This window comes from Schistocerca piceifrons, chromosome 5 (assembly GCF_021461385.2).
Source record: "Schistocerca piceifrons isolate TAMUIC-IGC-003096 chromosome 5, iqSchPice1.1, whole genome shotgun sequence".
Taxonomy (NCBI): Eukaryota; Metazoa; Arthropoda; class Insecta; order Orthoptera; family Acrididae; genus Schistocerca; species Schistocerca piceifrons.
Genome location: NC_060142.1, coordinates 133,721,396 through 133,843,291, shown reverse-complemented (window position 1 = coordinate 133,843,291; position 121,896 = coordinate 133,721,396). Strand labels below are relative to the sequence as shown.

At 42.8% G+C, this 121,896-nt stretch overlaps 1 protein-coding gene across 1 annotated transcript; it reads left to right on the top strand.

Annotated features, from left to right (window-relative positions):
• Window positions 1–13,077: 13,077 nt before the first annotated feature.
• Window positions 13,078–77,858, top strand: LOC124798800 (monocarboxylate transporter 12-B-like). The gene is made up of 8 exons (XM_047262329.1): window positions 13,078–13,095; window positions 21,610–21,736; window positions 21,815–21,870; window positions 31,571–31,736; window positions 45,263–45,727; window positions 54,904–55,215; window positions 68,536–68,727; window positions 77,734–77,858. Exons 1-8 carry the CDS (start codon window positions 13,078–13,080, stop codon window positions 77,856–77,858), a joined length of 1,461 nt encoding a protein of 486 aa, XP_047118285.1.
• The last annotated feature ends 44,038 nt before the right edge of the window (window positions 77,859–121,896 follow it).

The following is a 121,896-nucleotide window of genomic DNA, read 5'->3' as shown; positions in this document are numbered from 1 at the left end:
GCTATACGTATTTGTGTCTCTCTTGCGATTAATTCCCTTGCTATGTGTTGCTGTGGATAAACTTCCTATCACCGTTTCAGATAACGAAACTGAAAGATTTGTTTCAGGTCTAGACTTTTGTACAGAAGGATGTAAAGTCTATGTAAGCGACAAGGATCTTTGTGACACTAGTACGTAAGAGTTACGTCTGTATCGCAAATAATCTATTCCACACAGTTTTACTACCGGCGTTAGCCATCTTCAGATCCTCAAATGTGACGTTCACCCCCCGAACGAAGACATTTATTCTTTACAGAGCCCTCGTGAGCGATCCTTTTCCAGTTGATTAAAGGGAGAGAGAAAGGTAGAGTGATAGAGAGACAATGACATTTCAAAGAATGATTGCTCCATTTGACACGAGGTTGTTTAGTCAAAAATCAGCATGTTATAGTGTGAGACACTGCAAAAAAGACGCTGTACCTCACCGTGAAGTTTATTCTTAAAATACTGAAAAAAGGCGCTTAAAGGTACTTATTCGCCTCACAATCATTTCGCGTAATTACCATGAGAGAACTTCGAGGTTGCTAGTTTGTGAATATGTACTCCGTACGGGGGAAGAGTTCGTGATGTGCACGGAGGCTGAGGCAGAGGGGAGGGGGAGGGGGCGAGGAGGTGAAGTTCGGATGTATCCTCCACCAGTCGCAGTTCGTCTGTTTGTCAAATGAAAATGCTCTCCTCTTTACTCACTCTTTCTGCAGTCACATTACCCACGACAGAAGCTACGTATAAAAGAAAGTATTAACCAAGCATTGCCAACAAATGTACCATACAGAACAACAAAAGGTTAAGAAAAGTCGAACAACATTTTTATGCTCAAAGTAAATAGAATGTACATCCTCCCCACCTTAACAATAATTCACGTTTACTTTCTTTCAGTCTTTATGACTACTGGTGTACCTATCGAGAAATAAGAAATGAGAAATGGGAACAGCAGTTCTTCCACTGTGTATTACGGAGAATTACTCTTGTCAGTGAGTGATCAGTCTCCATTATCGGGAGCGATCTGCGTTGTTTGTCAGAGACTGCTGGCTATAATCTGCTCTTCACGTCCTCAATTATAGCCGTACACGCCGCTTCTCGTCACCAGACAGCGAGACTTGCACGTGATAACTTAGCGCCAGGGACGCACCGCCACGAAACGTGGCGAAACGCGGACTCCGTCGCTCAGTACTCTGCGTGCGCTCGCACTGTTCGGACAAACTACCTACGGTTACTTATTTCTCAATGACGTCGATATGCCAACCGACTGTTGTTAGTCGGACAGATATATTTTATTTTGGATTCGCCACTACAGCACAGATTCAGCTGTATAGCCGTTAACAAGTGAGTTTATTTCGAACCGCGATCTTAAAATAAGTACAATTTTAAAAGTAAATAAAAAATGATAACAATAGTACAACAACTTTACGTTTTCATGCAAACCTTCTCTTCAATATTTGTTTCAGTACAATAGTGAGCTGATTAAGGCACTTACTGTATCGTATGACCAGCTTCCGCAATCCAGCATAGATACAGGGTGTTTCAAAAATGACCGGTATATTTGAAACGGTAATAAAAACTAAACGAGCAGCGATACAAATACACCGTTTGTTGCAATATGCTTGGGACAACAGTACATTTTCAGGCAGACAAACTTTCGAAATTACAGTAGTTACAATTGTCAACAACAGATGGCGCTGCGGTCTGGGAAACTCTATAGTACGATATTTTCCACATATCCACCATGCGTAGCAATAATATGGCGTAGTCTCTGAATGAAATTACCCGAAACCTTTGACAAAGTGTCTGGCGGAATGGCTTCACATGCAGATGAGATGTACTGCTTCAGCTGTTCGATTGTTTCTGGATTCTGGTGGTACACCTGGTCTTTCAAGTGTCCCCACAGAAAGAAGTCACAGGGGTTCATGTCTGGCGAATAGGGAGGCCAATCCACGCCGCCTCCTGTATGTTTCGTATAGCCCAAAGCAATCACACGATCATCGAAATATTCATTCAGGAAATTAAAGACGTCGGCCGTGCGATGTGGCCGGGCACCATCTTGCATAAACCACGAGGTGTTCGCAGTGTCGTCTAAGGCAGTTTGTACCGCCACAAATTCACGAAGAATGTCCAGATAGCGTGATGCAGTAATCGTTTCGGATCTGAAAAATGGGCCAATGATTCCTTTGGAAGAAATGGCGGCCCAGACCAGTACTTTTTGAGGATGCAGGGACGAAGGGACTGCAACATGGGGCTTTTCGGTTCCCCATATGCGCCAGTTCTGTTTACTGACGAAGCCGTCCAGGTAAAAATAAGCTTCGTCAGTAAACCAAATGCTGCCCACATGCATATCGCCGTCATCAATCCTGTGCACTATATCGTTAGCGAATGTCTCTCGTGCAGCAATGGTAGCGGCGCTGAGGGGTTGCCGCGTTTGAATTTTGTATGGATAGAGGTGTAAATTCTGGCGCATCAGACGATACGTGGACGTTGGCGTCATTTGGACCGCAGCTGCAACACGGGGAACGGAAACCCGAGGCCGCTGTTGGATCACCTGCTGCACTAGCTGCGCGTTGCCCTCTGTGGTTGCCGTACGCGGTCGCCCTACCTTTCCAGCACATTCATCCGTTACGTTCCCAGTCCGTTGAAATTTTTGAAACAGATCCTTTATTGTATCGCTTTTCGGTCCTTTGGTTACATTAAACCTCCGTTGAAAACTTCGTCTTGTTGCAACAACACTGTGTTCTAGGCGGTGGAATTCCAACACCAGAAAAATCCTCTGTTCTAAGGAATAAACCATGTTGTCCACAGCACACTTGCACGTTGTGAACAGGACACGCTTACAGCAGAAAGACGACGTACAGAATGGCGCACTCACAGACTGCGTTGTCTTCTATATCTTTCACATCACTTGCAGCGCCATCTGTTGTTGAAAATTGTAACTACTGTAATATCGAAAGTTTGTCCGCCTGAAAATGTACTGTTGTCCCAAGCATATTGCAACAAACGGTGTATTTCTATCGCTGCTCGTCTAGTTTTTATTGCCGTTTCAAATATACCGGTCATTTTTGAAACCCCCTGTATAAGCAGCCTTATTCCTTTTAACCAGTCCTGTACTGACGTTTTGACATAGCTTTCGCCTTACTCGTAGCGCTCACCGGCAAGATGGAAGAATAAATGATAGTGATTAGGTGTTAGATCAGAGTTATACCGCTATATATGGAGGGTGATCAAATTGTTCTCAAACACAACACGCTATATAGTCTTCAAGGCAATGAGCCCAACGGGGACTGGCCTTGTCGTGTAGAGAAATGATCCCCTTACTGAGGATTCGACGCCACAAAAACTGCCTGAATTGGCTGTGCCGCCCCAAGGCACAAAATCGAGAAGAAAAACACCCTCTCTATCCCATAACATAGTGCACATAATTTTTCAGGCTGAAATCGTGTGCTGGAACTTCAGTTTTGTGGTGGGGGGTATTTAATTCTTCCATTCCAAGACTGTTGTTTTGATTCCGGAGTAACGTCAACAATTTGCGTTCCTTCCACAGTGATAATTTCGCTTCAGACTGTATGAGTTAATAAAATATAATTTACATATAGGACCACATATTCGGGTTGTCCATAGCATGACGTAACAACTGACATAGGTCATGGGTTAACCTTATTACTAAGCCAAAAATCGGTGACATTAATTGCTAAGTAAGTTTACTCATTTTGAGAAGCAAGGGGCAATCTGTGATAATACGTTAGTGAACATAAGCTTCATTGCTGAGATCACTATGTCGAGTTCGGAAAATGGTAACTCTGTTACCAAAACCGGTTATCGAGAATAAAAGTTTTTATTAGCGACCTTGGCAAAGAAGTCTGTCTTCAGTAAAGTTAAATAAATTGTATCAAACAAACTTTCCCGGCAATTAAGATCACCGTAGGCTTGCCAAATACGAGGACTTCGTCTTGTGGGGGGGGGGGGGGGGGTGGAGTAACGCTGGATTAATTATTTTGATATTTTGCAAGATAGCGACAATCAACAAAGACTGGCTGAACCGTTGCTTTGAATGCCACGGCCACGGCTAATTCGCCGCGGAGGGACGCTAGACCATCACACCCTTCTCGGAATGCAGGCACTCCAGTAGCCCCAGCCTCCAAGCTATGACATCTGGCTTCGCTAGCCAGAACAACTTGTAACTGCCACCCTGCTTAATTTGGCCACAGTGCGCTCGTTCTGCTGGAGGACGCATACTAAGGTGTGGCGTCCGCATTGACAGAAGTGCAGACAGACAGAGGTCCTCGCCATGTCAGCAGATCGCAGTTCCTGGTTGGAGCACGTCGTTATCGTCATTAGCAAGGCTCCTGCCAGCATTTTCTTATCTGTGAGCGCGCTTCCTGTACTTGGTAGCAGTCATGGACGACCAGCTCGTGTTAGTGCAGCTTTGATGAGTAATGCAACCACGAGTATTTCGGCTGTGACTTCATAATGATGCAACCGCACCCCTTTCTGTAAGTGTGACAAAGCTAAGCCTACTTTCGTTACAGGTACTTATTGCTGCTCCTGCTTCGGTTTCATTCGTCTCAGTTGTCTTGGCTACTAATCATTTTAACGTATCTCTTGGTGCACTCTCTCTGAACAAGGCTTGCGAGTTATTCAGATACTCGTTTATTCATCAGTTACTTGTTTTGTTACCGGCAGTAAGACATTTTCGTGCCAGATTTGTTATAGCTATGGGCGGATAACCGTTTTTATATTGTAACACTTCGCATTTCAGTGTGTTTTCGAGCAAAACATTTAAATTTTTACCAGATCTGTCTTATCTTCTAGCCTGTATAATTTCCACGTTGTCTCCTATCAATGTTCTTTTTAGCTATTAGAAAACTCATGCTAGAAGAAACGGTCTCCCTTGCATGCCAGAGTCAAAATAACAGTAAACTAGCAGGTGAGATAAAATATTTCAGCTGACTGGGAATCAGGGGACAGACACTGTCAATAATAAATCACCCTTATTGCCATGTTCAGCTAGCAAAATCAACGGCTTCTACAAGGTCATCAGTAATGACGGACGGTCACCCACTTCGTTTCTCATCGCATGTATTTGTGCGGTCACTTTTAAATGGTCTACACCATTTTCTAAACATCGCGATGCTCATAGTTTCCTCCCAATACCCTTCACTAATCTGCTGATGAATTTCAGCAACTTTCGATTCGCTTGCATTTAAAAAACGATTAACAGTGTGTATTTCCCAATTGGCGGAATTTTCAGTCGCCTGATCCATTTGAACCGAGTATAGAAAAATATTCATGCAAGCAAAAGGTACTGCAGTGGTGTTTCTTGATAGCTAACTGTTGACGGTACGTTCCGAGCATCTGCAGTGCAACGGGACGCAGCTTGGGGCAAACTGTTGTCTGTATTACTAAAACGCTATCCCGGAACCGGAACAACCAGTTTCAGCGTAGAAACAACAAAAGTTCAGTTTTTGATATTTCGCTTAGTTATTCGCCGAATTTAAAAATCTGAAATGCGGTCACAATCTATTAATTATGAGGTATAATCCTACATTTAAATTTTAACACAGTGAGACAAGTAATACAATTAGAAATTATGTGTTTTTCTTGAGACAGCGTAACTGAGAGCACGTAAATACACGGACTTCATTCATCCAGTATTTGAGAATGACTGCACTTAGCTACTTCCAACTTCCTCACCTTGAAACGTTTAGGAAACTTCTTCTCCCTGACATGATGAAAGAAAAAATGTTTACCGCTCACTACATTTTCGCTGTTCAAGCAGATTAACTTCAGCATCAGGCATGACGTTTGATTTAATTTATTACTTCTAACTCTATTCGCAGTTTGCAGACAGTATCCACATGTTGTTGTTGTTGTGGTCTTCAGTCTTGAGACTGGTTTGATGCAGCTCTCCATGCTACTCTATCATGTGCAAACTCCATCTCCCAGCACCCACTGCAACCTACATCCTTCTGAATCTCTTTAGTGTATTCATCTCTTGGTCCCCCTCTACGATTTTTACCCTCCACACTTCCCTCCAATACTAATTTGGTGATCCCTTGATGCCTCAGAACATGTCCTACCAATCGTTCCCTTCTTCTAGTCAATTTGTGCCACAAATTCCTCTTCTCTCCAATTCTGTTCAGTACCTCCTCATTAGTTACGTGATCTACCCATCTAATCTTCAGCATTCTTCTGTAGCACCACATTTCGAAAGCTTCTATTCTCTTCTTCTCTAAACATTTTATCGTCCATGTTTCATATACATACATGCCCACACTTCATACAAATACTTTTAGGAGAGACTTCCTGACACTTAAATCTATACTCGATATTAACAGATTTCTTTTCTTCAGAAACGCTTTCCTTGCCATTGCCAGTCTACATTTTATATCCTCTCTACTTCGACCATCATCAGTTATTTTGCTCCCCAAATAGCAAAACTCATTTACTACTTTAAGCGTCTCATTTCCTGATCTAATGCTCTCAGCATTACCCGACTTAATTCGACTACATTCCAATATCCTTGTTTATCTTATGTCCTCCGTTCAAGACACTGTCCATTCCGTTCAACTGCTCTTCCAAGTCCTTTGCTGTCTCTGAAAGAATTACAATGTCATCGGCGACCCTCAAAGTTTTTATTTCTTCTCCATGGATTTTAATACCTACTCCGAATTTTTCTTTTGTTTCCTTTACTGATTGCTCAATATACAAGTTGAATAACATCGGGGAGAGGCTACAACCCTGTGTCACTCCCTCCAAAACCACTGCTTCCCTTCCATGTCCCTCTACTATTATAACTGCCATCTGGTGTCTGTACAAATTGTAAATAGCCTTTCCCTCCCTGTATTTTACCTCTGCGACCTTCAGAATTTGAAAGAGAGTATTCCAGTCAACACTGTAAAAATCTTTCTATAAGTCTACTAATGCTAGAAACGTAGGTTACGTTTTCTTAATCTGTCTTCTAAGATAAGTCGTAGGGTCAGTATTGCCTCACGTGTTCGAATATTTCCACGGAATCCAAACTGATCTTCCCCGAGGTCGGCTTCTACCAGTTTTTCCATTCGTCTGTAAGGAATTCGCGTTGATATTTTTCAGCCGTGACTTATTAAACTGATAGTTCGGTAATTTTCAAGTCTGTCTAATTTTCACACCTGCTTTCTTTGGGGTTGGAATTATTATATTCTTCTTAAAGTCTGAGGATATTTCACCTGTCTCATACATCTTTCCCACTAGATGATAGAGTTTTGTCAGGACTGGCTCTCCCAGGGCTGTCAGTAGTTCTAACGGAATGTTGTCTACTCCCGGGGCCTTGTTTCGACTTAGGTTTTTCACTGCTCTGTCAAACTCTTCACGCAGTATCATATCTCCCATTTCATCTTCGTCTACATCCTCTTCCATTTCCATAATATTGTCCTCAAGTACATCGTCCTTGTATAGCCCCTCTATATACTCCTTCCACCTTTCTGCTTTCCCTTCTTTGCTTATAACTAGGTTTCCATCTGAACTCTTGATATTCATACAAGTGGTTCTCTTTTCAACAAAGATCTCTTTAATTTTCCTACACCACTCAATGTACTTGAAAAATTATGTCACTGTACGACACATAGCTCAGGAGATATGACGTCATTCAGATGCGTGACAGACTTGCTTTTGCTTAAAACAGAGCGCCAATTACCCCAATTTACATTCAGCTGGCGTTTCATAATGAGAGCACTTAGCGACATTCAACGAACTTTAAGCATAATTTCAAACCTTTGCTAACCTCTTTCTCGCTTAAGTGCTTAAAAGCTAATATTTAGCACGTTAACCCATTTGTAAAGTTGTCAGATGTTTGAAGCTTAGAGTTCTACTCTTTAAAGAATATGCAGTTTACTAGTAGTATATAAAACACTAACATATTACCACGCGTTAGATAGTTGCAGTTTAATACACATCAGTATAAGGTAGTTGGATCGCTTCCTCACCTTTCAGCGCAGATTGCATTTACAACTAGTTAAAAATTGTAATAACAGGTATAATACTACATGCATCCAGTACGTAGGCAGTAGATCAAAGACAACGGCAGCAGTGAAATAAATAATAGCTTAACTTGTCAACCAAGAAATTTGGGTTGCAGTCGAAACGGTCTTCTTCTCATAAATTGTATCGGAATGCTCGAACATTAAAATTAGAAAGATGACAGCAGTGCGTCTTGAACGGCAGTGACGTAACACACTGTTTATGAGGATAAGAATACACAGGACTATGTAAGCTGAAATACCCTCACATTCACCGTAATGTGACATTCGGAACGTTTTCAGAAGTCTCCAGATCTATATTAATTTTCTCTACAATCTTCTTCCAACACTAATGACAGATTTTCCATGAACTTGTTCTTCATCATCATTCGTCCCATCAGTTGCCAGGTCTCTAAGTGAATAAGTTACAAGGAAACACTTTTATTTCTGCACAGTAATTGCCCTTTGTTTTACTTTATTTAAGATGTCAATCAAGGTCTTTCTCGGTCGTGTTTTTCCTTGTAACGCTCTTTCTAGAATACTACGGCGTCTCACATGATATACGAAGTCATGTTTTTATTCCTGAATGTTCTTTCTTCATCGCTTCCTTGAAAAAACTTCTGCTTGATGGTTTCCTGTGTCCATTTTATCGCTGAGGAGCATCTTCGGAAATACACTTCCGTTAATGTTTTATTACACTTGGGTCATTATGCTCTTTATTTGATCGAACCTTTAATTGCAATTTTCCAGAATTTATCGTTTGTCTCCTGTTGTAATTACTTATTAACATTTCATTTACTATTTCACTTCAAGGCCAGAACTAACAGACGATTTGTTTCTCAAAACAGCATCCCCCCCCTCCCCCCGGGGAATGCGTGTAGGTACTGTTTGTTTCATTTTCTTTTCGACCACCGTGTTTTCCTCATCTGGTTATCCCAATTCAGATACGTAATTTGTAAAACTCTAACCAACTACTACATTTTAAAAATAAATCTGTGAAGAAAGCCAAGCATTTATGGTTCATCATTTCCAAAACTGACATCATCATCATCATCATCATCATCATCATCATCATCATTTAAGACTGATTATGCCTTTCAGCGTTCAGTCTGGAGCATAGCCGCCCTTATACAGTTCCTCCATGATCCCCTATTCAGTGCTAACATTGGTGCCTCTTCTGATGTTAAACCTATTACTTCAAAATCATTCTTAACCGAATCCAGGTACCTTCTCCTCGGTCTGCCCCGACTCCTCCTACCCTCTACTGCTGAATCCATGAGTCTCTTGGGTAACCTTGCTTCTCCCATGCGTGTAACATGATCCCAGCATCTAAGCCTGTTCGCCCTGACTGCTAGATCTATAGAGTTCATTCCCAGTTTTTCTTTGATTTCCTCATTGAGGACACCCTCCTGCCTTTGTTCCCATCTACTAGTACCTGCAATCATCCTAGCTACTTTCATATCCGTAACCTCAACCTTGTTGATAAGGTAACCTGAATCCACCCAGCTTTCGCTCCCATACAACAAAGTTGGTCGAAAGATTGAATGGTGCACAGATAACTTAGTCTTGGTACTGACTTCCTTCTTGCAGAAGAGAGTAGATCGTAGCTGAGCGCTCACTGCATTAGCTTTGCTACACCTCGCTTCCAGTTCTTTCACTATGTTGCGATCCTGTGAGAATATGCATCCTAAGTACTTGAAACCGTCCACCTGTTCTAACTTTGTTCCTCCTATTTGGCACTCAACCCGTTTATATTTCTTTCCCACTGACATTACTTTCGTTTTGGAGATGCTAATCTTCGTACCATAGTCCTTACATTTCTGATCTAGCTCTGAAATATTACTTTGCAAACTTTCAATGGAATCTGCCATCACAATTAAGTCATCCGCATATGCAAGACTGCTTATTTTGTGTTCACGTATCTTAATCTCACCCAGCCAGTCTATTGTTTTCAACTTATGATCCATAAATAAAATGAACAAGAGTGGAGACAGGTTGCAGCCTTGTCTTACCCCTGAAACTACTCTGAACCATGAACTCAATTTACCGTCAACTCTAACTGCTGCCTGACTATCCATGTAAAGACCTTTAATTGCTTGCAAAAGTTTGCCTCCTATTCAATAATCTTGTAGAACAGACAATAACTTCCTCCTAGGAACCCGGTCATATGCCTTTTCTAGATCTATAAAGCATAGATACAATTCCCTGTTCCACTCATAACACTTCTCCACTATTTGCCGTAAGCTAAAGATCTGGTCCTGACAACCTCTAAGAGGCCTAAACCCACACTGATTTTCATCCAGTTGGTCCTCAACTAATACTCGCACTTTCCTTTCAACAATACCTGAGAAGATTTTACCCACAACACTGATTAAAGAGATACCTCTGTAGTTGTTACGATCTTTTCTGTTTCCATGTTTAAAGATTGGTGTGATTACTGCTTTCGTCCAGTCTGATGGAACCTGTCCCGACTCCCAGGCCATTTCAATTATCCTGTGTAGCCATTTAAGACCTGACATTCCACTGTATTTGATGAGTTCCGACTTAATTTCATCCACCCCAGCCGCTTTATTGCACTGCAATCTATTGACCATTTTTTCCACTTCCTCAAATGTGATCCTGTTTCCATCATCATTCCTATCCCATTCCAAAACTGACAAAAGACACATATCAAGAAAGGTGCAATTAAAATTAGTTTCATAGATCACACCTTCAATAATTTAATCATCTGTATAAACTGAGAGAGAGATTGGGAAAAAAGCTATATCAGCTAATCAACAAAAATGTGGTCAAGAAACGAAACGTAATTCGTTGATGTATTAGTGAAACTCGTATGTAAAAGTACAGCCTGAATGTTGCCGTGAAAGTAACACAATGCTGGTCAAAGGAACTAATCAGAAGTAAACCAATTTCGTTTCACTCATGTGTGTCATCATTGCAATAAACTGTTAAGAAATTTAATGCAGAGAACTAACTCTGACTTTCCACGGGTACATTGGACATTTGAGAGCACCGGATGAGGGATATGGCGTACCAGACACCTCATATTTGGAACTACTGGGTCGCCAAACGGAAGTTGGCCAGGAAAATATGTACAAGATTGTGACAAATCCTGTATAAAACACGAAAGATACGTGCTTCTTATTTTTATCGTGTTGTTCTACCAAGAGGTGACAGAAGAATCACTTAACAAGATTGTAAGAAAACAAGTTACAGTAGTTAATGAATGAGTATATTCGCATAGTCTGTCATCTTCGGTCAATTAATCCGTAAACTGATGAAGTAGATTTGGTGAAAAAATCTTACTGCGATTCGGAAACCGAACGTTGAGTGCCATGTACCAATCTCAACATTATGCAGATATTGTCCAGCAAAACAATAAGGATCCTCTGGTGTACAGTGTCGAGAGTTCTTGAGTTCAGGCTTAACCAGGACGAAAACACTTGTACCATCCGATGGTTCTGATTTCTGCAAGACAGTAGTGGTTCTGGTTCAGAGTGACATCATCCCATTTTGTGTTAGGCTGCTATTGAATTACGGGCACAATAGTGAGTATAAGGATGGATGTAACTTTCAGGTGGAGCAGTTACGAGGACTCTAGACTCTTAGTTTGCAAGTGCGAACAACGAATCTTCTACTAATTGTAATTTACGTCTTCCATGCTTACATAAATCAGTTGAGGTGAATGCCTCGGTTGGTGATTTCATCTGAACAAGTGCTCCGTTTTTAATGACCACGATATCACCGGTATTGTTAACTTCTGAAGTTCTTTCAAATCTGCCCTCGTTTCCATGATACATAACTTTCATTAAAGCACAACAGAAGAAAAGAGAATGATTTTAAACGATGACAATTCCATAATATGTTTCCAAATCGTACAGTGATCAATTTTTGGTCTTCTGGAAAAATGAACTAGAGAGTGGTCAGCTGCACTGAAGTCTATATGTCCGCAGCTACGATATGAAAAAGATGACGGCGGCCTCTATGGCCACATGATTCCGCTAAGTGCTTATAGAGGTAGAGGTTTTTCCTCAAAAGAATTGCCAGCCAGCTTAGATGATGTTCTAGAGGCTGCCAGAATGTAGCACCTCCTTCACTTTATCTTGTGAACCATATTACAGACTATTCTATATCTGATTTCTCTTTGTCGTCAATCTTCTAACCTTCTGCTACACGCTTTGGGAACATCAGCACGTTCCATCACCTTGTTCCAGCAGTATACTGTTTGGGAAAATGGGTTTAACGATCATGTTAAACATTGGACTTTGATGGAATCATGACCTCTAAAGCTGAAACGTAAAAGTCATATGTACAGTGATGAAGGTACGAAAAATAGTTTTGTGTATATTATTGTGGGTGCTACACGCTATCTGAGTGGCGATTTCCATTGGGTTATCACAGATACTATACTGATGTGAAGCTTCATGCCCACTGGGGACGTCAAATGTTGACCAACGCAAAGCCATTAACATTCATTAAGCTGGTTCAGCTCTTGAAAGGAGAAAAGATCTTTTCAAACAGTTTGACATGATAGTGCAAAAAAGGAAGGAAGTTCGTGTCTTATCGTCCCATAAATTCGAGGGCATAGATATGAAACACCATTTCACGCTGAACTAAAATATACGAGTAAATCAGCCTCATTCTTTTCAAAGGAAGCATCCTGGTATTCGCTACAATCTGGTCGGGGTTTTGAGTCCAGCATCCGCTGATGTCGCGATACGTGGTAGATGGGGACTAACTTATTATGAGCTGACTCTGAAAAACTGTCGATGGAATGGCATCACGCAGATCACGATGCAGTAAAATATTCATAACTGTGGCACCAATATGGGAAGGTATATTAAGCGTCTTTTGGAATCCTATAGACGTTTTGGCTGTGCAATGTATCAGCATCATGAAGAAATCATGTCTTTGACGAGTTCACCCATGCACTTGCATGACAATAAAAGACTATGTACCGAAGCCTTAACAGCTATGTCCATGCGAAACGTAGATAGGAAGTTTTACCGAATCTGTCTTATAGCAAGTCCATTGATGCCACTTAAGGAAACTCCACATGGTGGTCGCCTTGAAGGTGTGGAAACTTCCAAATTTAACGCATTGTTTACTAAGATGAATTACAAATTAAAATAGGTAGAGATAATATTGAAAAGCAAACAAATAATCACAACGATTGTGACTGATCTGTGCACTTCTTCTCGTTTTTAGGGATCGGTACCTCAATACATGAAAACGGAACCTTTGCTGTCCGGCTGTCTGTCGGTCTGTTAATGTCCCTTTTTCTCAGGAAGGGGTAGAGGTATCATGTTGGAATTTCTCAAATACAAGTGTACGGTTCCTTGGGGAATAAAAAATTTGAGCTTGTAAGTCAATACAGTGAAAAGATACGGCATTTATGCCACATATTTTGATACCTGAAAACTCAGTATTGGTGCTTCCCGTGACTGAGAACCATGAGATATGACAAGAAGCAAAGTTTCACAGTACAAGCAAAGAAAAATTCCTAAAATAGTTTTCTGTAACTATATCACCTAAAAAAATATTTTTTTGCCATTTATTGTCCATCTGTCTCTTTGGTTGTCTGTTTTCCTCATGAACCGGAAGGGGTGTAAAGTTGAAATTAGTGTCAAATACGTAGGTCTACAGTCCTTTACGACGTAAAAACTAAGCCTGTAAGTCACTGCAGTCAAAAGATATGGCTATGTTTGTCACATATTTTGATGCTTGCAAACTGATCAGAACCTATACATGAACGGTCTATATACATAATCAAGTGCCTGTGAAACCCTCAGATCGCGATTCTTACTCTTACGTGTACCGCTCTATCTTTCGTTTTTTTTTCCTATAAGAAATGCCAACGCGCTTGCTACAGTGGTAATACCGATTCCCGTAATATCACAAGTTAAGAACAATCGGGCTTGGCTAGTACATGTTGTATGTATGTTAACCGGGGACCTAGGAACGACGGACGGAGAGGCTCCGTCCCCGCCGCAACCGCAGCCGCAGTGGCCCACAACCCCACGACGACTATCGCAGTCCTCTTCACCCCTCCGCGGTCCCCGGTGGACCCCCCCCCCCCCCCCTCCGAAAAAAGAACATCTCACACCAGACGAGTGTAAACCCTATGTTTGCGTGGCAGAGTAATGGTGGTGTACGCGTACGTGAAGAACTTGTTTGCGCAGCAATCGCCGACATAGTGTAGCTGAGGCAGAGTAAGGGGAACCAGCCCGCATTCGTCGAGGCAGATGGAAAACCGCCTAAAAACCATCCACAGAGTGGCCGGCGTACCGGACCTCGACACAAGTTCGCTGGGCGGATTCGTGCCGGGGACCAGGCGCTCCTTCCCACTCCGGAAAGCCGTGCATTAGATCGCACGGCCAACCGGTCGGGCTGGCTAGTACTTAGATGGGTCACCTTCCGAGTCTGTCGAGTACTTTTGGTAAGCGGCCTGCAGTCAGCCCTTGTGAGCCCAATTGAGGGGCTACTTGGTAGAGGAGTAGCGGCAGCAGTCACGAAAACTGACAACGGCAGGGAGTGCAACGTACTGACCATATGTCGCTCTGTATCCGCATCCGGCGAAGCCTAAGTCTGAGAATGACACGGCAGCCGGTCGATACCGTTGTGCCTTCAAGGGCTGTTCGGAAGGTGTTGGTCTGTTTCTTCTTCTATGAGCAATAAATCTGGACTGTTTGACCCATGCGAGCACTCTTTATGATTTGCCTGTAGTCAAATTATTTTTAATCCTCGTTCTAACCCATTTCGTGCCAGTACAAGATATGGCAATTAAATGAATACATTGTGCCTATAAGTGCAGGGCTAATCATTACTACGTCCAAGTTCTCAGATGACGATTGCACGGAACGCACAAGACATACAGCAAAATGACACCTGTCACTGGAGAAATTCGTAATGTGCGTCGTGTCGTGGAGTAATTCCAGAGTACGTTATAAGGGGAAAGCGCGTTTGAATATATAGACGAATCATTCCCTGCATATTGTGAGATTTAATTAGTTCGCGTCTGCTGCGTCACGAACGGTGGCCATGTTGAGTATCTGTAATGTGCGTTAAAAATTATAGAGATGTTCTAGCCACTGACATGTGTCTAATTTCATGTAGTCGTCTCCTGAAATCCAGGAGGTATTTAAGAGCAACCACGTGTTTCATTGTTTGGTGTTAAATGAATGCTGTTTCTGCAACGTGACAATTGCCTGAACTATTTTTACAAGTGTTTAGTGACATTGTATATTTTAGATCAGATATTTAAATTTGTGTAACACTTACTAACAGTAGTTTAATATTGAATATTTAGTTTTAAGTACTATGTAACATAGCATGTGGAACTGAAAATATCACATAATAATTTTATTAGTAGCTGCAGACTTCCTTACTGAACGCACTATGGAAGTTATATGGAAACTATTAATCATTCAACAGTAGCGATTATTGATGTATTTTTTTTCAGATGCGAAGATGACTGCAATGAAAACGGCTGAGTACGAAATCGTTCCGCCCGATGGAGGGTGGGGCTGGATGATTGTCTTGGGGGTTGCCCTAAATTACGTAAGTACTGCCTGACACCTGAACAGTTTAGCTAATTATTATCCACTTCTGAAATCAGGACAATTATGGTTCGTTATGGGATAGGTGGAGAACATTTAGTGGCCAATGAAAGCAGCAATAACTTTACGATAGCCTAACAGTGAATTAAAAACTTTGCCCATACCAGTTCTAAAATGAGCATCTATTTATTAATTATCTTAGCTCATTATAGACGAGAGGTAGTCACAAAACATAATTTGTCGCCCCGAAGAAAGTGAAGTAATTAATATTATGTTGGTACAAGTGTGCAGTCCTGGCACACATCTAAATTCTCGCGCCACAGTCCCGCAGCACTTAGCTAGACGAGAAAAAATGGAGCCTAAGCTCAATGATAAAGTCATGTAATTCGTTTCCTTCGTTTGAAGGGGAAAACGCTGCAACATTCCACACTGTCAAGTGAACCGCGCCTACTCGTCATTACAGATTTACAAAATTGTGGCTTGGGCGGAAAATAGTGACAGAAGAGAGAGCGTTAAGAAAAAAAATGCGTTTCTAGATCAGGTCTTACAAGGCACGAGCCATTAATGTCACCGTAGTTTCCAGGTAGCGGTTGGCACAGGAGGAAGGAGTACAGAACGGTAATCCGATAGTCGTAGTGTCGAGTTTCTACGCGGATACATTATGTTTCTTTGTTTGTTTTCAATTTTTGTGTTATACACACTGCAAATCAACCAAAATAATGCTGAGTACCTTTGACTTATTAGTGTATTGTGTGTGTATTGAACCGGGGACCCAGAAACGATGGAGAGGCTTCGGCCGGCCGTAGTCCTCAGTCGTTCACAACCCCAGAACAGGCCACAGCAGTGCACCAACCCCGCCCCCACCCCACACCGAACCCAGGGTTATTGTGCGGTTCGGCCCGTAGTGGACCCCCCATAGAACGTCTCATACCAGACGAGAGTAACCCCTAATGTTTGCGTGGTAGAGTAATTATGGTGTACGCGTTCGTGGAGACGGTTTGCGCAGTAATCGCCGACGTAGTTTAACTGAGGCGGAATAAGGGGAATCAGCCAGCATTCGACGAGGCAGATGGAAAACCGCCTAAAAACCAACCGCAGGCTAGCCAGCGCACCAGACCTCGACACTAATTCGCCGGGCGGATTCGTGCCGGGGACCGGTACGCCTTCCCGCCGCGGAATTACTTATTAGTACTTTCATGGAAGACATGCAACTAAATATACACTCCTGGTTCAAATGGTTCAAATGGCTCTGAGCACTATGGGACTCAACTGCTGTGGTCATAAGTCCCCTAGAACTTAGAACTACTTAAACCTAACTAACCTAAGGACATCACACACATCCATGCCCGAGGCAGGATTCGAACCTGCGACCGTAGCGGTCGTGCGGTTCCAGACTGTAGCGCCTTTAACCGCTCGGCCACTCCGGCCGGCTATACACTCCTGGAAATGGAAAAAAGAACACATTGACACCGGTGTGTCAGACCCACCATACTTGCTCCGGACACTGCGAGAGGGCTGTACAAGCAATGATCACACGCACGGCACAGCGGACACACCAGGAACCGCGGTGTTGGCTGTCGAATGGAGCTAGCTGCGCAGCATTTGTGCACCGCCGCCGTCAGTGTCAGCCAGTTTGCCGTGGCATACGGAGCTCCATCGCAGTCTTTAACACTGGTAGCATGCCGCGACAGCGTGGACGTGAACCGTATGTGCAGTTGACGGACTTTGAGCGAGGGTGTATAGTGGGCATGCGGGAGGCCGGGTGGACGTACCGCCGAATTGCTCAACACGTGGGGCGTGAGGCCTCCACAGTACATCGATGTTGTCGCCAGTGGTCGGCGGCAGGTGCACGTGCCCGTCGACCTGGGACCGGACCGCAGCGACGCACAGATGCACGCCAAGACCGTAGGATCCTACGCAGTGCCGTAGGGGACCGCACCGCCACTTCCCAGCAAATTAGGGACACTGTTGCTCCTGAGGTATCGGCGAGGACCATTCGAAACCGTCTCCATGAAGCTGGGCTACGGTCCCGCACACCGTTAGGCCGTCTTCCGCTCACGCCCCAACATCGTGCAGCCTGCCTCCAGTGGTGTCGCGACAGGCATGAATGGAGGGACGAATGGAGACGTGTCGTCTTCAGCGATGAGAGTCGCTTCTGCCTTGGTGCCAATGATGGTCGTACGCGTGTTTGGCGCCGTGCAGGTGAGCGCCACAATCAGGACTGCATACGACCGAGGCACACAGGGCCAACACCCGGCATCATGGAGTGGGGAGCGATCTCCTACACTGGCCGTACACCACTGGTGATCGTCGAGGGGACACTGAATAGTGCACGGTACATCCAAACCGTCATCGAACCCATCGTTCTACCATTCCTAGACCGGCAAGGGAACTTGCTGTTCCAACAGGACAATGCACGTCCGCATGTATCCCATGCCACCCAACGTGCTCTAGAAGGTGTAAGTCAACTACCCTGGCCAGCAAGATCTCCGGATCTGTCCCCCATTGAGCATGTTTGGGACTGGATGAAGCGTCGTCTCACGCGGTCTGCACGTCCAGCACGAACGCTGGTCCAACTGAGGCGCCAGGTGGAAATGGCATGGCAAGCCGTTCCACAGGACTACATCCAGCATCTCTACGATCGTCTCCATGGGAGAATAGCAACCTGCATTGCTGCGAAAGGTGGATATACACTGTACTAGTGCCGACATTGTGCATGCTCTGTTGCCTGTGTCTATGTGCCTGTGGTTCTGTCAGTGTGATCATGTGATGTATCTGACCCCAGGAATGTGTCAATAAAGTTTCCGCTTCCTGGGACAATGAATTCACGGTGTTCTTATTTCAATTTCCAGGAGTGTAGATTCCTGCGAAAATGAAGACATGAAAAAAATAAATAAGAAACGACACTTTCATACGAGTTAACGAAAACAGCTGCTAGACAAATGAGACCACATTGTATTATTTTTAATCTCTGTAGACCTATGTTGCCATCGTTTCACTGACCATGTATGTCTATTCGTTCTAGGGCAAATGCCTTTATTCTTTAAGTTTGTTTCGTCTAACCCCTAAAGGCAACGTCTCGGAAAGCTTTATACAGTTTTTATGAACAGAGAGAGCGGCATTAAAATCGTTGTCAAGTACTGGTTAGATATAACGAGAAATCGTTTTGCAGATGATGTTTCCAGTTTGACACACCGTGCGACTGTAAAAGCTCATCATTACACCGTCCACTAAAAAGCCTTCATATCTTGTTACTGGCCACGACTGTTGTAACAATAAGTTTAAGGGACGATCGAAAAGCTTCAGTTCGTAGGCCGTACAGTCCAGAATTGGAACGCCCCTTAGGAAAAATCGCCGAGGGCACTGAGACAGTCGCCCCACTGACGCACCTGGAGGATGATACCCGTTTGGTAAAACACAGTGTCCTACTGTGTGAACAAATTCATAACTGCCTGCTGATCATCCTCTTCCGACAGGAATCGTCGACCCTTCAAGGACTCTTTTAAAGGACGGGAAGTGTAATAATCGCATGAGGAGGGATGAGGACTATAGGGCGGATGCAAGAGTGTCTCCCATTTCGATAAGGCTGGCCTCTCGGATCTACCGGTTCTTGTGTCGCATCGCGACGAGCACGGAACTTGGAGCAACATTCCACAGTGGTGTTTTACGGACTCGTACGCATTCTCCAATCTCTAGTGGGTGTCTACCGGTGTTCGTCTTTCAGCAGCTAAGAAACAGTAATAGCACATTGATCCTGTTTGGACGTATTTGGTAATAATGTTGCCATAGTTCACGTTTCTGCAGTTACTGCGCGCAGTGATAGGAAGGGGCAGGGGGGGGGGGGGGGGGGGAGTCGGAATCTTACTTATATGATGGCGTAAAAAAACTTTTATTATTTTGCAAAATTTTGCAGATATGTAAATAAAGTACAAATCCACTAAATATAACGAAAACGTAAGAGAATTTAAATCCAAGGTGTCTTGCAAGAGGTGGAATTTCCACGTAACTTTTTCCAATGTTTACGAATGTTCCCAGAAAATCTTACCTAAACATACAAATTTATTTTCTAGGCGTCACTGTTTCTTTGTGACATAGGACCACTTACTTTACTCTGCGGTATGCGAATCTCACTACACCCTGGATGACTCGATGTCATTTGCATTGACACTTGATGAATGTAACTGCCAAGAAAATTTAGGAATTTATAAAAAAAGTCGGCGTCTCTGTTATATCGAATGATTTTCCAGCGGGCTCCTCTCTTAATTTTCAGAGGATCAATAACAGTTAATTATGAAACTAAACGATACAACGATCAGGGCGTGGTAGTTAATGCCACTCCCAGCTGCCTGTTACGAAAACAATTATTCTTTAATAACCAAGATATTCAGTATTTCCGATAAATGTTGCGTTATTTCTACATTAAAAACAGTGCGGCGAGTCTTGCATTCACAAAATAATCGCCCTCCGCAAATTATTGTGAAATTGTTCCTGAAATAAATTCATTCCGCTTTTCCATATGCAAGTTAACTGACAACACGTGATTAATGGGAAACGAGCTTCGGATTTGTGACACACTGTACCAATAACACAGCGATTTATCATATGCTCGACACTCGAGAGAAAATCACCGTTTGCTCGTTGTTTACGTCTCCTAATCTATGGCTGTTAAATATCAATACAGATCTGTCATTGTACATAGTCTCTTGAAAGGCGGCAGCCATCACAGAGCTCCAAAAAAGTATGCAACCAACTATTGCCTCTATTCTTTTCTTTTTTGTTTTGAAAGAGTTCTAAGTGAAACTTGAATAGCATAAATACTGTATCGATACAAGGTAAACAAAGGTTGGCGTTACTGTAACGTTCAACAATCATTGTATTAGTCGACCTCAGTATTATTGCATTTGGGAGTTAAGGCGGTTCGATCGGAGTATCCCTAGTTTTTATCGTGGTTTTTGACGAGAATCACAGTGCGACGCATTTACTTAAGACACCACCGTACTTGAAACTTCCTGGCAGATTAAAACTGTATGCCCGACCGAGACTCGAACTCGGGACCTTTGCCTTTCGCGGGCAAGTGATCTACCAACTGAGCTACCGAAGCACGACTCAGGCCCGGTCCTCACAATTTACTTCTGCCAGTATCTCGTCTCCTACGTTCCAAACTTTACAGAAGCTCTCGCCCGCGAAAGGCAATGATCCCGAGTTCGAGTCTCGGTTGGGCACACAGTTTTAATCTGCCAGGAAGTTTCGTATCAGCGCACACCCCGCTGAAGAGTGGAAATCTCATTCTGGAAACATCCCCCAGGCTGTGGCTAAGCCATGTCTCCGCAATATCCTTTCTTTCAGGAGTGCTAGTTCTGCAAGGTTCGCAGAAGAGCTTCTGTAAAGTTTGGATGGTAGGAGACGAGATACTGGCAGAAGTAAAGCTGTGAGGACCGGGCGTGAGTCGTGCTTCGGTAGCTCAGTTGGCAGAGCACTTGCCCGCGAAAGGCAAAGGTCCCGAGTTCGAGTCTCGGTCGGGCACGCAGTTTTAATCTGCCAGGAAGTTTCGTATCAGCGCACACTCCGCTGAAGAGTGGAAATCTCATTCTGGAAACATCCCCCAGGCTGTGGCTAAGCCATGTCTCCGCAATATCCTTTCTTTCAGGAGTGCTAGTTCTGCAAGGTTCGCAGAAGAGCTTCTGTAAAGTTTGGATGGTAGGAGACGAGATACTGGCAGAAGTAAAGCTGTGAGGACCGGGCGTGAGTCGTGCTTCGGTAGCTCAGTTGGCAGAGCACTTGCCCGCGAAAGGCAAAGGTCCCGAGTTCGAGTCTCGGTCGGGCACACAGTTTTAATCTGCCAGGAAGTTTCATATCAGCGCACACTCCGCTGCAGAGTGAAAATCTCTTTCTGGACCACCGTACTTGTTTACGGTAGCGTCAGCACCTGTTCCTAGTAACGGCCACAGGAGGCCGAGAGCAGTAATATTGTGGTCGGGGAGTGGACAATTTTGTGATGCCACTATTTATGTTTTATTGTTTCTCTGCAGATGACTAGCCAAGCCCTCATCTCCGTGTTCAGCGTGTTGTTTGGAGACAAGCTGATCTCGATGGGGCACAAGACGACAAGTGCAGCCGTCATAATGAACGTCATGATGGCAGTCATGAACTTCTCTGGTGAGTGCGACAGATGATTGCGTCACTCTCTTGTTGTCTATGAGTACTTTCTTTTCTCGCTGTGTATGCTGTATGCAGGTGTAGGTTCGGCTATTTCTCGGATCTTAGCTATGTCACACTGGACTGAGAATGGGGTGAATCGAAGTTTCTTAACAGAGTATGACAGTTTCGTCTTAAAACCAAGAGAAACTTCATCTATACCTTAGGTCAAAACTGAGAGTTTGATGTAATTCAATTTGATGTTGGGTTAATGGTGTCTCAGTCAAAGTTATGTGACCATAGTTGATCTTCAACCTCTGTCTACTTGAGTAAGTAAAAATTTGGAATTTCTCCAAGTGAAATTCCGTGTAGTCATTGCAGTAGCTTAGACAATCCAAAATTTGGGTTTAAGTATGTCAAATTGTTCCTTTTCTATCTGTTTTAGTATATTGAGAAAATAATCATACACTTGTGTTGCTACATACTGAATTACTTTCTGAACCGTTGTCAGTTCTAATAACGGATAATAAAGTCCATATTTTCCAGTAGTGTTGTAGATATGGATATTACTGTTCTTCTCAAATTATGATAGATTATTTATGATGAATTTGGGGCAACGGCCTTGCCGCAGTGGGTACATCGGTTCCCGTGAGATCACCGAAGTTAAGCTCTGTCGGGCGTGTCCGGCACTTGGATGGGTGGCCATCCAGCCGCCATGAGCTGTTGCCCTTTTTCGGGGTCCACACAGCCTCGTGATACCAATTGAGGAGCTACTCGACAGAATAGTAGCGGCTCCAGTCAAAGAAAACCATCATAACGACCGGGAGAGCGGAGTGCTGACCACACGCCCCTCCTATAGCACTGAGGATGACACGGCGGTCGGATTGTCCCGATGAGCCACTTTTGGCCTCCAGACGGAGTGCATTTATGACGAATTTGAGTAGCGAACATATGTATTGTGATGGTGCAGTTAAAATGCCTAACTCCTTGCAGGGGTAGCTATATGATAATTGCAGGTGATCGTCACATGCTAATTTTACTGCTGGCTTTTGTGAAATCAGTGCTATCTTTCAAAGTGGTGTGTTAATCCAGACAATTATCCCAAAAGCCATCACTGAGTGGAAATGTGCAAAAGAGGAGGATGATTCGTTTGTTTCCAAGGCTACACATTATATTAAGAGCAAAAGTAGCTGAACTTAAGTGTTTAAATATGCTTCCTCCAGTTCAAGTTTTCATATATACACACACTAAAAAATTTGTCGTATTCTACCCTATTTAATAATTCCTGTTACTGAGGTGCATTAAATGTTCGTATGACTTTATCTGTTGTACAGAATTGCATGAGTGTGCTTTTTCAAAATTTAGGGTGAGTCCATTTTCAAATAAGCACTTCATAATTCCTTGAAAAACATCATTAACGATCTCTTCTGTTGTTTGCTCTATAATGGGATTTATTGTAATAATAGTATAGTCTCCAAAAAGTACCGCTTCAGCTAGTTGAACGTTAAGTGGAAATTCTTTCAGATACACCGGGTGTCTCTCCAAAGAGTTGGCACGGGCATTTTCTCTGGCGTTTCGGCAAATCTTTTCATTTTTGTTTTTGCGTTGTGTAGCTGCAGTCAGCTCAAACAGTTACCGCTCATCACGTATTCCACGTGACGCACATTGTCAACAAGAAGCGTCGGTTTGTTTCCCGTTAAAAAACAAAATTCAATCGGAATTTTACATACACGTTGATAGAGCGCTCCAAAATTAATCTAATCCGATATTTGTTTCATCAATGTGATTAACAGGAACAGTAAAACACGAAGAACAAACAGCAAACCTGCAGCGACTCAGCAGCTCTGCATGCATAGCTGTAGCATTCAGCGCGGGCTGGCTTTCGCTGCTGGAGTACCGGTTATTCTTCGAGTTTCGTCCCTGTTAATACACTCGAGGAAAAAAAATATCGCTCTGCACTAATCTTGGTCCCCTCTGTCGAATGCGCGAGTACAATTCCACTTTAAAAATAATTTTGTTTGTAACGGGAACAAAACCGACACTTTGCATTTGACACTGGGCTTCGCACGATAGATGTGATCAGCAGAATTTGTTTGGACTGACTCCACCTACACAATGCAAAAACAAAATTGCAATTACCCGCCTAATCGGTGAGGAAAATGCGAGTGACGATTACTGAGAGAAATAAACCTGTATAAGGAATAGAGGTGAACCCAAAATTGAAGCTCGTGGGGCTCCCTTTGCGATTTCTCCCCAACCACTAAAATTTTCTACCTTTCCAGCACCGTCTGAATTATTTAGCACAACTTTCTGCATTCGGTTTGCTAAGTAAGAGTCAAACAAATTCTATGTAAAAACAATCCATTTCACAACACTTGATTTTCTCGAAGAGTGTAACATAATCGACTTGCCTTGGAAAGATCACAGTAAATGCTAACTGGGGATATTTTATTATATAACGCATGTAATATTTGCTGAGTAAATGTATAAATAGCAAACTCCGTCGAGTAACCTTTCTGAAATCCAAATTGGGATATGCTAGGTAAATTGTTTCTACTTAAACGTGAGACTTCTCTTGAGTACATTACTGTTTCGAACATTCTGGAAAAAGATCTGAGTAAGGAAATTCAACTTTTTTATAAGGAGGTTTAACATTTGCATATTTTATTCTGTCTCGGAAAATTCGCGGGTCCAGTGATTATTACTGTTATATTGCTAGAGAAGGCCGAAATGCACGCTATAAGCTCACGCAGGATGGCGTGAGGTCTGAAACTGGATACGTAATGAATGCTATGAAGAAAAGTACGTAGCTTCTGGAATACTTAACTTTAATCCATCATTTGTATACATCGTTCTTGATGAGACATGCTTCATACGATAACTATCAATTGCTATGGCGCCTTGCTAGGTTGTAGCCATTGACTTAGCTGAAGGCTATTCTAACTATCTTCTCTGCAAATAAACGAAGCTTCGTCAGTGTTGCACCGCTACCTAAGTCGTCCGTACAACTGGGGCGAGTGCCAGGACGTCTCTCTAGACCTGCCGTGTGGTGGCGCTCGGTCTGCAATTACTGACAGTGGCGACACGCGGGTCCGTCGTATACTAATGGACCACGTCCGATTTAAAAGCTACCACCTAGCAAGTGTGGTGTCTGGCGGTGACACCACATTCCTCCCCCGCAAATCGGCGGACGGTTGTGTTATATGGCTTCCGCCCGCCGTGGAGAGGACCCCATGTTGGCGTATGCGACGGGGTGGGGAGCCTAACAACAGGCGAGGCTGTGCCACCCGCACCCGGCCATTCGGTCCGAGGGGAGCTAGGAAACGCCTGAAAACCTAGTCCAGGGTGCACGCCAACATGTGGTGTATGCGCCCGTAGATAGTCAGGAGGGGCCGAAGGGGCGACCTCCATCGAGTCGGAGAACCCGACGGGCGAAGACGACATCTGGTCCGGAGCGGGCAAGAGTTCCACGTCGGAGGACAGCTGGTCACGGGAAGCGATCGGCGGCGCGTGACCCAGGGAGGCGCTTGGCGGCTGCAGCGAAGCGGTCACTGCGGGCGGCGCCGGCGGGAGAACAGGCGGCGGCGGCGGAGGCGGCGGCGCGTCGCCATGGGGCAAAATGGAAGGCAGCGTCGGTAACACCTGGGGATGGGTCCCCAGGGCGCTGACCGGACGGCACCGTCGCTGAAAGCAGACGGGGAGCGGCAGAACCCGTGCGACGACAGAGGCGCAGCTGATTGAGATGCCGACGCACCTCACCAGTGGCCTCCAAAACCAGATACATAGCGCGGCCGAGGCAGCGAAGAATGCGCCCTGCGAGCCAACGCTGTGAACCGCGATAGTTGCGATAATAGACAACGTCGCCTGGAGCAAAAGCAGGTGCCTGCCGCTGCACAGGAACCTGATGTGGCGGATGCAACAAAGACATCAAGGTTCGATGAGGACGGCCTTGGAGCAACTCAGCCGGCGAGCGACCATCTCGGGGCTGAGAGCGATACGATGACAAAAAGAGCAACAACCCGTCCTCCCGAAAATGCGACTCTTTCAGCTTCAACATCTGTGACTTGAAGGTCCGGACCAATCGTTCAGCGGCACCGTTGGATTGAGGCGAAAACGGCGCGGATGTCAGATGTTGAATACAATTGGCCTTGCAGAATGACTGAAATTCCGCGGACATGAATTGTGGGCCATTGTCGGAAACAATAGTCTGTGGAAGACCTTCAATGCAAAAGATAGCAGACAACGCTTGGATGGTGGCAGATGACGTCGTGGAAGACATCCTGACAACAAAAGGAAAATTACTGAAAGAATCGACCACAACCAACCATCGAGCATTCCAGAATGGACCAGCAAAATCGATGTGCAAGCGTTGCCAAGGGGAAGTGGCTTTCGGCCATGCAAAGAATTTCCGTGGCGGTGCGGATCGTTGTTCGGCACATGCCATGCAAGAAGAGCACATATTCGTAATCGCAGCATCGATTCCGAACCAAGTACAGTGCTGACGAACAAGTTGTTTCGTTCGCACTATACCCCAATGTCCTTGGTGGAGAAGCTGTAAGACAGAGGACTGTAACGAACGTGGAACCACGACTCGGGACTGATCATTATCAGAACGCAACAACAAAACACCACGTCGTACAAAAAGTCTCTCCTTGTGAGCAAAAAATCGGCGAGCCAACGGATCCTCGATCCGTGACTTCGACGAGGGCCATTGCGTAGCAACAAAACGCAAAACGGTAGCGAGGACAGGGTCAGCAGCTGTGGCTGTAGCTACACGACGAAAATCAATCGGAAACGATTCGACCACGTCATCGGTTTCCGAATCAATGATCCTGCAAGCAAGTTCGGAAGAGTCGAATGCTCTATCCTCAGCAACAGGCAAACGGGACAACACATCGGCGTTTCCGTGCTTAGCAGTGGACCGATACAAGATATCGTAGCGGTACTGCGAGAGGAAAACAGACCAGCGAATAAATATCTGCGCTGTACGTGGAGGTACAGGCTTGTTCGGATGAAAAAGCGACATCAAAGGTTTGTGGTCTGTGATGATGGTAAAGTGACGATCATACAAGAAATCATGAAACTTAGTAACACCAAAGACGAGAGCCAAAGCTTCCTTCTCGATCTGTGAATAATTTCTTTGCGCTGACGACAGCAATTTGGACGCAAAGGCAATAGGGCGATCATGCGAGCCATCTTTGTGCGCAAGCACAGCACCGATCCCGAAATCCGATGCATCTACCATCAACAAAAGGGGTTTCTGGGGATCAAATGGCGTAAGGCAAGTATTTGAAAGCAACGCCGATTTCAACTGGCGAAAGGCGCGTTCGCATTCCGTCGTCCAGACGAACGGAACACCTTTACGGCGTAAGCGATGAAGCGGAGCTGAAATGGAAGAAGCGCGCGGCACAAATTTATTGTAATAGTTAATTTTTCCCAACACACTCTGTAGCTGCTTCAAATTCTGCGGCGAAGGCAAGTCCTGTATGGCACGAAGGTGCTCTGGACTCGGATGTATGTCTTGGGCATTGATTACATGTCCCAAATATGGTAAGTCACGAGCAAAAAACACACATTTGTCCTTCCGCAAGCGAAGACCATTTTGTCGCAAGACGTGAAATAATGTGCGGAGGTTGGCTAAATGTTCGTCTTCTGTCTTTCCGGAGAGCACAATATCGTCCAGATAGTTTGCTGCAGTAGGGACCGACGCACAAACAGTTTGTAGATACTGCTGAAACAATGCAGGTGCGGATGCACACCCGAATGGCAGTCTTTTGAATCGATACAAACCAAGATGCATGTTAACCACCAATACGCGCTGGGATTCGTCGTCCACCGGTATTTGCAAGTACGCATCTGCTAGGTCCAACTTAGAAAAATATTTACCCGGGCACAGTTTGTCAAAAAGATCTTCCGGGCGGGGTAAAGGAAAAGTTGCAATCACTAGTTGTGGATTCACTGTGGCCTTGAAGTCCACGCAAAGTCTCAATTTTCCGGAAGGTTTCGGCAAAATTACTAAGGGTGAAGCCCAGAGAGAAGCCTGCACGCGTTCAATTACACCTTGTGATTCCAAATCGTGTAATGTTCTTGTGAGCTCATCACGCAATGCGTGGGGAACATTGTGCGCTCTGAAAAATTTTGGTTGCGCGTTTACTTTCAGTTCCAAATGTGCTTTATAGTTCGTAGCGCAACCAAGGCCCGGTGCAAAAATGTCTGCAAATTCTTCACATAGACGAGAAACACTTTCAGAAGGCACAGTCTGGTTCACTGAGAGGACCTGATTTACTATAGACAAGTTAAACAACTGAAATAAATCTAAACCAAACAAGTTCACTGCAGAAGAAGAACGAAGAACGTAAAATGACACAAGTTTTGTTTGTCCCTTGTATGTTGCAAGAAGGCTGCACTGTCCTAACACTGTCCTGAATATGTAGTTAGCGTAACATTTGCGGCACGCAACAGGGGTGTGCCCAGTTGTTTGTACGTGTCTTTATTGAGCAACGAAACTGCAGCTCCGGTATCGAGCTGGAATGGGATCACGTTGCCATTAATGTCCAAGTCTACAAAAAGTTTATTGTCCTGCTGACGATAAGAGCGACTGTTTTGTGCAACGTGAACAGACACTGGTACAGAATCACTTGCGCCTTGACGTGATTTCCGTCGATGTCGACGCACACATTTTGTGGGACGAACACAGTCACTGGTAGAGAGAGTGGCACTGGGCGGTGTGGAATGAACTACATGAATGTCCATAGGCGAAGGTTCACGAGCCTGAGTATTCTTGGTTCGATTCCGGCGCGAAGCAAAGGGCCTGGAATTGTTGTAATTGTCCGATCGGAGCTTTTTCTGGCAAACACGTTGAACATGTCCTTTTTTATTACAGAAAAAGCAAATAGCTTGGCGTGATGGGCAATTCTCACGCGATTGTCTAGTAGCACACCGCGGGCATGATTTCACTGCATTTGCATGCTGGCGCGGGACATGTGGCTGCGCGGACGTGCGCGAGGGCTGTTTACAGTTCCATGCAGCTCGCCCGGCGGGCCGGTGAACGTGACACACAGCTGGCGAAGTTTCAAATGATTCCTGTGCAAAGTCAAGTGTGTCTTGCCTATCCAATAAGTCTATCACCTGTTGAAGGGAGGGATTGACTAGTTTCAAAATTTGCTCCCGTATACGAACATCAGAAACGTTCTGTGCAATTGCATCACGTACCATAGTATCCGAATAAGGGAGTCCACATTCACACTCGAAAGCACAATCCCTTGTAAGGCCTTGCAAAGTTGCAACCCACTCCCTACTAGTTTGACCGGCTGTACGTTTTGTACGAAAGAACGTATACCGTTTTGGAATTACATTGACTGATTCCTTGAAATAGGCATCTAAAGCCGACAAAATTTCTTCGTAGGACAGAGTTGCTACGTCGCGTCGGGGAAACAGTTTCCCTATCACACCGTAGGTGGACACACTGACACAGGCCAAAAGAAAAGGCTGCCGCTCGTTACCTTGACTTCTGTAGGTGGCGAGATGGAATCCAAATTGGCGTGACCACTCCGTCCATGTTTCCATTTCCGCATCGAATGGACGAAGCTGGGGTGCAACAGCATGTTGTGGCTGCGGTAGCGGTGAAGTGGCCGCCGCCGCATCGTTTTGCAGTGCACGTTGACCCTGGACGAGCTGTCCAAGGGCATCCAATAACGCCTGCGTCTGCTGATTCTGCAAGCGGTACAATTCGGACAGTACATCTGGAGATTGTGGCGAAGCCATGACACAAGTAAATCAATCAAATAGAAAGAAGACTTTTTTCTTTAGCCTCTTCGCCACTTGTTATATTGCTAGAGAAGGCCGAAATGCACGCTATAAGCTCATGCAGGATGGCGTGAGGTCTGAAACAGGATACATAATGAATGCTATGAAGAAAAGTACGTAGCTTCTGGAATACTTAACTTTAATCTATCATTTGTATACATCGTTCTTGATGAGACATGCTTCATACGATAACTATCAATTGCTATGGCGCCTTGCTAGGTCGTAGCCATTGACTTAGCTGAAGGCTATTCTAACTATCTTCTCTGCAAATAAACGAGGCTTCGTCAGTGTTGCATCGCTAGCTAAGTCGTCCGTACAACTGGGGCGAGTGCCAGGACGTCTCTCTAGACCTGCCGCGTGATGGCGCTCGGTCTGCAATTACTGACAGTGGCGACACGCGGGTCTGTCATATACTAATGGACCGCGGCCGATTTAAAAGCTATCACCTAGCAAGTGTGGTGTCTGGCGGTGACACCACAATTACATATATCCCCAAAGATGGTACTTGTTAGAATAACTTTTTATAATTCTGTTTTAAGTCTCATCAACACCATATTATCATTTTTTTACAATTTTTATAATTCTTCTAATTTCAGTGAAGGATGTTGGTACCTCTTGTTGCTTCAAGTTTTGTGGAATGATATTTTTAATATATCCTGCTGCTTCTTCTACTGAACCATTATGGTGCTAAATTTAGAAAGCTATTGTTAAAACTACTCACAACTTGTGAATTATCAGTCACCACATTGTTATTTAGTTTCATTGTTAGGATATATCTTGTGTATTGACTGGTTGCCCTCTCTTCGATTTGGCAATATGAAAGATAAAATAAAAATTATTATCTGGGTTATTAATTTCTGTCATGGCATACAGAATTCTTGACTTGTTAATAACTTTCCGTAAAATACCACAGTATGTTTTGTAGTAGGGATGTAATGTTTGACCTTGACTTATTCTGGCCTATATATTAATTTTTCTATTCCTCTTACATGACGTTTCAGTTACCTTACCTACCTATGACTTACTGGTTTCTCTAATGGAATTTAATGGATAGGTGGTTTGGAAAGTTACTTTCAAATATTGATACAAATTGACCATGGAATAAATTGAATTCGACATTAGCATCTCTTTCTGTGTACACCTGATGCCATACCAGATCTTTAACTTATTCTTAAAGGACTGTATTCCATTCTCAGTAATAAGCCTCACTGCTTTGTTTGAACCTACCTCAGGGCTTTGAGATTTTTTGTTGTTTATTTCTATTACCTGTGAGTCATCATTACAAATATTACAAGAAAGGAAATTAACAGCAGCAGTAAGCTACAAGACAGCTTATAGCATAAGAATTCCAAATCTATACGACACTGTAATACAATAAAAAGTGACAGCGCCCACTGCTGATATATATGGATACAATAACCAAATTTTTATTCCTGAAATAAACAAAATTATGAAAAAACAAAAAAATATTATGCAACTTTCCGGATGGTCTGAAGATGCAAACTAACCGAAATGGATCCATCACAACAAAAACATTAAACTAGTATAACAGTAATCTGGATTTTTTCTTACACAATATCTATAAGAGATGTCTTCAAGACTGTGGGCCCATTGGATAATTAAATTGAGTTAATTCAGAGATCGATATTAAAAGTAGATTTTGGGACAATTTTATTGCCTTCGTCATTATAAGTCGCGTGATTATCCTGAGAATCGGATAAGAGAGAGTATCGCACCTATACACCCATACAAGTGACAATTTTTCCTCCCTACATATGCTAAAGTAACAGGGCGTGGAGTACGTTGACTTGCGGAACGGATGTAGGCCAGTTATCCTCGCCACCTGTTTTCGATGGAGTCTTCTAGTATGACATTACCTCAGCGATGGGAATAAAGACAAGCATATACTACGGAAAGCTAGTACACCTTAGTGTCTGTTCTATCATAATCTATATTTTCTGTAAATTTCAGATTTCTAATGTTTAAGAGCTATGAACGATACAATTTCATGTCGGAACACAATTCCTCTGTATACTTGTTTGATTTGAGTGGAAAATACGTGCCTTTCCAGGTCTGTTCACCGGACCGCTGCTGAAGAAGTTCTCGATGAGACAGGTGGCTGTCACTGGAGGGTGCTTTGTGGTGACCGGCCTGGTGCTCACCAGCTTCGCCAATTCCATAATCCACATCATCATCACCTACAGTATCTTTGTAGGTAAGAGATATTCATCGTGATCAATACACTCAGGTATCAATGACACAATCGACTTCACAGTATTCAGAGTTGAAACCATTACGCGATTTCAGAAAACCTAGGTCCAGATGCTAAGACCTGCTGCTGTAACTGAACTTACGTTCTTATTTTTCCAATGCTTTAATCAAGTTCCTCCATTCTCAAGTTCCTCTCTGTGTCTGCATATCACTGTGACGTCCCGTCTTTTGTTTCTTTTTGTTCAATGTTTGCCTTTTTGATCTAAACATTTATAGATAATGTATTATTTACAATACAATGTTTCATTGTGCTACTTCGAAATCAGAGAGTGCCCGAAAATAGTTGTTACATCTGCATACAAACTTTAGGTATTATGTTGCAGCGAGGTTGTCTCTTTTATTCTCCTTTCCAGTGCAAAGTTATTTAACATTATATCGTAAGGACATCTAAATTAGCAAAAATCTTCAATTTGTAACAAAATTATCATTGCGAAAATATGTCTCATAACTACTCCCCATAGATATTCCTGAGTTCAGATATTTGAAGAAGACGTATTACGTGCATAACTTCAACTACGTGGATTCACGGAGTTGCACTGTTAAGTACGCCATTTATTTCTTTAATCTCTTCTTAAGCATCGAGCACTGTATATACCAATAAACAACGTACGAAATGGTAAAGATAAAATACGTAGAAGTGGAAACTGCGTATAGGGAAAAGTATAACATGTAATATAACGGGATTCAGAAACATTTGAGCAAAAACCGGCCACATCTAAAGGCTGCAGACTGTGTATAAGAAAACGTATAACATTTAATACAATGGAACTAAGATGTATTGGACTAAACGCCGGGTACGCCTAACGCATCTGGTTTAGCCTTCATGAAATCCTCAATAGTGCAGGTGCTTCGGCAGAGTTCACAGTGCCCAAACATACTGTAGAGCAATGAGTCGCATGTCAACACAAGCACCGAAGTCAACATTACCTTCCTTCAATTGGGCCAACTGGCGGTCAATCGAGGAGGTACAGTACATACTGACGAAACTAAAACAAGCTCTAACATGGAAAGTAAGCGTTTCCGGACACATGTCCACATAACATATTTTCTTTCTTTGTGTGTGAGGAATGTTTTCTGAAAGTTTGGCCGTACCTTTTTGTAACACCCTGTATACGCGACTTCGCAGCTGGCTAGCACGGCCATAATGGTGTAGTCCTTTCTGTCCCGGGTTTTGTAGCTCATATAATGCCTGCTACTCTGGGCACTATGTTGTTTCTAGCAACTGCTTTATGATTTGTGTTCATATAGTGTTTACTTAAGTGAGTGCTCAATCTGAGGCGCCACCCAAGTATTTTGTGGTTGCGCGATGCTCCGGCCGTAAAACCTCCCGTGATACTTGTAGTGTCTTTGACAACAGTATGTTAAGTGAAAAACGTATGTTTGGCTCATCTAGAGATTCGGTTTGAGTTGGGTTTCCTTGTAGTAGGCAGCCAGTTGCACAAGAGTTTTTCATAATTTTTTCTCCATGGTCTTAAAGTTATTTGCATGAGCTTAACACCACAGCCTTCTAGCAGTAATTTATCGTAGATCGCTTGAGCAACGAAAGGTACCTAGAGACTGGAAAAAAGCGCAGGTCATTCCCGTTTTTAAGAAAGGCAATAAGACAGATCCACACAATTATAGATCTATATCGTTGACGTCAATATGTTGTAGAATTGTGGAACATGTTTTATGCTCAAGAATTAAACGTTCTTGGAAAATGAACATCTCCTCTATAAAAATCAGCATGGATTCCACAAACAGATCCTGCGAAACTCAGCTCGCTCTGTTCCACCATGAGATCCACAGCTCAGTGGACAACGGCGCTCAGGTTGATGCCGTGTTCCTTGATTTCAGTAAGGCATTTGACACCGTCCCGCACTGCCATTTAATAATTAATAAAAAAAATACAAGCTTACGGAGTATCGGAGCAAACCTGCGATTGGATTCAAGACTTTCTTCCAGATAGAACTCAACATGTCATTCTTAACGGGACTAAATCGACAAATGTAAAGGTAATATCGGGAGTACCACAGGGAAGTGTGATAGGACCGTTGCTGCTTACAATATATATAAATGGTCTAGTAGAAAGCGTCGGATGCTCTTTAAGGCTATTCGCAGATGATGCAGTTGTCTGTACCACAGTAGCAACCCCACAAGATAGTAAGAATTTGCTGAACAACCTGTAGAGAATTGATGAATGGTGCGGACTCTGACAGTTGACCCTGAACGTTAATAATGTAACGTATTTCGCATGCATAGGAAAAGAAATCCACTACTGTACAGCAACACTGTTGATGAGAAACAGCTGGAGACAGCGTCTGCCGCAAAATATCTAGGCGTAACTATCCAGAGCGAGCTTAAGTGGAACGCCCATGGAAAACAGGTAGTGGGAAAAGGAGACACCAGATCCATCGGAAAATTCTTAAGAAAATGTAACTCATCCAGGAAAGGAGTGACTTACAAGGCGCTTGTTCGACGATTATTGAGTGTTGTTCATCTATCTGGGAATCCTATCAGGTAGGACTGATAGAGGAGCCAACGAAGAGCGGCACGTTTCGTCACGGGATCATTTAGCTGGCGAGAGAGCGTTACGGAGATGCTAAACGAACTCCACTGGCAGACGTTACAAGAGAGGCGTTGTGCATCACGGAGGTATTTAGTGTTGAAATTTTGGGACAGCGCTTTTCAAGAGTCGGGCAACATATTACTCCCCCCCTCCCCACCACATACATGTCACGCATTGACCACGAGGAGAAAATTCGAGAAATTAGACCCAATACAGAGGCATACCGACAATCATTCTTCTCACGCACTATTCGCGAGCGAACAGAGTTGGAGGGATCAGATAGTGGTACCGAAAGTAACCTCCACCACACACCATTAGGTGGCTTGCGGAGTATGATTTAGATGTATACAAAACTTTGACAGTCTTCTGGTAGTTGCCGCTCAGTGGAGTAGATATTGAACACCAATGGCGCAGGACACTAAGCTCCGGGAACGCATTCTCCTGAGTTCTCCATCGGTTTCTTTGCCCTTAAAATCGATAAAGAATCATCTGTTTTGGATGAGATTCCTAAGCATTTGTGACATGCCATAATAAATACTTAGTGCGCACACTTTCCGTAACTGCAGGCGGTGACTGACTGCGTTGTAGGCTGCTGATATTTCCATGTAACACAGCCCCGCTGATTATTCTTTCCTCGAATCCATGCTCCATGAGTTGTGTCAGCTTCAGTATCTCTGTTGTGTAGCAACGCCCGACGGCGGCTCGTCAAAATCTTCCCAGTACGCTACTATATTGCAAAAATAACAAGAAATCAGATCACAAAAAATGTATTAAAATAAAAAGTAGTTGTTACTCAGTGACGAAAAATTAAGTCCATACATCGCTGCTTTCTACTGCTGAATTTATGTTTAACTTTGGATATGAAACCCTCAGCGTCGTTTACCATGATCTTCTCGATTGTTCTGCCTAACCCCACCCTCGGAATTCACGGCATGTGCAGATAAAAACTGAAAATTTTTTTCGCAAGGAAGAATACAATGTTTCGAAGTATCTCCGGCATGATGCCGGATTGATAGTTGTGGGAAGAATTTTAGACAGCGTAAAGTGCCATCATCACGTTACTTCTGCTGATTGATGTCCTGGACCATTGAAAGTGATATATATATATCAGTCATCTCCCCCCTCCACTGACTGTGTATGGAACTGGTGAAGTGTTCTAGAGAAACAGCTATAGCGACCACCAAATCCGACCAGCCTTCAAGCAAAGGATCATACCACAGCCAACACCCGATGAAGTCCAACTGAAAAGGGTAGTCTACATTCCATATGCGAGCAATGTATATGGAAAAATCGGTAGAACATTACTACGAGAAAATATCAAATATGTTTACCACCCAACAGGAAAGACCAAATCCCTTTTAGGGACAGTAAAAGACGATCCGGGACTCCGGAAATCTGGACTGCATTACATATCATACAAATACGGAAATGCATTTGTCGGAGAAACTATTCACACAACTGAAAAAAGTTGCACGAAACACCGACCTCCAACAGCCCACAAAATCAGCAGCTGCTGAACACTGCCTTGAAACCAACCACAAAATGAAATACGAAGATACAAAAATTCTGCACAAGACATCCCACTATGGGGCTGCAAGGAGGCTGTCGAAATACAGCAACGTGAAAACTCATCAACAAGGACAGTAGATTTCAACTTAGTGAAGCGTCGACTCCGGCACAGAAAGTTTTCCAGACGTAATGGAAACGAAACATCGACCTTCGTGAAGGCGGGGCACAGCTGATGTGAGGACTGCAGCACTTTTAGCATTGGCAGGGATGACGTCACATCAGAGCATGCGCAGTCGCACACAGACAGCTGCGTGTCCCCACTGAGTGGTTCACAGCACGGCTGAAATCATTTTCAGCACTCGACAATGCGGTTTCTTGTTATCGCGTTGACAGCACTACAAAACATATTTTTGGGGGTCTCTTTTACATACCAGCACCAATTCGAGAAAAATCGCATAATTGTAATACGGTTTCTGGCTCGCGTTCGAAGAGAAATGGCATAGCTATAGTGTGATACGGTGTGCTGTAGCACTTTAGCACACGATCACTGGCCGCCACTGCGTTTGCCTGTACTGAGGTCAGCTTTTTGTGAGATCAGGAGAGGCTCAAATACTTCTGGCAGCCTGTTGGTATCGAGAAAGCTATGAAAATGGCATAGTAATGAAAGTGGTTTGTAGCTCTTAGGGTATTTGGGTCTTTTCCAGGTTTTAGAATGGCTATGACCCGATACTTCCTCCAGTTCTTTGGTATTTTTAACACTGGGTGACCACTTTTTGGTTGCGACACTGCAATTTTATATGTTCCAGGCATATGCCGTGAGAACCAGCTGCCTAGCGTGTTTTGCACTTACTGATTCGAGTTCTGTCATACTAAATATTTCGGCGGTCTTTTTGTATGGTATCATTCTGTTATGTTATTTTCTATGTTCGTATTGCTTTGGTCCGGGAGCCTTCCTTTTTTTCAGCTGATGCCCAATTTGATCTGATTTGACATTTGCATGTATGTTGGTTTTCGTGGAGTCACTGGCTAGGCGGTTAAAAAGTCTCTACACCTTGCGACAGCTTCGACCCATAACAATTTCCTCCATTAACTTGCTCCATTCTTTCGATTTTCTTGAGATGATGAGATTGCTGTGCAATAGTTTCTCCTGCAAAGGGATCGATTCCGAATAGAGTATTAATATTGGTGCAGGAGTGCGGCTGTCTCGTGGACAAGCCCTTTCGTGTAGATAAATCTGCGTATTCTTGGAACTGAAGCTTTAGAGCAAGTTCTAACCGTGTCTATGAAGTGATCGTATTCTGCTGGGACCAGACTGATCGTCTGAATTTCCTTAGCTAACAGCTCGCCGAACTTGTCTCCATTACCTTTCCTGAAATTGTGTATAATTCTGAACTGTACCTTTGTGGTTGGACAGCTGGTAGCGTTTGGCACATTATTAGTCGGTGCTGTGTGTTCAAAACAGGAAGACAGAGTGATTTCAAGCACTACTCTGATGCCTTACAGTTCACGTAATTGTATACATCCACTCAAGTTTCCTGATAAAAGGCATAGTACAATAAAAATAAGCGCATGTGAGGATCCTATATTTTCACACGTCATATTATTTACTATTTTTTGCCATTCTCTAGGCTGATTCTTCAGTTTGGCTGCATATTGAGCATCGATAGTCATTCAGCAACAGTTAGTTAAGTAGTATCGAGCAGTAAAAATAATCTTCAAATATTCAAATGTGTGTGAATTCTTAAGGAATGAAACTGCTTAGGTCATCGGTTCCTAGACTTACACACTACTTAAGCTAAGAACAAAGCCAAATCATTTCCATCTTTTCTCAAGTCTTCCAATATATCATTTCCAGTCCGGCTTGTAATTCAAAATCTTCTGGGGATTTCTACGATCTTTTTTTCGCTTGACAAGTTGTCACCAATTTTCACAACGTTTTTCAATTTCTTCATTCATGCTGAAAATAGTTAATTCTGCTGTAAGATCTTAATTTCTAATCGTGTCTCTTCTTGTGTGTGCCATCCTCGTCCTAAGGAACCTTTCTTCTTGTGGCAACCAAGTTTTCGCTTCCATATGATGACAGAAGTTGTCATCACTATATTGAATTTTGTGTTGTTCTTTTTTTTGCACTTAAGGTCTAATCTTCTGTTAACAGTACCACAACATCTTGAAATTGCTGTGTTTTTCTGTCAGTATCAGAACTTATATCACATCTGACGTAAAGGATTTAAGAGATTTGTTCTAAAGCTGAATTATTTAAAACAGTGTTTTATCTCACTGAATGCAGTTCTCAAAATGCCATTATTTTCTTTTTATTATTAGAAATTTTGAAATTGTATTCCTAGCAAATTAGTTTCGGTTGCTATACTGATCTTCAGGCGCGATTTTCGTTCTTTTGAATAGTAACGGTATAATCTGCGAACAAAAGCACATTCAACTACTTATCAGTTGCTATCGTAATTGTTTACTTTGCCTTGGCTCTGAGCACTATGGGACATAACATCTATGGTCATCAGTCCCCAATTGTTTACTTTGCGTTGCCATCAATAATGAAGTCCAGAATGATATTTTCACTCTGCAGCGGAGTGTGCGCTGATATGAAACTTCCTGGCAGATTAAAACTTTGTGCCCGACCAAGACTCAAACTTGGGACCTTTGCCTTTCCCGGGCGCCCGCATCTCGTGGTCGTGCGGTAGCGTTCTCGCTTCCCACGCCCGGGTTCCCGGGTTCGATTCCCGGCGGGGTCAGAGATTTTCTCTGCCTCGTGATGGCTGGGTGTTGTGTGCTGTCCTTAGGTTAGTTAGGTTTACGTAGTTCTAAGTTCTAGGGGACTGATGACCATAGATGTTAAGTCCCATAGTGCTCAGAGCCAGCCTTTCCCGGGCAAGTGCTCTACCATCTGAGTTTGGAACGTAGGAGACGAGATACTGGCAGAAATAAAGCTGTGAGGAGCGGGCGTCAGTCGTGATTCGGTAGCTCAGGTGGTAGAGCACTTGCCTGCGAAAGGCAAAGGTCCCGAGTTCGAGTCTCGGTTGGGCACATAGTTTTAATCTGCCAGGAAGTTTCAATAATGAAGTCAGTTTCAATATTAATTACAGTAGGCAACATTCTACATCCTTAACTTACATCTTTATTAATAAATGTTCTTTCTGATGGATTCCTGCTTATGTATATGCAATCTGTGTATTTTCATGCAGACTTTTCACTATCTGTATTGGGTGTCTAGGGTAGCAGCATTCAGACAAAATCTTCCATAGCCCACCACAGCTTTTATGGTCGAAATCTTCCCCAGGGTCGATAAGGCCATATGGGTCTCTCGATTAAATTCTCTGTGTTTTTCTATTGTGCTCTTAATTACAAACACATAGTCCATGTACGAATTTCCTGATGAAAATTTCATTCCATTCCTCAAAAATAACAGTTTCTGTGGTACTTTTCATCTAGATATTAAAAATCTTTGTGTCCAGTTTGTTGCCATTGTTTAGAAGACTGATACCACGATACCTTAAGTTCAATTTAATTATTCGTGCCACGCTTACATTTTACTCGAAATTTCAGTGAGAAGAAACTCGTTGTGTGTTGTGGCATGCATTGCTTTTATTGTAGGTACGAATGGAAGCGTAAGTTTGATTGGCTTTTGCGGAAGAAACAATATCAATAATAAATAATACATTTTTGATTTGTCATTAACTGTCGTCGGGTAAATCCTTTGTGGTCAGTTTCAGAAGTATGGTGTTGAACGAATGCATATTGTTAGCCAACTGCAGAAACGGTTGTTGAGAGGAGTTATGTAGCACTTTGAATGACATCTTTGTGGGCTGTTACAAGCGGAATGCCACTCCATCCAGGCACCTTACAGTACCTACATTCCAGATTATGATCTAATTGACACAACTCGTGTCACATGGCCACAGATGAACAATAGCTACACGGTACAGACTATGATCACAGCCTTTAAGAAGAAAGACTGCGTAGTAGATTGCAAAGATAGAATAGGTACACTGTAAAGGGAATGCATGATGGATGCTTCACTTATATTTTTGTTGTAAGCGACAAATTACTTGACATGTGCAGCAGTATGTTCAAAATCTATTACAAAGTAATCAAAATTGGAATTTCTGTGTATTCATGAAGTTGAAGTTCTGCAGTGTCAGACTACACAGTGGTTTTTCTCTTATTCTAGTACGCAATTTAATATTTATTATTTATTAATTATTTATTATTAGTTATTTATTTTTATTTATTTTATGTTAAAAATTTTATTAATGAACTAATATGTACATCATATCGACAAATATTGCGTAAGTTATCAATGGAAAGTTTAACCATGGGTAACTAACTGAATTCAAATTACATTGGCTGGTGTACCCATTCAAATTTAGATATCGACTCATGAAACAGCATTGAAATATATATTTCCATAAATTAGCTAGGTTACAAAATGGCTTTCAGTAAGTACCAATGGTCCCATCCTACTCTCAATTGGTCTCTGAACCTGTTCTTTTAAGGAACAGTATATTGTTTCATTAATAATAATTAATATAAAATAATAACAAGCTGTAATTAATAACAAAACAACAGCAGTGCGATTCTGTAACAACTATAGTTGCGACATTAATGACAAAGCTCCTATCTTTACTATTATTATATCAGGAAGGTCAGTTACGTTCAATGCTCGATTATTGTTTTTTCTTGGTAGTTTAGTGAGTTACTATTATTTAATATTTATTTATTTAACCTGATCAGATTAGCGCCTTCTTACATTGGACAAGGATTTCACGTATGCAGACTATTTTTATAACATAGTTGCCTAAGAAATGACCATAATTTTAATGTGGCAGATAATAATAAAATTATTTTAGTGTCACTAGACACAATGTTAATAAACAGGACTGTCAAGAGCTAATACATTTAAAAATGGCAATTATTATTATTAATATTACTATGATTATTATAGTGGCAGATACGGAAAGAGTTTGTAGGAGTTCAAAATAGATATTTTCTGAAATAGCAACGTCTAGAGAAGGGAAATTTAAGGCGACTGCACCAGCGGAGAGCGCTGGAAGATAAAGAATATCAGGTTGGAAATAAGGAAGGGGTAACAAGTGTGTACAGCGATAACGGTCGTCAGTAGATATGTCATTAACTGTCTTTTGTAGCTGGAGATGTTTTTCAGTCCTCTAATATAACAAAGGAGGCTATTCCAGAGCAGAGTTCCTGCTACTGGAAAGAAATCCGAGAAAGTGGCTGGTCAGTGAAGTGGGACACAAAGGATTTTGCTCTGATGGAGACAGGTGTTTTTGTCTGACACAACGCACTGCTGGCGCGACGTCAGGTATCAGCGAAACCACTGCATTGCACTTGGAAAGAAATTTAGGCTGCTGCGTTTGACAAGAAAATGTCGATGTCGACAGTGTAAAGGCTTTGCTGAAGTCTAAGAAGCACGAGATAGTCGTCTTTTCTCCAAACATGGAAAGCTCGGTGACATCTGTTTCTTTATTAACGCAGATGGTGTGCTACAATGTTTAAAGAAACCTATTGGTATTCTCCTAGCAGGTAGTTTCTCGTTAAGTATATATATTCTAAGGCTCTGGACACTGAAGGAAGAACGCCAATAGGTCGGTAAGAAGAGGGTGCTGTCACAACGTCCTTTTTTAGATAGTGGCTTAAGTAGTCCCTGTTCTAGTTAAGCAGTAGTTGAAGGTATTTTTACAGGGGCAGCAGCAAATCAATAAGATTCATCATTTGGGTTGTGATTCTATCACATCCAGTAGATGCTAATCAGATATGCATGATGACTTTTTTCACGGTATTACAAGTAATATGCTTAAGATAGATTTTTTTGTAGTTACATTCGTGAATCCCCATGAACTAATCAATCACTGTTCCTGAATTTTAACGTTGTATTTTAAATTAGAAATATTATTTTGTCTATAATGATTACAGTAAATGCAGTAGTAGCCTATACTTTTTAACTCAAGATCATGAAGATACATTTTGATTGAAATATTTAATTTGATATAATTTTTGTGATATAACTGCAAAAACCAATGTACTAGAAATTGCATCTAGAAAGACATTCAGGATATAACTTGTTAGCAAATTACAGAGCAATTCAAAATGAATGTAGCAATTAAAAATGGCTGCAGATACTTACTGCATAGCATTGAAAGGAATTAGAGATAATGTTGTGGAAAATTCAGGCTTTACTGTACATACTTAACAGGTATCCTATTACGACACCCCTTGGACACAAGGACAGCAACTAAGTAATAATCCGTTTCAAAACCTTCTTTCTAATATATAAGTGGAGGCGCTGGCGCAGACGTAATAGATGTGCACATTTTGAGTTTTGGAATAGTTTTCTGCTGTACACAAATCTTTAAAGAAACACCATAAATTGAAATTCCATATATGAAATCCATTTCATTTATTTATTATGTTGCAGTTGTTTAAACATAACATAACAATTAAATCTTTCTTTCTTAGTAGCACAAAGAAAGATTCCATATAGTACTTCACATTGTCACAGCAGAAGCTGTGTAACATCATGGTGTAGTGGGTATGATACTAAACTGTTGCATGAGAGGTGGTGAGTTCAACACTCACTTAGACTGTACAATTTTAATTTCTATATTCGGCTCGAGTACATTCTAGAAGTATCCACAAATGTCAAGAATCGTTGTACTGGAATGTTCTGTAGCTGTATATACACTGTATGTGTTCTGGCGTGTGCAAATGCTGAATAAACCTTCGTTAAGTAAAGTTGGTGTTCGTCATTCATCTGATTACACCTTTTTCTACGTGACATTATTCTGGTGGAGATACCGGGTATTGGAACTTGCGATAGCGCACGTGTAGACGACAGAGTGGCTCCCATTAGGCCACGACAGAGCCGCCGTTTACGTGACGAGAAACTCGAGTTCAAGCCATCACATGACGACTGCCTACCATCCGATAATTAACGAGCTTACTGATCGCCTTAATAAGACCTTGGTCGACATGGTATCAATGTTCGTCAATGTTGAGCAGAGCAACTGGGATGAGGTGCTACCTTTCGTGACGTTTGCCTACAACACCTAAAAGCAAGACACCACATGATTTCGCCATTTTTCCTGGTGCATGGGCGTGATGCGACTACGACAATGTACACTGTTACCGTTACAACCTGATGACGTGGACGACGACTACATCGGCCAGGTGTTAAACAGAGCTGAGGAAGCTCGGCAGTTAGCTCGACTATGCACGCTGCAGACTCAAGAAAACGGTCGCCGAAGGTATGACGAGAGCCACCGCCCTATTGTCTACCAGCCTGGTGAGCTCGTCTGGATCTTCACTCCTGTTAGGAAGGTTGGTCTTTCTGACAAGCTCCTCAGGCGCTACTTTGGACCGCACAAGGTTGTAAGACAGTTGTCTGATGTTACTTATGAAGTTGAAGATTTCGACCCCTATAAGGGTAAATTCGAAACTGCAGCGACAGGCAACAAGCGGAAAGCTTACGAAGGGCATAGCGGCAAAAGAAGTTCTAATAAGATCACTGCGAGGGCGAGAATCAGTCATCGGGAGTCGGAGTATGCAGGACCGATGACTCGTTCCCGGACTAGGACGACATAGCACTGGACGCTGTTCTCTTAAGGAGATAGCAATGTCGCAGAAGAAGCCGAGTAAGACCGTGGTGTAGTGGGTATGATACTGAACTGTTGCATGGAGAGTGGTGAGTTCGGAACGTATCTGGACTGTACAGTTTTAATTTCTATATTCGGTTCGAGTATGATACGTCTGCGTAAGCAGAAGAAACTAACGATCAAAGTCCGAAAACAATTTATTGGGCTGTTCTATTAACCAAAACAATTCTCCAAGTATAACACCAACACAAAACAGTGACCCGTCTTCGAATCACAACTACGTACAAGAATAAGATACAAAACAAGAGAAATAATTTCCTACTAGTCTCCGCCAGAGACTTCTCCGATATACCAAGCCTAATCCAGAGATCAGCGAGAAAATCAAGGCTGGCTGCCTGGGCGGCAGCTATCCAATCTCGCGTCCGTCGGCCGTCGTAATTTAATATATTATTATTGTTATTATTATTATTTGATTGTTGCCGACTTACGTGGTAGGCCTTAATAAAAATGATATTCCATTTAATTTTGATTTTACGATTAAATGCTTTCCTAAAGTTCTCCTTTTTAACAATATTAATCTCAAATTATTTGTTACGTTAATGAATGTTAGACTCGCTGCATCTTAAAACATGAGCATACAAGCTGAACAATTAATAAACTTTTCATATTAATTTCCTCGGCTAGTCAATTCACTTTAAAGCAAAAGATCTTTACTTATTAATTACAATTGCGGCCCACACACGCGCGAGAGTATTTTTCTTACCTCCGTTAACCATTGTATTGTAGTCGGAGTCCTGGCTCTAGCTGTCGGCTACGGTAGTGAAAATAAGAATTTTAAAGCTACGTATTTCTGCAACTTCGTGCGGCTGTGGAGAAAAATTAATATTATATTAATAGCGGGCGAGTATTTCGCTTCCGCTAATTTTTCATAAGTTAATATCGCCACGTAATGGCGTCGTTGGCTGCATCGGCCGCTGCGATTGTTGAGCTGTAAATTACTTGAATGCAGGTTAATTCAAGGAAGGCGGATATGAAATCGGGATCACCTCTTACAAATTAAAAGTGCACAATAATATTAAATCATTATATTATATGCTTAACTCATACAAATATGCTTACAGTTGCCAGCACTCGAAAGATGTCCGTCGATACACAATAAAGACAAGAGAAGAAGACAGCGGTCGATGAACTGCCGATGTGCGGCCGAGCGCCGGCCTTCATAGCGCTTCGGCAGATGAGTACCTCGGAACTATGTGCCATCACGTGGTTTGACGTGTGAAAAATAGTTCCGGGATCTGCAGCGACCTCTTCCTTATGTTTATGTGGCCGGTAGTGGCCCTTGGTGGCCGCTGGTGTCTTTGCTGTGGTGTTGTTATTGTGGTTGTTGCTGTGGCCGTTCATCAGTATTGCCTGTCGATTCTGTAGTGCTTTGGTGTGCCTGCGAGGTGGGCAACCCGCGGCTGCAGGCTGTCAGTTTGGTTGCTGATGTCTGGTGGAGAAGGCCACAGCAGAGTACAGACTAGAAGTATCCACAAATGTCAAGAATCGTTGTACTGGAATGTCCTGTAGGTGTATATATATATACAGTATGTGTTCTGGCCAGAGGCAGTTTGGTCTGCGCTCTTGTATGTACAAGTGCTGAATAAACCTTCGTTAAGTGAAAGTCTAATTACATCTATATGACAATATTATACCAATAATAATAAGAAGTAATAACGATAACAGTAATAACTCGTTTATTATTTGAGGGATTTGGATATATATAGTGTGATGAACTGGTGATTCTAGGTCTGGGAATGGGCCTCTCCACGCCATCGGGCTTCCTGGCGGTCAAGACATACTTTGTGGAGTCGCGCGGCCGCGCCGTGGGGCTGTCGACTTCGGGCTCCAACTGCGGCCAGATGGCGATGCCTCACGTGGTGCGGCTGCTGCTCGAGACGTACGGCTTCAGCGGCGCGCTGCTGGTGCTGGGCGGGGTGGCCATGCACGGCCCCCTCGGCTCCCTTTTCTTCCACCCCGTGGAGTGGCACGCCGAGCGCCGCCCTGTGGCCAACGAGCTGACGCTGCTCAAGGGCGAGTCCGACCCTGGCGACGAGGTGCGGCCGCGCCGGCCCAGGAGGAACGCCTCCATGGCGTCGCTGGCCAGCTCCGAGGTGGGCGACATGGCCGACGTCGTGCCCGAGGACCGCCGCATGCGCTTGAGACCTACCAAAGAAGAGGACGAGGAAGAGCATGGGGACGCCACCGAGCTGAGTGAGTAGCTGCAGCAGCACATTGCTAGCTGACCAAAACGTTTCCAGAAACCAAAAATTTACCCTCAGCACCTCGTCTGAGCAGTTGTAGGTATAAGAGATTTTTTTTTTGTTCTCATATAAAAAAAAATGTCGTGTGACTAGGGCCTCCCGACGGGTACACCGTTTGCCAGGTGCAAGTGTTTCGATTTGATGCCACTTCAGTGACTTGGGCGTCGATGGGGATGAAATGACGATAGTTAGGACAACACAACACCCAGTCCGTGAGCGGAGAAAATCTCCGACCCAGCCGGGAGTCTAACCCGGGCCGTTAGGAGTGACAGTCTGTCGCCCTAACCACTTTTTTTTTCATCTAAATTTGTTCGTTTTCATTCGTTTCATGTGCTCGGTGTGGACGTCGCAAGACACCCGTTTCAGTTCGTCGTTGATCCATTAACTCAGTTTTTTTTTTATTACAGAGGGCAGCTAACCCTCTGACCGATCACTCTGAGTTACCGTGCCGGCAAACCACTCAGCTACCGGGGGTGGACTGTTCTCATATGACCTGATTACATACTAAAGAAATGTTCTAGCAGTTTTCCAAGAGAAGTTATTACTACATTCGAAAGAAAAGTTTATTAGATTTTTCCCAACAAGCGTTTTAATCCTGCTAAAAACATTATTTTCTGAAAACATTTTTAGCTATTTCAAACAAGATATAAGATGACCGTCGATGGCATGGATTAACAGTCGTGTTATATTACTGGGCTTTGTAATTTGCTCGCTTCTTTTGGCTTTGGAGGGATCTAAATGAAAGAGATAAATTAGTTCTCTCTATCATCGTTCGCCCCTCCCTTTAACCACCCCTCCCCCCACCCACCAATCAAATTAGAAGAATCTCACGAGATGATCTGCTACTCTCTGGGCTGTGATACCATCAGATTCTTCTTCATTTACTGCAAGGATATCGATTGCTGATTGAAATTGATTGGATAATGAAGGTAACAGGGGGGAATTACCGATCAGTAACAGACAGCTTAAAGAAAAGCAGATATATTCTCGTAAACACATCGAAATGAGAGGCAGTGTCGACACAAGTAGGTGACAACTAGCCAATCCACGATTTATGACTAAACAGATGATCCGCAGTGTTGCTGTGGGCCAAACCAGAATTGCATCGAAAGACACAAAATATGAACAAAGATAACGAGAGCTATTCCAGTCAGTAGGGGAGGTTTTGATGCAGTTAAACAAAGATGGACTCCAGGATTTGAATCACAATTTGTGATAAAGAGCCATGAATGGAAACATGCTGTGAGTTCATGGACAGGGGCGGCACAGCGGACACTACCGAATTAACGTTGATCAAATCGGAAGGCCAATCTCTGTCGATCCAAACCGAATGTTTACTTCTTAAAGAAAGTCGGCTTTTCTATGAGCTTTTTACTGTGAATGACTCGATCAAAACTGGGCGTAATGATGGCTAGTTGCTCCCATGGCGGTGGAAGCGAACACATGCAGCGCAAAATGGCGTACACGGCAGCATGACTGTTGGTCACGAAATGAAACCTGCGGCGTACTGCCACGACCTGACCCTCCTGAGCACTGCCACGAACAGAGGGGGAAAAAGGGCGACTCTATGCAGTTTTTAAAATTGCGTTCCGTCGCACACTGTATGCTTCCTGCGACAGCGATAAGTCCCTGCAACCAACGTGAGTGAACCCGGAAATGCCGACAGTCGCTTAGACTCTCTGTCGACGGGCTGTTCGGCCAGCCGACGCAGAGGATGGTATTACTGTGGTGGCACCAGGCGTCTGACCGTCGGAGATGCCGTTTTCCCTCTGCGCAACCGTCTCCTTAGCGTGGATTTTTGAAACGAACGGTCGCTGAATCTTCTGGAGTCCTACGCCATTTGACGAATTCATGAATTAACTGATTCGCGAATTTACAAATTTATCTTTTCCCACCATTTGATAGACCAGCTCTCGGGCAAGCTATCTTTAGTTATAGATGACTTCATAAAATTAGTTTCCTTACATAACCAAGCGAATTAAATTCATCTTTTTAATAAAGAAGTGTGCAGCAACGTAACTGTGTGAGCAAGCCGAATTTCTGCTTTAAACAGCAGTTTTAATGTTAGTTTACTTTCTACGTGGATCTTCATGGACCACAATAGAGACTTCGACACATACTTTAAACGTCTTTGGAATGTATCTGTGTTAAATCTTCATTTCCAAACATTCAGTTATATTCTTTCTTTTACCGGTAATTTTAAGAAATGTTCTGTGAGGGGCTCATTTGAAAAACACTTAATGGTGCATCACAGACTTTATGAGTTGATACATAACTTATTACTCTTTGCAAACCAATTTAACTGCACTGAATTTTAACAACCTCCCATATTACATAATATAACGTTAGTCGCTTCTCACTGAAACTGTTACCATAATTAGACTCAATTAATTAGCCCCAACGTTCACCTCGTGCTCCTGGATGTAATGAGTGTGGCCGACGGCAATAACGATTGACTAACTTTTAACTTGCTGCTACTGTGCTACGCCAAGTTCGTGCATGACACTACAATCACAGTTCAAAGAACGATGTCAGTGAGAAAAGATTAGTTTTAAAACTCTGGTCAGGGCTTGACCAGTGGTAGCTGCAGCAATGTATCTCTCATTCAGTTCTATGGCTAAGCCACAAGCTTAGAAAACGTTCCACAAAATATAAGAAATCTTCTGATGTAGGAGGATAAAGAATCCCCTACGTCAAAAAATATTTTTCTCACAAAATGTAGGACAACTTAAATTTTCGAAATGAAATTAACCCAGTTATAGGAAAGGAACGTCAGTTAGGTAGTACACAATGATAAATCGATGGACACACAAATTATGTACAAAAAACAAATATCATTACAGGAAAAAGTAACTTCAAAAAATATGTACAAGAAGGCATCAGTGAAAAAAATCTTAATAATGTGGTGTTCAAGAAAAATGTCGATCGAAAAAGAACTAACACTTATTTACAGAATTTCTGTGTCATTAGCAATTTACACACTGTGACGCGCTCATTTGAAAAACAGTTAATGGTGGATCACAGACTTTATGAGTTTATTTCTGTGTCATTAGCAATTGATAATAAAGGTAACTGTTAATTAGAAGCCACATTTTAGTGGCAAAATCTTGGACTGTCTCGCACAGAAACAAATGCAATTACTTAATTATAATTTTAATAAATACTGTTATTTACATAAAGTAGTTAATAAAATGAGTGAAGATCTACTTGAAATTAATCCACTAGCTACTAATTACAGTGTCACATAGAATGCCTCTTTCAAGATAATCTTCAAATTTCTTTTCACAGAAGAAATTAGTATATTATAAGCTGCAAATTTCGTTCTTGATTATTAAACAAAATTCATTATGTTCTCAAGAATGAATATTTAAATAAGATCACCTTTTCATTAGTATCATCATCATGAACAAATATTAGCTAATTACATAGCCAGATGGCGTTATTACTTATGTAAAGTATAAAGTACACACACAAGATACAGTATTTTAAATTATTAACACAAGTACAACTCATAAATGAATAAAGAAAATAAAAGCGGACGGAAATAGGTTTCTGACACCTATTTTACATAAAAGAGTACATGTTTCTACATTAATATCTCAAAATTTGGTATATTCAGATGTAAACACACTTTATGTTGCAATACTACATCTCAGCCATCGTTGGCCCGTTTACAGATGTTACAGTGGGAAAGAAAACCCCACAACAGCGAGGTTGCTAATCTCCTGAAAACAGTGGAGAACTTTTCACGGGGGGAGGGGGCAACATAACTTAAAATGATGTTAAAAAGTATTGGCTTCTCCTTCTTGGGCGGATGAAATCTGTTGTTCTAAAAAGCTCTTGTTGTTGCGGTCCGTAGTTTCTTTTTGCATAAAATTATAGGAAAGGATATCCATTCAGTTATGTGGTTAGATGAAATCTGGTTGAACGCTGGAGAAGGAGTTGATAAATGCTGCACAGTTAATATTCCGGAGAGCAGCGGTCATCAGCCAACGGGAAGAGCTGCCACATTAATTGTGGTCCATCCATTTTCTTCAAACGGTTTTATGCATGAAGTATTTTCAATTTTTCGACCGAGAGGAATTTCTGACTGCCATGAGAATATGGACCAGTCACGGTTTCTGCAGTGGTTGAAAACATTGTCGCTGAATTTCAGTTTTTTGTTAGTGTTTCTAATGTATAATGCACCTTATCTTTCAGTGATATTGGACAAAACTCTAACAACTATTGACCGCAAAGAAACTATGGTGCAGTGGTGCTAACGAAAGACACTACTGCGGTCATTCGTAAGACAAAGCTCCTCTTACAATCTTCATAAAACGCCTGTGTACTTTGTAGATGAAGCTGCAAAAGAACAGTGTCATATGGTAATTACGCTACCGCCTAATCACACCAATTTCAACCCAGTTGATTTGGTTTGGAGTGACGTCAAGACTTACATTCGAAATAACAACAAATCTTTTGCTACAACTGAGTATGAGCTGTTTCTGTATTTCGTTCCACTATTTTCGGTAGAGTGTTCTTTGTTTTGCTTAGCTTTACGTTACTATACCACGTTTAATATGCAACTATTACGGTAACAGTCCGGAACGACTTATAAACACTGCCATTAACTTCGGTTGTTGTCTGTTATCAAATGCTTTTTCCTCGTAGTTGTATTTTCCATTGTCAGAAATAGGTTCTTTATTATAATTACGTATACATTATTACCCAATGGCTCATGCACACGATGATTCTTACCTACATTTACAAAACATACTTCGGAACTCTCAGATATGGACATGTGTGGTGCCAGGTACTCCAACATCGCAGTCACAGTATAGCCAGATACACCCGAGCTGTTAATGACATGTTTCAGTGGACCAGTAGCTTTCTTGCAGTAGCGAATCAATATTCTCTTATTTTAAACTTCGATCAACGTTATGTTTGGCCTTGACAAATTGATCCAGCTCACTAACATTAAGTTTAAGATCAGAAGAACGTCATTGCATATCAGGAATCGATTCGACATCAGAATTGCTTCTGTCACACGACCTTTGCATGTCAACAATGACATCATGAATACTGCGCTCGGTTCAATAGTGTGATTTCATGATGCTGTGAGACTAACAGAGACTGAACTTCTGCCGTCTCAGCATCTTTCCCTTAATAATGTTCTTTATCGCTCTGAGTATGAGAAAGTGATTGTTATTCGTGTAAGATCGTTTCTCAGATCCATTCTCAGCTCTTGATGTTGAGAATCTATTATTTTGTTCAGTTATTACATATTTTTTTTAGTTCTTGATAACGACCATTTATTTAATTAATAATTTCTCATAAAAGTTTCATTATTATACCATTTCTTCCTCTTGGCTTCCTTAACCGAGTTGTAGTTCCGCCTTGCGCGCCTAGCGTGGGGGCTTTCTTGTTTTTCCGCCTCACCGCAGCGTTACGAGCACCTAGACAGTTGTTCCTCAGTGTTATTCGTGTCTTTGTGTTTATCACATCACATCACCGTTTGGTCCACATTGTCAATTCTTGCGTGTGTCTACTGGTAGTGGACTAGTCGTCTCCATAACGTCGAATATGGTTTCCAGGTGTGTTCCAAGAAGAGCTACAGTAATCTTAGCTCTCACAAATTCAGGCGTTCCGTGCAGCCCGGATTTTCGGAGATTCATAGTTGGCTCGTCGATACTTCATGTAGCATGTGATCAGATTCATACTGTCTATTTTGACTCTGGTAACTGTGTCTTTAAGTTTTTGATCTCCTACAAGTAGACAAATAGCTTTTGCGTCTTGGTTCTTAACTTCCTTTAGCGTAAGTATGGTATGGTACTTCTTGCTAACTTCGATGTACTTCTCTTCACCTGCCTTAATTCTCCTTTATGCATCTCCGGTTCCAGACGCACTTTGGACCGTTACCGATTTTATAAGGAAGACGTGGTTTATTTATTATGGAAAAGTCCTCAGAGTATTCAGGTAAGTGGTGATTTTAAGCCCTTTGAATCACTTTCTCTGTTCCAATTTCTGTCTTGGATAGCAAGATCTAGTTCGTTCCTTGAGACAGCAAGACTTTCACGTCTATAAATATTCAACTCCTGCGAAATTTTTATTGGTGCTTCTAGCAGTAGACATGACAAATTTTATTTATCTGACTGGTTGGGAGACATGATTTTGGTTGTTGATGTATCCCCGCCAGCCTCACTGACCACTACGCGGTGACTTATTTCAAACCACAAGCGACCGTCACTGAAATTGTTTCGATCGGCTTGGATGCTGTTTGTAGTGCACTCGTTGTATCCTTCACTAGATGAGGTGATTCGGAAAGTGTGGAACAGTGGTCTCCGTTCATCGGTGCGATACTCCTCCATTGTGAAATTGTGGATTTGACTGGCAAAGCAGAGGCTCCGAAAAGCTTTGATACAATTCTGCGCTGATGTGTTGATTTCGTAGGAAGCAAGAATTTTACTACTGTCTTTTTAATAGTGCTCATTGGACTCCCCCACGGATTTCGGACATCAGACGCGTAAAGGCGCAATTATTACGGTTGAAGCAACGTCATGTGGAAGAGTTAAGGATGCGATCCAAACTACGTTCCTTAGTAGTGGATCAACTGACTTCTCTAAATCATTATATTCGACGTAGACTTATACATATTACGTCTCTCAACATGAAGGAGGGCAGTGTTGTGACGGCACAGAAGGACATATTGCATGCTCTCCATGAATTTTAAGTTGGGCTGTATAAGGTATTCTGTCGATATGGCATCCGATTTGCTTGTTCGGTCTCTGGATCGTAGTCTTACTACTGCACGTAATGTTGCGTTTTTAGATGTTTTTCGGTGTGAAGATGTTTACGATCTGAATGTCGCATCGTCTTCTCGTAAATCGCCGGAGTTGGATTGTCCGCCAGAAGAGTTTTATGTGCTACTATTTTTACGCTGGTTTTGAACGAATTGTTAATAGGTGGTTGGTGCCCGACACTTCGACGGTTGCAACTGATAAATTACGGCGGATTACTTAATTAAATTTAAATTATAACACAGTGGCGAGGGCGGTGAATAGCCTGCTGTCTGCGTTGCTTGAGAAAATTGTTGCTGACCATCAAAGTTGTATCCCTGCTCATTATATTATAACTGCAGTAGCTCAACGCCGGGATGTCGTATAGGTGGCCGCTGTTACTTCTATTCATTGCGCTCTGACTTTTGAGGGAATTTGATAAGGTGTTTCACTGTTCCAGCCATGGCTTCCTGTTGCAAATTCCGGAAGCCGTTGGGTTCACTGTTGCAGCGTGAAGGGTCTTGCATAAATTTTTACGCGTATCCAAGCTTCGGTGGGTGTCAATGGCCAGCTGAAATGACATCTGTATGGATTTTCCACAGGAAAATCCGTTTTCAAAGTCGTTGTTTCTTCTACCACTTGAGCTCCTCCTTCGAAGGATGGCTGTTCATTTACAAGCAGGGGCACTCTCGGGCGAGACGGTGTTAGTACGCGTGTATGTGAACGATGTGATGGTTGACTCCATTCTCCTGCTGAGATTCTATTGCTCAAAGCTATCGTGGATGCCTTCCTTGTATCTGGTACCTGCATCAATGAAGGCAAACGTCGGTTGATGAATTTACAGGGTTTTCATAATGCCATCTTTTCGTAGGCGGCAGTGCTCAACCAACCTAAGTCTTTGGGAGCTATAACTTATCATTTTCCACTTAAAATGGCTACACTTAATTGGAAACTGGTTACGGGGTAGATAAAAGGTGTAAACCTGGAACATGAATGACGTTCTCATAAACTTTTCCAGAAAATTCGGATCTCAGATCCCTACATTTTGTGTAAAGTATATTACTCGCACATTGCTCAGATCTTTCTCCTTCCCATAATGATGGCTAGGAAATTGAAACAGCTGCCTAGTTCTCTTATATGGAAATGTCACATTTTTCGATTACAATACGAGGTGTTAGTGCATGGGGTCCCTTCAGGGGCGTGACGCTTTCCGATACTCAAAGGAAATCATCTCCTAGTCCACACACTCTCATCTCGGTTATTTTACGGTCTGTGACAGGGTAGTTTTGATCTGTCTTTCGATGTGGGTTGACTGAATTTTTAGTTTTCGACCATTTTCCTTCATTTTTACTGTCATTCTGCGAGATTAGTCTGCAACTTGGCTAGCTCACGGCGATGTTTATTAAACTATGTACTTTCATTGTCTTTGTTATATATGAGACGAAACTATGGGCCTCGTGGGAAAAGGGTGACCCGGCTGAGTTACGCAATTTGACTCTTAGTCTGATCACGAGGTGTGGCCATTAATTGCACGAGTTGATCACGTAGGCTGACGTGAGGATCAATGAACTATACTTGACGGGATGTATCTGGAACACCTTAGGTGATTAGAAAGTTAGGAATACAATTAAATACTTAGCTTTAATTCAGCATCAGCGGTGAACGTCGATCCTGACTTTTTACAATAATATTTACAAGTGCAGTTAAAGACTGCAGTGCGAGAACTTCTTTAGAATTCTAATTGCTTCACACATATAGATCAATAGTCAATGCACAGACTGCATGTGGCGCCTGGCTAGGTCGTAGCTACTAAGTTAGCTGACAGCTATGCTAACTACCGTCTCTGCACATGAGATCTCTGAAGCTATAACAAGTGGACCATTCCTACTAACGTCGGCTGTAGAACTGGCCAGTGCGCTAGCTTGTCTCGTAAGAGCAGCTGAGTGGCGGCGCTCGGTCTGCTAGCGTCGACAGTGGCGACTCGCGGGTCCGATGTGTACTGACGGACCGCGGCCGATTTGAAGCCTACAACCTAGCAAGTGTGATGCCTTGCGGTGACATCACAGTCTTCGCATTTACGAGTGGATGTCAATGTGTAAGTACAGCTAATGTTAGTTTCCAACGCATATTCACCGCTGTTTTACATTGTAAGGTCTGAAGATGGTTGCAGATAGCAACTAATGATCGTACTTTAATTGTAATAGGAAAGTTGTAGTATAGGCATTAAATTAAAAAAAAGAGTTTTGTTCGATAAATAGATTAAGGGTGCCGCCTCCTTGCTGACAATATCAGGCTTCACTTAAGTCTATAGGCGCTGTAAAGAGCTGAAGACTTGCAGAATCTGACAGTATCTTTTGGGTTGTTGCAGAGCCGCAGCCGATCTGGCGTCGTGTGGTCGCCTTCATGGACCTGGACCTGCTGCGTAACCGGGTGTACCTGAACGTCTTACTGGGCACGGCGAGCATGATGACGTCGACTGTCAACTACTCGCTGCTGCTGCCATTCTACCTGCAGCGCCACGTCGGTCTCTCGATGACCGACACGGCGCTCTGCCTCACCATGATGGCCGCCGGCGACTTCGTGTCGCGTCTCACCGTGCCTCCCATCACGGACCGTATCAAGGCCAGGGCGAGGTACACCTTCTTCCTCGGCACCTGCTTCATGGCACTCACGCGATCAGGTGAGTGTACGACTAACCAGCTAGTCTCAACTCAGGTCGTCCCCTTAATGAAGTGCGAAGAGCATTGACGGAAGAAATAGTGTTACAGTGGCGGAGGAGTCCGTTTCCTTCCTTTCATTCATCAATACTCGTATCCTGCCATGATTCGCGTAATGAAGCTTGATGAATTTCCGCCTCTCTAAGCTTGTGGCAGCTAGAACGCTGATACACTGAAAAGTTACTTCTATTACAAGAGTGTCCTTCATGTTTGTGATCTTTGGCTCTTACGATTGCCATCAACGATTTGGGTAGTGTTGTGTGTGAACTCTGCACGGTTGATTTTAAGAGTTCTTGCGGTCAGGCACAGCTGAAAAATTTTGTTCATGTTGTTTGCTTTCGAGCGCTCATAACGCAATCTAATCTTTGTTTAGTCAACTCTTCTAAAATTTGATAGGTCAAACAACAAATTATTATATGTGTATTGACTTCATAAATACTGGGATCACAGACAGTTGAGTGAGAGGTACCTTGCACCACAGAGGGTTAGAGAAGGAGATGCCTCAATCCACTTTGGGTGATATTTTTTTGTTCTTGCTACTTAATTCTTCTGGTCGATAAAACAGGTGGTCTCGATTCCAGGATTCGGGCTGAGATCTGACCTGCTGCTATTCCGAAGGAGTGCTTTCCACTGGTGCTGTTTCAGTACTCTTACACTGATCTGTGCTACATGCGATTCACTTGACTTTGTTTCACGTTCTGCCCACATGGTTCTCAAGAAATGAACCTCTAGAATATTTTGTAGTTTGATTTTCAGTGCTTCTGATAGTCTCCAAGTAACTCCTGTCTATCTATTTATATTCTTATTTAAGATCGCCTGCTTGCATTAGGACTAGAATAACGAAGCCAAGTACTTGCTTCTGAGCACTAGAATCCATGAGCCCACTGTAGCACTATATGTATTGCCTACAATAACTGCAGATATTATGAACGTGGTACGTTCAATTTCCTTTCCTCTATGTGGAAAAAGAAAAGACCTTCTAGACCCACTATACCCCTTCTCCAGCGATGTCATAGTGAGACGATTCTGATACGTAAAATAATAAACTCTTATAATGAAGGCTTTCACTACCTGATGTTTCAGCTGCCGAGAATTCTTCCGGGCTGTATGGCCGTGGTACATGGAACTCTTCTATCCCTGACGTTTCATCTAATGTTACGTTGGATGTCTTCGGAGGTGCTACTAGTCGGTAAGACGCAGCACAACTAGGAGCACCTCCGAAGATGTCCAACGTAACTTTGGGCGAAACGTCAGGGATAGAAGAGTTCCATTGACCACGCCCATGCAACCCGGAAGAATTCTCTGCAGCTAATAAACCCATAGATGGAAGGTATGTATACTGTTTGATCAAAAGCGACCCGACGTGGACTGGCTGTCGTTGCTATGGGGTGGGTCCACCATTCAACTTATGGTGGGTTCAAATCTGCTGGAGACACATTCATTGAGGTGTCTGAATGTCTGTGGAGGAATGGCAGCTCATTCTTCCTCAAGAGCCGAAGCGAGAGTAGTTGGTGACGTTTGACACTGGGGTCTTGAGTGAATTCGACGTTTTAACTTATTCCAGAGGTTTACCATTGAGTTCACGTTGGGACTCTGTGCGGTCAAATGTATAATTTTATTAATACTCGCGTCTCACCGTGGCCCCCATCACGGATCGCATTAAGGCGAGGGCGAGGTACACCTTCTTCCTCGGCACCTCCTTCATGGCCCTCACGCGATCTGGTGAGTGTGGCACCAATCAGCTAACCACAACTCAGGTCGTCCCCTTAATGAAGTGCGAAGAGCGTTGACAGGGGGATAGAATACTGGTCAAACACAGCAGGTCGTAGCACGGGCCCTCCGTGTGCCACAAAGTGTGATCTCAAGATTATGGCAACGATTCCAGCAGACAAGAAACTTGTCCAGGCGCTACAGTACAGGACGTTCACAGTGTACAATACCACAAGAATCTTAACTGCAGTGCCACGGAGTACAGCAGGTAGAATTGCTCGGGACCTTACCGCAGCCACTGATACAGTTGTCTCCACACGACTGAATAGACATGGTTTATTCGCCCGGAGACCTGCAAGGTGCACTCCACTCACAGGAGAGCCCGTAAAGCCTGGTGTCAAGATCACAATATATGGTCATTGGAACAGTGGTCTCAGGTTACGTTCACGGTTAAATCCAGGTATAGTCTGAACAGTGATTCTCGCTGGGTTTTCATCTGGCGTGAACCATTAACCACATACCGATCCCTTAATGTCCTTGAAAGGGACCTGTATAGAGGTCGTGGATTGATGGTGTGCGGTGGGATTATGATTGGTGCATGTGCACCCCTGCGTGTCTTTGACAGAGAAACTGTAACAGGTCAGGTGTATCGGGACGTCATTTTGCACTAGTATGTCCACCTTTTCAGGGGCGCAGTGCGTCCCACCTTCCTCCTGATGGATGATAACACACGGCCCCACCGAGCTGCCATCGTGGAGGAGTACCTTCAAGCAGAAGATATCAGGCGAATGGAGTGGCCTGCCTGTTCTCCAGACCTAAACTCCATCGAGCACGTCTGGGATGTTCTCAGTTGACGTATCGCTGCACGTCTTCATAGAACACTTCGGGGGCTGAAACAAGCACTGGTGCAAGAATGGGAGGCTATTCCACAGCAGCTGGTTGAACACCTGATCCAGAGTATGCCAACGCATTGTGCGGCCTGTGTACGTGTTCATGGTGATCATATCCCATACTGATGTCAGGGTACACGCTCAGGAAACAGTGGCATTCTGTAGCACATGTGTTTCGGGAAGGCTTTCTCAACTTATAACCAATAATGTGGACTTAAAGATCTGTGTCGTGTGTGCTCCCTATGTGCCTATGCTATTAGCGGCAGTTTTGTGTAGTGCCACGTTGTGTGGCACCACATTCTGCAATTATCCTTAATTTATTTGCATGAGTGTACTAGCCTCAAATACAAACCGACTACTTAACATTCCAAATATAGACGGATGAGATGTGTAGTACATGAACTAAGAGGCATTATTTTATCTGACAGCAGTAGACATGGTAACAATTTGTCTTCTTTTTAAGGATGTTATCCACTATGCCAGGTTTGTCTTCGTTATTAACTGCTATCGTTGTGATTATATTAATTTCTTCCTCGAATTTTTCTTTCGAGAGTGGAATAGAAGTAGCTCTATGAATAGCAGAGTGAAAGAAAGCGTTCTTATCAAATTGTGGGTGCATAGAAGACTCAGGTACGATCTGATCTTCAAATATCAAATGCAAATTATCGTAGTCTCTTCCTCGCTACGCACAAACTGTTGATCCTACGCAGAAAATGGACAGAGCACTTTTGTAGGAAATTTTATGTAGTTAAATTTTATATTGGGATAGGTTTTCGCTAAAATCGGTAGTTTTCGAATTATTAAATAAAAACGAACAAAAGCGATATTCAAACACGTCTTTCTTGAATAACTCGAAAAGTGGCCTTCAGTGAAAACGTATCCTAGGACAAAATTTAACTACATCTCATTTCCTACAAAAATGTCCTGTTCATTTTTTCTGCAGCACTAACAGGTTGTACGTAGTGAATGGAGGCATATGAAAATCTCGCATGTGGTTTTTGAAGGGGCTGCAGGTTGTATGAAACCCATCGGTAGGAACAGCTGAATCATGTTGTATATTTTCACTGTCAGATCAAAGTTAGTCTACAACAACATCTATACACTTAATGCTGCAAGCTACTGTAAATTCCCTGCTGGAGACCATTTAATAATAATTTCAATGATTTTCTGTTCTAAATCATTCACGGATAGATTAAGCAAACAAGGACCGTCCACAATCTTCGGCGCGCAAAGATGAAATGAAGGAACACCGCTACCTCGCAAGCAAAATAATGCGTGACAGGTGAAGCGAAGGGAACTTACAATGCTGACTGTACGAGGTAAAGAGAGCATTCCTCGCCAACACAAGCCTCCTGCTATCAAATATGGACGACACGAGAATAAGAAATATCTCAAGAAATGCGAAGAATGCCGAAAATTAAGTGGAATGCAACTAACGAGAACGTTCTTGGTAAAATTGACAAGGAAATTATGTGTGGAAGACACTTACTAGAAGAAGGGACAGGATGACAGAATGTGTGGTAATACATGTGGGAATAGCTAAATGGTTCAAATGGCTCTGAGCTCTATGGGACTTAACATCTGAGGTCATCAGTCCCCTAGAACTTAGAACTACTTAAACCTAACTAACCTAAGGACATCACACACATCCATGCCCGAGGCAGGAGTCGAACCTGCGACCGTAGCGGTCGCGCGGTTCCAGACTGAAGCGCCTAGAACCGCTCAGCCACAGCGGCTGGCTGATGGAATAGCTTCCATGGTGTTAGAGGAAGCTTTTTCCGAGTGGGCTGTTACTGTTGTTTTCATTTTAACATCCAGAAATTTTGCCACTAAAGTTACACGGATCAGACTATGATTGACTACATCTGTGAAACCCATTGTCGCTGGCAAGGCCACTGATAACCCAACAAATTGAGCTCATGGCTACGAGCAGACACGATTGCTAATTTATGCAATTCTGTTTCTTTGTCGCTCCATCTTCATGCGTTGTTTCCATAAACCAACTGGTACAAACACACCACTTCACAGCCATGACTTACATCAGTGACGGAGGATCGCATGTCCATCTGGTAGCATTTCTACATAAACAACAGCGATGAAAGGCAACCAGTGTCTCCATATAAGGGTGTCACGAATATTTTTTGGGTGAATTTATACTTGTGGCAAGGGAGATGTTGGATGTTGGGTTAAATTTAGGACTTACAGAAGTAGTTGTTGTCAGTCGTGTTTCTGGAATTGTAGTAAGTAGTATCAAGAAACGGCTAAAAGCTTTGCCGCGATGGATACACTGATTCCCGTCAAATCATTGAAGTTGAGCATTGTCGAGCGTGGTTAGTCTTTGGACAGCTGACCATCCAGGTCTGCCGTGAACTGTTGACAAACGTCATGCACTCAGTGCCTGTGAGTTCAACTGAGGAGCTGCTTGATTCAAAAGTAGCGACTCCTGGTCACGGAAACTGGTAACTGCCGGGAGAGCGGTATGCTAATCCCACACTCATCCACGCCCGCATCTCATGACGGGTTTGGGCTGAGGATGAGACGGCGACCAGTCGGTACCGTTCGGTTTTCCGTGGCTTTTCGACTAGAGTTTAGTTTTTGATACCAGAACACGCCTTGCGAACAATGGTTACGATAAACTGTCCTAAGTAGCCCTGGAAATTTGAGTGCAGTCGACACTGCCGACAGAAAGAAGGTGCGCCCTGACCTGAAGACAACTATGTTGGTGCTTGTAACTTCTGACGACTTATCAGAATAATTTCTTTTCAAAAATCATAGATACCTTTAACAGAAGAAAATAGGCTATACTGCTTAAATGTTAAGAAATATACGGCAAAAGAAACTCATGCATAAAGAAGTAAGAGGTAAAAGGAGAACTTTCTATTACTGGCAGCAGGCAGTAAGACAGAAACTATAAAGGACGCTTGAAGCAGTCAAAATTCTACTCTCGATCAACAGGTTAAGCACGTAATAATAGCTGCAGTATCTGGTAGAAAGGCTACAGTAAACAGGTGGCATGCTTAGCGATAATTTACTTCAGCAGATAAGCCACATTACACAATTCTGCATAACTCCCAGGGAAACACATTGTAACAGAAACGTACGACGTAACCCTATCAGACAAAAGTGATGTGCTACTCGCAGATTAGAAGTTCGTGCAATCACTCTCAAAAACACAACCCATCTTGTGACTTGCCCGCCTTCCACGCAACTCAAATGTAATGAGAGTTGATATTATGGAAATGTAATTTGAGGTCACAGCTTTGGAAAAAATATTTACTTTATCTTTAACGTACACATGATATCATACTGTTTTAATATCATTAGTTCATGAGTGCACCTCCAAGCCTAGAGGTACGTTGGGCCCAAACATAGTGAAGACGGGAGCAAAGAGTGAAATGTTGTAAATATCGATCACTTGTGGCGGGTGATTGGAGTTTTCCTGTCACAAACTCACAAACTAAGTATAAAAACTTTTCACGGATATAATAACAAACTCAGCGATCTTCCCCTTACTGTGCTGGATACAATCGCCCATATGGAAGACGGAGCTTGATTACATAAAAAAAAACTGGTGAACCGGGAACTGCAGCCAGCAGTTAACGACCGAAGGTATTTCATGCAAATGATTTCGTGTGAAATCGTACTAGGTGCGACGTGGAACGTAAGCATTTCCCGGAGTATACACTGTTAGTGTTATATACGTGGCTGCTGCTAAACGAAACGGTCCAAATCAATTCATAATTTGGCGGGTACCTAGATATCATTCTCAAGCCACTGGATGAGAAGGGTTCTTTTTCTCGTCAATTAATTTGTTATTTATCTAGATGTGATATAACGATGATGATGTAGCCAAGGATCCAGAATGAGGATAGAAATAGAGAGGATGTTGTGTGAAAATGTATGAAGTATGTACGCGTGGAAGGAACTCATAAAAAACAACGTATGCTACATGTCTGTTACGAGGGAATAAGTTGGATTGGATCTTTCACGATGAGTAGAACAGGTGTAGTAACGTAGATAGCTATCTATCAGGAGTTGACACATGTTCTGGGAGGAGGTTAAAAGATGAAAAAATGGTGGTATGTGCTGGTTTTTTTGCGTAGCAGACGGTGAAGGGGTTTTAAAAGGAGTATGTGAGAGGAGCTACATTGTGGTGCTGAGATTTGAGATTATTGGAGGTGTTGAACAAGCACAAAGTGTTCTACCTGTTTGAGGAGGTGAGGGTGCAGCGGATATTTTCTGAGTATTTAAAATATGTCATTGTATACTATGTTTATAACCTCTTCAGGATTTGCTGTATAAATAAATGTATTAAGTCTTGATGTCACTCGTGACAGAGCCACATATTCATCCAACTGGTCATGTGAAAAATATCTGCGCGCATAGGTCAGTTCCTGCAACGTTGGGACTCAAATCTTAGAGAGAATTAAGCTGTTTACTTTAGTGACTTGTAGGTGAAAATATAGCACTTTCCTGAAACCAGTCAAGTCTCTTGTCATGTCACAAATAGCTCGTTATACTGTTTTTACCTAATTTAGAGACATTTGATATAGATGTAGAGAAAAGTCATTATTAAGATTTATCTTACCATTAGTTGCTTGAAATTTGCAATTTCCTATTTTGAGCAACTTATTAGAAAAATATTTATTACATTGTATGGTAGTAGTTTTACGTCCGTATTTTATTTTGTGTGGTCTTAGTTACAATCGTCTTGACGATGCATTGACAAGGCCTGCTCTCGTCCCTCTCGCTGTTATTGGAAAGATTTGGCCGACGTCTCCAGAGAACGAAACGATGGAACCGCCCATAGTGCTATTTTTGCTAGGAAGAACTCGCAGTGCCCTTCCGAACGCCTCAAGGATGTTTTATGGGAGATCGAAACGACATCCTTAACAATCAAAGGGAAACCCTGCATCAATTTACCAGTACCGCCTCGCTCTGAAACATTCCAAACGCTGGAAGTTTCGTCACCATAAAATTTAAGGGCAGACTGAGTGTTGGATGAGCTACTCGCCTGCAGTACCAGACGATGCCACAGCGAGGGTACTTTTCCCACCATACCTCACTCTTGCGAGTAGTAGCCTAGATTAAATGAAAATATCTTGCGCATATCTCCAGGTGGATCTGAAAAAGGCTCGTCAAAGATTTTGCTCGGTATTCAGACTATACTCACTTTGAAGGGTCTGTGAAAGTTGAGAACGATCGTACATTCTTTCTCGCGAATATTCTGTATTGACTGATGTATTTATATTTGAATTTATCAGTAAAGGGAGACCAAGTGTGTTATAGATTTGTCTGATGGAGAGTCATCGACTTTATTCAATTTATTTAAAGCTTCATCAAACACATTTATGTTGTAAACTGTGTCATCAGATGACAGTTCATTTCATTGGTGACGCAGTACGCCTTCAGCGATGCTTTCACGACGATTTAGCCAAAAGAGCATCCGGTCAGTAATTGCAAAAAAACAATATCATGACAGCAAATAAATGTTTAAGTGATTTTGCTATACGGCATATCGCATTGGTAGCCCACACCAGCCTCCCCGTAGCGGTAGCTCGCGCCAGCCTGGCGCTGCTGTCGGGCGGAATTATTCCTGTCTCTTGATTCGAAGGAGTTCTGCTATTGACCGCTAGATGGCAATGGAACAATTTTCACAGTGCCATCATACTTTAACCAAATTGCGCGAAATTCTGTAGAAATTGTATATAGAAATCTTCCTTGTGATTCAGTCTTCCATTACTCAAAATCATATTACAGTCGGTAGAGTAGCCCCTGAAATTTGTCTGAACACACCGACAGAAATCGCGTTGGGGGACTTAATTTACGTACGTGAAGAAGAAAAAGATAGAATATGGATAGAGAAATGATAATTGTGATAATTTTTGTAGACCTTGTTTTGGATTATCAGCTAGAGATTCTGAATTCGTTATTGAGTGTTAGTCCAAGATTCTGCAGTATAAACACTGTTGCCTATCGTTGCAGCCCTATGGCAATGATAATGGTGTGTAGCGTCCCTGCAGAAATCCATAACGCAACGTCTTACGTATGTAGACTGAAGCGGCGAGTGAAAATTTGCACCAATGCTGGGAATAAAACCCGGGTCTGCTGCTTACTAGGCAGATGCTTTAGCCACTAAGCCACCTTGACACAGCGGTTCTCACAGCTACACGGATTGACCTGGCACGCCTCACCCTCGATGCAAACTTTCACTCGCCTCCTCAGTCTATGTACGTAAAATCATATCTGTATGAGAGAATTAAAGTCTCTGAGATTGTGTCATTTCATTTGTATAAGTACCTGCCCCTGGATTCAGACCGGATCGCCCATTTATGTTCGATGTTGAGGTGCTATTCCAGAACATGGAGAGTCTCGGCATTTCTGTTCGTGTATAACAGGGAATTAAAGATGACTGGAACGGCACTGAGAATTTGGATCGAGGAGTTCGAAGTAATAGACGGCAAATCATCGAGTAAAATTGAAGTGATATCAGGTGTTCCCCAGGGAAGCGTCCTGGGACCTCTGCTGTTCCTGATCTATGTAAATGACCTGGGTGACAATCTGAGCAGTTCTCTTAGGTTGTTTGGCAGATGCTATAATTTACCGTCTAGTAAGGTCATCCGAAGACCAGTATCAGTTGCAAAGCGATTTAGAAAAGATTGCTGTATGGTGTGGCAGGTGGCAGTTGACGCTAAATAACGAAAAGTGTGAGGTGATCCACATGAGTTCCAAAAGAAATCCGTTGGAATTCTATTACTCGATAAATAGTACAATTCTCAAGGCTGTCAATTCAACTAAGTACCTGGGTGTTAAAATTACGAACAACTTCAGTTGGAAAGACCACATAGATAATATTGTGGGGAAGGCGAGCCAAAGGTTGCATTTCATTGGCACAACACTTAGAAGATGCCATAAGTCCACTAAAGAGACAGCTTACACTACACTCGTTCGTCCTCTGTTAGAATATTGCTGCGCGGTGTGGGATCCTTACCAGGTTAGATTGACGGAGGACATCGAGAGGGTGCAAAAAAGGGCAGCTCATTTTGTATCATCACGTTATAGGGGAGAGAGTGTGGCAGATATGATACGCGAGTTGGGATGGAAGTCATTAAAGCAAAGACGTTTTTCGTCGCGGTGAGATCTATTTACGAAATTTCAGTCACTAACTTTCTCTTCTGAATGCGAAAATATTTTGTTGAGCCCAGCCTACATAGGTAGGAATGATCATCAAAATAAAAGAAGAGAAATCAGAGCTCGAATAGAAAGGTTTGGGTGTTCGTTTTTCCCGCGCGCTGTTCGGGAGTGGAATGGTAGAGAGATAGTATGATTGTGGTTCGATGAACCCTCTGCCAAGCACTTAAATGTGAATTGCAGAGTAATCATGTAGATGTAGATGTAGGATGACGTGCCAGGGTAATCCGTGCTGCTGTGCCAAGTTGGCTTAGTGGCTAACGCACCTGCCTAGTAACCAGAACTGGGTTCGACTCCCGGACTTGGTACGAATTTCCACTCGCTGTTTCAGTCTATATGCATAAAATCGTATGTACATGACACCAGTAAAGTCTCTGAAACTGTGCCATTTCGTTTGTAACGCAATGTTTAGATATTCTCCTCCCTTACCCACAGTATGTGGGTGTGCCGTTTTATAAATTCCACGACATAAATGCAGAAATTCAAAATATATATGTGACTGAAAAGATTTACAATGAGTTACTCCGAAAACAAATCTCAAACGAAAACTTCCACGTGACTGCCGAAACATTGATGAAAGAGTATCAGTATACGAGAGCCAATTCAGAAGTAGTACGTTGGTATATGTAGATATAATGTAATATATCCTCTTCTTACCAATTTAAGTATAACCTAAGGCACCACGGAAAATACTGAATCCAATATCCGACAAGTTTCGCTATGACTGTAGAGGGCACGTCCACTAATTATCACAGTTCTATACACAAACGCGCTGGAGACTCTATGGACTCGATGCCTTCCGTTATTCCAAAAGAGGTAAAATGGAGGGTTGCCGGGCAGTAGTCCACGTCTGAAGTGAGCCACTGCCTAGTTTCTGTGTTTCTTTGTCCAGCGAAGGCGTCGAGTCTTATGTGTCACCGTGAGCAGTGTTTTGCGACGTATGGAAATGAAGTCCCATGCTTCTTAACAGAGCGTAACGGAACGATGCGGGAGATCCACACCGCCGTACTAGGCAAGGTCCTAATGGAGGTGGTTTGCCGTTGCCTTCCTCTGACCGTAATGGAGATGAATGATGATGATGAAGACGACACAACAACACTCAGTCATCTCGAAGCAGGTGAATATCCCTGACCCCTGACCGTGCTCCGGAAGCGAGAACGCTACCGCGAGATCACGAGCAGCGGAATTTTCGAGATAGGAGACTCAAAATGTCTGTTGCTTGTAGGTTCTATCGCGACGTTCGCTCTGGAACTATTTGATTTGGAGGTGCATCCAATGGCAGCAGGAATTTCTGTCGACGCTGGAACAAATTGTCATTTACCAGACATGACACTCGTCTGTGATCAGTATCGGTTAGCATATCCTCACGACCACTGTAGTTAATTTTGTTATATGCTACCAAGTGGTAAGAAATTCCTTGCAGACACTTTGAACGGAACTGAGAAGGAAACAAACCAGGCAACTTCATTCACCGTGCGGTAATGCGCACATAGCATACGATGCTCCTTTCTGGAATTGTGTCGCGTCCCCACGGCGACCGATTTTACTGCCCTGCGGCAATACAACCTACGCCAGTGTTGGAGGTTTACGTAGTGCAGAAATTACAGCGCTCCAGAGGGACCGTTAAGCTTATTTATGGGGGTGACTAATATTCTGTGTGGCGAACTTAGTTCCTTAGGAGTGCGAGCTGTTCCTACGTTTCAAGGCCTGTTGCACAATGTTTCTCAGAGAAAAATTATTTTCTTATGTTTCATGGAGTACAAGTAGGTTTCTCTTGCGTGAAATCATATGCCGGGCCTCTATCCGATGCTGAACCCGAATGTCTGTTAAATTACAGATATTGGAATTGTAAGCCAAATCGAGATGTGTTTAAGATGTTTTCTCCACCACGTTATCGTTTAAAGATGGAAGGAATAGCAGGTTTAACCTCCCGTCGATATCGAGGTCATTAGAGACCAAGCACAATCTCGGGTGGTTTGAAGGATGGAGAAGGAAATCGGCCGTGCCCTTTCAAAGTAACCAATCCCGGATTTGCCTCGAGGGATTTAGAGAAGCGACAGAAAACCAAAATCAGAATGGCTGCATGCGGGTTTGAACCGTCGTCCTCCCGAATGTGAGTTCATTATGTTAACCAGTGGGTCGCCTCGCTCTGTAGTCCTCGTTTGCTCATAGAGCTCATGCGCTCTACTGAACAAAATAAAAATGACAACTTACAACAGTGTCGTTATTAAGGTACGACGGGTGCTCAATAAGAAATGCAACATATTTTTTTCTGAAAGCGGGTGAGTTTTATTCAGTACTTCTAATCCCCACTCTTTTGGCTATAAACCTCTACTTTTCAACGCAATGTCCGTTCAATGCAACGGCCTTACGCCACCTTACTGGGAGGGCCCGTATGCCCGCATGCTACCAGTCTACCGGTCGACGTCACAGCCAGTATCTTGTTGCATCAATCCGCTCCACATAACCCACATACCGCTTCCCGCGGAATGCAGCCTTCCTTGGGCCAAGTGGATAAAAGTCGAAATGTCCGAGATCCTTGGTGTAGGGTGATGAGAGAAATGGTCCAATTAAGTTTAGTAAGCTCCTCTCGCGTGTGCAAGACTTGTTTGAGGTCTTGGGGTGTAACTGACAAGGAGAAGCTCGTTTACATTTTTGTGGCGCGTTTCAACACTGCAGGACTGACATCAGCGTACAGCCGGCTGGCACGCGGGACATTGGACAGACAGGTTTTCGCGATCTTGCTGCGACGACGAGAGACCCAATGTCTCATGTTGCTTTTGTGCACTGCCAGGTCTTCGTAGACATACTTCAAGTGCCTATGAATATCTGCAATGCTTTGGTTTTGCACGAAAAGAAACTCAGTGGCATCTCTCTGCTTGGAACGCACCACCGTCATAGATGCCATTTTTACAGATGCCATTTTGAAGTCACGTATAGCGCTGCAACCTGTGGGAACTTGAAGCTATAGGGGCGCACTCAGTCATTGTGAGGCCAGTTGAGACGCTACTTCATTGAGAAGTAGCGACACCTGTCACGAAAATTGACAACGGTCGGAGAGTGGTGTGCTGACCACATTCTCCTCGGTATGGAACAGGGAAGGGGGGATCAGATAGTGATACAATAAGTACCCTCCGCCACACACCGTAAGGTGGCTCGCGGAGTATAGATGTAGATGTAGATGTAGGTATCCACATCCTGTGATGCCTTAGGGCTCAGGATGACATGGCGGCCGGTCGGTATCGTTCTGGCTTCAAACCCTTTTGGTCTGTGTTTGCTTGTTTTATAATCACTGGATCGGGAATATTTCACGATGTTCACAACAAGTCCAGCATTTGTTCAACCGAAATTGACCGAAAAAAATGTTGAAATACTTATTGAACGTCGCTCATATACACCTTAACGTCTTACTTATAAAAGGAACACATGATTGTAAGTAGCATAGCAGTTGTTGACTGCACCATGTAATAAGCCATGACGCTTTGTTCTCAGCAATCGCGATGAGCACCGGGATGGTGCCACTGTGCGTGTGGAACGCGCTGTGCGGCTTCTCGCGCGGCGCCGCCGTCGTCAACAACAACCTGTGCGTCGCCGACGTGTGTCCCGAGGAGAAGCTGCCGGCAGCCGTGGGCCTCAATATGGTCTGCACCGGCTTCATGCTGCTCGCCGTGGGGCCCATCATAGGTAAGGCACCACACACTGGATGCCAGACATCTCTCAGTACTCAATCTTATGTAAGGGGCGTTCAAAAAGAAGTCAGCCGGAGGCATAGTTACAGAAACCAGTACCTGTATGTTAGAAGAATTTACCCTGGCTGTTGAGACACTTGTCCTACTGTGATGCAAGGAGGCGAATGACTGGATCATAAAATTCCTGGGGCTGAGATGATAACCAGTTCCGCACGTACAGCTGGACATCGTCTTCCGAGATGAATTGACCCTCAGAGCCTTTTTAAGGGGACCAAAAATGGCGTAATCACAGGGAGAGAGGTCCGGAATGTATGGAGCGTGGCCGAGAACCTCCCATTTGAATTTCTTCAGGAGTGCCGCGACTGTGTTGGCCGTATGAGGTTTTCCATTGTCGTGGAGCAGAATGACCCCACAGGTGAGATTGTCCGGTCGCTTCGATTTGATCGCTTGGCGAAGGGTGGTCAAAGTTTGCGAGTAACGCTGGACATTCACTGTTGTCCCGTGCTGCAGGAAGTGAATCAAAAGGGGGCCATCTTGGTCAAAGAATAACGTCAGCATAACCTTCCCTGCACTTGTGTGGATGGCCTTGGCTTTTTTTGGTGGTGGTGGTCCAGGATGCTTCCACTGCAGACTTTGTCGGTTTGATTCTGGTTCGAATATATGGCATCATGATCCATCTCCAGCGACCTCTTGTGCCAGGAACGCATTCCCTTCGCGAGCATAGCACTGCCTATGAGCAAGACAGTGAGCCGTTTGACATGCCATCTGGTGTGCTTGAAGACTGTGGGGCACCCACTGGGCACACACTTTGCGCATGTGCAGTCATTCCTTCGTGATGGCGTGAACACTTCCGACGCTCAATCCGACCACGGCGGCTATGGCTTTCACTGTCACTCGGCGGTCCTGAGTAATGAGTGCATCCACCAGCTGGACGATGTCATCGGTAACGCAGTTTGGCCCTCCAGACCGTGCATCATCGGCTAACGACATCCGTCATTACCTGAAGCGGTTGTGCCACGCCTTGACCCTTGCAAGGGACATGCAGTGTTCGTCGTACACTTGTGACATTCGTTTATGAATGTCCGTTCCTCCTACTCCTTCCGCTGGCAGAAAACGAACAATACCTCTTTGCTCTTTTGCTGACGCCTCCACGTCACTGTTTGCAATGCGACTGGCAACGTTGGGAGATTGATGCATGCTGCTACTAGCTCTGTATAGTCACGTGACGTGCACGGGCTGTGAACTTCCACGGTCTGGTCGGAACCACACCTCGTTACAGTCCGCCCCCGGTAGCTGAGTAGTCAGCGCGACGTAATGCCAATCCTAAGGGCCAGGGTCCGATTCCCGGCAGGGTCACAGATTTTCTCCGCTCAGGGACTGGGTGTTGTCCTAATCATTTCATCCCCATCGACGCGCAACTTGCCGAAGTGGCGTCAAATCGAAAGACTTGGACTCGGCGAACGGTGTACTCGACGGGAGGCCCTAGTCACACGACATTTATTTATTACCTCGTTACATACGCCACGATATTATCCTCCTGTCACCGATTTGCACATTCCAGACTCCGGCTGGTTTCTTTTTGAACGCCCCTTATACTGTGGGAGTACGTTGTGTCTTCCGACTACAGAGTGAATCATATTCAACTCTTTGTCTTCTCAGCAACGTAGTTTATCGTTAAAAGATCTTAAAAACACTTGTTTAGGTGATGACCTCACTTTTGTTTCAACTTCTAAGCCTCTGACGAAAGATTCATTTAGCTCTGTGATCCTGCAGCGTATGACAGGAAGTAGGATCGGCCACGACGTACAGAACCTCACGCGGCACAGTTTGGTGCCGACGTGCGGTCCGGTAATCCTCCTCTCTCGGCACTACGCGGTACCTCTTGGCTTTGCTCGGTGCTTCTCGGTATAGCGCGACATTTCATTTAGCAGTGCGATGAGACGATTTCCCCCAGCATTTGGTGTGGCTAATTTTGACTGGCACAACTTTCTTCAGTTCGGTGGAATCATGTTGTAATCGCTGTTTATCATTCACTATTCGTCGCCTAAAGCAAGTTCAGTGACTGTTACCACAAACAGAAGCAGTCTGCCAATTTATCTCTGTAATCCTCTAAAAGTGAAAGAGAATCACAAACGAAAAGGATGAGAGCACTCAATATCTATTATGCAGTTTCAATATCGACGGGTGTCGCAAATTTGCTATGAAACGACATTAAAAGACCAGGCGGAAAGAATTTACATTTTCAATTGACGACGTGAAAGCTAAAAATTATGACGATCGACAGACGATTTGTGTTGGATTAGTTATTTTGTACATAAAACATGCATGCAGGCGTGGGACGTACGATGGGATTGGTGATGGGAGTAGTGAATTTTCTGAAGTCGCACGCATTATTACATTGCCTGTTGCAACAGTTTGTGATGGAATTGAACAAAGCGTGTGGAGACGTTGTACAGGAACGGGTTTGTGGCTGGAAATGGAGGAAAGAAGGTCCTATGAACAGGTCCCGGGAAATGAACGGTCCACAAAAACAGCACAGAGCTGCATCGCATCCGCGTCACACCAGATGTTGAAAGTAAGTCTCCAAGGGGTTCAATGCACGCATTCGCATATCACAAGGATGCACTGATCCGTAAGTTCCCTCCGTTCTCTGAATAGCGTCACAGGCGTCGTGAACGCGCTGTTGAAGGGTTTGCACATCAGGAACTAGTTCAGCATACACAACGCTTTTCAGATGTCCCCAGAGGTAAAAACCCATCGGTTTTCAATCCGATGATCTAGCAGGCCATGCTGCAGGTCTCCCCGTCCTATATAACGTCCGCGGAATATGTTGTTGAGGTGTTGGTGAACTGTAATCCAGCAGTGCGGTGGTGCTCCGTAATGCAGAAACCATCTTGTGGTATTGCCAAAGGCAGGTTCTCAACCAGCCCAGCCAGAGTACGAGTATTCCGCAGCAAGTAAAGATACGTTCCTTATCGAGCTGCTGTGGAAAAATATCCGGTCCAAGTTTGAGGTCGCCCAGAATCGCTGCCCACATATTGAATCTGAACCGCTTCTGAAGCCTCAAACATTGCCCTAGGATTGTCTGTAGCCCACAAAATGGTTCAAATGGCTCTGAGCACTATGGGACTTAACTGCTGTGGTCATCAGTCCCATAGAACTTAGAACTACTTAAACCTAACTAACCTAAGGACATCACACACATCCATTCCCGAGGCAGGATTCGAACCTGCGACCGTAGCGGTCACGCGGTTCCAGACTGTAGCGCCTAGAACCGCACGGCCACTCCGGCCGGCTGTAGCCCACAGATGTCGATTATGCAAATTGCTGTTGCCTCGTTGACAAAGAGGACAGGAATCCCATAATTTTGATGATCTGGACCAAAAACTATCGACAGAATCAGAATCCTTCTCATAGAGGGTTAGCCGCTGCTGATAATCCTTGCACTAGTTGCAGGTTGTAGGGATAGTAGCGCTTGCCACGTAGGCTGCACCTAATCGTTCTTTGGCTTACTCCATGTTGGCGGACCATTTGCCTGGAGCTCAAGATCCTGTAGAATCCTCTAGTGTAAAACTGGTTTACTCACAATGCGCCGCCTCCCTGCACGTTCGTCTGTGTGAAAGGACTCATGCTCACACATACGCCCAAGAAGGGCTTCAAATGTTATCTGATGTGGTTGGTGTCTGTGCGAGTACTTGGTGTCATACAACCGAGCGTTTCCAACTGCTTGGCCGTACACAAACACCATCTCGGCTTGTCCCCGACATGAATACCGGATCATTTCGCTGCTTTCAGTGCGCTGCGTCAGTCACACAGCCTGCAACACACAAGCAACACACGGCACGTGGTCAGAGGAACTTCTGTTCGTCATCGCCATCTACCACGGCAACGAGGCATTTCCGGCTACATGCTCATAGGACCTTTTTTCCCCCATTTCTATTCAGAAATCCATCCCTGCACTTCATCAGTTTTATTAATGTTTACTCTGTAGATAGCTGCAGAGTACGTTGGTTAAGTCAAAGGACATACCTGGAACGAGTTTTCGGTTTAAGACTCGCTATCGCTGAATTTGTGAAGGAGAAAGGAAAGCGAAAACGAAAATTAGAAGATCTGGAACGGATGGCATGTCTCGCATTTTAAACAGAGTTTACGGCATACAAGATAACGCAAGGCGAGAAGCGACTTACTTATCATTTCGTGGAGAAAGTGACTGCATTTAATAAAAAAATCGCATTACGGAAGGAACAACTCCTGATAAAGAACACTTCCATTTTCCAAAGCTCAATGGCATTAAAGAAAAGGCGAATTTTGAACAATTTTTTGTGGCGTCAGAATAATTACAGTAACAGTTTTCTAAACGTCTTAGAACATTGCGAGTCGTACATCTGTTTTTGAGCTGTTTTAGAGACCGTTTGCCATTTCAGTTAAAAGCGCCCCAGCTCACCTGCAGATACAAATGGTCTATCTGCAGTCTAATTCCTGTTTAAAGACAAATTCTCTTACGTGAAAACTTTTCAGGAGTTCTATCTTCTTTTACTCGGGAAGAGTATCTACGCCTCCATAATGAGGCTGCAATTTATCCATCAACATAGGTGTGCGAAAGGCTTTAGATCGTTTAAGAAATTAAAAAAGTCAGTATTACGTTTAAATCTGACTAACGAAAATCTGCGAACTATCTGTGTCTGACCATATGCCAACATTTTGTGGCTGATATAAATTTTATTATATCTTCAGCACACAAAAAAATAAATAAATGATGCTAAAAAATTGTTTCGCTTGTGTTCTATGTTGTTGAGAAGTATGAAACGAAGCTGCATGCAGCACGCACTGCTTTCACAGCTCCCACCTCCGTGCCCCCTTAACACTCACTCAGCGTGGTGTGATAGAGGGGGAAGTGTGCATTGGCCGAAAGAGATGGATACATGTGCATGTGCACCGTACTCGAACAGAGGTCTTGCGCGTCCCTGAAATAAAGGATCTGCTACTCGTATTCCACAACCATCAACAGATGGTCCGCTACACCTGGATGAAGGTACATTGCAGGACTAGTAGAAACAAAATAGTAATGTTTTACCTAAGGAGGTCACATGTGATAGTTTAATTCTCCATTTAGATATCACAGCCAAACATTTTGTTCTAAAACTTAGAGCTTCTGTCTGGAACATGCGAAACAAAAATTGAAAAGAGTCTATCTGATGTGTAGATAGAGATAACACAGAAATACATCTTTCACTACCAGTAAATGACGCGAATAGCAAGTGCCAGCGTTCAAGGATCTCCAGAAGCACCATTGCAAGCAGCTGCGTAGAGATACATGTACACTGCGTGGTTCTTACATCACTTCCACAGTGTACATATGGCGATATGGCGAAAAAGAGGATACTGGTTATATACCCATCGAATAAATAAATCAGTATGATTTCAGGCCGCATTTCATCAACATTTCTTCAACACGTCTGCAAACAGTTCCACTTGAAAGGTGATTTGTTTCGAAACGAGCAATTTGCAGTGGATATAAAAATCTTGCGGCAGTTACAAAGCATTCTTTCACTAAATCTCCGCTACTGAAAGGATGCGCTGATTTCGCTATTTTAAGAGTTATGTGACATCTCAGTTTCATTCCGTCATCATTACGCATCACATGATTTCCTTCCTGTAACTACGTTGCTGGAAAGAGGTGAAATCGAGGTAACAGCCATATAAGGCTTTAGTAAGAACAACAATAGCATTATAAATGTACATATTCTAGCATAGATCGAAAAGTTTAGCTGAACTGATGACTAGTTTTTCAGAAAGCAACTGTAAATGTCACCTCATACTATATTTTTTAATTATTTATTTTCAGTTGACTTTGATTTTTACAACCATACAGCCATGTGCGATGCGTCAAAAATGTTCTTGTTTACTCACGACATTATGGTATCGCCGACTCATGTTCAAATGGCTCTAAGCACTATGGGACTTAACTTCTGAGGTCATCAGTCCCCTAGAACTTAGAACTACTTAGACCTAACTAACCTAAGGGCGACACACACATCCATGCCCGAGGCAGGATTCGAACCTGCGACCGTAGCGGTAGCGCGGTTGCAGACTGTAGCGCCTAGAACCGCTCGGCCACTCCGACCGGCCCGATTCAAGTCATGTGCATCATTCCTTTCACAGTTTTGCATGGTGAGTTTTCTGGGAGTAATTGAGCAACACTGCCTTGGTTATGACATCTTATAGAAACAAGACAAAACATACAAATTATTAAAAAAAGGCACAATAACATAAATGTGAGAAATTAGTTAAGACACTAAAGTTCCTTTAAGGCCCTACCTCCCATCTATGGAAGATCTAGGCACAACGTTCGACTTGCACCTGAAAGTTTTGGTGTCTGTTATTGCCAGGAGTGTTTTCACGCTAAATGGTCCACCACGTCCCATGTTCCTCATCAGCAGGGGTAGGGCATCAAACGCATCCCTTCGTTATTTGTACCAGTTAGTCACGTGGCTAAGATTTGCTTCCTCTCCACATTCACAGAAGGTATAGTCAGTTTCCTCCGAGTCGGTGAAGATGTTTTTCGTAGCGTCCGTGGCTAAATTTCAGACGTATTACCGTTCTGTAAAGCCAGCGTGGGATGTTTTGTTTGGAATATCACCATGTAGCTAGGACGTATAGATAAAGCTCGTTATATTACCACCCCTCAAGAGATGGCAGAGGGTCTCCAGTGGTTATCCCAGTGGTTCCTTATCGATACCTTCAAATTCGCAACAAAATTCGGGACTTAATGTACTCATGGCAGTGCGTAACGACTGCGTCCTTTGCCAGCTTGTCTTCCACTTCGGTGCCCCAATAGACCGCTTCACATTAAGCTTATTCGACGCCATTAATTTTGTATTGAAAACTGACCAGTTCCCAGTAGGACTGGTTCTCTGCGGCTGTATAGACAGTTTATCCATTCCGGCATTCGAGAATAATGACGACTTTTGCGTGTAACCGTCATTGACACTGGCAGGGATTCCAAAACATTCTAGAACTTTTAATTTCAAGTTTGTAGTCGGATAACAAATAACAACATAAATATTTTTTCGTGTGATATAATTACAAATTAACAATTTCGGATTTTTCCCTTTGCTTTTACTTTGAAGCCTTGTTTCTTGATAAATTTGATCATTTTAGGCCAACGGGAAGTACGCTATATATGACGAGCGAATTTTCGAGCATAAAAATATGTGACATAAATGGCCGTATCTTTTGACTGAATTGACCTAGAGGCTTAATATGTTTACATCCCCAAGGGACCGTAGAGTTTAATATGTGATATAAATTTTGACTTGATGCGCTTATTTGTTCCTGATGAAATAGTTATTAAAAGTCGGACCGACGGAGAGACAGATAGACAGCAAAGCTATGCTGTAAAGCTACTTTGTTAGAATTGGGTCACGGAACCCTAAAAAGGAAAAAGACGGCGGATGGACCAATGAGAGAATTGCATCGTGTGACTGGAGTCTCAGATTGAAAATATTCAGTTTATTATAAATTTACGTAAACGGATTTTTATGATTTTTCTTGTTTAACGATCCTGTGATAAATGCTCACGTGTTAGGCCGCATTAATACTTGCTTTGGGTGGCATCCGGCCCGCGGGCCACCTATTGGACACCCCTGCTTTAATATCTACAAACATCACTAAACTTCAACTGAAAATGCTATATTTTCTTTTTTCTGTGTGGTACTGGATGGATTCAACAAAACATTTCGGATTCTGGACAAATTTTTTGATTTAACTAAGGCGTTTGATTGTGTTGGTCACAAAGTACTGCTCCAGAAGTTGGACCATTACGGAATACGGGGAGTACCTCACAATTGGTTCACCTCTTACTTTAACATCAGACAGCATTCACAGAGTTGAGAATGGCCACGATGTGGGGTCTGAGTTGGGTATGATCAAATGTGGGGAGGGAGGAGGGGGTGCCCCAGGGACCAGTGTTGGGGTCACTCTTGTTGCTTATCTATATATACGATTTGCATTCTAGTATTACGGGGAATTCTAAAATATTTCTGTTTGCTGACGAAATTAGCCTGGTGGTATAGGATGTTGTGTGTGCATCATTGGCTCTGTTTCACATAGTGCATTTCGTGACATAGTTCAGGTTTGTAGAAAATAAACTAACACTAAATCACAGTAAGACTCAGTTTTTACCGTTTATAACACACAATTCAACAAAATCCTACATTTTAGTTTTCACAGAATAGCCATATTAGTGAAACTGAACAGTTCAAATTTCTATGTGTTCAGATAGATAGTAAACTGTCGTGGAAAGCCCACGTTCAGGATGTCGTTCAAGGACTTACTGTCGTCAATTTTACTATTCGAACAGTATCGGAAATAAGTGATCGTTCACACGAAAAATAGCCTACTTTGCTTATTTTCATTGGCATCTGTCGTATGGGATTACATTCTGGGGTAACTCTTCCCATTCTATAAGGATATTTTTGGCTCAGAAACGGGCCGTTCGGGCAATACGTGGTGTACGTTCGTGAACCTCTTCTCGACCCCTGTTCACTAGTCTGTGTATTTTGAAATTGCCCTCTCAATATATATATATATATATATATATATATATATATATATATATATATATATATATCCCTTACTGTCGTTTCTTGTTAACAACATCAGCTTATTCCCAAGAATTAGCGGCTTTCACTCAGGTAATACTAGGCCGAAATCTAACCTACATTACATTTGGATTCCTTGACTGTTGTGCAGAAAGGTGCGCAGTATACTGCTACGTGCATTTTAAACAAGCTAAACACAAGAATTCAAAAATCTTAGCAGTAAATCACGCGCTTTCAAATCGAAACTGAAGAGATTCCTCCTGGGCCGCTCCTTGTGTTCTCTTGAGTTCCTTGAAAAATTAAGCTGATTGTTATGTTATATTGTTGACTGAGTTTCGGGTTCATAAACATTTTATTTTATCTGTTATTACTTTTTATGACATCTCTCTTTCTTTCAGGCTACGTCCGTGACGAGACGGAGGACTACTCGTTGTGCATGCACTTGTTGTCGCTCCTGCTGGCTATAGCGATGCTGTCCTGGCTCATCGAAGGCGTGCTGCACTGGTGTCGCCGCAAGAGATGAATTTGGCCTGTCAGAACCTAGTTGACGTTTGATCAGAGTTCGATTAATAATCGCCATGACTTTCAGTACATGACAACGTTCCTGTTGCGGGCAATATGCAACCCTGTGCAACATGTAACTAACTAACTATCTGCGGTGTCCTTAGAGAACATTGGAATCGCGAAAAGCATGTGACAATATTATGTCTTTCCTAGTACTGTGAACTATCTAGAGCATAAGGATTGAGAGGACATCAGTCATATAGACTCGTTACAAGCTGTGCGTGAAAAATTTGTGTTCTGAAGCGACAGTCGGTAATGAATCTTAGGGATATTTCCGTGTGCTGTGTGTTATAGAGCTTAAGAACTGCGTTGTGCGAACTACGGGTAAACAAACGTGTTCTGTGTTTTGTCCAGATCTCAGTAACTGTTTCTTTAATTTCTTTATGTAGGAGGCCTGTCATAGTGAGAGTGTGCCAGTGTTCTGAAGTCTGATCTTTTAACATAATATGGAGAGCCAAAAACATTGTATAGGACACAGCTGCAAGGAAACGTACCCTACACATGTTTGTGATAAAACTCTGTGTATAATTATCACTCTCATATTCATTTTCAGACAAAAATATTTCTCATTTCATAATTATACAAAGTGCAACTGCAGCAAGATAATCTTATTGCAACAAAAGTATTGTCTCAGGTCATAAGGCGGTATAAATGTATTCTTCGGAAGAAACTCGCACTACTCGAGCATTAAGTATTGTATTGGAATCAACACCATATAACTTATTTTCAAAGGTAAAATCCTACATCGCAGTAATCATAAACCGTTTATATACTGAAAATAAAAATTGTGTTTCAATTTTTCCGCTATTGTAATTTATGAGAACTTTCATCATGACGTTCTATCAGAGGCTGTACAGAAATACTTTAGTGATCCTATAACCCACAGCATCTTAGCCCAAACGCTACTCAAGCTAGATTTGGTTTTCTGTAATTCACATGAATCTAATGAAGTAATTGCAAAGATTGTTTCTTAAAGTATTACCTGATGTAACTTATCACTGCTTCTAAATAAATTTTGACAGCTTACTCGTTTCTCCTTCTGTGAGCGTCATCGGGACGTTTTACATAAGGAAAAGAATTTTTCATGTAGACATCGGCTGTGCGTGAGTAGTGCTCTTCTGTCACAATGACTTTTTGTGCGGTAATATCAATCGTAGTTTGTTCATGTAACGTCAGTAAAATACTCTCTTCCTATAGAGCAATGCTGCTAGACTTTCGTGCCTCATAAGCATGATATAAAGAATCTAAAAGGCACTTTCTGAAGCATTCCATGTTGCCACAGTCATCCTTAAGAGGAATAGCTGAAAGAATGAACGATGGAAAGAAAAGAAGATGTGAGTAAAATAGGGCAGATTGGCAGCTGTATTCCCAAAGAGAGACAAACGCAGATCACATGCTCACTATTAACTTCTGATTATAATAAACATTTCTGGGCAGTGCTTCCTTGATGGTTGTTTGCTTTTATGTGATTTTTTATGACGTGTTTAGCATGTAACTGTTTGCATAGATGCTCTCTGTAATAACGAAAAGACAACATACATCAAATAATAAGAGAGTAAGACAGAGCACATGTTAATTTTGGTTACAACATTCCTTTTCGGATTTAGCTTTCACGATGGAAGTTTATTTTTGTGTAATTTTATTTGATGAGTCGACTTCGTAACAACGAATATTTAAGAAAAGACAACATAGTTTAAGAATAAAGTGGAAGAAACACGATAGTTATCGAAAAAGCAAAGTTACAAACTACAACAAATGCTGCTATTTGTGGAGTGCTCTGTCGTCACACGAAGGCTAACTAGAGTGTAACACCGCTTAACTGTGAATAAAATACTGCAGTAGGAGAAAAACATATACGCACAACACTACACTGTAGTGTGACGAATTATTTACATCCACCCTAGGTACTGTTAGTGGCCAAGTTGCCTCTCTTCAGGTACTGAACTGTACAAAATTTCTAAATTAATATATTATATTTCAACTAAACTAAACTCCGTCCGTCTCGGAAGGCCCATCGGTACCGACCGGCCGCCGTGTCATCCTCAACAACAGGCGTCACTAGATGCGGATATGGAAGGGCATGTGGTCAGCACACCGCTCTCCCGGCCGTATGTCAGTTTACGAGACTGGAGCCACTACTTCTCAATCAAGTACCTCTTCAGTTTGCCTCACAATGGCTGAGTGAACGCAGATTGCCAACAGCGCTCGGCTGACCGGATGGTCACCCATCCAAGTGTTAACCCACCACGGCAGCACTTAACTTCGGTGGTCTTAGGGGAACCAGTGTTACCACTGCGGCAAGGTCGTTGGTAATATAATATATTCAACCCATTAAAACAGGAGATAGAACTATATCAAAGTAATATGTGGCCTAGTTTTCCGTACTGTCCCATACCCAGTGCCTTGCACATGACACGACACACAGGGGTTGCCTACCTGCAGGTGCAGGAAATCAGCCAGATCCTTCGTCAACATCAACGTGACACAGTTTCGTCAGCAAAAATTCTGCTTCGTCAATAAATATCTCCTTCTCTCTTTCTTTCTCTCTCTCTCTCTCTCTCTCTCTCTCTCAGCCAGCCATACAGTATGTAGCCCCAGAGCCACCATCTTGCACATGTTCAAAAATGCCTGAACGACCCGAAGTGCATAAACTGGCGGCATAGTCAGAAGTATCAGAACGACATGAACCGCATAAACGGTATAGTCTATATTATCCACATGAGCTGAATTACTCATCAAAAATAATAAAGTTATTGACAATATTGGTGTAACATACAGTATTTCCACATCTAAGCTATCTTTATTATTTATCAAAATACATGTGACACTTCTAATATACTTCGTGCCAAATACCTGACTATGGGCTCGCAAATTAATTGCCATAACGCTGTTTCCAACTGGTCTTTGTTATTGTTCAATACCAGTGCAAATCACGTGTGGCTAAAATAACGTGCTAAGCAGGCATTTCAGTAACCGATGACAGTTCCTCTTAGGTCTAAATGAGGATAGGTCCCTGGTGGTTCAAAAACTAAATTTCATCACCTGACCAAGTATCATTTTAAGGACAGAGGATAATATATAATGTTTTATACTAGAAAAATATAATTGACGTTACTACCTAGCTAATAGAGCTTTTCTTATTACTTGTGACCTTGGAATTATTAGTGGTTACGTACCAATGGTGTTCAAAAACGGACTTCGAGGAAGACTGCGACGTTTATTGATCGGAACTATGATGGCAAGGCTGTCTAAAAAGTTTACAGACTCATGTCGATGATCAGTTACTAAGTAGTACTAATATCTGTTGCATGTTTATCCACCACGCTTTAGTGCAACAAATCGCAGATAAAATGATGTGCTTTGCTAAGACCTTTAATGCAGTGTATCATTTAAACTACAGCCCGAGGTATGTCTTCTGATAACACCAAATACGGAGTGTTAGCGTAGTCAACACTTCGATAAACGTGGTAGCAGCTCGGTTCGTCCACGTCAGTGGCTTTGATGAACAAGATTCCTCAGCGTGGAAAGTTTGAGGTACGAAAATTCAATCTTTACAACAAAACGAGATTGTCTGTATTGTTAATGACGATACTTATTCTTCTGTAACAGTAAAAAGCACACGTAGCGCTAATGGTGTATCTTGCAGGTGAACGTGCAATTCGACAATACTTCGATGGTTGCACCACACTTCAAAGAAATCAAAAAAATGTCTGCATTATTTCTCGACTCACATGTTCTTAGATCTTTCACGTATCCTTACATGGGGAGAAGTACGAACACCTAATGCACACTGGAACACTGATGAACATCTTTTTGGTGGTCTATGTGTTTCGGTGTCAGGAGGCATATTGTCGCATGGGCGTACTTATCTCCAAGTCTTTGACCACTATACGCTCATCGTTCAACGTTATTTTATCCTGACACTATACTTCTTCGCCACATGCGTCTTTTCAGGGATGCATTCTGCCCTAACCTCATTTTTATGGATGACAATGTGCGACCGCATCGAATTGCGCAGTTGGGGGAGCGCTTGGAACGAGGTGAAGTTAAACGAATGAACTGGCCTGCCCGTTCCCCCGGCTTCAGTCCTATGGAACACGTGTGGGATGCGTTGGGGAGACGTACTGTATCACGCCCACTTACAGCAACGGCCACCCAGCAGATGTCAACAGTACTGGTGGAGTAATCGAGGGAGCTACCACAAGAAATCCTTCCCAACCTTTTGGCGTGCTTGGGAGCACGTTGTAGGGCACCCACTGCCGTCCGCGGTGATCAGACACACTCTAAGGAATCATGTCACGATTTTGGCAGAGTCGAGGTGCCCATCGCGTATCGCGTTGACTTCAGTGTAATTATTGTCTTCGAATAAAAATGTCATTTCTGTTCGTCTCTTTGTATATTTCTTTCTGTACTGTAAGGGGTGACTGAGAAGTTCCCGTTGTAAGCGGGTACAGCCCAGAGTTGACATGCCAATCAGGTAGAATCGCCATGGGAATTAAGAGAATCATTCCAATTATGCACCAGGTTGAAGCTACCCATTTGATAAAACACCTTCTGCTCCGTCAAGAGGTCGGTAACTGTCTGCTGCATATCCTCGTCTGAAAGGGATCATTAACTCTTGAAGGTAGTTTTGAGGGAACCGACGACATAGTAAACTCATGGAGCTTAAGTCAGGGTGCTCGAGTGTCTCCAACTTGAGTTGTGAACTCAGCGTTGTGACATTTGCGATGTGGGGCGTGCGTTATCACAAAGCCGCAGCAACCCATGTCGCGGACTTCCCAGATGTTTCGCCCTGACACACACCAGTGGATGTCTACTGGTCTTTGTCCTTGGACAGCCAGCTAGCTGGTCCTGTTAGACGCATTAGTTACACTACAGTTCTTGTTGTTGTGGTCTTCAGTCCTGACACTGGTTTGATGCAGCTCTCCATGCTACTCTATCCTGTGCAAGCCTCTTCATCTCCCAGTACCTACTGCAACCTACATCCTTCTGGATCTGCTTAGTGTATTCATCTCTTGGTCTCCCTCTACGATTTTTACCCTCCACGCTGCCCTCCAATACTAAATTGGTGATCCCTTGATGCCTCAGAACATGTCCTACCAACCGATCCCTTCTTCTGGTCAAGTTGTGCCACAAACTTCTCTTCTCCCCAATCCTATTCAATACTTCCTCATTAGTTATGTGGTCTACCCATCTAATCTTCAGCATTCTTCTGTAGCACCACATTTCGAAAGCTTCTATTCTCTTCTTGTCCAAACTATTTATCGTCCATGTTTCACTTCCATACATGGCTACACTCCATACAAATACTTTCAGAAATGACTTCCTGACACTTAAATCTATACTCGATGTTAACAAATTTCTCTTCTCCTTTACTACTTTAAGTGTCTCATTTCCTAATCTAATTCCCTCAGCATCACCCGACTTAATCCGACCACATTCCATTATCCTCGTTTTGCTTTTGTTGATGTTCATCTTATATCCTCCTTTCAAGACACTGTCCATTCCATTCAACTGCTCTTCCAAGTCCTTAGCTGTCTCTGACAGAATTACAATGTCATCGGCGAACCTCAAAGTTTTTATTTCTTCTCCATGGATTTTAATACCTACTCCGAATTTTTCTTTTGTTTCCTTTACTGCTTGCTCAATATACAGATTGAATAACATCGGGGAGAGACTACAACCCTGTCTTACTCCCTTCCCTACCACAGCTTCCCTTTCATGTCCCTCGACTATTATAACTGCCATCTGGTTTCTGTACAAATTGTAAATAGCCTGCCGCTCTCTGTATTTTGCCCCTGCCACCTTTAGAGTTTGAAAGAGAGTATTCCAGTCAACATTGTCAAAAGCTTTCTCTAAGTCTACAAATGCTAGAAACGTAGGTTTGCCTTTCTTTAATCTTTCTTCTAAGATAAGTCGTAAGGTCAGTATTGCCTCACGTGTTCCAGTGTTTCTACGGAATCCAAACCAATCTTCCCCGAGGTCGGCTTCTACTAGTTTTTCTATTCGTCTGTAAAGAATTCGTGTTAGTGTTTTGCAGCTGTGGCTTATTAAACTGATTGTTCGGTAATTTTCACATCTGTCAACACCTGCTTTCTTTGGGATTGGAATTATTATATTCTTCTTGAAGTCTGAGGGTATTTCGCCTGTTTCATACATCTTGCTCACCATATGGTAGAGTTTTGTCAGGACTGGCTCTCCCAAGGCCGTCAGTAGTTCCAATGGAATGTTATCTACTCCCGGGACCTTGTTTCGACTCATGTCTTTCAGAGCTCTGTCAAACTCTTCACGCAGTATTGTATCTCCCATTTGATCTTCATCTACATCCTCTTCCATTTCCATAATATTGTCCTCAAGTACATCGCCCTTGTATAGACCCTCTATATACTCCTTCCACCTTTCTGCCTTCCCTTCTTTGCTTAGAACTGGGTTTCCATCTGAGCTCTTGATATTCATATAAGTGGTTCTCTTCTCTCCAAAGGTCTCTTTCATTTTCCTGTAGGCAGTATCTATCTTACCCCTAGTGAGACAAGCCTCTACATCCTTACATTTGTCCGCTAGCTATCCCTGCTTAGCCATTTTGCACTTCCTGTCGATCTCATTTTTGAGACGTTTGTATTCCTTTTTGCCTGCTTCATTTACTGCATTTTTATATTTTCTCCTTTCATCAATTAAATTCAATATTTCTTCTGTTACCCAAGGATTTCTACTAGTCCTCGTCTTTTTACCTACTTGATCCTCTGCTGCCTTCACTACTTCATCCCTCAAAGCTACCCATTCTTCTTCTACTGTTTTTCTTTCCCCCATTGCTGTCAATTGTTCCCTTATGCTCTCCCTGAACTCTGTACAACCTCTGGTTCTTTTAGTTTATCCAGGTCCCATCTCCTTAAATGCCCACCTTTTTGCAGTTTCTTCAGTTTTAATCTACAGGTCATAACCAATAGATTGTGGTCAGAGTCCACATCTGCCCCTGGAAATGTCTTACAATTTAAAACCTGGTTCCTAAATCTCTGTCTTACCATTATATAATCTATCTGATACCTTTTAGTATCTCCAGGGTTCTTCCATGTATACAACCTTCTTTGATGGTTCTTAATCCAAGTGTTAGCTATGATTATGTTGTGCTCTGTGCAAAATTCTACCAGGCGGCTTCCTCTTTCATTTCTTAGCCCCAATCCATATTCACCTACTACATTTCCTTCTCTCCGTTTTCCTACACTCGAATTCCAGTCACCCATGACTATTAAATTTTCGTCTCCCTTCACTACCTGAATAATTTCTTTTATTTCATCATACATTTCTTCAATTTCTTCGTCATCTGCAGAGCTAGTTGGCATATGAACTTGTACATCTACATCTACATCTACATTGATACTCCGCAAGCCACCCAACGGTGTGTGGCGGAGGGCACTTTACGTGCCACTGTCATTACCTCCCTTTCCTGTTCCAGTCGCGTATGGTTCGCGGGAAGAACGACTGTCTGAAAGCCTCCGTGCGCGCTCTAATCTCTCTAATTTTACATTCGTGATCTCCTCGGGAAGTATAAGTAGGGGGAAGCAATATATCCGATACCTCATCCAGAAACGCACCCTCTCGAAACCTGGCGAGCAAGCTACACCGCGATGCAGAGCGCCTCTCTTGCAGAGTCTGCCACTTGAGTTTATTAAACATCTCCGTAACGCTATCACGGTTACCAAATAACCCAGTGACGAAACGCGCCGCTCTTCTTTGGATCCTCTCTATCTCCTCCGTCAACCCGACCTGGTACGGATCCCACACTGATGAGCAATACTCAAGTATAGGTCGCACGAGTGTTTTGTAAGCCACCTCCTTTGTTGATGGACTACATTTTCTAAGCACTCTCCCAATGAATCTCAACCTGGTACCCGCCTTACCAACAATTAGTTTTATATGATCATTCCACTTCAAATCGTTCCGTACGCATACTCCCAGATATTTTACAGAAGTAACTGCTACCAGTGTTTGTTCCGCTATCATATAATCATACAATAAAGGATCCTTCTTTCTATGTATTCGCAATACATTACATTTGTCTATGTTAAGGGTCAGTTGCCACTCCCTGCACCAAGTGCCTATCCGCTGCAGATCTTCCTGTATTTCGCTACAATTTTCTAATGCAGCAACTTCTCTGTATACTACAGCATCATCCGCGAAAAGCCGCATGGAACTTCCGACACTATCTACTAAGTCATTTATATATATTGTGAAAAGCAATGGTCCCATAACACTCCCCTGTGGGACGCCAGAGGTTACTTTAACGTCTGTAGACGTCTCTCCATTGATAACAACATGCTGTGTTCTGTTTGCTAAAAACTCTTCAATCCAGCCACACAGCTGGTCTGATATTCCGTAGGCTCTTACTTTGTTTATCAGGCGACAGTGCGGAACTGTATCGAACGCCTTCCGGAAGTCAAGAAAAATAGCATCTACCTGGGAGCCTGTATCTAATATTTTCTGGGTCTCTACTGTAGTAGGTGTGGGCTTCGTATCTAACTTGGCCACAATAATGCGTTCACTATGTTGTTTGTAGTAGCTTACCCGCATTCCTATTTTCCTATTCATTATTAAACCTACTCCTGCATTACCCCTATTTGATTTTGTGTTTATAACCCTGTAGTCACCTGACCAGAAGTCTTGTTCCTCCTGCCACCGAACTTCACTGATTCCCACTATATCTAACTTTAACCTATCCATTTCCCTTTTTAAATTTTCTAACCTACCTGTCCGATTAAGGGATCTGACATTCCACGCTCCGATTCGTAGAACGCCAGTTTTCTTTCTCCTGATATCGACATCCTCTTGAGTAGTCCCCGCCCGGAGATCCGAATGGGGGACTATTTTACCTCCGGAATATTTTACCCAAGAGGACGCCATCATTATTTAATCATACAGTAAAGCTGCATGCCCTCGGGAAAAATTACGGCTGTAGTTTCCCCTTGCTTTCAGCCGTTCGCAGTACCAGCACAGCAAGGCCGTTTTGGTTATTGTTACAAGGCCAGATCAGTCAATCATCCAGACTGTTGCCCTTGCAACTACTGAAAAGGCTGCTGCCCCTCTTCAGGAACCACATGTTTGTCTGGCCTCTCAACAGATACCCCTCCGTTGTGGTTGCATCTACGGTACGGCTTTCTGTATCGCTGAGGCACGCAAGCCTCCCCACCAACGGCAAGGTCCATGGTTCATGGGGGGGGGGGGGGGGGCGGGGGGAGTTACACTACTGGCCATTAAAATTGCTACATCACGAAGATGACGTCCTACAGACGGGAAATTTAACCGACAGGAAAAAGATGCTGTGACCAGCAAATGATTAGCTTTTCAGAGCATTCACACAAGGTTGGCGCCGGTGGTGACACCTACAACGTGCTGACATGAAGAAAGTTTCCAACCGATTTCTCATACACAAACAGCACTTGACCGGCGTTGCATGGTGAAACGTTGTTGTGATGCCTCTTGTAAGGAGGAAAAATGCGTACCATCACGTTCCCGACTTTGATAAAGGTCGGATTGTAGCCTATCGCGATTGCGGTTTATCGTATCGCGACATTGCTGCTCGCGTTGGTCGAGATCCAATGAATGTTAGCAGAATATGGAATCGGTGGGCTCAGGAGGGTAATACGGAACGCCGTGCTGGATCCCAACGGCCTCGTATCACTGTCAGTCGAGATGACAGGTATCTTATCCGCATGGCTGTAACGGATCTCGATTCCTGAGTCAACAGATGGGGAAGTTTCCAAGACAACAGCCATCTGCACGAACAGTTCGACGACGTTTTAGCAGCACGGACTATCAGCTCGGAGACCCTGGCTGCGGTTGCCCTTGACGCTGCATCACAGAGAGGAGCCAGGTTGAAGCTACCCATTTGATAAAACACCGTCTACTCCTCCGTCAAGAGGTCGGTAACTGCCTGCTGCATATCCTCGTCTGACAGGGATCATTAACTCTTGAAGGTAGTTTTGACTGCGATGGTGTACTCAACTGCGATGGTGTACTCAACGACGAACCTGGGTGCACGAATGGCCAAAGTCATTTTTTCGGATGAATCCAGGTTCTGTTTACAGCATCATGATGGTCGCATCCGTGTTTGGCGACATCGCGGTGAACACACATTGGAAGCGTGTATTCGTCATCGCCATACTGGCGTATCATCCGGCATGATGGTATGGGGTGCCATTGGTTACACGTCTCTGTCACCTCTTGTTCGCATTGACGGCACTTTGAAGAGTGGACGTTACATTTCAAGTGTGTTACGGCCCGTGGCTCTTCCCCATCATTATATCCCTGCGAAGCCATACATTTCAGCAGGATAGTGCACGACCGGATGTTGCAGGTCCTGTACAGGGCTTTCTGGATACAGAAAATGTTTGACTGCTCCACTGGCCAGCACCTTCTGCAGACCGCTCACCAACTGAAAACGTCTGGTGAATGGTGACTGAGCTACTGGCTCGTCACAGTACGTCAGTCACTACTCTTGATGAACTGTGGTATCGTGTTGAAGCTGCATCGGCAGCTGTACCTGTACACGCCATCCAAGCTCTGTTTGACTCAATGCCCAGGTGTATCAACCAGAGGTGGTTGTTTTGGGTACCGATTTCTCAGGATCTTTGCACCCAAATTGCGTGAAAATGTAATCACATGTCAGTTCTAGTATGATATATCTGTCCAATGAATACCCGTTTATCATCTGCTTTTCTTCTTGGTGTAGCAATTTTAATGGCCAGAAGTGTAGTATCATCGCCATAGTTAATGTTTCCGCCTTTACCTCATGTGTGTCGGAAAGACATGACTGTCACACTAATCCTTTGCCTACATATCGATGCTTAAGTACTCACACCGGAGTCACACTGCGTTGCACGTGCGCTGTAGCAACTTCCTCATATGGAAACTTTTTGGTGGGCCCTTATAAATTGTAGCAATTCTTCTCACGTGTTGTCCAAGTTTCTTCGAGCTATGTTACTTAGCAGTCACATATCATGCGAAAGATACAGATAACATTTCTAAATAGGCCCACAGCATATATGTTACCGGTAATATTGTTATTTTAGTGAGGAGTCAACTCGTCTGACATGGACTGATGTACCCCGAACCACTTAAAAATACCTCGCTATTCGGATGCAGTTCTCCAATTCAGTGATATAGCCCCACGGTTGATAAGCACACGAAATTATTTCTTTCTTTTCTCTATTCTCATTGTAAATGTTATTAACCTTCTATCTTATTTGTAATTATCATTCAGAGGCAGAATTTTGATAATCTCGCAAAAGGCACAATGATACTGAGGCTGCGTTCAAAGTGCACCCCCGGGCGTGCCGGGATGGAATGTCCTGGTTCGCCGCGCGCCTGGCTGGTATAAACTGCTGCGCAACAGTGCTCACGTAGCATGCCGGGTGGGGACGGGGAAAGGGGGCATCTCCACTTTTCAGATTTTCACACTATAAAGCATTTGACGAGGTATGAGACTGCGCCACATCGTTTTTTGAAGTTATTTATTCCGTAAATCCTGTGTTACCCCCGTGAAAAAAGAAAAACTTTTCTTTTTATTTCGCGTGATTTCTTTTTTTACTGATTTTTGTACACGTGATAGTGTAACACCTTAGCTTCTTGATAAACCATTTCTCTTCTCATAATTCGCAGCACTCAATGCGAAATAACTCTATTTCTTCAAAGACGTGCACTTGATTTATAAATATTTTGCTGGAAAAGTGTGATCGCGTGTGCCTTACCATTCCATTAGTTTCAGACTATACATTAACCTATTTTGGACTGCGGTAAGATACTTCAGAAGTGGAATACAACCAAATTTTTTTTTTAAATTTTCAAGGAAGGCAACAGAAGCGACTCAGACAACTACAGCAGAATTAGCATCGTTAACACCGCCTTTAAAATCTATATCGTTATCACAAATAATAAACTATCCACTATCTCTGATCCAATTTTATTAGCAGAGCGAATGGTTTTCAAAAAAAGGACTATCCTACACTGAGTGTATTTTTAGCATAATACAAGTTGAAGAAAAAGGAAAAGGCTTCAACTTAGAGTCGCACATAGCGTTTGTAAAGTATAAAAAAGCTTTTAAAAAAGTAAATAGTCAGCTATTTTGGTAGATTATGGAAGAAAGAGGTTTCCCAAAGCATCTAATTAACTTTGTTTAAACTCTTTACAAAGAGACTAAAATTATAATCGAAGTTGAAATAACTCGTTTAAATAGTTAACAACAACACAGGTAATTAGATGAATCTGTGACATACCTACAATTATTTTCAACATCTACATAGGTGACCCAGTCAGAGCCTGGAAACAAAATATCACCTATGGCATGAAGACCAACAGGGAGAAATGTTTTAATACACTAGTATATGCAGATGATCAAATAATAATCCAAGAAAATGAAGATAATATTCAGAGCATCATCTGCCTTCTAAATTTGTTGACTTCTAAATGTATGATGCAAATCTCCACTAATAAAACCAAAGTTTTGACGTTCAAGGGCAAATCATGTCTCAGATCCAAAATTCTAGTAAATAATGTAATAATGGAACCGATAACTCATTTTCAGTATCTCGGCTGCGACGTAAGACGAACTTTCGACAGTAAAACGAATAACAAAGTCTTAAAATATGACCCAATCTGTGCGATAATTAGAAAAAGCTACAAGAATGCCGTGAGAGAGACCCAGTTGAAGTGTTACAAAGTCATGACAGTACCTAATATGCTCTATAAATCAGAAACCTTGTTTCCCGTATAAAAGGATACGTGCGGGATCCAGGCTATAGAAATGAAATTTCACCATAACGTTAAAGGGTGTACCAGGACATTCAGAAATTATGAGGTTCCTCCTGTTTTGGAATGTATTTTATTTTCTAGGTTTTACGTTTACTAGAGCTCGACAATAAATTGCCGAAGATATACAAAATGCTACAAAGTTTCACAATCTAAGACAGAGATTTCAGCCACGCACTATTCTCTCAAGCTGATGACTGAATGTACACGGTGCCTGCCCTTATGCGACAGTTCATTACCATGCTGTCAGATTTTATTAACGTTTTGAGAGGAATCGTTTCAAAATTTTAAATTTTTACTGATTTACGGTGTTTGGTAGTAACTGACTGACTTTCAGTAGTGGGCCAGGGTGTGTATGGACATTCAATAAGGCTACGATACCCCTCGAAAATGTCCTCCGCAGATGGGGACGTAACGTAGGGTTTTGAAGTGAAATCCCTTAGACCACGGCATAGTAGCCAGGAATATTTTATTATTGGTGAATTCTTGCACTACGATGTATCTTAGAACATGGGTTAAGGAGAGGCAAACATACTTTTATAGGGTTTCAAGATTCAGGGAAAACTTTTGACATTGTTGATTGGCATACTCTCCTTGAAATTCCGAAGATAACAGGGCTAAAATACAACGCGCGAAAGAATATTTACAACCCGTACAGGTACCTGACGTCAGTTAAAAGAATCAAGGGACATGAAAAGGAAGTAATGACTGAGAAGGGTGTGGAACAGCGTTGTAACTTATCCTCGATGTTATTCAATCTGTACATTTATTAGTCATTGAAGGAAACTAAAGAAAAATTTGGAGAAGGAATTAGAGTTCAGGGAGAAACAATAAAAACTTTTCGGTTTGCCGATGACATCGTAATTCTGCCAGCAACAGCAAAGGACTTGGAAGGGCAGTTGAACAGAATGGAGAGTGCGCCTTGTAAGGTTGATATAAGATGAATATCAACAAAAGCAAAACAAGAATAATCGAATGTAGTCGAATTAAATCAGGTGGAGCCGAAGAAATTACATTAGGAAACGAGATACTTAAAATAGTAGATGACTTTTGCAGTTTGGGCAGCAAAATAACGGAAGATGGGCGAAGTAGAGAGGAATAAAATGTAGACTGGCAATGGCAAGAAAAGCGTTTCAGAAGAAGAGAAATTTGTTAACATCGAATATAGATTTGTGTGTTAAAGTCTTTTTTGAAAGTGTATGAAGAGTAGCCTTGTACGTAAATGAAATAAGGACGATAAACAGTTTAGACAAGAAGAGAATAGAGGCTTTTGAAATGTGGCGCTACAGAAGACTGCTGAAGATTAGATTGGTAGATTGTGTAACTAATGTGAAGGTACTGAATAGAATTGGGGAGAAAAGTAATTTGTGGCACAACCTGACTAGAAGAAGGGATCGGTTGAAAGGACACATTCTGAGACATCAAGGGATCACCAATGTAATATTGGAGGGAAGTGTGTGTGTGTGTGTGTGTGTGTGTGTGTGTGTGTGTGTGTGTGTGTATGTGGGAGGGAGGGGGAAGGATCGTAGAGGGAGGCCAAGAGACGAATACAGTAAGCAGATTCAGAAGAACGTAAGTAGCTGTAATTATTCGGAGATGAAGCGGCTTGCACTGGATAGAGTAGCGTGGAGAGATGCGTCAAACCAGTCGTCGGTCTGAAGGACACAACAATGACTACGTATTAAATATGGTAATGGGTATATATATTGAGTGTGGAAAATGGAATGAGAATGTTGTGTTGGTACTAAGAAACTGAAAATCAGTGTTCTTTAAATATTTATTAACCTCGACTTTTGACATACCAAATACCAGGAGGAGCCAACGGATCATCACGACTTTAATACCATAGCATCGCTATGCAGGAAACCAGTTAATTTGGTAGACAATTGAATGTTGTTAAATTACTTAAGACGTACGAAGTGCTGCTAAGTTTAACGATGAAGGCAAGTTATTTCCGCTGCGTGTCAACTCATCATGCTCTGAAATTTTACTAACTTTTTGAGAAGAGAATATTCAATGTGAATTCTAGAATGCGAGTACGTGATATCGAAGAGGAAAATAATACTTTAAGATCAATGGCATTTGTCTTATGTGAATGCTCTTTCCCCGAAGATAAGCTGTATTCTAGAGAAACATCGTGTTAAGATGATCTTCAGGCCTCTTACGAAGATTACAGCATTACTCGGTTTAGCGAAAGATGATTTATTGCTTTGTAAGACGGTTGTGTATCAGCGTTCTTTCGGAAATTGTGATAAGTCGTTGTAGGTCAGACAACACGCACCGTTCATGAGAGATTCAAAAAACACCGAAGGTACACATGCTTACAACGGCCATGAAAATCAACTGTGGTAGCATATTGGACAGATACGGGTGCTTCGATGAACTACAGTGACGTGAAGGTTTTAATATCCACGTCTTCTTTTTGGGATTTTCAAAAAAGCCGTAGAAATTAGATTAATCGATAACTTAATAAATATGGACAGTGGTTTTAATTTAGATAAGGCACGGAATCCGGCTCTTGGTGTTATTAACTTCCTGCCGAAAGTACATAAGCGAATCTAATGTCTCAACGCTTTCACCATAGGTGACGCGTGTGTAGGTACACCCCTTTGCAGTGGACCAGCATCTGCAACCCGCGTGCGTAGTACAGCTGGAGTGGAGCACTTAGGGCGGCGCTTGGCACCTCGTCGTATACAGCTGAATGCTCGATGCTGCAGAGGAAAAACAGTGGTGGGACCGCGGCCAAGGCAGCTGCCTCGGTGACGCAGGAGTCGGTCGGCAGAGCTTGCCCCTAGCCGCCGGCCCCATCGCCAGCCCACTCACGACAACCAGGGCAATGACACGAGCACCCTGGAGAATGACAACCCCAGCAACGACTGGCTTTTGATGGCACACGGCATAACTTTCTAGGGCCGACGGCGGTGCCCGAAACGTCACTTCTCACCAACAGCGTCACTTCTCACACCAACGGAGCTACACGAAACCGATGCGGGAGGGTAGACAAGTCGGCCACTAGCCGCCTTGTCATCGAACTAAACCTCCACGTGGAGGAGGACGACACGGTGCTACTCGACAACGACAGCAGAAGGATCTGCACTGGTACCATCCGCCGAAGGAAACTGCACAGTTCCACCTCGAAACGATGTTCTGTGCCACCCACTAGCTTCTTAAAATACCACGTGCAGGAGGAACCGTTAGCTGACGAAGATCACCGGTCACTCAAGAAACAAGAAGCAGAAGTGTACCAACAGTTCTCTGAGGACGATATTACACGCTTCCGGAAAGAAGAGGACGATTGTACTACTGCCTAGTGTAAGAGGCACCATAAGAAGAGAACAGAAGAACTACGAAACCCACGCAAACGGCGCGTTGACGAGATAGGGATGACGAACAGTTACCAAGCGATTGTGCCACCAGACGCGCCGCTCAGGGACACCCAAGAACCAGAAAGAGCAGCAGCGACTGAAAGACAAGAAACAAACCACCTATGGTATCACCGGTTACCATTTACCACACACAGTATTACCCTGAACTCAACACGGCGCTCAGCTCGCTTCTCGACGGCAGGACAGAATAAAATACCAGACCAGCAACAAGCCATGTCCTTTATCACCAATCACGACATCCATTTTTTCACTCGTCGAGCTCCGGAAGACAAAGAGTTCAAAGTTGTCGTGAAATGACTGCCAGAACAGATTCCTGAGAAAGAACTTCTCAAAGCTCTTCCAGAAGAAGCTACAACGTCATCGATGTACATTAGTACCGTAACAGAGACGAGAACAAACAAACTCGTCCCGCAATCGGCGTACTGCGTACGGATACCGAAGTGAAAGAATAACCATAAGCTCTACGAAATGAACTATCTCTTCTGCATGGAAGTTCTGTAGAAACTTACAACTCCAAGAACAGCCAGTCTAGTGCAAACTATGCCACCGTTGGGCACACGCTGCCAAATACAGCTGCCTCCCACCAATATATATCCGATTGGACGTCCATCATAAATCAGAGGACTGCCAGGTACCAAAAACGGAGAAACGTAAATGCGCCATTGCATAACGGATCTTCCCGCGACCTGCCGCGTGTGCGACACATTCCAAGCGCTTCTGAGGAATTACAAAATGAAACCTGCTCATCAGCCATCACGTGATCAAAATACGACTCAGGAAGAGCAACACGATACTGGACAGCGACACGCCTCTACAGTGACTGGAACGGTGATACCGGTCCTGGATACACAAGCGACAACAACAGCTCCTCCAGGTTTGTGACTTCTATAGCGGTCAAGGAATTACGATGATGTGGCATTCCCACATCTTCTACGACCCTCCAGAGAACCAGCGACGTCCGCCCATGACTCTTTCACAACAGCCATCAGGCATATAGCTTCACTACTGGTCTCACTGCAGCAAAAACTGAGCACCGTTCTCTCACTGCTAGAGAATCTTATAAAACTATTCGTTTCGTCCTAGAATGGACCACGGACGCCTCAAGGAATTTCGTGACACGCCACAGTACTGATGTCGCGCTCATTTCGGGGACGCATTTAAAGGAGCCAACACAGTTCCGCATTCTGAACACGAAGGTATACCGTGTACCGTACAGATCGGGTCGGTCTAAAAGGAATTGGGCTGCCATCCTAGTCAAAAAAGAAATTCGACATCACGAAGAACACCTTCTAAGGCAACGACAATTGGAAGCTACGGTAATGACCTTCACCAGCGTCACATGAAACACCATGCGTGTTGCTGCATAGTTCAGTCCGAACAGGCACTTATTACCTAAAGATCCAGTTAACTCTTCGGCAGCGGGTTATGCTTGGAGGCAACCTCAAACGACGAACACACTGCCTGGAACGAGAGAAAAACGAATCTATAGTGCCAAGGACCTAAACATAAATGCTATCGTCGGAAGGACCCTTAGAGAATGTCACCTTTTGTCTACCAGCAAGCAGATGTCTTTGATACATCGGTTCTCAAGAAAGTCAATGTCAACCTCCAACTCCGCATGATCAGTGACTTATCGTCAGATTAGGAGCGGGTAATAGGAATACTGGAGAGGGCACACATCCCACTGCCACCACATAGCTCAAGTCAGAGCGACTGGCACGGTTTCAGGGTTTTGTGGGCAACAATGTTTGTGCAACACGAGACTGTTCGTCGAGGGCATCCATCGACTTAGCGGTATAGACGTTAATGCCCTAAATCCAAATCGTGAAACGCAACAATTTTTTTTAAACAGACGTCAACGTTGAGGCCTCTTCCCAAAGTACTCAAGCTATCAAAACATAACGGAATTATTTTCGGTGACGGTGGATCCGTTTAAGAAATCCTGAGGATAGATGACAGACATACCAACAGGAAACTCCCCAAATGTGTCATAGAATGATGTTAGGATGTCTGAGAAACCGAGATGTTCGACTTCTGCGTGACGAGTGGCAAGTGGTGAAGAATCTGCGTCACCAAAAACAACCAAATTTAGCAGTACATGTCGCAGGTGGTCTGATATGACCCACTGACAAAAGTGGAACTGTATGTCGACGCATACAGCAGCATATGACAACGCCACCTCCAACGGCACAATATGATGAAACCCTACGCTAAGACGAGCAGGTCCACACAGCAGCACTTATGATCTTCCAGAACGCCCCTGTGCAATCTAGCCACATTTTGCCATTCCAGGTAATTAAACAACTTCGTAAAACGGCCAGCAACTCGCCTGGACGCGACTTTATCACCAATGAAGCGTCAAAATATCTTTCCAGGAGGCCGCTGCTCCTAATCACAAGAACTGTTAATAGTTATGTTCACCATAGACATTTCCCAGAGGCGTGGAAGACAGCAAGAGTGGTACTGCTGCCTAAACCCGGGAAGAATGTCTTACTCTCGAACAATTACCACCCAGTCAGTCTTCTACCAACGCTGGGGAAGCTCCTCGAACGCGTATTACTCAAGAGACTACAGGTCACTACGCTATGGGACAACGTGATCCGACTGGGTCAGTTCGATTTACAAAGTAAACTCTCCGCTGAACTTCAACTCCTCCGAATTACCAACACCATACAAGACAGCTTTGATAAACGATATTCGGCAATTGGAGTGTTTTTGGACCTCGTAAAAGCTTGTGCTAAAGTATGGCGTGAGAGCTTAATAGTCAAGCTACACCAATACACCACCATAAATGACTGCTATGTAAAACAACTTGATAACTTCCTTCAAGATAGGGAATTATATGAACACATCGCCGACAAGAACTCTGCCAAGAAACCAGTCCATATCGGTATCCATCAGGGATCCGTAACCTCGCCGGCACTTTTCAACGTCTATATTAACGATAAACCTACACTTCAATATGCGTCAGTTAGCCTTAATGCTGACGAAACGGCGTTTTTAACAAGAAACAGAAAATTAGGTCAGGGGCTTTCGAGGATGCAGCGACAGCTGGATCTAATGGAGCGATGACGCAACTACACAATATTACTATTGACCCAGACAAAATAGTGAGCATTATTTTCATAAGACCCCGACTGGTCATCCGTACGTGGCTCCACATCGAAAACCAATCTATTCGTTGGTCCACAATCTATTCTTTGGTCCTCTGTGGTAAAACATACACGGAACTACTCTTCACCCATCCCTTCACATAAAAGAAGAAAAGAGGGCTCAGACTGTTGAGACCTCTCATCCCATACTTCAAGAGTATCTGAATGTTGCCTCGAAAATAAAACTATACCGAGCCATGGTGGAGCCACACTGCTCTATGGAGAGACCTGCTGGGCTCCTGGGACACAACACGCGACACCAGTTTCAAGAAGCTACACAAAAAACTACTGCGCCAAAAATGGCAGGAAAAGGCCTAAAAGCCGACAAGATCGACGCTCTACTACGTAATAGCACTCGTCAGTTAGCGATAGTAGGCACAATTCCTCCCCAACAACGGCACAAATATAAAACTGCCACAACCCATCCTCGCATACGATGCCGTGGCGAGTGTAAATCACTAAATAACCTCAAGTATGAGTCACAGTAAAAGAAAAGTACACCCACTATTCCTGTGCACGAAAGGACCTCTTCTTGTGCCCAACATCTGTCAATGAAGAACAATAAGCGTAGTATATAACCTCCCCCTTACCTAACACACAGGCAGCAAAATCGTCAAAGGTGATAAGGCTCCACCGCCACCAGACACAAGTGCACACACACACACACACACACACACACACACACACACACACGCACGTCGTCAGTTTTGCCCAACTTGTGACTATTTGAAGATGGGCAGAGAATACGCGACCGAAATCAGTTGAAGCATGCCCGAGTATATGCTTATACATTTTTCTGCGACTAAAGTAATTAATACACAAAATTACCCTCTTTGAAATTTTCGATGTCGTATTTGTGGGAGACTATAGTACCACGATTTTAAACGATAAAGCGTTTGCTGGCATAACCTGCAAGGGAACGGCGACCGTTAGAAATTAAATTTGAAGGGCAGCCACAAGTCGCATGTAACTTTCCTTTATTGACATGTTTCAGACGACCAAAGCGAACATCTTCAGAACTCCGCTGCCGGTTTGATGCGGTTTGCGGGGCGAGGTGTGTTCCGATTTGTATTTTTCCATGCTTTCGGATGACAAAAAATTGTAGGCAATCTCGGTTAATCTTGATCTTAATGGAGGTCCGCTTGAGTTCCAACTTCAAATATTTGTGTACAGCCCCCCAACTTGTGGTTGTTCTAAAATTTTAATTTCTACCGGTCGTTGTTCCCTGCACACTCCTCGTTTGTGCGTAGCCATTTGTACAGATATTTAATACTGAAGTTGAAGCTGATGCGGACGACCATGAAGATCAGACTTAACGGAGACTGTAACTTGATGTCATCTCAGAATATGTCAGAAAAGAGATCCAGAATACATCTCGCATCATACAACGCATTGGATGCACAGCGGAGTTCCCAAGTTGCTCGCGTTGGTCGAGTTTGGCGTGGACGCGGTAGCATGCTAAGAGACAGGGACGAGATCTGTTTATGGAGCCGACGTTATCTACGAACCATTAAATTTTTGGGAGATGAAGGGAGACTCTTTTAATATGCAGACCAGACATACCCGCAATAAAGCCTGGTCGATAACGCCATAAAATTCTCTAAACGAGGTTTCTGTAAAGCTTTTTTTTTCTTCTTTTCATGAGTGATCAATCTTCTAATTGGTTTGATGCCAGGGGTCACGAATTCCTGTCCTGCGCCAACCTCTTCATCCCACAGTAGCACTTGCAACCTACGTCCTCAGTTATTTGCTGGATGTATTCAAACCACTGGCTTCCTCCGCAATTTTTCCCTTTACAGCTCCCTACTTGGAAGTTATTCCCTAACGTTTTAACAAACTTCCTAGCATCTTGCACCTTCTTCTTGTCAGTGTTTTCTACATCTACACCTACATCTACATGGATACTCTGCAGATCACATTTAAGTGCCTGGCAGAGGGTTCACCGAACCACCTTCACAATTCTCTGTTATTCAAATCTCGTATAGCGCGCGGAAAGAATGATCATCTATATCTTTCCGTACGAGCTCTGATTTCCCTTATTTTATCGTGGTGATCGTTCCGGCCCATGTAGGTCTGTGTCAACAAAATATTTTCGCATTCGGAGGAGAAAGTTGGTGATGGGAATTTCGTGAGAAGATTCCGTTGCAACGAAAAACGCCTTTCTTTTAATGATTTCCAGCCCAAATCCTGTATCATTTCTGTGACACTCTCTCCCATATTTCGCGATAATACAAAACGTGCTGCCCTTCTTTGAACTTTTTCGATGTACTCCGTCAGTCCTACCTGGTAAGGATTCCACACTGCGCAACAGTATTCTAAAAGAGGACGGACAAGCGTAGTGTAGGCAGTCTCCTTAGTAGGTCTGTTACATTTTCTAAGTGTCCTGCCTTTGGTTAGCCTTCCCCACAACATTTGCTATGTGTTATTTCCAATTTAAGTTGTTCGTAATTGTAATATTTTGGTATTTAGTTGAATTTACGGCTTTTAGCTTAGATTGATTTATCGTGTAACCGAAGTTTAACGAGTTCCTTTTCGCACTCATGTGGATGACCTCACACCTTTCGTTATTTAGGGTCAAATGCCACTTTTTGCAACATTCAGATATTTTTTTTTTATCGTTTTGCAGTTTGTTATTAGTCGATAAACGACAGCGTCATCTGTAAACAACCGATGACGGCAGCTTAGATTGTCTCCCAAATCGTTTATATAGATAAGGAACAGCAAAGGGCCTATAACACTACCTTGGGGAACGCCTGAAATCACTTCTGTTTTACTCGATGACTTTCCGTCAGCTACTACGAACTGTGACATCTCTGATAGGGAATCGCAAATCCAGTCACATAAGTGAGACGATATTCCATAAGCACGCAATTTTACTACGAGCCGCTTGTGTGGTACAGTGTCGAAAGCCTTCCGGAAATCCAGGAATACGGAATCGATCTGAAATCTCTTGTCAGTAGCACTCAGCACTTCATGTGAATAAGGAGCTAGTTGTGTTTCACAGGAACTATGTATTCTAAATCCATGTTGACTGTGTGTCAATAGACCGTTTCCTTCGAGGTGATTCATAATGTTCGAATACAATATATGTTCTAAAATCCTGCTGCATATCGACGTTAACGGTATGGGCCTGTAATTTAGTGGATTACTCCTACTACCTTTCTTGAATATTGGTGTGACCTGTGCCACTTTCCAGTCTTTGGGTACAGATCTTTCGTCGAGCGAACGGTTGTATATGATTGTTAAATATGGAGCTAATGCATCAGCATACTCCGAAAGGAACGTAATTGGTATACAGTCTGGACCAGAAGACTTGCTTTTATTAAGTGGTTTGAGATGCTTCACTACTCCGAGGATATTTACTTCTACGTTACTCACGTTGGCAGCTGTACTCGATTCGAATTCTGGAATATTTACTTCGTCTTCTTTTGTGAAGGCATTTCGGAAGGCCGTGTTTAGTAAATCTGCTTTGGCAGCACTGTCTTCGATAGTATCTCCATTGTTATTGCGCAGAGAAGGCATTGGTTGTTTCCTGCCGCTAACATACTTCACATACGACCAGAATCTCTTCTGATTTTCTGCCAGGTTTAGAGACAAAATTTCGTTGTGGAAACTGTTATAGGCGTCTCGCATTGAATTCCGCGCTAAGTTTCGAGCTTCTGTAAAGGATTGCCAATCTTGGGGATTTTGCCTCTGTTTAAATTTGGCATGTTTGTTTCGTTGTTTCTGGTTGGTTAAAAAAAATGGTTCAAATGGCTCTGAGCACTATGGGACTTAACTTCTGAGGTCATCAGTCCCCTAGAACGTAGAACTACTTAAACCGAACTAACCTAAGGACATCGCACACACCCATGTCCGAGCCGAGGCAGGATTCGAACCTGCGACCGTAGCAGTCGCGCGATTCCGGACTGAAGCGCCTAGAACCGCTAGGCCACTGCGGCCGGCGTTGTTTTTGCAACAGCGTCCCAACCCGTTTTGTGTACCAAGGAGGATTAGCTCCGTCGTTTGTTAGTTTATTTGGTATGAACCTCTCAATTGCTGCCGATACTATTTCTTTGAATTTAAGCCACGTCTGGTATACACTTATTTTATTAATTTGGAATGAGTGGAGATTGTCTCTCAGGAAGGCGTCAAGTGAATTTTTATCTGTTTTTTTTTGAATAGGTATATTTTTCGCTTATTTTTTGAGGATTTGGGGATTACAATATTCAATCTCGCTACGACAACCCTGTGTTCACTAATCCCTATATCGGTTTTGATGCTGGTTATTAACTCAGAACTATCTGTTGCTAAGAGGTCAAGTGTGTTTTCACAAACGTTTACTATTCGTATGGGCTCATGAACTAACTGCTCGAAATAATTTTCAGAGAATGCGTTTAGCACAATTTCGGATGATATTTTATGCGTACCTCCGGAATTAAATATGTGTTTCCGCCAACATATCTATGGTGAATTAAAGTCACCACCAACTATTATCGTATGAGTCAGATACGTGTTTGAAATCAAACTCAAGTTTTCTTTGAACCTTTCAGCAACTGTATCATCTGAACTGGGAGGTCGGTAAAAGGATCCAATTATTATTTTATTCCGGCTGCGAACAATGGCCTCTGCCCATACTAACTCTTAGGAAGTATCTACTTCAATTTTTCGACAAGTTAAACTACTTCTAACAGCAACAAACACGCCACCGCCAACCGTGTTTAGCCTATCTTTTCGGAGCACCGTTAGATTCTTCGCAAAAATTTCGGCTGAGCTTATATCCGGCTTTAGCCAGCTTTCGGTGCCCATAACGATTTGAGCATCAGTGCTTTCTATTAGCGCTTGGAGCTCTGGTACTTTCCCAACACAGCTACGACAATTTACAACTGTTATACCAATGGTTCCTGTATCTATGTATGTATTCCACATATTCCTTTCCTCCAACTTTCAACATTCGTCTGTTGCACCACATCTCAAATGCTTCGGTTCTCTTCTGTGCCGGTTTTCCTACAGTCCATGTTTCACTACCGTACGATACTGTGGTCCAAATGTACGTCCTCTGAAAGTTCTTCCTCAAATTAAGGCCTGCGTTTGGTAGCAGTAGTCTTTTCTTGTCTAGGAATGTTATTGATTATTTTGCTGACTAGCTTGTTGAATTCCTTAACTTCATCTACTTCGTGACCATCAATCCTGATGTTAAATTTATCGTTATTCTCATTTCTTCTATTTCTCATTACTTTCACATTTCTTCGATTTACCCTCAATCCATATTCTCTACTCATTAGACTGTTCATTCCATTCAGCAGAACACGTCGTTCTCTTACACTTTCACTGAGTATAGCAACGTCATCAGCGAATCCTATGATTGATATCCTTTCATCCAAAATTTTAATTCCACTCCAGAACCTTTCTTTTATTTCCGTCATTGCTTCTTCGATGTACAGATTCAACAGTAGGACCGAAAGACTACTTCCCTCTCATACACCTTTCTTAATCTGGACACTTCGTTGTTGTCCATTCTTATTATTCCCTCTTTGCTCTTGTAGATGTTGTGTATTACCCGTCTCTCCCTATAGCTTACCAGATTTTCTAGTATCTTGCACCATTTTACACTGTCGAATGCTTTTTCCAGGTCAAGAAATCCTATGAATATCTCTTGATTTTACTTTGGTCTTGATGCCATTATCAACTGCAACGTCAGAATTGCCTCTCTGGTGACTTTACCTTTCCTAAAGCCAAACTGATCGTCATCTAACACATCCTCAGTTTTCTTTTCTATTCTTCTGTATATTATTCTTGTCAGCAACTTGGATGAATGGGCTGTTAAGCTGATTCTGCAAGAATTCTAGCACTTGTTAGCTCTTTCAGCTTTCTGAATTGTTTGGATGATAATTTTCCGAAAGTCAGATGCTACTCGTATATTGCCAGTAAAAAGCCGTTTTTTTGGCACTTCCCCAAAAAGATTTTAGAAATTCTGATGGACTATTATCTATGCTCCTGCCTTATTTGATCTTAAGTCCTCCAAAGCTCTTTTAAATTCTCGATCAGGATTTTCCACCGGGAACAAGGACCCACAGAGTAAAGGAAAACGCCTTATTACCGCTCGCAGTAGGAGCAAAGCAGGTTACGACGACGGCTGTTTGTGGACTTTCCATTCCAAGAAGAGTGGAGATTATAACGAGAAGATGGGTACCGATACTTTCTTTAAGTGATTTCAAGATGAGCGCACCATTCATTCCCGTAGAAAAAGTTTCTAATACGAACTACGATAACCAAGATGCATCAAAATGGCTAAAAATCTAGAAATATCCCTCTTGAAGACAATATATTGAAAAGGAGGAAGAGGAGATTAGTGTTTAACGATGCCGTTATAGACGGAGCACGAGCTCTGATTAGGGAAGGACGGAGAAGGAAAATTACCGTACCCTTTCGAAGGAATCATCCCGGATTTGCCTTAACCGATTTGGGGAAATCACGGAAAACTTAAATCAGGATGTGCGGTCGTGGGACTGGGTATACTGAAAAAATAAATATTAGAAATCGCCAAAACTTTCAGAACAGCGCACAACGAATAAGAAGTAGATGAAATGGCCAAGAATGCAGGGGAAACTGTTCTTCGATTTCCACCGTACCACTGCGAATTAAACGCCATCGTGTTAATTTGGGCGAGATTCAAAGGCTATGCAGCAGCAAAAGAAAAGAGCATACAAAATTTCGGAAGCTAAAGAACTCCTAGAACCAGCAGTAAGAACAATGACTACAGAAGAGTGGAGCAAGTGTTTGCTACATGTTGGGGAAAAAGTTGAGACTAAAATATGGAAATCAGACTGCATTATAGAGGTGAGATAATTACGCTTTATTACGAACCAGAATGAAATTAGACAGAGTGAACTTAGTTTTACTTTTTCTTTAACATTAATACAACTGGTATTGTTATCAAAATCGTTTGTGTTTGAATATACATTAGCTCATAATACAGGGTTTCTGACGAGTGACGCACGCTTCTATGTGACGTCAGTGTAGCGGCCAGCGGAGTCAGGCCTGCCAACTGCACAGCGTGCACCAAGGATTTTCGACACCCTTGCTATCACTGGAACGGGTGGTGCTCGGTCACGTGGAAATGTATCTGTTTCGTCACAGGTCACAGTGAACGGACTATACTGTGAAGTGCACAGCAGAGGGTTGTTCATACTGTAACAGATATTTAGGTATGGAGTACGGGGAAAATAATTTCTTAAACACCACTGTGCAAGCTGTAAATAGATGCATCTTTGCGATCACTGCAAGATCAGTATATTGGGGATTGTAGTACATTCCTGGGGATTGTAGTATATTCCTAGATTCCTCACTTAATACTGATACGTGAAACGTCGTAAGCGCTCATTTGAGAGATCTTTGTGTCTAACTTCAGGTGTCTTCGGCTCAGGTTTTTCTGCATTTTCGTAATGCTTTCTCATCGTCAAACAAAACGTGACCCTGGTGCCACCATTCGTTGTATACTTTCAGTATCTTGTTTGGTTTGGTTCCCACACACTTGAGCTATGTTCTGGGACCACGTTGTATGAATGTTTTGTGAGAAATCTGTTTTGTAGAGTGACTGTATTTTCCCAGTACCCTACCAATGAAACTACTGTATGAAGTTAGTAATGTTGTGAGAACAAGTGACGATTTTAAACAGACGCTCATTTCAACCCTTTTTGGAAGCAAAGATATCTCGGACCCAAAGCATACAGATAATCATAACTGTCTTACGATGTATATCATTAGGTATAGCAATTTAGAATATTATTTTCTGTTTCTCCCGATTTATCGGTTTTTTTTCTTTTTGTTTTTTTCGTTCTGATATCAGCATGAAAATTTGTAAACAACAGATGTAATATATAAAGTAGACGTGGATAAGAACTGATGAAATATTACCTCAGTATGACTAAGCCTATGAATTGCTGTTCGTCAGAAACTAAGACAATAATTTTGGATCGAATATTCATATCTGAAACTATTCATGATCAATAATATTTAAAATAAACTGGAAACTTTGTTATGATAGTAATAACTGTCCGAAAAAGTGTGTCATTTTTGAGCTGCAATGGGGACGATCTACACGCACAGGGTCCAACCATACCTTGAGAGGTTCGCCTCATTTTGGACAATATTTTGTTTTCTAAATTTGACATTTTATCGGAACGCTGCACCTAGAGAGAGTTAATTGCTCCCTTAAGTGGCAACACATAATCAGAGTTAGTGTGGGGGAAGCTGTTTCCCGAGCAGGCATCGATGAAGGAGGAGGGCCCATGTGGTACTGCAGCGAGTTATTGTGTAAGTAGGCTGTTTAGGTTTTTATGTTGGTAACGCCACGTAGTGCTCTGTATGAAAATCGCTGACTGCGCTGTGTGCAGTCTGTGGCTGGTTGGGCTCATTGTTGGAATATTCGCTTGTGTAGTGTCGTGCAGTTGGATGTGAATAGCGCGTAGCGTTGGGCAGTTGAAGGTGAGCGGCCAGCAGTGGTGGATGTGGGGAGAGAGATGCCAGAGTTTCGAGAGCGGACGATCTGGACGTGCGTCCGTCAGAAAAAGAAATTTGTAAGACTGGGTGTCACGAACTGATATATATATACGATGACTTTTGAACATTATTAAGGTAAATACATTATTTGTTCTCTATCAAAATCTTTCATTTGCTAGCTATGCCTATCAGTAGTTAGTGCCTTCAGTAGTTAGAATCTTTTATTTAGCTGGCAGTATTCGCGCTCGCTGTATTGCACTAGTTCGAGTAACGAAGACTTTTGTGAGGTAAGTGATTCATGAAAGGTATAGGTTATTGTTAGTCGGGGCCATTCTTTTGTAGAGATTTTTGAAAGTCAGATTGCGTTACGCTAAAAATATTGTATGTCAGTTTAGTGATGATCAGAATAAGTAAAGAGAGAAATGTCTGTGTTCGTTGGGTTTTACTCAGCTGTTTCTGTATCTAATAACGTAAGTGTTTTTCCAGCACTGTCATTCATAATTGTCAAAGGGGATGTTTCAATAGGAGTAGGGGGCGTATGTGGGCCATGAGAAACAATATTGCTTAGCGATCTGCACCAGAGGGAACCACCGCAGTGCCAACCTGAGAATTTTCTTAATTAAATGATACTTACCAAACTCCACTTTTGGCAAAGCAAATACTAGGATGAGCTTACATGTCATCCGAGCATGAAGTATGTCGCTATGCAGCGTGCATATGAATATTGTTACCGTACGGATGATGTACGAATAGCTACGAAGTTTTAAGAGGGATGCAGGAGATTTTGGCAGGGCGCCAGGCTAGTCACTCGCCGATATGAAGTACTCGGAGCCTGTTCTTCAGTGTCGGCTGGCTATGGAATGTACATGAAAGTACCAGTTGTCTTAACCACGCTCTCTATTTTTAGGTACTTTTTGCAACAAAATGTTTTTAGCTAGTTCATTGTAAACTGTTTTACGGTGTTTAGTAACAAATGTACCCTAATGGCATCATGGGACTTATTTCAAATAGATTAACTACACCGCACCTCCGCTTATAATCAGAGGTCGCTGGCTTCCATCTTCTAAGGAATCCAACGTGCTACAAGAACAGCTTCGAGGGACAACGTCAACGAGAGATCTACGTACAACAGGTAGGAGGAAATCCGGAGTGCCTATTAAGATAATGCAAGAAAGGTTTACCAAACATTCAACAAAGAGACGTCACGAGGGAGCAGAAGGAAGACATGGGCGACCAGCATGACGAGGACGCCATGTAACCACAGGAAGAATCCCTGCGAATAAGGAGCATGTGGGAAGGTGTCCGTAACAGTGGCAAAGAGAGGGTGTGCATGAGGCACACACACAGAGGCATGGAGTCCAATGTTCGGCCGCAGTGTAGGCATATTCTTCAACGAACTACTTTGTCCAGAGAGCAATTAAACTTACCTAAAGTAATTCGGATTTGACCTCAGATGTAAGAAGTAAACAATATTTTTCAAGTATATGTATAGGGGTATACTGCTTAGGAGTGTTAGGACAAGTTAAAAAATCAGAATGGGTGATGTAGTGGAAAGGGTAGAGGAGAACATGCTTCATGAGATTGTAAGTCCAGCAGACGTGTGAGGTTTCCTGCCCTTATTACATACTCTCGGGCCACAAAAATTTATTATACTACAAATGGTCAGGATGAATACGGTACTGAAATGAAATGTTGCCCTTCTCAGACATTGTTTATTACAAAACCAATACGTAATGAGCATGCAGATCAAATTACCAAAAGGAACACGGAACTAAATAGGCGGTGACAAATAATGTTGATGGCTGATAAAGGGGAAGGGTATAAAGCTAAAACGATGCCTCTCCCAAGGCAATAGCAACAATGCTTTCTATGTGTGATACTGACCGACATTGTGGACCGCTAGCTGAACGTAAATACGACAGAGGTCGGTCGAAATACAGGGCTGTAGGACAGGTGGCCTCGCTACAGTGAAGATTAAATGACAGATAAAGATTGCTAATAGGCCTGTGCTGTCAATATGCGCACCGATGAACTTCGAACGAGACAGAGCAAAAAACTGTAAATCCACATGTTACAATCGGCCTATAATGGTCTGGTTAACATCCTGCTTCTAGCTCTTATCGTTCAGAGCATAGTTACCGATTAAGGTAGGTATATCATGTCTCTCAGATTGATTTTTCCTGTGGCTATATGATCGCAGTGCCCGTTTGGATGTAAGATGACGATGATGGCTTTGTTTCTGAAACTCGCAAAGCTACGTTAACCAAATACTTTACATTCCTAATTCACTAAGACAAAATACAGTGATCAGACATTACGAGTAAATGAATGACAATGTTCATTTGTGCAACGTAGTAAATGCTGCTCCTTCCATGGGAACCAAACCATCGAATTCCTCCTCTTGGTCCACCTATTTTTCCGTCCGTTGTTTCGTGGAGTCAGAAGTAATGGCACCTGCATACAGTGTGCGATAAAAGACGTCTGTTGCGAGAGAGGGAGAGAGCGACAGTGTGGTCGTCTTGCACCCGTACTGAGGCCTGTGGCGTTCACAGATCTCCCGCATATCACAAAATACGGTATCGGAGCGCTACCCTTGCAGGTTCACCTCGAGTAATACGCACTCCCATAGGACGGACACATCAAAACAGCCACGGTGGAAAAACAAAGCACACATCGCGTCTGTGGCGTGGCCAAACACATTTGGCACGAAATTGAATACCAACCACGCTATCATCGAAAAACGGCGAAGTATAGCCCTTTGGGCTCATCTCGAATAACACACGGATCCCTGACACAGACACATCTGAGGACATCCACGGAAATCTAAAGCAGAACTCCTCAGTGGCATGGTTAAACGCAAAGAATCAAAAGGAACACAATGCGGTTTCTCAGTGGAAAGATGACCTAAACTGTTTGGAACACGGAATGTGGATCAGGACAACAAATTCCATAATGTAACACGCAGTGTGAGTACAGTGTAATGATCCAGCTCACTTTCCTGAATCATCTCTTCATAAAAGTCACACCAATGACATCCGATTCTGATACCTGCAAACTAATTGTTTCTTTTCTGTACATACAAAGGACAACCTAGTTAGCCACAATTCACAACTTCCATGCTCAAATTAGTGCAGTGGACAAATACAAAATTTATTAATGACACAATTACACACTGTCATCCATAACGCTCTAGAGGAAAACCTCATCTTTTTTTCCCATACAAGCTTGTTATACGAAAATCTACACTACAACATACATTAAAATTATTCAATATCCCATAACAGCAAAAAATTCCATCTTTTACCTTCTTCCTTATTCTATGAAATGTTTTATATGGCTGACAAGGTGACACCGATCATCTTCGTAGATTTTAATGTTTCAAGTTCGACAGCATTGTGACGGGCAATTCTTTTGGTGCGTACTGGTCCACCGTAGACAGCAGAGGATTTGAGGCAAGACTCCTTCTGCTTGTTGGAGAGGCGAAACGCTATATGCAAAACGTTTTATATAACGAAAAATTTCGCTCTCAGCCTTTCCTGTCAGAGTGTAACTTCCTTCTCCTTCCTGCAAACTGTTTCTTTCGCAGTTCACCTTCTACTATCTTCCGACTGCCCCAATACTGTGGCAAGGCCCGCTGCTTGCCTTGAGGGCGCTTGTGGTGGGCAAACATAAGTAGATCTCTGCTGCGCGGATTCAACGATATTTACCAGTTCAGTAATATCGGAGCGAGTGGCAATCCTACTCGTCTCCGATTCGGTTTGTCTCTCATGTTCCTCGCCCCCCTTGTGTCTATTAACGGCTTGTATTTCCAACTGTTTTATACGTCAGCGTGTGTCCGTAATAGTTTTCATTATCTCAAGTTGTCACTCGGTGACGCGCTCGTAGTCTTGCTCCAGCTGTGACAGTTTTGTCTGCTGGTCTTCCAGTGTCTTCACTTTTTTTTGCTTCTTCTGCTTGTCTCTTGCAAGTACCTACCTCTCCTTTGCACGAACAATACGAGACTGGAATAGAAGGGAGAACCGATAGAGGTACTCAGGGTACCCTCCACCACACACCGTCAGGTGGCTTGCGGAGCATGGATGTAGATGTAGACACATCCTTGATACTTTGTGTTAACCTACCTTCGAATTCTGCAACTGCTCTTTATGTCAGTTCTGATTCTTTGCGCCTTTCTTCTGCTTCTGTGCTACTTTCTTCTGACTCGCTTCTCAAAAAATCAAGGATGCTGACCGTCGCATTGCTACTTTCTGTATTTCGTATCAGATATGGGACCACCCTTAAGTTATCAACACAGACGGGTTTCTGCTGTAAACTACTAAATCGACATGACATGTGCCTTCCACATCTTCACCCTCGCTTACTTCAGTGTCGGCTTCAGAGCCACATAAAAAGGAAACTGAACCGTGCCTATTACCTACCTCTGAACTTGAGTGTTCCGTGTGAGAAACAACCACCTCGTCTCCTGATTCGTCCCGATTTATACTCTGATTGTTTTCCATGTCAAGAGAGCCTGACACTCTGCGCTTTGCATTAACGACTCTCGCCCTGCTCATGGTTATCATTCAGAAGTCAAATAAACATCTCAAATCAGGAACCTACAGTGAACACAATTCCTCTAAATACATTCGCTATTCAAACACACAAACACATCAAGAAAATTATCCTCCAAACATTCACTACGCCGCTGTCGGATCCAATAATTAAAGAAGACAGGTGGCCCAGTAACCTGGAAACACAAACATAAAATATATATTACACTCTTGAAAAGAGAGTATATACACTGAATCGCCAAAGGAACTCGTATAGGAACGCGTATTCAAATACAGAGATATGTAAACAGGCAAAATACAGTGCTCCGGCCGGCAACGCCTATGTAAGACAAGTGTCTGGCGCAGTTGTTAGATCGGTTACTGCTGCTATAATGGCAGGTTATCAAGATTTCAGTGAGGCTGAACGTGGCGTTACAGTCGGCGCACGAGGTATGGGACACAATATCTCAGAGGTAGCGATGAAGTGGGGATTTTTCCGTACGACCATTTCACGAGTGTACCGTGGATATCAGGAATCCGGTAAAACATCGAATCACCGACTTCGCTGCGCCCGGAGAAAGATCCTGCAAGAACGGGACCAACGACGACTGAAGAGAATCGTTCAACGTGGCACATGTGCAGCCCTTCCCCAAACTGCTGCAGATTTCATTGCTGGTCCATCAGCAAGTGCCATCGTGTGAACAATTCAACGAAACATCATCGATCTGGGCTTTCGGAGCCAAAGGACCTCACGTGTTCACTTGATTACACAGACGTTGGACTGTAGTCCAGTAGAATTAGCATTCAAATAGGAAATAATTGCTAAAAAAGATTTTATTATTTTAATGACTTCGTTTGTGTCCCAAAATGACTATCGTAGGTTTCCCCCTCGCCGGAGTTGTGGAAAAGTGTTGGGGGGCAAAAATGTACCCGAAAAAGGGTTTTTTTCGGTTTTTTGATTATATCTTGTAAATGACTCACAATGTCGAAAAACATACTGGAATTAACAATTGTAGTGCATGAAGTTCTGCATTGAATGAGACCATCCACATATTTTTTAAACCACCGGTTTCCATACTAGTGCTCTTCAAAAGTGGAGCAATTTTATAAGTTTATGAAAAGCTTTCGTTTTAACCTCTGTTTTTTGGTAATATCGTTGAAACAAACCCACCTATCAATAATGTTGTTCATAAAAAAGATATGGAGACATAAATTCTGCATTCTATGAAACCAAAAGTGAATTTGTTGGACCACCCATTTGTGTACAGCTCCTCATTAAAGTTGGACCATTTCTCATCATCAATGAAGACTATTTCAAATGTACTTCTTCAGTAATTCTTATGTACACTCTTTTAAATACAGAAATATAGCAACCCATTGTCTCATACTTATTTAATATAGTAACAGAATAAAATATTAAAATTTTGTAAAATTTGAAAAATAATATTAAAAAAGTTTTTCATATATTGAGGGTTAACAACTGAGACCTCGTATCTGTCAGGTGTCAGAAAAAGTCATGCCTCAAAAAAACTTGTAAGTGAAAAAAATATATGTTATAACAAAATGATGCAAAAAAAGACAATGCACAACCTGAAAGTAATAAATGATTATGCTCTAAATAAAAAAATCTATGCAATCAAAATTTTTTAAAAAGTTATGTTTTTAGCTCCCCTGTAAAATTTGTTTTTTGTCAGATACGTGGTCTCCGTTCTTAACCCTCGATATGATATAGTGATACCCATTCAACTGATATGAAGGAGGCAGGAAGAGAGACACTCCTTAAAATTCAGTAGTGGTTATCATATTTCGTAATTACAAAATTTTACATAAATGTATGAGATGAAAAGGGTAAAAGTAGGTATGTATACAGTTTCACATACGTCGACGCTTGACGGCCATTGCACAACTCGGCTCCTCAAAGTGTGTAATTCCGACGCCCCGTCGCTCGGCTCCTCAAAGTCAGCAATTTTCGTCACCTCGTATATACAGTCCAGGTCTTCGTCAACATCTGGTTCGTCAGTTTCATCGGGTTGGAGGGAGTTAGTGCATGAGTTCCCCTTGCAGTCGACACAAATTAATGAGCACTTAATACCAGCCTTCCGACACCCACAACTACCTGCACAGCCCTTGTTGCATTTGCAGGAAATTGTTGAGAGAAGAGACTGTGGAACTGGTATTTGGAAGTAGGAACGGGGCCAAGACCAAACTCTGAAGCCTGCCATCCCCAGAGGAGCGGATCCATCTGGTGTTCTTTCCACATTTGTACTTGTAAGCAGTTCTTCAAGCAATGCTGGCTAGCAGCTTCCGACATTGGTGGTAGGGGTGCCAGGGTGATTCTGGATTTCAAAATAGTTTTGGAAAACAGGTCGAATTGCAATTTGTCTTAAGTGTCTCCTGCCGTACCTCCATAGTGGGTTGCTAAAAATCAGAGGCCAGCTTCGACATTAGCTCCAGCTTGAGAGTCATGCTCTTAGAAATGTTTGATATCTTCCAGAAGATATTTATTTTTGACCAGTAGATTAACCACCTTCTTATTGCCCTGACCGAAGAGTGCTGAAGTTGTGTCACATCCACTTACGGCGTGGAGAAATATGAGTGGCCTTCTGATGTTGTTTGCCAGTTTGAAACTGCTGGAATCAAATACTTTTCATGAGGTCTTTTCTCCTCCAGGTTTCAAGAAATATATATTTCCTGATGGTGTGGCTAGGGCATTGAGCGTGATGAGAAGGTCTGTATGCTCGCTAACAACCACAACCTTCTCATGTTCCTGTGATACCTCAAGCGCTGTGGCAACAATTAGGTGGTCTGCGTCTTCAATAGCTTGCTTTACTGAGAAGCCTTCATCTTCAAGCCTCGAAATAATGAAGCTAATGAGACGTGCTTTATTTCTGTCATTGTAAAGGAACTGCTCCTGAGTCATAGTCACCATCATTAACTCGGTATAGATGACCTCAGGAGTAGTGTGTCTTTTGCTTCGGCGGAGGCGCTCAGCATATTTGATGCTCTTGGGGGGCAGGTCTTCTAGGTAGCCATCGATCACCCACTTGTATCAGTTCCGCTCTAGTGTCTTTTTAAATATTCAACGTATTTGGTTAGCATTAACTGGAATGTTTCACCATTCTTCCATACAACCCGGTGGAGAAGAAATCCACCATCGATGACAAATGGTGCTTCTAGCAGGTTTACATCATTCAGTGGTGTGAACAAGTCATGTAACACTGACTTGGGAGTCTTCCTCATTCCAGATGCATCAAACAGAGATAGAGGATAGGGTGCCAGCTCATATCGGAAGAATTCTTTAAGCTGTTCGTCAGATTTCATGAGAAGTGGTATCCGGTGGAATATGGTTTCAAGGTTCACTGGTACATCCTCCCCATGAATGGTCACCTTAGATTTAAATCCCTGTATACTCATCACTCTTTTCTAAGTACAAACTTAGCCGTACAGAAATGGGTGGTCCATTTCACTTTTCGTCTGATCAAAATCAGAAATTATTTCTCTATATCGTTTGTATGAACCACTTTATTGATAGATGGGTTAGTTTCAACGATGTTACCAAAAAACAGAGGTTAAAACGAAAATTTTTCGTGAACGTGTAAAATTGGTCCAATTTTGAAGAGCACTAGTATGGAAACCGGTGGTTCAAAAAATATGTGGATGGTCTCATTCAATGCAGAATTTCATGCACTACAATTGTTAATCCCAGTATGTTTTTCGACATTGTGAGTCATTTACAAGATATAATCACAAAACCGAAAAAAACCCTTTTTCGGGTACATTTTTGCCCCCCACCACTTTTCCACAACTCCGCCGAGGGGGAAAACCTAGGACAGTCACATTGGGCCAAAAATGAAGCCATTAAAACAATAAAATCTTTTGTAGCAATTATTTCCGATTTGTCTAATTTTTAGGTGTAACCCTACTGGACTACTGTTGATAACTGGAAGCATGTTGCCTGGTCGGCCGAGTCTCCTTTCAAACTGTGTCGAGCGAATGGCCGTGTACGGGTATGGAGACTACCTCATGAATACATGGACCCTGCATGTCAACAGGGGACTGTTGAAGCTCGTGGAGACTCTGTAATGGTTTGGATCGTGTGCAGTTGGAATGATACGGGACCACTGATACATCTAGATACTACTCTGACGGGTGACACGTACATAAGCATCCTGTCGGATCACCTGCAACCAGTTATATCCATTGTGCATTCCGACGGGCTTGCGCAATTCCAGCCGGACAATGTGACACCCCACACGTTCAGAATTGCTACAGAGAGGCGTCAGGAACATTCTTATGAGTTTAAACACTTCCGCTGGCCATCAGACTCCCCAGTCATGGACATTATGGAGCATTTCTGGGAAGCCTTGCAACGTGCTGTTCAGAAGAGATCTCCATCCCGTCGTACTCTTACGGATTTATGGACAGCCCTGCAGGATTCATGGTGTCAGTTGCCTCCAGCACTACTTCAGACTTTAGTTGAGTCCATGCCATGTCGTGTTGCGGCAATTTCTTTGGTTCTTCATTGTACATTAGTACATATAGTGCCAGCAATGTAAGATTATCGCGATTCTAATTTGTTCTCAATCTCTTTCTGACATTAAATATTAAGAAACAATCGGTACCTATCTGACTGCATATCATTAGTTTCTACCGGTAAGATCTTGGCAGGCGTCGCTAATTTATAAGGTTTCCTACCCTTATCACATACCCTCAGCTCACAAAAATTTATTATAATGCAGATCGTCAGGATGAACAGGGTACTGAAATGAAATATTTGTCTTTTCAGACGTAGTTTATTACAAAGCCATCACGTTAATTCTCATAATTAGCATACAGGTCAGATAACAAAAATGTAAAAAACACATAACAAAATACTCTGTGACAAATGATGTTGATGGCTGGCAAACATATTAAAGGTGAACGGGGTCAAGGCAAAACCATGCCTCCCTCAAGGCAATAGGAACAACCTTTTCTGTCTCTATGTGACGTACTGACTGGGATTGTGTGAACCGCTAGGTGAACTTTAGTACGACATAGGTTGGCGAAATACAGGGTCGCAGGTCATATGGATTCGCTGCAGTGAAGAGTAAGTCCTCAGACACAGATTGGTAACAGGCCTGAGACAAAAACTGTCCCCTCTAATGGCCAAATTCTTCTCACAGATTGTGCCAATGGCGTACTTATAACACAGTGCCAGAATTCCCGTCTAGACGCGGCATAGCAGTATTATTCAAATGTGAAAGTTTGCATCCAAAATCTATGCTCTCCTCCGCAAAATTTGGCGTCAGTGAAAGGCGCGTGCATTCCACGCCTGGAGTCGACAATGTTTTCCTTGCCGGAGCATTCATACAGCTCGGGGCCCGTCCGTCAGTCGCACTCCTGAGGTCGACAATACGCCTCCGGAATGCGGACCACTGGTCACTGTCCTGCTGAAGACCGGGGCGTCCTCGTTTGTCGACTTTATGGTGAGAGGCCACTATCTGCACTCACAAGCAAACGTCATTGCCAACACAGAAAAAATCTACTGCCACAACTATGATTGTTAGCAGACAACAAACTCTGGCATTTCCAGTTATACATACAATTACTCGTCTTGATGACTCGCTCCGTAGCTGAGATGCTTCTGCGCTTACTACATAATTAACTAGGGCTGAATGATGGTGTGCCCTTTCAGACGATATTGGTAACTTGTACCCACTGGTAAAACGTAAGTAAATTCAGGGTTGTAAAATGATTGAGTTAAAGGGAAATTATGAGCAGAAAATGGTTTAAGGAACTGTGGGCCCGACGGATAATGTAGGTAATACCAATACCAAGGTAATTATCATTGAAGATGGAGCTACAAGAAGCGAATGTATAAACTCCAGTTTGAGAGTATTCAGTGAAATTCTTAAGAGTGAATTTCTTAAAGTGAGAGACATTAACTACGCAATTAAAAATAAAGTAGAAGTGTCTTCTATAAATACTAACAACAAATATGAGAAATTAGAAGTGTGCATCAAAGAGACTACCAACGAATTAGTTCTAGGGTAACTAACAGTAATTTAGAAAAGTCATCTAGGGATACTTAACAAAAATTTGACTGCATAGGGAAAGTAATTAGGAAACTAACAAAGCGACAGAAAATTCTTGATAATGCTATAGAAGGTCAGAAGTTGGTAGAGAATAGGTCGGCAAGTTGACTGAAGATGAGTAAAACCCTTCAAGTAGGACCTAGTGAAGACGTCAATGAAAATGTGAAAGCTACTAATGCTTTCCAAAGTACTGTCAATGATGACCCTACGGAAAATAAAATGACAGTCTCTGATGTAAAAAAAATTAATTAATCCCAATGAAAACTATATGTTAAAGTACATTCTAATGTAAAATAGGATGTATATTAATACTTTGCCATGGACAAACAGATCTATAACATAATATCGGTTAAACAAGATTATGTTCAGAAATTTGATGTTAGTAATGCAAAGAAGGTGGTTGCAAAGGCAGAAGTTCAGTGATTGTGATAATATGGACACTGAACTTGCTGCTGAAAATGTGAAAGAAAGAGTTGAAATAGAAATTGCGACGTAGTGTTGGGTTGTTTGGGGTAAGGAGACAACACAGCGAGGTCTTCGGTCTCATCGGATTAGGGAACGACGGGGAAGGAATCGGCCGTGCCCTTTCAAAGAAACCATCCCGGCATTTGTGGGAAGTAGGGCTAAAGTAAACAATAACAGTTGAAAAGTTAACAAAGAAGATCACTGTAGCAAAATAGGTAGGTTCCAAAATTTCTTGCTGAAAGAAAAGTACACATTATCAGCAACCACAGACAACAAAAATGGGAATGTTTTGAAGACCATGTATAGGTGGTTGCTTTGTCAGAAAAGGGAACGAAAGGTAACGGTTGGTAAGGCGTAAGACAGAAATCAAAGGAAAGTAGGAACAGGAACCATAACAACGTAAATAACATTCCCACAAACTAGAATGATACAGCGGTGTGTCTCCCAGAAAAGGAATTGGTGGGAAACGAAATAGTTCACATTTTCATGGTAGTAGACAAAATAGCTGTAGTTCCAAAGAAAACGCTGATAAGAATTTATATTTGCGTGTTAAGGAACAGTATAACTATTTTGACAGCGAGGACCTCGATGGGAGTTGCAATTTTCATTGAAATAATCGACGTAATGACAGTCACAGAAAAGGCATGGATAAGAGGATAGAAATAAGGAATGAGAGATGTGTGTGTTAATGTCGGTGATATTCAAACAGTAGCGAGCAATTGAATCAATAGCAAGTTAGGCACCAGTGTAAAGGGAGAATCCTCGGGGCAAATAATAATCGAAAGTGGCAGTATTACCAATGCAAGGAGTTAAACTCACAGGTGCTGTTGGTGGAAAGAGTAAAATAATAAAGGAACAAGGACAAGAAGAAATGAGGAATAAAGAAAAGGTATTGAGAATTATTGGTGTGTTGGTACCAGATAGATTTTTATTATGGGACGCATATGTTGGTCACCATGCTGACAGCGTAAGTTTGGAGAAGGGCAGTGTGACTGCGAAGGTAAATGGTACACAGAATAAGATAAAGTTTGGTAGTAACTTGAGTCCCTGCAAATAAGCACAAAATCGATATTTCGTGAAGATGATATGTGAAAGTCTTAGAAGAAAATCCAGTATAGATGTTCAGTTACAGAAAGGAAAGAATAGTCACATGAATGTTGTCACAAAACTATCAGTGAGATAAGAGTTGAAACAAAGGAAACTAAAATGATTATTAAAGCTGTAATAGGAAAATCAAAGAATTTGTTTTTGAAGTACCTAGATGTGTTTTCAGACAGCACGAACGTAATGAAGAGTTACGAGAAGTCGTACGACATTAGTGACGAGATAAAAGTAATATACAAAGCTGTAAAAGGAGGGCTAAGGAGTTTGCTTTTGAAATTCCAGAAAGAGTTTTCAAATAGTACAAGCTTAATGTAAAAGAACGAAAAAGGGCCTAGTATTAATTAAGAGTTTAAGATATTTTACGAGACACAGAAAGAGCAATACATTGCGAGTAGAATGCCTCACCGAAAGCCATCAGAAATGCTACATTATACATCCCAGTCAATAAAACATATAAATAATGTGGTCAACGTTAAAGAGTATCATGGTAATTAAGGAGAAGCCGTTTGATTATGACAGGACTGGATACAAGATACTGGAAGAAGCATCTCCTTCGTTAGCAGATAATAATGTATTAAAATGACAAGATGGAACAGAGTTAAACGTACCCTGTGTTTATAATTAATGTGCACCTACTCACGGAGCTCCAGTGTGGCCTGCAATTATCGTACAGCACCGAAACTTAGATATTATAATGCGTTAACGCGGAACCAATTTACACTGAAAAAATTAGTACTAATCTGGTGGAAATCTGGCGTTGTACTCTGTTTGTATGGCGGTATGATCATGTGACAAATCATAACGCGTGTGAACAGTATGATTGTCGAGAAGAGAGGCCGTGCGTTGTTAGTGAAGCTGTTTTATGTCGACGGCAGCAATTACAGTGCCCTAATGAGGGAGTAACACCGATTGAAAGGTCTTTGGAGAGGCCTGATGTCATTAAATGGCTTAAAGAACGCAATCGAATTCGAAAACGCGGGTGAGCATGGTGTAGCACCTGGAAGAGAAAGGCTTCCTGTTCCAGTTTAAGTTATTGACGAGGTTGCTGTTTCTGTAACTGACCATGCAGTACGTGCCCCGAGAAATGCTAGCGTTTGTGCAGTGTAACGAGAATAGTCCATCCCACAGTCAGCAGTACATAAAGTTTTGGGGTCTATTTGACATTGGTACACACACGAGATGCAGACAGTGCAGCAACTGGAATCTCGTGATCGGCAGCTACCTTCTGTATTTGCTCTTCGGTTTCTGGTACGGATCGAAGTTGATGACATGTAGCCGGACAATATTCTATGGAGTGACGAAGCACATTTAAAATTTTGTGGCATGCAGTGAATACACAGTATTGCCAAATTTTGGGTACTGTTAAACCACATGTTGTCGACAATGAGCCATTATACTCGTCGTATGTTTAGTGTGGACTCAAAATCACCTTTATTCTCTGTTCGTTCTTCTTTGAAGAGAATACACGCAGAGAACCTGTCAGGTTACTGTGACGTCTGTACTTTATCGTGACTTCCTTGCACAGCATGTGACTCCCACTTTCTGAGAGCGCAACTGTGCGGAAACCACTATTTTCATGCAATATGGGTCAACGCCTCATGTCGCTCACCCATTGAAAGATGTGGTTAAAGCAACCTTCAATGAAAGTGTTAGCTGCGAGGTTTTCGAGATGCATGGGCTGCAAGATCACCTAACCTTTATGCATGTGACATTCGGCTCTGTGGATATCCTTGAGAACGCGTTTACCAGGGAAACGTTCGGTATCTACTTCATCGGATGATCAGTGCACTGTAACACGTTGCTCAGATTCCACCGGTACTGCTGCGAGGAATTCTTTATAAAGTCGTTTTACGGATGCAGCATCTCGTTGATATCACCAGTCATACTGATCATGTTATATAAGTGGTGGTAAGTAACAAAATCAACACTATACCTTTCACACCCGTTTGAACCTGCCTGCCCAACTCCCATTCCTAATCCATTACATGTGGAAACATTTCTATAAGTCCTTCTTGCATTCACAGCGGCAGATTTGCACCTGGTGTCCAAAATTGCAACTGATTTCTTTGCAGCGTAAAGCGGTTACGCATTGACGCATTAGAATATCTACCAAGTTTCGCTGCCGCTCAGTATTTACAGCCTACACTGGACTTCCGTGAGTACCTGCACTCTAATTATAACGGTCCACTATGTAGGAGTATAATGAAATATAATTATGAAGAAACAACTGATAATAACGGTTATTAAAATTTTTTGATTGCTGTTGGTATACACAAGGCAACCTGACATGAATGAACCCTACGTGGACGATGAGAAAAGCAGGGATTCAAAAGGCAGTGGTAGGGTGGTGACTCGGTGTTCATAGACTCTCGAAAGACGCCATCGGCGATGAGGCGAACCAGCCTGCCACAGTGACGTAAGCAGGGGCGCCTCACAGCACGTCGTGTTTGTAAACAGAATCTGTAAATATTTCTGTTGTCATGGTATGTATGTCTCAAAAATGGTTCAAATGGCTCTGAGCACTATGGGACTCAACTGCTGTGGTCATAAGTCCCCTAGAACTTAGAACTACTTAAACCTAACTAACCTAAGGACAGCACACAACACCCAGCCATCACGAGGCAGAGAAAATCCCTGACCCCGCCGGGAATCGAACCCGGGAACCCGGGCGTGGGAAGCGAGAACGCTACCGCACGACCACGAGATGCGGGCCTATGTATGTCTCGGATGGATTTGTTTTTACTATGAAATTCGTTGGATAGTAAGCTGCAGCGCCAAAGAAACATATATTGGCATGAGTATTCAAATATAGAGATATGTAAACAGGCAGAATACGGCGCTACCGTCGGCAACACCTCAATAAGTTAAAGATAGAAACGGTTAACTTAAATTGAACAGTTCAAAAAAATGTTCAAATGTGTGTGAATTCCAAAGGGACCAAACTGCTTAGGTGATCGGTCCCTAGCCTTTCACTATTTTAACTAACTTATGCTAAGAACAACACACACACACCCGTGCCCCAGGGAGAACTCGAACTTCCGGCGGGAGGGACCACGCAATCCCTGACACGGCGACTCTAGCCACTCCGCTCGGCCACCTTACGCAGTCTCAGGCCGGAAAGTGTGACCACTTCTACGGTACGTCACCTATAAACCGCTTTGTGCAGACTCGTGGCTAAACTGACAAGCTTTTATGGAGATTTGGTGACACGAGGGTATCTTTCAAACTCTTCTTCTATCTCTGTGACAATAAATACATTTTTGGCGTGAAAGAGCCGCTGTTATTGTGCTCAGACGATGAGTAGAATAGTGTTTTTGCCACGCACGCTGCAAGTAATCTATTAAACTAGCGATGTGAACTGCTAGAGGCTAAAAGTTCCTATCGAGGAGCAAGGTTCCTGTGCGACCTGCGACCATTGATGTGCCAGCAGAAAAGCTGCAGCGTAAAAGTGACAAGTCTCCCGGCGAGGTGTGAGACGTGATGTGCCAACAACGAGCAGCGAGGCTGCAACATAAAGGGACCCTTTCGATGGTAACCCCCATACCGATCAAAATGCATTTATTAATTCAGGGACCCCTCGAACTTTCGATACAGTTCCCGATTTATCTCTGAAGGTGTCACCCGCAAGCATACATTTAAAAAAAAAAATCATCTACATCTACACACCGCACATACTCAGCAAGCCACCGTAAGGTGCATGGCGGAGGGCACCCTGCATTACTAGTCATATCCTTTCCTGTTCCACTCGCAAAGAGAGCGAGGGAAAAACGACTATCTATATACCTCTATATGAGTCCTAATTTCTCGTATCTTATCTTGTTAGTTTTTAATGCGAAACGTATGCTGGTGGTGGAAGAATCATTTTGCAGTTAGCTTCAAACGTCGGTTCTCTAAATTTTCTCCGTAATACCACTGCAAAAGAATATCACCTACCAGGGATTCCCATTTGAGTTCCCGAGGCATCTCCGCAATATTTGCGTGTTTTTCGAACCTACCGGTAACAATACT

Coding starts and splice junctions, on each gene's coding strand:
- LOC124798800 (XM_047262329.1), top strand. Junction 21,737..21,814: donor GGCAGTCATGAACTTCTCTG/GTGAGTGCGACA, acceptor TGCTGTATGCAG/GTGTAGGTTCGGCTATTTCT. Junction 45,728..54,903: donor TGGGGACGCCACCGAGCTGA/GTGAGTAGCTGC, acceptor GGGTTGTTGCAG/AGCCGCAGCCGATCTGGCGT.